This window comes from Excalfactoria chinensis, chromosome 4, assembly GCF_039878825.1.
Source record: "Excalfactoria chinensis isolate bCotChi1 chromosome 4, bCotChi1.hap2, whole genome shotgun sequence".
Taxonomy (NCBI): domain Eukaryota; kingdom Metazoa; phylum Chordata; class Aves; order Galliformes; family Phasianidae; genus Excalfactoria; species Excalfactoria chinensis.
The window spans coordinates 64,024,077-64,168,255 of NC_092828.1; the positions used below are offsets into that span (position 1 = coordinate 64,024,077).

Sequence of the window (144,179 nt, forward strand, 5' to 3'; positions counted from 1 at the left end):
ATAGAGCAGCAGTAGTGTCAAAACTTTCAAACAGATGAGATGTTTAGTTGATATAAAACAGCAGTTGCAGAAGAATTGTACCAAACTTGTAGCCAACTACAGCTCATGTGTAATTCTCTGTCCCCACAAGTTTCACTCAACTTCGACAAAATACCAAAGCAAGTTAATTCAAGTATAGTATACATTGAAAAAGAAAAAGGAGGAAGAAGGACTTTTTAAAATCAAAGTTACCTTTTTGGTCAAATTTCACTCCTGATAAAATGTTCAATTATCTGTCTTGCATATAGATCCCAATAAGACTAACCAATAGAAGAAATAAAGTTGGAACAAAAGCAATCCGTTCTTGTCTTGTGAAGGTAAACGCATATCACCCGTGATTTTCAGTTCTTTTTCTGAACTTGAACATGAAAATTCTGTCAGCTGTCAGTGACCATATGAACTTTCAGCAGATAATCTAAACAGCACTGATACATTTAAAGTTAGATGAAAAAGCAGGTAAGTAATTTCGACTGATATGATCTGAAATTCCTTTTTTCTTGCTGGAAAACAAATGCAAGCAGCATATTAACAAGACGCACAAGCTTTTCTCCCTTGTCCATTCAGAATTTTTTATCCGGTTAGCAAATAATGAGAAATAACTTAAACCTGATCTTGAGACACTTTATGAAAAAAAACTCTGAATTCTTGAATTCATTTCATGCCATCTTTAATAAAAGAGTTAATGCAGATTCTTTCTGCTTACTGAAATGAAGTGAGAAGTTTATGGTTCTTACATATTTGAATAGTCCCAACACCAGAGACGCACAAAGCGTTATAATGTATTTTAATCATTACAGCACCACACTATTATAAACCTTTTCAATAGCACTCAGTATAGAACTCAGCAAAGAGCACTGTCTACTACCATGCACTGTCAAATATTTCTGGTGGCACTGGGAACTGACTACAGTGTTTTATTTATTTTTTCTTAAATTAAAATTTAACTTACTCATTCTGAACTTGTACATAATACACAAGATTGTACATCCATATAGGCTGCAGAGACATTCACTCGTTTTTTTTCAGACTTGTATATAAGAGTAAATTTTCTATAACAATATGAAAGAAAATTAATAACTTATGTATCTAGCTAGGCGATTAGTATTTATTTTAATCATATTAATCAAAAGATGACTGAAAAAATCAAAGTTAAATATTGTGAAGTGCACAAAATCTAAAATATAGGGACTTTCCACAGTACATTATACTAAATCAACATTTAACAGATTCAAAGCTTAAAAGCCAAAATCTTCATTTAAAAATTTAGCGTTTCTGACATCATTTTCCACCATTCCATCAGCTCTTCTTTCTCCTCTTCTTTTCTTTCAGACAATGACTCCAGTTCAAAATCAACCTGAATAAGAGAAGCAATCAAAATATCGGTAAGAGATGTAAAGAGAGAAAAGCGTGTGCTTTTAAGAGTCATTTATTGAAAGCTGTTTAACACCACCATAGGCCCCGGGGAAGGACTTTCTGTTTTAGGCTAGGGTTTATTCCACAGCCTCTCATGTCTTATTTAAGTGTGTGCAACACTTCCATATCAATACAATAAACATCCATAAAGTGCACAAAGGTGTGTAATAAAATTTCAAAAAGAATCCAGGCATCTGACCAGATTTTGGCTTGTCCAAAGACTTCAAAAACCACAGGGCAAGGAAATTAAAAATGGTTTCTAGGTACATGTATCTTCTAGCATACAACATGCACCTCTTTAACATATTGCCAACACCTAGCTGGACAGACTCCCAACATATCAAAGTACATACTCTATTTTATGTCATCAGTAAAATCCAGGAAGCTTTCCTGGCATACGGTTCACTACTGTGAATACGACATATGAGCACAGTACATTCCCTGTGTATGTTACACACTGAGGAAACAAGCATCTACTTTAATTTTTACGAGTGGACTCCATACCCATGTGGAGGATGAATAAAAAATGCTTATGAACTCTTAAAACAGAGCTTCAGTCTTATTCACCATACACACTGGGTATCTGTATGGAGTACAGCTCCATCGCTATTTTTCTGCACAGAGCTGAAGACAGTTTTTAACCTGTGCAGGTAGTCACTTGACAATTTAGACTAAAAAGATAAATGAAAATCTCAAGATTGCTTACTCTTTGTGCCACACTACTCAGAGATATGCTGCGATCGTCTGATTTCCTAGCCATATAGCTACTAATAAAAAAGAACAAATATCTCAATATCACCCTTCTCTCTGCCATCTCATTTCAAATGAGACCATAAAGAAAAGAAATGAGTTTAAACCAGACTCTTTTCAGTGCCTTACACAGCAAGTACTAGAAAAGCAGATTTCCAGACCGTCTTCTAAAATAGAATAAAATTGGAAATGTTCTGAAAAATAACCTCTAGGCTACATATATATCAGAAGCGAGAAAAAAGTTTGGTTATTTGTTTGGTTTGCTTCATATAACAGATGCTAAACAGACATACATGTGATCACTTACCACAACAGCAGGACTAAAGGGAACTGCTACTTTTTTAGTTATTGCTAGATAACCTGGTGCTGAGGCTGTGAGTTTGTAGTTTCCAGGCACAAGCAGTCTCCAGTAATCACCATCCTTGGCTGCACAGAAGATGAAAGAAATAAAATCAAATAAATATGCATAAAACTAATCATGCAGCCAAGGAACAGGGACTGTCTAGCTTGTCAGTAACTGCTGTGTTCCTGCCAGTCTACTTTTAGCTGTCTGAAAGAAATCTTCTGTGAAGACTGCATGAATATATTACCACAGATTTTCTTCTTTTCAGGTTAACACAACAAGCATTTTTAACTCTGAGGTCGTGCTGTATCCTCCATGAAAGACTTTGCCTTCTGAAGCTGAAAGCTCTCAGTACACTGAAGAAAAGGGCAATTTGGGACATTATCCCAGTTTAGAAGTGCTCCTCCAGCCAATGCACTGCCTGTTTCAAGCATCTGAGTTTGCCTGCAGTGCAATGCAGATTATTAACATCCTTCCCTCAATATTCTGGAAATTCAAACTGAAATATATTTTATTCTCCCCGGATTCAAATAAACAGGACCACTTTTCTCGAACTATAGTGTAGAGAAAGCTATAAATGATAAATGCCCTGGAATATTCCATTTATAATGACTCTGAAAGTATCTAATCATTTCAGTATCCAGGTAATGTCTAGGGCTTTTTTCCTTCAATTTAACTTAACAAAGAATTGAAAGCTCAATCCACTGAGGTAGGTCAAAGAAAGGCTCCCACTGCACTATTATTGCAGGCAGTTTTTTTCAATATTTTTCCCCCCCCAGAGAAATAAAATACATGATTCTCTTCTCTGGAAATGACCCTCTGGCATTTCCACAGATAATCTGATCCACTCCGAGCAAGGAGTGGCTGATCATCTGATTTGTCACAAGATAATATTGTGAATTTCTGCCTTCACACAGAACCTCAGGAAGCATTACAAGGCTATTGTAGAATCCAGTTAAGCAGTACCATCCAAAGCATATATCCACACTCAGGGAAATACTATTTAAATACCTTCAATTTAATCTCTCCCTACAACTTCCTGAAAGGAGATTGTGGCATGGTGGAGGCTGGCCTCTTCTCCCACCGATGAGAGGGAATGCACCAGGGAGAGTTCAGATTGGACATGAGGAAAAATGTCTTTTCCAAAAGAGTGGTGAGGCAGTGGAATGGGCTGCCCAGGAAGCTGGTTGAGTCACCGACCCTGGCGGTGTTCAAGAAATGTTTAAATGATGTACTAAGGGACATGGTTAAGTGGGAAGTATTGCTGGTAGGTGGATGGTTGGACTGGTTGATGTTGGAGGTCTTTTCCAATCTTAATCATCCAATGATTCTAATTTCCACAATAAAAAATGTTAGCAGTCATTCACACTATTCTCAGACTTTTTTCTTTACAAAACAAAAAGAAAAATACAGAGCAAAAGTAAAGATCCATTCTACTTTCTGGCAGTGAAACAAAGGTGAATTCGAAGTTGTGAACAAAGGAGCAGGAGAAGAATTTAAAAACAAAACATAACCAACAACAACAACAAGAAGATCTATCCTTGTTTTTGAATGTGCTCAAATTAAATACTTATCCTCCCCACTGTTTTGACAATATACAACTTCTCAGCAAGTACAGATATAACAATGCGATTCATGACAATCCTTTTTGTACCACAGAAGTGTGAGTGTAGGCTCTCATACTCCAGAATATCTCTTTGCAAAGCTTATTCCCTCATTTTATCCATAAAATTATTCTAAGCCTTTACATTTTTTTGCTTTCCAACACACTGTGAAAGGAGTTGGCTACTGTGGGCTGCTTTCCTGTTCAGTAGAAATGCTGCCCTCTTTAAGGTGATGTAAGAACACAGCAGAGAGTTATCATGCTATTCTGTTCAGTACAGTAAGACACAGCAATGGGAAAATGATCATAATGTAAAATGCCAATGCTTTATTATGTATGAGCTTATTATTTTTTTTTTTCTTCCTAAGAAACATATTGTAAGAACAAAAGTTTCAAAAGCTTGTTATTTAGAATAACCAAGCATAGTCAACAGGGAAGACTGCAAGTCCGCACTGTGAAAACAAACTTTGAACTCACTCCTTGAATGAAGCACAACACCAGCCAAAAGCTGGCCCAATTTTCTGTGAATACCAACATGACATTTTTCTCTGTCTTTCAGCTGCCCTTCTTAAGAAAAAATAAAAAATAAAAAAATAAATCCGTAAAAAGCAGATAGAATAGAGAGAATGTATCTTCACAAGTCAAACCTATGGAAACTGAAGATCTGCCAAGAATTTACACATGATGAGGTACAGCCACATCATGATATACATTTTGGACCGCAATTTAGCCTTTCAGCTCGAAGCAGCGCAGCCAACAGCACTGCCAACAGAACTTTAAATTCTGGCAGATTTGTGAAGCGCCACCACAAATCAGAAGACAAAACAAGCATGAATAACCAACAGCCATCAGTAGCACTTTACACAAGAGATCCATTAAGCCTCAGCAACTGTTCTTTGTCTCTTCTGACAGCAAAATACTAGCAGAATATTCATAACATCTTGCAGGCAAGCAGTTTCTTGGGGCACAAAATGTTTTCCTCGGTTCAAAACTGTTGTACCTTCAGGCATCAGCTAATAAGATCTGAAATGGCTCTAGTCTGCAAAGGAAAAGATGTGGCAGTATATTCCAACACTTGTCTTCTTGAGACACAACACTCACCTGACGTAATGTCATGGCTTATTCCCTCCACAGAAATTGTAGCATTTGCAATTGGATTGCCCTGAAGATCTTTAACAAAACCCTTCACTCCTCGGTGAATCTTAAATGATGGAAGGCAAAAGCAAATACAGAATCATTTAACAGTTCCTAACAGAAGTATTTTTCATCAGTATATTGACATATATCATATAGACATATCTAAGGACTGCAGATCCACATGCTGACAACCATCAAGGATAATTCTTAATTTTTAATGATTATACACACACAAACATATATATATGACATTAATAGTTCTTTAATTTTTCTCTATGCAGTAATTAGTAAAGGTAAAAGAATTCAGCTGATAGTCATTCTAGTTCTTTCACATTATGCAAACATTTTTCAGAAACACACATCAAATCACAAAACACAAACACTGCCTTGGAAGTATCAGTGACTGGGAATTCATAAATGTGCTGAAAATTTTTCAAAGACCGGCTGAAAATAAAATTTTAAAAATAGAAGTTTTACCAACTGTAAGAATTTAGGTCAAACAATGGATCTAAGTGCTTAGAAGTCAAACGCCAACAAGGTGAAATGTGGACATTTGGGCTCTTTCCCAAAATATCCAGGGCTTTGAGCTGGGATCAGTTGGAGTCCCAACACTCCCCACTGAGCTTTCAAGAGCTACAATGGATCAGGTCCTTGTTCCTTCTTGCCTCATAGGCAACATGCTCCAGGCACAGCATCCACTGAGCTTTTGGGATCCCCAGCTGAAAACCTTCTCTGTTCAGTTTCAGTGACTGAACCAGATTCCCTCTTTTTTTCTTTTTTAAATCAAAGGAGGAAGAGGAGTGGCTCTGATGTTTAAGGTTAACACTTGGGAACAGGGGCTAAGCTTCACCATCACTCCTCACTTTCTCCCCAGAAAACACCAGGATCATCTGAACTGTCTGTTCCCAGTGAAATTAAAACACTGAAGTCACTACTGCATGTGAGGAGACCAGAATGACTGAGAAAAGCATAAAGTACACATTTGTACTGCTTTGGCAGTCATGAGAGATCTGGAACATTGGGCTGGTCTTGTTACCCTGAAAGATGCCAGGCAGATCACCTGAACTTCAGAGATAAAGCCATCAGCTCCACAGGAGCTAGGGAAGCTGACAAATCAATCTCTTACACATTAGTAATTAGGAAAATGCAGTAACAACATACTTTTAAATATCACAAAGAAAATTAATTCATGCACCCAAGGAGCTGAGCTATGTCTAGATAGGTAAGATGCGGATCCCATAATAAATTCTAGACCACATACTACTTACAAAACTGTTTAACTCAAGCATTTCAAATGATGAAGTATTTCACATTTCTAGCTATGTAAAGTGGTTCTGCAAAAATAAATTCTTGAAGAAGTGAACACATTACTTGATCAGCTCTACCAACAAATTATGTTTGTGATTTCATAATCCCCAGTGTGAAGCCATTAATGACAACAGGTGCATTTGGGATCTTTAAGCACAATATCCAGATTTAAGAAGTTTGAAACTGCTATAGTTTGGCAGATACGCTCCCTGATGTTATACTGAGCTGCCACCTACAGCCCAACCTGGTCATCTAGGCCCTGTGCATTCAGTCATTCATCCCAACTCCTGTACACACACACTTTTGTCTGTAGAGGGCAAATCATTTCTTTGTGCACACATCAGTGCTGGTGGGATGGATTTATACTCTGGAAATGTGTATCAGTAATCATTCAGGAGGCCAACTTAAGTTAAATATCTGTAAAAACTGTGATGGATGGATTCTGTATTATTTTTTTTTTCCATTCTTATTTTTACACTCTTCTTTGCATTCAGAAATATCACAGAGGATTATCACCTCAGAGACATATAAGAATTATGTACTGATCAGACTAATAAAACAAAGTATGTTCACTTAGCACAAAGTTCAGAAGTTTCACATACAATAACTAGAGTTTTGCCATTTGTTTTTTTTTCTTACCTGCTCAATGTAATTGATGAGGGAGTTCTTGTTGTCCTCCCAGTAGCCCTTCAGAGTTTCTTCAGGTGGGAATTTTTCACAGCTAAGCTCCACTGTGATTTCAAAGCAGTTGCTGCTGAGGTAATTGAAATCCTGCATTCCTGCAACACCAGAAAAGAGTTATGGATGGATTTTGCATAGTTCCAAAGTAACTGGAGTAAAGAGGGACATGTAAGATGCTGGACATATTAAGAAAATAACAGCTATAAATACAGTTGGTGCCGTTCTATTTAATCAGCTTAGTTCTGAATTGAATGTTACAACAGAGAAACTAATAGAATACTTAATCCTCAAAAACACATCCCTCTGGGGAAAGTTTAGAAAGGACTTGACTATGACATTGTACCTGACCTGCATGCCCCTATCTGACATGTTTTTCAGTCACTGGCATAAAAATAACCTTTTTTTTTTTTCCTCACTGGGAATTTAAAATTATTTCCAATTACGTACCAAATGTTTTGTGATGAAAGTAAAAGATGATCATTTTGTAAGACAAAACAATGACAATTAACTATAGAGCAGATGAAACATGATAAAATTACTTTGAAAGAAAGACTGATAAATACTGGTTAAAAAAACGATAAATTTCCTGAAAATGCAGTATTTCAATTCAGTAACATTCTACTTGAAATGGCAGCTGTTTTCTAAATAATATTCTGAGTTTAGTCAAGCTTTTGTGCATAGAGTCCAGAAATACATGATTTTCCACAAGAGAGAGAAAAAAAAAGCAGACATCCTATTAATTTTTTCCATATATAGTATTTTGTTCCACAGAGAAAATGCAATGCCTCTGAAAGAGAAACACTGGACAGATTTCAATTAATTAAGAGAAACCTCATTAATAATGTAGCTTTAACCAAATGAATTTAAAAGTATATACAATGGCATCATCAACAGGTATAAAAGTCTGGTCAGAATGACATACTCTTGCATTTCTCAGCCACTCCTCTCTCTGCAATGAGAATATTGGCTAATGCAGACCATTCAACAGATAACCGAGACAGTTCCAGCTTTGTAAGTGGATCAAGAGCTAGAGAGGGAATGTGTCTGTCCTTAGGATGGTTACAAGCACATTCTTTGCATATGCTGATAACAACTAAGCTCTTGCTTTCCCAGCCTAGATAGCTAGGTGAGTCAGTGGGCTCTCAAATGGAAGGCTGAAAAGAGGTTACCAAGCATTTTGAGCATCTCCACAGGACTGCTCAAAGAATTTACAAGTAGCCACTTCATTCAGCCCTGTGTTGATCCATGTGAGCTCTGTAGGAGACCTAATATGATCTCTTTACTAAAGCACTGGCACTATGCACAGCAATGTCCACAGAACTGATGTCATATCCAAAAGAGAACACTGAAGGCAGTGAACAGATTGAGTCAGGCGGGATTCTGCCAACACATATGGATGAAGAGTCTACCTCCTGCCAATCAAGCAAAAAAAAAAAACCAAAAAAAAAAAACCAAAACCAACAGTTTTCTATCTTTAAGCCTGTTTAGATGGCTGAAAAATGAGGACACAGAAGGCAAAACGTGCTCCTGAGAGGGACAGCTCTGATGTCCCACCACGCAGAATATGCAATGGATCATCCACCTGTACACAGCAAGAGAACAAGCAGAGTCATGAGTCACCCTGACAGCAGTGCTGACTGCCAGGCAACTGTTCTAGACAGCAGATAATGCTGTTTTTCTTTACTCCTGCATTTCTTCTACAAGAAATAAAGCAATCATGAAGAGAATAACATGGTGCCAAAGACCACAGCATAATTCTACTATGATGCCAACAACCCTTGAATACTGCTGCTCCAATACTCCGGAATTTTCTCCCACTCCACCTCCCAAAGCAAGGTGACACCAGGGATGCCCTAGCATCCTAAGAACAGAATTAAGAAGGAACATAGTTCTGGTTTTGTGCAAAACAGTCATACCTCATAGTTTGTTTCCCGACTCTTGGCCTGCTCTCCTGAAAAAAAAAGTTCTGCCTACATCCCTGATACACAGGTGATGATCTGAATATCTGGCATAGAAAATGGGCTAAAGATAATCTGAATTTAAACTATGGCCTACTACATCTGCAGTCTGGTAGCACTGTCCTGGCTACAATTTGCACTCTTTATCTACCTGATCAGTAGGGCAATTAAGTGCAACACCCAATAAATCAATACATTTCAGAAGATTTATTCAATCCTGCAGCAACTTTGATACCACTGCCCAAGCTTCTAACCACCCTATTCCTCACTTTTATGCATTCAGGATATACAAGAGGTATCCACATTATCACATTCCCAAAGTCTCTCATTTTAACAAAACAATGTGGAGTGTGGTCTGCCATTGGCATCCAGGCATCAGAATTAGCTATACTTTGAATTAAAAGCTGCACCAGAACACTGGTTGAACTTCCACATGTGTAAAGCCCGTAACTTCCAGCAAGACAGGATAAAGCCTTGTACATAATGAGCATAACATGTACCTCCTACATGTGTTGTGTAAAATCCTTAAGAAATATTCCTTAGTATTGTTTTCAAAGCTGATAGCACAAAAGGTAATTGAAGTTAGATGTGAATGAACAGAGTGCCAAGAGTGATTTAAGATTATCTGAAAATAGAAAGACACTTAATAGCATATAAGCACAGCAGTGGCAGCTGCATTTAAATGCTATTTTCATAATGACATTACGATCTGATTAGATTCTGGTGACACTGTAATGACAGAGCAAGCAGAACATGCATATGGCTAGTTAGTAATTCATTACTATCTGCTCTTCTCATTTATATTTCCAAATAGATATTCCACACAAAAGGTACTTTAAAAAAACATTACTGATGTTGAAAAGCTACACACTCAGTAGAGAAGGAACCATTAACTACAAGCTGACAGAAAGAAGACCAGTACTAACAAAAACATTTTATGTACAAGTTATTTTTTGCTTGTGGCCTGATGTGGCCTTTCCCTACAGCAGTACAAATTGCTTTCCAATAGCCCATGCCACTGCTAACTTTAAGCATACTACCATATGGGTAGCAAAATGTTACCATCACAACAGATGACTGCCGCTTTCTGTTTCCTGACAGAGCTTTCCAGACTAAAGGAATAAAATTCCAATAAAATTTTAACTTGAACTAAGTAAAGTTTAGTTATTTTCCTTAGCCCTGGATGTAGAAAGAACTGTTTTCACTGAACTCCTTTTGTGGTTTCTTTGTCATTTTTCTTCTAAGTCACTCTGTCACTCTAATTAGCATGAACATTTTGGTCAACAGTCACAGCTTGCCAGATGACTTTTACACTTGGAAAAAAAACAACGAGAAGAAGAAACAAATTCAGGCTGTATAGTCCACAGTTATCCCCTCTGTCATCTCTCCACTTTTTGTTAGTTGCATCATATTAAGATCATCAATTCTGGTTAGATCTAGAATTCCTTTATCTTGCTTTAGTACAAATACATTGAAAAAAAAGGGCTCTCTTGGGCAATTTTCAGTCTACTCTAAAATAGGATTGAAAAGAAGGAATTAATTCAAGTTTTCCAACAAGTTTTTCCAATGGAAAAGTGTTTCTTTTGCCATCTGCAATTTAGTCAGAATGAAAGCACTGCATCAAAACAATGAAAAGATAGCATTTTCCTAAGGGGGAAAAAAAAAGGCTAGAAGTTAAATATGTCCACATTTTCCCAGCTAATATTCAGTATTTCACTAAGTTATTTTTGGATTGAACTGAATCAATTATATAAAATTAAACAGTTAAATCTTCTGATATTTTATTCATTTTAATTTTTTTTTCCAAATCACGCAAATTCTGTTTTATCAAATCAAGGTCTGTGGAAACGTTCACACAAAACTGAAATATGCATCTGAGTCAGCCATGGGACTCACCTCCTGGGACACTGTACCATGCACCACCATTTGTCGTTCCATCCACAAAGCTGCTGTCATCGTCATTTTTACGACATGGCGGTCTGTTTGGATCAGACATAGCAGGGTTTAAAGAAGAGTAACTGCGAGCCAGGCTTTGAAAAATAGCATCATCAGGGCAGGAGCTGTATTCATGAGCGCTGCCTGGGGAGAAAAGAAGGTCCAGGAAGAAAAATGATCAAAAACATAGTCATATAGGCTGGGGTCAAGAGCGATGTTACCTGCACTGCACATCGGATGGAAATTCTTGGTAAGCCATGAAGTGTTCTATAGCACTATCAACTAACACTGCATTATTTGAACCACACTAACGTTTCTCCAGTCCTTAATCAATTGTCTGTACCAGGCTGCCCTGTTAATGAGTATTCATATCAGCCTTAATATTTAGTAAAATATTCATGTCAATGTGCACCAAAAAAATCTAAAGCATCCTAGGCTTTCAATTTTATTATTATTATTATTATTATTGTTATTTAAGAAAAAAGAACATAGAAAAATGTTTCTATTCAAGAAGTTTTACAGCCTGGTACCCCAAGAATTTGCAATTGAACACCGGAGCCTAGACTAAAGAAAACCAGTCATCAACAGCATCATCACATCACAGTCATTTCAGTGATGTGTACAACCTATTATGGGTAAAACAACTGCATGCTAAATGGTAACATCTCTACCTCAAAGTGATCCTTGTGTTTGTATGACCAATATTGACGAAGCAGAAACAATCATTGCTGTTTTTATTAGCATAATATTGCTTTCAGAAATCCTCTCTGTAAAGATGCAAGTAGAGAAAACTTAGATCATACAGTCTAGACACATCTCTCTAGCTTCACTTAGCAGGGTACAAATGGCCACAGCTAATTTAAGACCTAGGATGCCTTTATCGAATGAGGGATCGTGATTCCTTCAGGCATTACATCACCTTTGTGACGTAACTCTAGCAAAACAAGATATCTGTCTTCAAAACTAGACAATGTGGTCATACAGTGGCTAGTTTTAAACATGTTATTAATTAATGAGTAATAATTAATGAATAAGTCATTACTGTTGCAACACAATGTTTACAAAGTGGATCTCAGGTAGCACTGATGTAAGGATATAATAACATAATACAGAGCATTGAATATTTAAAATAATAAATATGGGGAGGAAAGGGGAAGTAAAGAATAAGTATTCCTATCTCCTCATGTCTACATACCACTCCGAGTCTCATCATAAGGGTAGTTTGCAACAAGGTCTCCTCCATGAAGATTGGCAGAGAGCACAAAGGGAATATCCATAATCCAGTGAATGACACCTTTTGTTTCAGGAGCAAGCTTCAACAAAATAGCATTACCAGCAGTTAAGAATTGATTATTCAGTGCAGGGACTCAGTTGCTTGCATATACTCGGCTTAGTTATTATCATGTAGGTTGTAAATCATTTAAGCAAAGAGAGCTGGATTAGTCTTTTACATCAGAACTTGGGTAGATTCATATCAGGCTTAAATCTGGTGTAAATTAGATCAGAATGAAACAGATAAGGTTATCTCAGGTTTTTTTTTCTTCATGTTATGATGATATCTAAGCTAAAACTAAAATGTAAGACCAAGGATAATAATTCAAAGTATAAGTTGGTTGGACATAGTCCAGTTCTCTGCATTGAAAGTAAAATTAATTCATTTAATAATTTGAATCTGAAGATAGAAAATGGCTACTAAGGCCATCAGATGAATAAATTTAAAGTGATAAACAATTATCCCAAAAAAAGAATCACAAATACTGCACACACAGCTCTAAGGGTTGGCTGTGTATCTGCTTACGCAAAATGGAAGAGAGAGGCATGCAAGCAACTTGATCTACAGCCTCTGCTTACCTTGGGATTCTGGTCCACAGCCTTCTTCATGTTTTTCAGGAGGTGATTATTTGGCCCACCTTCCTTCTCATTAACATAGACTATCCTATCCAGATCAGGGAAATTTCGGTTTAGATCTATCCCCTGGGCATTACTTCGACCAACAAACCAGTCTTTAAGTTCACCAGGCTAAATGAGAGAAAGAAACAGAAAGAGAAGGGAGGTTGGAAGATTCAGAAGCTTAGGTATCAGCTCTTATGTATGTATATTAACCAATGTAAATAAATTCACCTCATGTTCTTACCTTTCATGTTGTTAAAAGTAAGAATGAACCGCGTGGGAATAAAAGCTAAACAAACCCAAACTGTCTCAGAGGAGGGAATACCTCCCATCATAATAAGTCTGGACTAAAGATGGACAAAACTGTCATCAAATTTTTCAGTGCCTGTCCTATCTGTGCTTGTTGAGCCTTCTCTCAGGACCTGGCTTTTCCCCATTGCCTCATGTGTACGCTTTTGATTTACAGACCTCATTTCTAAGAGCCTCTGAGAAGCTGCAGGTGTAACCACCAGATGCAAGGCACATCTGCACCTTTTTTTCATAGTTCTAAACGGCTTCAAGACAAAGAAGGACATTAATTTTTATTTCTCTTGAGAATTTTAGTTTTGTGGTAACCATCAGCTTCATCTGCTGCAATGGTGGCACCAAACAAAGATGCAGAGAAAAGTTCTGCAGAATCTTTCAGCTGCTCCTTCACATGAGACGTGATTTTGCATTAAAGAAATGCCTTTAGCATGCATAGTTCTTCTCAGCTCATCTCTCTAAGCTTTCAGTGCTCTGTGAAACAGATTCAGGTAGATTTTTTGTTTTAGCCTAGGGATGTATTAAATGCAGTGCCACACATTGTGTGTAAAGATTCTGCTAAATCAGAACCAAAAGCACTAAAAGAAACTGCACTGCAAGTCATTGGTAATTTTAAAGCAAGTCTCATAAAAGCAAATGTACTTTGGCTAAAAAGTTTCAAGTTATCTTATTACTGAATCTCTACATCGAGAGATTTCAATCGAGTGAAATTCTGCACCAATTTGAGGACAACTCCTGCTTTATTACCACTAGAGGGAGACATCCTCTCGGACATGGGTTAAAAGATGTCAGGTTTTTAAAAGCCCTCCTAATAGGCTGTTGAATGAAGAGCTTAATAGTGTTTAACTTACTTAACCATAAATAAACAGTCAGACTGAAAGATTCTATATTTATACATTTAAGTATATGGAGAAATCGATATGACTTGTACAACAAGAAAACTGTAGTTTTTCTTTAGAATAATAATACACGCTGGAAACGTGACATAACATTATCCTATTTGTCCTCTATTGGTTAACCACGCACTAACACTCTTTACTGAGTCTTCACCTTAAACTAAATACTAAGTTTTCCTGACTAATAGCACTTAGCTTAACCTAAGTACCTTGTGCCTAAAATATAGATTGAGTTGTTTTTATTAAAAACATAGCTCATGAAGTCTCCTTGTTTAGAGATCAAGAACAGATGTACATGAATAATTCACAGAAATACTTTTAAATGAGATTATTCTTAGAGGAAACATCAACTTTTTTCCTTTCTAATGCTTTGGAAACATGATGTTTTCCTGCAAGTTACTTGTTCAGGAAGGAGTTTGGTCAGCAAACTCAGATGAAAGAATAGGCACGAAGCATAAACATCATTACATTTTAAAATGAAGAATATTAATTTAAAACAGAGATAGCTATCTGTAGAAAGCCCAAGCATGATATCATCTTTGTTAAATGGAAGAAGTCTAACGTACTATTAGAAAATAAATTATGCTGTATTCTCAGTGATCCCCACAGAGTTTATATACTTATAAAATAAAGTAAGGTGCCATTTTGACCTGCAGGTCGATATAGAATCACAGAATCACTTGAGTAGGAAGGGACCTTTAAAGGTCATCTAGTCCAACTCACCTGCAGCTACATCAGGTGCTCAGAGCCCTGTCCATCATGACTTTGAAAGTCTCTAGGGACAGGTACCCCTGGACAACCTGTGCCACTGCCTCACCACCCTTAGGGAAAGAAAATGTTTCCTTATAACCAGTCTAAAATACATAGATAGATATTGTAGCTTTACAAACCTGGGATGCTGCCTTCTCAAAGCCATCTGGATTCAAAGATGGCATGATGTGGATACGTGTGCTATGGATCAGGTTGATAATAGTTTCATTGCCTTTCTGGTATTCATTGCACAAGTACTGAGCCAAGAAGATGAGCAGCTCCCTTCCAACAGCTTCATTCCCATGCATATTCCCAACATACTTAAATTCTGGCTCTCCTGCAAGAGAAAGAAGAAGCATGTCTTAGAGTAGCACAAAAAACCCAGGCACGGACTACATCACAGTACCCCAAAGACAATTCTACTGCTGTGACCACATTTTGTCACAGCATCCCCAAGAAGCTACAAGCCTCTTTTAGAAAAGTGGATTTAGATGTGTGTGGTTTTTTTCCCCCAAACTCTGGCTAAACAAACAGTAATTTACATTTGGTTGTTCACCAAAGGCAGAGAAAGAATACCAGAGGATAATACACTGTTTCAAAATAAATGCTAATCGTAGCCATTAACACCATCATTGTTGAGATATAATGCAATTGATGCCTCAGTAACACTAAAAGGTGTCCTAATTTTTAAGTTTACAAACTGACACTTACAGAGCTTCTTATCTTTAATATTCTCACCAAGATCAGGTTACGCTTATCCCACTACATATGCATCAAACTGCAATTCTTCTACCAAAATACCAACAACAAACAGCTGCTGATCCTAGTCATCTGAAAAATTCAAAGCAGTTGCTTCAGATATTCAGCTTGGACTTTAAAAAGACAATGCAACGACCTAACTCACAGATCGTTCTTGCTGAACATTCCAAAAAACTTTCCACATATGTATCTATCGTGTGAACCATAAATTCTCATGAATCATATGAATTACTGTTTTACATATTGAACGTATACAAGGGAGTTTAATTATATATTTAATATCATCTTTAATATATATTTATTCATTTATCTGTGCACGTTCATATACAAGTTTATATATACATATATATATTTCTAAGTTCAGTACCTACATAAACACTCTATACATTCCCAAGCTGCACCCTCATGATCCTAGATAAAGAACACATTATAGAGGTCTGAGGTCTCAAAGAGCTATAAAGTATTTACCTTTTGAAGGTCCACATCTTGGGCCCTAACTCCAGAGATGTTTTAGTATAAATATAAATATCTGAAGGGCTAGCCAGCAGGGAGAGGAAGAGGATGCCCCTATACTCTGCCCCTATGAGGCCTCATCTGGAATTCTTCATTCAGATCTGGGGCTCCCATTACAAAAGGAATTTGGAGCTGTTGCATTGGGATCAGAGGAAGACCACAATAATGATTAAAGGTCTGGAGCACTTCTCCTATGAGATGAGGGAGTTGAGCTTGCCTAGTTTAGAAAAGGGAAGGCTCTGGAAAGACCTCATTGCGACTTTCCAGTACTTGAAGGGAACTTACAATCAGGAGGCAGATCAACACTTAACACGGCCTGAAAGCTACATGGCCTTAAACCAAGATGGGAGAATTAGGTTAGTGTTAGGAAGAAATTCTTCACTCAGAGGGCTGTGAGGCCTTGGCACAGGCTGCCAGAGGGGTTGTGGATGCCCCATTCCTGGTGGCACTCAAGGCCAGGTTTGAATGGGATCCTGGGCAGCTGGTGTGTTGGTGTGTGGCAACCCTGGCCATAGCGAGGGGTGATCTTTAAGGTCTCCTCCAATCTAAGCCATTCTATGATTGCCTCATAATTAGCCAGATGCACGTGCTGGCTTTTCTCATTATTTTCCATTTCAGAGTTCACCTGTTAGCACAGCTTGAATCAAACCTTTTGCTGATAATATGCTTCGAATAGTCTCAAAGAGCCCTGTGACAGCCTTTAGCACTATAACAGCGGCAAATTCAAGGCAAGAAGCATTATACAAACAAGGCCTAAATAATTGCTAATCAAGCACACAGCTGTATCTACTTATGACTCTTCAGTCTGTGCATGTTAACCTTAATCCACTCATAAGGTCCTAGCAGAGCACTACTAATTCCAGGACCTCTTTTCTTCCAGCTAAGGTCTTCTGTCAGTTAGGTTAAAAAATACTCCAGTTCTGATGAAACAGCATCATTTTATCTGATATGCACAACTCCATTACTGTGACTAAAACCCTCCATTTCCTCCTTTGGCATTGAGTTCTTATTTACTGTTTCTCCCTATCTGTTAATACCAGGGAATGTAAGAGGTCTAATTATCAAGAATAATCAGGCCATGCACTCAGCCCAACCCTATTAGATCAGATGGATACTATCTAATAAAATGTGCAGCTCTGCACATCACAAATTCTCATAATTAGAACACTCATGCATATGTATATTGCCATGTAACTTATGGGAAGAAAAAAATAATAAGGGGTTTTGCAAGCTAAGACACAAGCTTGTTACCATGGTAAACATGAACACAGCCACACTTGGCATTTGTGGTTTTCCCTAGGACACCGGTGTGGAAGCCTGAAGGAGAACTCACTTCTCCTGACTCCCAGGCTATGCACCATTCATTTATTTTTCACCTGAATTTTACAGAACTGGTTCAAGAGACGGAATAGAAACAAAATTTTTCCATACAGCATCACTTTCCTACCCCAATCAAAGAACTGTTAACAATGTTCATCAGGGTTTTTGAAAACAAGTACAGTCTAAAGTGAACCCAGTATAAATCCTCATCAACCAGTATCTTCAAGCAGCAATGAAGAATCTCACATGGGCACAAAAAGCTGAAAGGAGTTGCCAAAGAGGCAGAGAATCAATGGAACGATGGAAAGTCTTTCCTATGAAAAGTGATGGAAGATAGCTGGCTGGAAAAATAGCTGCTCTTCCCATTAATCCCTTGTAAGCCATTTAATAGAGACCTTAATCACCCTGTATAGGATTCTACAAATGTAATTGCCTCATAGAATTCTTATTTTTTAATAAAAGGACTTAGAAAATCTCAGTTGGATTATGTACTTCTTAAAAGTTTCTCCAAATGAGCAGAACTGCTCCCCTTCCATGGCAGATCATTGGAGGTAGCTTTTAGGGAAAAGAGGTATAAAAAAATAATAATAAAAAAAATCTCATTTATTTGACACCCACACATGCAAAAAAAAGTAAAATTATTTTGAAGAGTTTCCATGTTCCAAGGTATGATAAACACAAAGGAATACATCTGTTGCACGAATATTTAAAATCCTTATTTAGCAGTATTAGTTTTCTGACAGTATCTTTATAAAAGACAATCTCTCATTCACAATAACTATGGCAGGTTTTGTGTAACAATGGGCAGATGACATTTATAAACTTTTACATACAAATTCAGCCCAGATACAGAGGTTTGTCATAACAAATGAATGAGTGAATAACTACTAACATCTTTTGGGGCAAGACATAAAAAGTTAAATGCAGCAATCAAGTTTGTAAATATCTGTGTCTCTCACAACACCTATACCAGCGCATCATTAAGGCTTTAAGAAAGCTTTTACAACCCTCCTAGATTGATTGTGTGGTATATTGCAACCTGATAAACGTTTGAGGAAAGAGTATTATGAAACGTCAAACCTTTCTGGTACCTGACAGACATTGTGAAATGTCACTATTTCCTTCTGCAGTTACAGTCAGCTAAGGCCTTCTACAGCTTCCTAGGAACCGAAGGAATGTTGTTAACATTGAAAATATTGCCTAATTAAAGGTGACTATCCACTGCCATTTTTAGGTCAACCTGTATTTATAAATATAGTAATCTTCTTAAACATTGGAGCAAAAGTTTAGCACTGACTATGTAGGTCGCAATGTAGAAAAGTAATGCCTCCTATAATTTCCATGGAAACCACAACAGATACAAATAGCTCAATAACCCTATTTGATAGAGCACACTCTTCACTGCAAAACGCTCTTTTAAAACACAGTCACCACCTTTAGCTCTGCATTTGCATCAGCGATGAACAAGAGCCTGCACGACGAGCTCATGAAAATCTGTACCGGCAAAGGTGACCTGACCCATTGTTGCTATCTCCGCTGTTGAAACACAACATCCACTGCCTCACTGTGCTCACATCTATTCTCTGGTCTCCATCAACGTTCAGTAAACATAAGATAGTGTCAATATGTGCCATTTTTTTTCCATATGGAGGAATTCAACAACATACCTTTGTTTCATATGCACTTCTACGTCAAAAGTCATTTTGTCATCCTTAAAGACTTCTATTTCTAAAGGGAAAACAGGTAATGTTCCTGAAATAGAAGACAGTGCTCTTGATTACAGTTGCTTATCATTTTTAATATGGTGACCAATAAATTCTTCATGTAGATAAACTATGGAAAATCTCAGAACTCCTTCTGTCAAGAAATTCATTTCTCTAAAGGTGATCAAGGAATTTCTTATGCTCCACATTTTTGTTAGAAGTTCAAAGAGAAATAAAATCTCTGGAGGGCAACTAAGAGGAAAACCGTGGATTGTAACATGAGTTTCTTCTTTGAACATAAAAACAGCAAGAGGAGAAGAAGAAAATAAATGAGGATAAGATATAAGAAAGAGTGAAAGAATCAGAAAATTTACATTTCTACCATTCTGGTAACGAGGCACTTCCAGCGTGCCTGAACAGCATTTCAGTAGCAACACTGAACTCTATAGCGTGGGAAAATGAACAGCACTGAAAGACAGCAGGCAGTATTACTTTCTACATCCTTGTATAGGCCTTAGGATGTTAGGATGACATTTTCTAAGTAGTAGTGTTGGTTTAACACTGCTGAAAGATAAACTTCTGGGGGTTTAACAGCTGGCTTACAGGAAAGCAAAGAAGAGTTGACACCGATGGCTTTTAAAAACTGCAATATTTGATATTCCTGCCATTAGCTACTGCAAAATACACTGGAATCAAAACAATAAGAAAAGATATCCAAGGAACTTTTTGCAAGCTCTTGCTTTAAAACAATGCATGTATTTTTTCACAGCCATAACTCAAGACTAGCCTCAAGCTGCTCCTGAAAATCTCTGCAATTCTCTGAGCACTATGTATTCTGTATATTAGGTATGGAAGGGAAATTCTCCAGACATTACCTCATGCTAAAGCTGGCTATTTCCACCATAAGGGTTCTGTGTGACTAGCTGCTTTCCTCGTGCTTCCAACAGCCCACTCTCCCTGCTGTCACTACAGGATGTGGCAGAGCCACCCACAAGCAGCGAGCTCAGCATTTGCTCTGTATCTGCAGACCCCATCACAGCTCCCTCTGCCATGTTTATGCTGCAGTTGCACAGCACAGCATTAACTGAGGTACATCTGTGGTAAAACCCATGTGATTCAGCACAGAGTAGAATAAGGCCTTCTGCCTAATACTTGTTTGCACGGTACTGTGTAATAGAATTGATGATTATTCTTTACACTGTAACTAATTAAACTTACTTATTGAATCAAAATCCTCAACAAAAAATACTGAAATATAACATGCACAAAGCCCTGATTTCATATAAATGTGTTAAATGACACTCTCAGATTCAAAGCAGATTAGAAAAATATTGGAAGTTTAGAGGTAAAAAGTACACATCTATACACACAGCCAGATTCACTAGACTGGTTTTGCATTACATTGCATTTTACATGCTCTAGGATAAACAAACAGGTCTTTGTATTTATAGGATTCACTGCTTAATTGTGATAGCAGGTATGGTTAGGTCAGCAAGGAAGATGAGCTTCATAAGAATACTAAATATGAAATGGACAGTCCTAACCCATCCCTACAAGTTACTGGCTGAGTATGGGATACTTTTATTGGTCTCACTGCTAGGGGAAAAAATAAAAATTAAAATTAAAAAATGAAAAATAAAAAAAAAAAGCACAAAACAAAACGAGCCCTGGGCCTCTTTCTGAAGGCTGCTGGCAGTATAGGAATAAGATGATCCTCCACCTATGATGGTGGTTGCGGGATACAACGGTTTCAGTTCAGCTTTCTACTGTGCTCAGTAAAGAGTGAACTCCATTTAAACCTACATGTGACCGACCAAGCAAATTTTCATTTCAAAGACTTTCCCTGTAACCCTTCAGTTTTGGTTGGCATGTACTGCAAAGATACCTTTTTAATCCATCAACATATCACCAAAATAAATCTTTTAATAAAGAGAAGGTTGATACATAATTCAGGTATGTACTTATGACAGCTCCTCACTAAGCTCATTTGACAAGCTTTCTTCAGCAAACTACATCATCAGCTTTTTCACTTCAGCCATAAAAGTTGTTGCCAATCATCATGGTACTTCAAAAGGACAGAGCTCACCTATCCATTCCATTGTTTTTGTAGGCGATAAGTACATGGGAAATTTCAAAGCTAAACTAGTTCAAATGGCTGCTGCCACCGGGAGACACATTTGGAACTTCATGATCTACTTTTCCTCGTCCTGATTTTCTGAAGAGATAAAATAAAAGACAGAAATAATCCATTTATATCCAGATCTCAGGCTCTGAAGTCAAAGAGGAAGGAAGAAATGCTGGGCAAAAAAACAAACCAAACCAAACCAAACAAGAAGAAACAACAGCAGTTCTCCTTCTTTACTGGAAACAAAGACAAACTCACTGGAAAGACAAACAGATCTGCATGCAGCTAGTAGCAAACCCCCTTCTACCTGCCTTAGACTTTCTCCTTTAATCTCAAGGAAGCTTTCTGAGGCATAATGGCACTTGTTACTCCACTGAGGCTGCACACACTGGACAGTTCTTTCTTACAGGTGATTCAAACATAACTATTCCACCACCATAATATCACAAAGTGACAAAGCGTGAAAAAACTGTAGGTTGCAGATTTGTGATTCAGATATATGATGCTGAAGTTGGTCATCAGTAACAGATGGAGAGGGATAAAACACCCCTATAAATATGCATCTGTCACAAGCCCCTCATGTAGGCAGCATGTTACAAAGTAAGAGTAGCTTCTGCACTGACTTATTTAGTTTCCCATGTCTAGATGAGCTCTGATATTCACCAGTGTTTATTTCATGACTATGGAATCACAGAATGGCTTAGGTTGGCTGGGACCTTAAAGCCAACCCAGCTTCAACCCTCTGCCACAGCCAGGACTGCCACCCACCAGATCAGGCTGCCCAGGGCCCCATCCAACCTAGGCTTGAATGCCTCCATGAATGGAGCACCCACATTTCCCTGGGCAGACAGTGAAGGAGACATTACTAGCCAAGGAATTTAAAGAGTTATGAAGTGCCCTTTTAAAATAAATTGCACTAAGAAAGAAAGAGCCAAACAGCAAAAGCTAATCACATTGTTACCTCGTCTCTTTGTGGGAAAAAAATGAAAAATTGACTTGTGATGACTAAGAGGACACTATGTACGTCAGAGCACAAGTGACCTAAAATATGCCAGCATCCTTAGAAACCAAGGGAAAAGAAAAACAGGCAGCTTCTTTTAGCCCTAATATTACATCAGCATGATGCTTTTGTGATAAAGCTTTTAAGAAAAACAGAATTCAAGTATTTTAGTATGTTCAGGTTTTGCAATATAGGTTTACAAAGTGTATGAATCCGTGATTAAGAAGTGTCTTAGTGCACGCGTTCTACTGATGCAGAGGGGGATCAAGACTGATACTCCAGCAATACATCTACAAGCACTGCACTCTTCGAGTCAGAATTTTTCAATGGAATTTGAAATTATACTTCAAAATGGTATTGTATGTAAAGATTTGTTCATATCCACATTAGGTAGAAACACAGACTTGGAGGGTCTTCACACTCACATATGTTTCACACTCACATATATAGATAACCTTTAGAAAATACCACTGTGTCATCTTAAACACTTAAACACATCTTAAACACTAAAACAGTGAGAAGAAGGCTGGTAATTCCTTACGACAGTGCAAGGAGTGGAGGCTAAACTGGGCAAAGGACTGTCGTTTCTGGTGCCTGGCTTCATTTTTAGTGTATTCAGCATGATTCCTATGCAGCTGTTTATATTTTTAAAGGCATAATAAAAAACCAAAGATGAAATATTTTGCCATACTTCAGACTGATATTGAAGGGCTGGAAGTAAAAGGACAATTGCGCCCTATCTTCCATATTTGCAGCATTGTATTTCCATTTTACATAGGTGTAAAATGTTAGAGAGGCATATAATGAAAAAGAAAACAAACTCCAGCTGAGTTTTTCATGTGCTGGCTCTGTGCATTCTGTACTTTTATCAACAAATATTCAATATTCTGAGATGGTGGAAATGACTTCTCTTACGCATACCATAATTCCTCATGGCTTGAGAGCCCAGAAAGAATCCAACTAGCCATCTTACAGAGGAGAGCATATCATAGCCAAAAGGCATCTCCTAAGAAGCAACACAGCAATATTTTCATTTTGAAACTTCAGGCATTTGTTTTTTTCTTAGAAAAGGAAAAAAAATAAAAAAAAATCCCATGGAAAGAAGACACTGTAATTTGGATAGGAAGCCAAGCCTTTATTGAAAAGCTATTTTAAAGCAAAATTGTTTTATGCCCTATTGTTATGACTTACTAATAGCTCTAGAAGGCAGACAGAAAACGTGAAAACAACACTTAAATGTTTGAATGTGTGGAAGAGAAGCAGTATGAATCCTAAGAACTTGAGATATATCTTTTAAATATCAGTCTTTTTTCCACCCCTCTGGAAAGAACTGTGCAGAAACAATGAGCAGAGAGAATAAAAATAACACTTCTGTATGGAAAAAAGCAGACAGAAAATGCTAAATGACAAAAGAACTGCACACCCTCTCAAACGCTCCGATAAAATAATCCCTGTACACCAAACAAGAGCATAACAATTTGCTACCCAAAGCACCTCTGCACAATTAAGATAGGAGAATGCTGCAAAATTCCTACTTGGAAATGAGAATTTAAAGGCTGTATAAGCTTGGTAACAAGTCCACAGAGATATAGGAAATACAAACACATGGAAATTTCATGGGCAGAACTCACCTCCACTGGTGAGACACATCTGGAGTGCTGAGTCCTCATGCAAGAGCAGCGTGGGCATACTGGACAGAGGCCGACGAAGGGCCAAGAAAACAAAGGAGAAATACTGCTGGATAGTGTGCATGAAAAATTCTTTTCCCACTCAGTATATGAACACTTGACTATTAATCTGCATTTGTGAGAGGCGTACATACGCCCAGATACACACACAAATGTCCTTCACTGAGAAACTGGAACACCGAAGAGGTCATCCCCAGGTCATGAAAATATTTTTCATGTTTTTGTACACTTACATGCTAGATCTAAAGTACACTTCTAATTTAAACTAAAGAAATTGCATTTGCAGATATTCAAAATCATATGAAAAGACAGATCTGGCGCTGCTCTCAAACAAAAATCAAAACCACATGATTTCAAGAGAGAAAGAAATGGAACTGTTTAGTAAGCAATCCAGTATTCCCTACCTCTATTAATGCGTTCACACTTTATAAAAGAATGAACCACTGAATTGTAATCAAACAGCATGAAAGAAAAGCCTTTCTTATCATAAGACTGTAGTTCTTGCTTTAATATGCAAGCTCAAAGTTGCGTGAATTGTTTTCTAAACCATGAGCTATCCGGTCTTTGCCTTTTTATTTCTTTTTTTTATATGCACTTTTACTTAACTTTCTCTTTCATCCTGGCTTTACATTTTATGATCACAGCATGTGGACTGCCAAAAGCATGTTTCAGTATATTTTTTCCAGCTGTCTGCTAAGCAATAAAGAAAAAAAAAATATTACAAAACATAAAATATTCTTTAAAAAATGTGTTTGGATTATAGGAACACAGAAACATGAAGACAATGACACTGAAGATTATCACTCTGTCCATTAAAGATTGCACGTAATGAAAACCAACAAATTTGAGAAAGAGCAGCCAGCACATAAACTTTGCCCAAGTTAACCCAGCAGGTAAGAAGAATACTTTTTGATTTTCCTCTTCTCCCCAGAATATCCCAGAAATATTTGACCTGGCATGGCTCTTTTTCTAACAATAAAGGCTTCTGTATCTATAAAATAAAGACATTCTCCTCTTTAACTCCGCTAGTAGCAAAATCTATCCTTGAAACAACATTGAAAGCTCAGTTCTATCGTCTTTTAAATTCAAACTTGAAGCAGTAAAGTACATTAAACATAAGCACAGCATCTTAAGAGGGACAAGTCTGGAGCTTCAAGTGAAGCATGTGTCCAGGAGTTTGCCAGGTGAGGCCTTAGAGTCGCATGCAAGAGCAACACTGAGAAGGCATCTCTCCCATGGAGGCAAAATGCTGGAGCTGATCAGAAGATAAGTCTCCAGAGCTCTTCAACAGGACAGTGAGTGATAGGACAATGAATAACAGCTTTAAAGTAAAAGAGAGATATAGATATGTAATCTAAATTAGAAATTCTACACTATGAGGGTGATGAGGCACTGGTGAGGCTTACATTTATATTATTACTATATAAAGTCAACTCTCCAGTGTCAAGAGAAGGACTCTTCTGTCTCAGAAGACAATGCAGCCCTTATGGTAGTCACCATCATTTGCCCCTCTGAACACATTAATCTACTAGCAAAAGCCCAAGGAAGGAACCGCCTCAAAACCCAGCCTTGATAAGAAAATATTTTGCATTGGGAATAATACTGTCATCGCTTAAAAAAAAAAAAAAAGAGCATCGAGAGATAACTTCACGAACAGTATGAATTTCCTGACTAGGAACTGCCCCCAGACCTCCAATCAGGATGTTACTCTGTCAAGGCTACATAACTTATTACCAAGGTAAAATACAACACAGTATAATACAGGAAACTAGAACTTACTAGGCTTTCTGAGCTGTGCGCTACACATGAATGCTATGAGCAACTCATGCTTTGCTTTACAGTTATTTCCAACCAGGAAAGCAGTTTAGCCACAACATTCTTCCTCAAAAGAAAAAGACTGCTATTTTAGATTGCTTGGCCAACGCTGTATATATATATATTTGCAGTTTATTTTATTGCTCACTAAATCACAGGCTTGCTTGTTTTTTTTCAAATAGCTGCTGAACTAGCAGTCCTCTTTCCGTACATGTATGCAAACATGGTTACAAGGCATGGTCACAGAGGAGAAAGCCACACCGCGATCTAATTACACACTACTCAAAGCTGCCACTCCAGCTGTGCAATACTTTCCATACAAGCAGTAACACCGTTATCACTCATCCTTAACAGCCCCCGTAACAGGACAGACATCACTGTGCTCTCACTGAACAAACAAAACAAGGACTGTACCCGCTCTTGGATTATTTGCTATCTGCACAAAGGAAGGAAAGACAATAGAAGCATATGGCAAGCACTAGACATGCTATGATCTCATGATAGATCTCATTAACCCTTCATTAACCCTCCTTCCTCCCTTGCCTTTGGTAACTTCTATGAGAAAACTAATATTATGGAGAGGTTTGAAGGAGGGTTCCAAGTCGCTGAACTCAAAAAAACCTCCAAAAATAGGCAGAACTATATATTTGAAATATTTGTTGAAATAGACAAATGAATATGCACACTGTTTTTCTTAAGGAACAGTTCATTTCACCATCTAATGAAGAAAAGAAAGAATCACAGAATCATTTACATTGGAAAAGACCTCTAAGATCATCTTTTACAACTGTTTACCTACCACCAACATTGCCCACTAAATTATGTCCTTAAGTATCACATAAAGAAACAGAGGCTTGTGTAAGAAAAGTAAGATCATCCAAATGAATGTCAGTTGACTGTGTAATTAGTATAAAAGTAGGTGAATACTGATAGAGGAAGTTCTACAGAGCTCTTTCCCCTCAGATTTTCACAACAGAAATTCCCTAGCAGATGCCATTTTGATTTTGCATCAATGCGCATGGGAGAAAGCAGGACATGTGACATTCAGCTGCTGTGTGCTACCACTGTGCTTTACAGCTATATGCTCTTTAAAGAAAGGAAGGAAATGTGCTATCTTGTGGTTTTATTTTAGGACTGCCATACTATGATTACACCCACACAAATCCATCGACAAAAGAAAAGGCAAGCTTTGTGAAAGTAACGTCACACCTAGTGAATATAATATTTTTCCAAGTAAATCAGACAAAACTAGAGGAGATGCTGTGTTTTCCTTATGCCATTCAGATGTATTTTTATTTACATCTCATAAAGCATCTCAGCATACGAGAGTGAAAGACAAGTAGGTTTCGTGAACTGCGTAAGTGAAGAAGGCAGATGAGCTGGCAAAGTCTACGTAGATATCATACATGCGTTTCTTCTGCCAGACAAGTCTGGTCTGAAATATTCTCCAAGACTTATTCATCATTTTTAATTTATGAATTTAGAGCCCACCCAACACCCTTTGTAGACTATTCTCAGGTCTGATGGGCCTTCCAGGTCATTTCTCCTTATCTTTTTGACCACTATAAGCATACTCCCTGCAGTGAGCTACTTGACACTCATGGCAGTTGATATAGCTTTCTCACTGCCACTTATTTTCACTTCTCTTTTCTTCTTTCATTTCTCTGTTGTACAGCGAATATACTCCGTATAACACCTTGAGGTTCAACACAAGAACCCCATCTTGGGGGGAAAAACGGGAGATGTAACAGACAGGAGGGAACGTCTGCACTGCCTTTCACAGCTGAGCTCCAGATCAAGGTTGATAATGTAAGGAAACATGCAAAAACTCTCCATGCATCAGATTCAGATTTGGGGGTGTATTTTGCTCTCCATCACATGTGGCACTTCTATTTCCATCAAGAAGAACTGCACTATGCCTTCCATTTTTACAGTCATGAAACTGAAATAAGAGACTTTATTCCATATGGTTATCTACCACTAATGCAAAGATTTAGACAGCAGCAAGAGAATCAAAGACTTGTCATCACCACACCTGACTGTATTTTGCCTAATTTGCCCACAAATCTCTCTGTGACAAAAGCCACCCACAAAACAATGAAGCAGGTACTGGACAGTTCTGCATGCCAAAAGAATCCTACTTTGGTTCAAGTGGAAGCAATAAATCCTACTTTACGTTGCACTGCATATAAACTTTAGATCATAAAGGGATTAAAGTGAAAAACATGCTTTTCCTCCTTTAAAAATGTATAAGGCTATATAGGATTATTATAAACATCTTTAACTATTTCATAAATGTATGTTCACTATGACAGAGCATTTCCAAGCCCTCAGCTTCTTTCAGAAACACCTCTGGGTTTTGAATTTGTCCTGTCTTTTACAGAAAGTCAGAAATGGAAGAGGGGCTTGTTCTTACTGCTAGCAGCAAAGAACACCCTTTAAAACAAACTCTTAGAAGGATGATATATTCTACACGCTAAGATTTTTCCTCTGGAAATACAAATACTGGTGTGCTCCTGTAACGCTTATGTGTCTCTCAGTTTAGGGAATGGGAGGCCAGAATTTCCTGAGGTTAAAACACAGCGCAGAAGATAATCACACTGAACTTGTTTTCCACCAAGTGAAAATATTTCAGAAGTTATTGCAGGTTTCAGGGGAGATAAGCTAAGCTGCCATAAAAGGTCGATTAATAAACACAATTACAGGGAAGAAAACATGAACAGGATAAGCCTCCACAGGCAGACAATAGGATAAAATAAGAAATACTATACCACATCGGCCTCTGGAAGGCATGAGTTCAGTTTTGCTGCAAGGCTTGTCAGGGAGCTAAGGGAGAACCACAGCAGCTGGGAAGAAGCACTATGTAATGCAGTCATCTACCCAGAAGGTTATTCCATGGCTCAAGATGACCTTTTCCAGAACAGCAAAGGACTACTTTGAAGAAATTTGAGACTTGGAAGTAAATGAGGAGAGAGAAGGAAGTCACAATGCTTGGGACACTGAAGTGTGAAGACAACCTATAGAGGTGCAAATGCCTCCCTTCTGCTCCATCCCCCCCCACTAGGAGTCCAGGCCCAGAGAAAGAGATAGAGGTGCCAGATGACAGCAACCTGGGCACAGGGCCCAATGGCAATGCTGAGTTGCATGTGCTGAGGGTGGGACACTAACCCAGCCCGAGTGCCATGCTTTAATTCAGCAACAAGCACCACTGGCTACAAGGTCAGTGTTCCCATAACCCCATTATAGGCCAGTAACTGTCACCAGCGTCCGTCACCATTGCCCACTTGTGACACTCCAGCATCCAAAGCAGTACACTCTCTACACATGATCAACAACTGCAAAATATCTGCGAAGAGTTGTTACACTAGTAATCTGGAAAAACAAAAACAAAATTAATCCCCAAAATACATAAATTAGCACAGTAATTAGCATATATTCACTGCAGACCTGCCAAACGCCCTAGAAAGCAGCATCCAGGTCTCCTAAGTTACTGCCAAATTAATCTATTTTCATCTGTTCTCTTAACGGCCTTGGCAAGTGGTAAAATGTAAGTAGTTCTTAGCGTCCCAAAGGATCACAAATGATTCTCTTCCAAGTGCTAGGAACCAATGGACCAACACAAGCATTTGTATGTTGCTTTGTCCCAGTTTTGTATGTCAGAGGAAGAAATTATTCTAGCTCTACAGGCTTCATGCTTCAAAACAAGCAGTGCTCGCCCTGAACTACGTTTAACCTTACTCTCTTACATTTTTAATATTCTTTTCCCTGAAAAAACATCTTGCAACTGATTTTCAATTAAAGTAGCTGTACAGAGTGTGAGTTTTTGCACAAAACCCAGCTCATTCACTGCTGTGTTGACTTGATCACTCAGGAACAACACATCAATCCTTGTTTTAACTAGAGCAAACTTGATTAAGGAGAAGATAACCTTAATGGTGAATGCTTTGATCCACAATATGGACTAAGATAATGTTCTAATTACAGGTCATTTTCAAAAGCAAGATCAATCAAAACATCACATATATTGTGATTTCACTCTAACAAAAAGTTTTGCCCTGTTCTTTCCCTTCTTCTGGTCACATCCAAAATGAAAACGTTCAATAATTAATTATAAACAACTCTTAATTCATTGTTTACATTCCACTTATCAGCGAAATGCAATTTCATAGAATATATCTCTAAATACTGCCTATGATCTCTGGATCCTGAGGAAATCCTGCAGAGGCATAGGCTTGAAACTAAAGTCATGACATTTTGACAACATTATGAGTCAACACATCAAATGCAGTTCAGCACTGACATGGGAAAATCAAAAGCTCAGGAATTTCCTTTCAGACTTCTGACCAAAAAAATTAAACAACAGAATAACAATGTAGGGAAGGAAGGAATAGAGAAATGCCTGTAAAATGATAACTAGGAATTATTTTAACAATTTTCCTTGAAGAAATAAAACATGAACTAAATCGTAACAATTTTATAATCCTACTGATTTTGACAACTTTAATAAATTACAACTATTTTAATTATTAGGGAAATGTGAAAAAAAAAATCCATTTTAAGGAGTTTGTGAACGAAATGGCATCAACAAGAAAAGAAGACCATCAACACCAACTCAGTGGCATAGCTTGGGATATTATTTCACACCTGAGTATGCAGGAAAATCTAGTAACAGCACTCCCACAATATTTCTGGGATCGGCACAGCATGCCACTTAGACAAAGGATACCCTTGCTTTCCTATTTTTAGAGAATAAAAGGATATTACAGAACCTCCAACCCCTTGGGAATTAATGCTTCACACCATTGGAGCTTTTCTCTTCCTGAGTGCGTCTGATCACAAAACACAAGGAAGTCATCTCTGTCATTTAAAATATCTATCACACACTCTTAGTGAATATTCAGGTTGTTTATCATGGTTCCCTCTCCAAAGCTCACCTTCTGCAAGCACAGTCCTACATCATGTGACAGCAGCATGGACAAGTTCAATTTGCCTAAGGAGTAAATCTCCAGTGATGGAGATGCAAGTTTAAACACAAGTTAATGAAGTAAATAAACACCAGCGATCCCATAAGAACCTCAGGAGAAACTCTTTAAAAAGTACAGAAAAACCTCTATTAATGTATTTCCATCAACACTACTGGATGCAGACATCTGACTAAACAAGGCACAAGTACGCCCTTAGTTCACTTGCACTTTTAGATATTTGGCACACACATACAAAGAAATGAGTTTCTTCTCCACCTTTCTGAACTAATTTGTGTTTCTCACATTCATATTTTGCACAGATCAATACCCAGTAATAATGAAATTATACTTCAGTATCTTCTTAACTTTCAGCAAGCTCAGAGTCTGGCTTGGTCGTGGTAAGTAGGCTTGCCACTGTTCTTCAGAGTAGACATTACTGAAGAAATTTCACAACACAGCCAGATCTTTTTAACTGGCATCAAAACACTTCTTTCCCTTTTGATATCGCCCACAGAAAAACTTTCTTCAAATAGTGGGCGCTCAGTAAACAATTTCTGCTTCTGCATTATAATTGTTCACATAGCAACACACTAACTCTTGGGAGAATTTTTTTGTTTCTTTTTATCTAAAGAGCTTTCTCAGACTCCAGCATTAGGTAGATTCTTTTATTTCTTTCTCTAGTTGTTGAGAAAGAAATAAAACAGTTATTCAAGATGCACCATATGACTCTAAACTATCTGCTTTTACCCCTTCAATACATGAGAAAGTTCTAGAAAGTTACCTTTGATATTTTTGTTCCCATTCTCTAAAACTACTTCCTTTTAAAGTTATTTATGCTTTTTTTCCCCCTTTGAAACTACTGAATTGCAAAGGAAGCAAGCTCTTGACTTGAGCACAGCTTAGGCTTAGTATATCTTTAAAGGCTTTTGAGCCCAATGCAAACATTTGAAATTGTGTTTCCTGGGGGCATCTTTTAATCTGCCACCTACCCATGGTACTCCAGTTTGCCTTGATCTGCTGTTTCTTAAGTAGCTCACATAAGATCTGGGCAATCTGCTCAGACTCCTCAATGTGCCTCCTGGCCCTACACTCTCTCATTATATTCCAGCAATGGCATCCTTATTCTAATTTGCAATTCCCAAATAACATTTATACTGGTACTTTATGTCTAATTGTGCTTTTATCGTGAAGATCTAAAAGTTTTTAAATTTCTTCCAGAAGAGATAATTGGAATATGAATGTTGATTTTAATGCTAAAGAAACGTGTTTGTCTGTCAGGATGTTAATCACATCCATGCCACCTCTAGGCGTTTTATCTTTCCTACTTTGCTACAAGCCTAAAGAAATCAAATCAAACAGTCCCCAAACAAAATTCAGCTTGTTACTTCACTGGAAGATGAGTCGTGAGCCCAGAGTGAGACCCATCTACAGCTCTTCTCTGCTTGGAGGAATCCTGCTGAGACTGAAGTCACTGTGGCTGTGGAGAAGAAACCATGCCATGTGAGCTAAAGAGTCACAGGCAGAAACAGCACAACCAACAGCAAGAGCCATAAAGTAAGAAAAAGTTATCATCACCACCATGGGAAATGGGAAATTCTAAACTGTTCTACTCTATTTAGCACTGTCAAATTTGTTCCCCAAATCTTTAGAATCTTTAAAATGAACCCCCAACTATTCCAGGATTAGAGGCAAGGCTGATGTTCATTGAATCATATAATCATTAAGGTTGGAAAGACCAAGTAAGATCATCCATGCCAACCATCAACCTATCCCCATCATACCACTAATCCAAGTCCCTCAGTGCCACATTGACCCTTTTCTTGAATACCCCCAGGGATGGCAACTCTAACACCTCCCTGGGCAGCCCATTCCAATGCCCTGCTGCTCTTTCCAGGAAGAAACTTCTAAAGAATCGTCACTAAGTTCACAAGATCTTTTTCTGTAATACATAGTAATAAGTATTGAATGATTGTTTGTTTCCTTGAGCCCAGCTCCCATCTCCCTACCCCTTCCCCTTCACCCTTCCCAATTTTGGGGTCAGGGGGCCCACAGGCTGACTGCCCCCCATGTCACAGACATAGATTGGTCTAGATAACTCCATGACAGACCTGTCAACATATGCCAGAAAATCACCTGCTAAAAGACTACTGGAAAATTTTAAAGGCAAAATGCACCAAGAATGGCAAACTTGCATTTTAAACACACCTTCATGCTTAAAATTCTAATTTATAACAAGGAAAGTTGACACATTTATTTATTTTCATTAAAATTTACTTAGCCAAAGTATTTTGAGAAAAATCTCTTCATGGTGAATTTTTTTCCAATGGAGAATTACAATCACTCCCAATACAGTCCTGATCAATCCAGAAACAACGGGATATAAATAAAACCCACCAGGTATGTTATTTCTGACATTTCAGAGTTATTTTTGACATTTCAAATCATTAAAATACACACATATCAAGGTCATTAACATTTATATTGACAGGAAATAGAGGAAAATCTGAATGAATAAAGACCACATTTTAAAGATTGAAAAACAAAAAGCAGCATGGGGAGAGTTCCTTTTTTTTTGTTGTTACTCTCCCAAGAGCTGAGTAGGAACTGTTTTTTGAAGCAGGCTGAACTTTAAACGCTGCTAAGGATAGCCAAATAAACAGGAAACAAAATTGATCGGAATATCAATTTTGCAGAGACGGAAAGCTGCTAAAGCTTTGCCAATAACATCAAGAAAGGCAGAACATCACAAATTAGCTATGTTACTGATGGAAAAACAAGGGAAGCACATGAACTTCATTTATTTTATCTGCTGTTAAACCTTTCACTGTACACGCTGTTAACAATACAGAACGACTTACAGACACAGGGTGAAACATTACTGTCTGTTAACTTGTATCTGTATATTTTATACTAAAAAAGTATACATATATACCAGGTAGTCTGGGGTTCATTCTCTTATAGGCAGATTTAACAACCTCAAAAGCACTGACTGCTTCTTGGCTGCCCTGCTCACGGTATCACAGAAGTCTCCGTGACACCACACTGACATGGCAACAATCCCTTGATCTGCCTGGACCCCTTGATGTCACCACCAAAGCTTTAGTGGACTTCACAAAGAGAACTTACACTGCATTAATATCAATGCTGCTATTTTTTGATGATGCGGAGTAACACAAGGACAACTAAACAAAGGGAATGAGCAGTATGGCTGCAGTGAAATCAACATACCCGTCCTCTAAAGCAAGCAAAGGGAAAAGCTGGATCCACATTCCCATGCTGTAAATCCTCCTACAGGCAAGGCGAGTTCTCCTCTAAACACAACATCAGAACCAGGTTGCTTACTAACATGACATTTTTTGCTGTAAACTACAGCTACAGCTTCCCTCTATATTTTACTACCTCAATACATTCTATAATGCAGGCATAAGGCTGGTGAAAACCAAAAGTCTAAAGAATCTTCAGTCCTGTCCTTTCAGTTTCCTCTCCTCTCTTCCCTGCTGAATACTGAGAGTTTGCTCTTCAATAACGACTGTTGTGATTTAAGAGAAAAAAAATACAGAAGAAAAGAACAACAAGAAAGGAAGAAGAAGAAAGGAAAGAAAATAAAGCATTTAAAATGAATCCTTGTGTCAAACAAAGAAACAAACACCATTCCATTCACAGGTTTCCAGGATGCAGCGAGTTTCAGTGAGAACAGGGACCTTGCAAGTGTTTCAACCCACATTTTTTATAACGCCAGCAGGGTACGGTATATGTAGCTCAGTGTCCATGCAATTAATTTTAATGGAAAATGTCTCAAAGTGCTCCAGGTCAGGTATCAGCAATAAAAAAAACTGAATATTTTTGGTCTCTGGATGCTTTCCTTTTGCAAAATATCTCTGTTTGTAACCCTGGTCACTAGGGAGGTCTCTGAAGAGCCCTTGAGCTGGTGGTTTAAAAGGAGACTCCACCTCCTCTAGCCATGTCACATACTTCTTTTTTTGGCTTAGATTATCCCAATCCTCCCTTCATTTCATAGGAAGCAGAAGATGAAGAACAGACGCGCTTACTAGTAGCTCCAGCTTATGTGGTATTTGGGCGACTCACAGACACCAAACAACACTGCTCCAGAGCCTCAGAAGGTAAACTGAGTTGCAGACGCACCAAAAGCCTTCCTCAATATTACAGAGGGAGTCAGGGGTAGAGGTGGGCACTAAACCCTTGTCAAGTCTTACACTAATACCTAAGCACTACAGAGCAATCTTATAGCACGATTTCACTGGGATTACTGGAATAGCCCTGGTATACTCTCTAGTTTTTACCTAGAACAAAGTTTAGGAAGCATAATTCTAATAGCAGTTCTGCTTACATTTAAACAGAGCATTGCTGGAAGCTTTGATCAATTCTTTGTACAGAAGACATTCACCTTCTGATAATTCGGCAGTTTCTATATATAGCTTTGTGAGATTGACTCCACAATACAGAAAGATATTCAGGTAGTCCAACAGAATAGAGAAAGCATATTATTAAAATCGATCTATAGATGTATTGCAATGATGCTGTGATAAGAACTTGCCATTGGCCATTTGTGGCTGGTGACTTCAAATGCACATTTTCATACGGCTACTTTTCAGGGCTACTAGTAAAAATATATTGAAAGAGATGTATGACAAATTCATCTGTGCTGATTCCACATTAATAATACATCTAAAGAATTGTGCTGGTCGCTCCAGAGGTGAAAGCCCAGTTACAACTATTTCCATTTCAGTCAGTGTGAGCCACTGGAATTTGCAATTCAGTATAATACGAAGCAACAGAACCACTATTTCAGATCTTATTGTTTCTCAATTCTATCATCTCTTCTCAAAGTGAAGCAATCCATGATTATTTAATAACTGCAGGAGGGCCATTTGAGCACTATGGCAATGCAATGGAACTGGCATTCCATTTGCAGAAACAAATATGGGGGGGGGGGCGGACGACACAAAAATGGCTGTAGAAATTAAGTTTTAAAGTACAAATGATTTTCAAGAAGCTCTAGCTTCTGATTCTAAAACTGGAGATGAGCAACCATGGCCATGCCCACGCTGCTAAGGGGGTTTGAGCACCTTACACCCTTGCTATCAGGGCCTTCAATCTTCTCCATGCTTGGATCAGGCTACACTGCTCAATGGGTGCCCATATGATGCAACTGTGAGTTTACTTCCATGAGACCACAGACATGTGAGAAGATGGGGAGGATAAGAGGGGGGGAGGAGGAGAGGGGATTGAGCTGACTTACAAACAAGGAACTGGGGCCTGGGAGCAATGTGGGGAGATAAGCTATTTGGCGTTCTTCATGTGGCCTATACTCATTCTGACAGACTGGAAACAGGACTAAGCTGTAAAAACACTAAGCATATAACGTAATCATGGCAAAGCTATTTAAAGGAGCTAGAACATCCATGGCTGTGTGTTTATTGGATCTTGCATTTGAAGTGAAATCATAAGAAAAATTTATTTTGGCGTCGAAGTCAGAGCTCCAAAATGAAAGCTTAAAACCTAAGGGTTTCTGAAATAGTTCCCAAGCCCTTTGTTTCATTTTTTTGTGGTGCCATAAAGAGCATCACCACTATCCAATGAACCTCACATCAGTCTCTACAGACAGCTGTTATGCTCCTTCATTAGTAACTACAGAACGCCAGAAACTGGCAAATGCAAAAATGTAGTATTTGCTATTGAGATTTAACTTCAAATTCAGCTTCACTTTAAGTCTCCACAGGAGAACAAAGCCTCTGGCTAATTTTCCCTGCAGCCACTTCTCTTATGACGCTCAGCCCACGCACAGTGCTCTGCGCTGGCACTCGTCAGCTGCAACGGGAACATATTCTACTTAGTACTTGGTCACCCTTTAGTCACTCATTGCTGCCTGGGGAGAAACTCCTGGGAGTAATCAAGAATCATGATAAAAATTAGCTCCCCATCCCACCTCCCCAACCCCCCACAAAAATAAAATAAAATAAAATAAATAAATAAATATATATATATATATATATATATATATATAAAATAAAGAAAGAAAATAAAACCTAAATTCACAAGCATCTGGGCAATGTCAGCGCTGTAGCATAAGCTCCTTTGGAAGCTAACACCCATACAGTAGTATTAAGGAAAGCAGATGAAGACTCTCAGCTATAAATAGATCGAAGATATGGTTCACTTTAACCGAGTCTCTAATAAACCTCTCCTTCTTATCAAACACTGCAAAACATATTTTCGACAGGATGTGGCAGAACTAAAAGAAAACTGAAATAGTTTACTTCTTGAAAGCACAGGCTCCAACACATCCTAAAGGGGATCTGTTGGTCGAGCTTTATTTGGTTCATTTAACTCTGCGCTGTGCCTTTCCTCAATACACAAATGATGAGCAACACGACCCCATGCCTGTTCCTGGCATGTCCCAGGCAGCCCCACATGCACACACCTGAAGAAACACGCACAAGTGTATGTTTGTGCAGAGAATGCTTTAAACATGTGTTGGCCAACAATAAAACAAACTCCAGAAATTCTCTGTGTGGCTTCCCAAGGCCCCACTTCAGCTCTGTACATGCTGTGACTTTTCAGAATAATTTTAGGGCACGAGGCTGATTCTGAAAGACCTCCCAACTCTCATAACTTGTCTTACAAGCAGAAATCAAACGATGGCAGCCAACCCTTTCCGCAACACAACTGCACCTTTAAATACCGCTGATGCCAGATGGTCTCAGCATATAAAGCAGTGTGAGACAACATATTAATGCTGCTCAAACAAGCGACTCATGCTAGCGGCAGACCAATGAGATCAGTCTCGGGCTGCTAATCCTCTCTGTCACCATGGCTACATCTATTTCAGACGATTCTTCAGTTTTCAAGTCAGATGAGCTTGCTGGCTCATAAGCTTTGCTGTTTGAGAGTCTTATGTTATGAGGGAGTTTTCTTTTTTTATCGGCTAGCAATATAAGTAACCTCTGTTTCTGTCTGTTGGTAGGTTTTCCCACTACTATTCAAACAACCTTGCAGTATTTGAAGAGAGCTTACAAGCAGGAGGGGGATCACCTTTTTACACAGTCGAGCAGTGATAGGACAAGGGGAAATGGCTTTAAACTAAAAGAGAGGAGATTTAGGTTAGATGTTTGAAGGAAATTCTTTACTCAGAGGGTGGTGAGGCCCTGGCATTGCTGCCCAGAGAGCTGTGGGTGCCCCATTCCTGGAGGCACTCAAGGCCAGGCTGGATGCGGCCCTGGGTAGCCTGAGCTGGTGAGGGTAGCCCTGCCCATGGCAGTGGTCAGGGCTGGGTGGGCTTTGAGGTGCACTCCAACCCAAGCCATTCTATGATTCTACCATCTCCACTAAAGATTTCCACTATTTCCACTACAGATTTGCTCCCCTAACAAATAGCAACCCCACAAACAAGTGTTATGTTATGTACTGTTATGACTTAGCCTACCAGCACAGGAAGAAAAGGGAAGACTAATACCTTCCAATCAAGGTAGATTACCAAACAAAAAAAAAAAAAAACACCACATATCCACAGCAGGGAAACAGGGAGAAAAGCTCCCAACTCATCCTCTTCACCATATGCATGCTTACATAGCTGTGCTAGCACAAGTACTAGTGCTGCTTGCTATGGAGAAAAAATCAAGAGGAGGCAGGGAAGAACCATGTCCTGGAGGAGACCGAAAGCTGAGCCATATGGTATCTATCAGGAACGCACACTGAGCACATGGCATCACCACAAGCTAACCTACAGCGAGGCTCTGGAACATGCCTTGTCATGTGGGTGGAAACCTGAGCAGGAACACAGAGACAACGTTCTTATCCAAAAGATGAGGAACGCATGGCAGAACAAGACAGGAAGGCAGGCACTCTTTATCACTGGGTGTCTTTTCTTCTCTGTTAAGCAACATGGGACAGTCCCACTCCCAACCCCATAGGATCCTTCTTCCTTCCACCCTGATACATACTGACATCACCACAAAGAAAGAAGCAGTTCCATTCTGAAAGGCATCAGCTCAGATCGCTCCTTCCTTAACTGCAGGCTCTTCCAGAGCAGATGTCACATTTAGCCTTCTTTTTTTTAAGGGCACACAGCAAGCAGGCTTCCATGTTAGGATTTATGACCGTCCTGCTTACAATGAAGATTTGGATGTACAGCTCCCATTGACTCCAGCTAGATCTGTGGATGCTCACCTGCTGAGTCAGAGGAGAAATTAAGCCATTCCCTAGCGTGTTCTAGGTGAGGATTTGACACAGCCAGATTAACCATAGCCTTTGAAGTAATAATTTTTTGACGTGTACTGGAAGTGTGTATTTAAATCTTGGAGTCACCCACCCCAAGTCTGCTAAAACTGTTCCTTTGAGCAAAACACAGAGCTAGCCAAAGCCGCAGATCCTTCATTTACCATGGTAAGTTACTTCATTTTGAGTGCTAAATGTACAAGAAATATACAGCTTGCAATGGTGAAGGACAGCAGTGTGCCACTGAAAGAACTGCGCTGTGAGCTACTTTTGCTTTGGAGGGACACAGAAGTGGGAGGGTATGTTTTGCAGGTAGTAATCTCAGGGGAAAATGTACAGCCATACACATTTGTTACTATGTTGGGAGAGCTGACAAGGGTCAGGGCCACACTTCCTAAATACAGTAAAACTGCTGGATCATTACATCGGTGTGCTGACAAGGATGTCTTTGCCAAGAAAACAGTTCTATATACCTTGGCCAAACAGCCAGATGCACCATTTTAACAAAGAAAGCACTGTGCTTTAAGGCAGACCCACAGCTAAGGTAGGCATTTAAAATGGCACACGATGGCAGTCCAGGCTGTTGGGCAGCATCTTGTCGGCTGTAAATCAGGCCACTTACCTTCATAGTAATGAACAAATCCATGGATAGAACAGTCATCTCAGCCTGCTCCCTGGGACTCACTTTGCAGGTGAACAGAGAAGTCAGGTTCAACATGAAGGGCTACCAGGAAGCAGCTACTAGCTTATATCATTGTTAACATCTTGCTTTGGAGGGGATCTCAGAACCACAGGCTTATGACCTCAGACTCTTACCTGGCCATTATAGCTACATACAGACATTTCTAACATACACCCCCATACTGAACTGAAGCTCACAGTCGTAGAATCACAGAACACTCCAGATTGGACTCTGTGATCCCTCTGGGTTACTCCAGCTTGGGATGTTGTGTGATTCTACAACTGTGAACTCCACACAGACCACTCAAAAATCAGAGGGCATTGTCCAAACACTCCTTGAGCTCCACAGTGCTCTAACAACACCCTGCTGTTTGCTGCTGTCAGAAGAGCTGTGGCTCCCAACTGGCAGGATGGCACACAGCCACAAACCTCTCCTCCAAAGGAAAAGTGGTACAAACTGAGAGCATGCTTTGGACTTGGTAACATCACTGCCAACAGCACACGTGGAGGGGGAAAGCAAGGCAACACCTCCATGCCATAGAGTACCTATTGTGTCACGTCCCTGTTTCCATTGGGAACTGTTATGGCACTCTGCAGATGCAAGAGGAGATGATAACTGTTCTCTTTGAAAGAAATTAAGTCAATGCAGTCAGCACGGCCAGGAACACTAGGGCTGTTACCACCAGTCTGAGTCAAATCAACTAATTCAGAATGCTCTGCACATCCAGACTGATTTTAAGCCTGAAAAACTGAACAACTAATTGCCCTCTGTGGTCTCACACTGTACTCCTTATGGCTATGGCCCTTCTTACTGAGGATCATCTGACCTTCTTACTATTCCATAAAATAAAAGAGAAACTTCTCACATGCAATAGCTGGGATCCAGCATCCTTTTGCTGGTAACACACAGCCTCTCTCCATCTTTTTTAACTAGTCTAATGAAAAATTGAAGACATTAAATACCTCAGGTAGCGAAACAATTTGGAGAAGGAGCATTACGTACAGCTCCAGGAAACACTGCAGATTGCTGAGGACAGCTGCCTGACCACACTTACTGTAAATTTCCATCCACTTCAATGGCAACATGGATAGAATCACCAACTAGCTGCACAGCGTAAACTAAAGCTGAACCAGTGACAGCAAAAGGATGGCTTAAACACAGCATGGTTTGAGTTAGAAGGGACCTCAAAGCCCACCCAGTCCCAGCCCCCTGCCACAGGTAGGGCTGCCCCCCACCAGCTCAGGCTGCTCAGGGCCCACCCAGCCTGGACTTGGGCTCCTCCAGGGATGGAGCTTCATAGCTGACACAAAACATTCTGCTCACATCCACACATTCATAGCATTTACAAACCCCACCTTGAAGCGACACAGCCGGATGGACACAAACTCCCTGTACTCTCATTTACCAGAGACCGTATCTTTCGACATGTCTCTTCTGAAAGAGACTGCTAAGAAAGCATTGATAAAAACTGACATTTAATTAAAATTCAAGCATGCAAAAATTAGGCTTGCTCCCTTGCATACACAGCTTTAGTAACAAGCTCTTGCTGTATTCAAACTGCATTAACATCTTGCCAAACTGGGAAACATTAAAGGGTCCCACCAAAGAACTCAAGACGTTTACATGCAAATTCTGAGAGTAAGGAAGAGGAGCTTCACAAAGTCAAATGCAATTAATGCAACTCTGAGGGTGCGCTTCAGTGACAGAAATAAGACCTAGATACTGTTTCCATATGAGCAGAAGGATTTTGCATTTCCCCATTCATTTCTCACAGCAGAGGCAGTTATCACTTCACTTTCAGTCACCCTTTCAATATGCTTGTGCAGGAGGAAATGGCTTCAGTGCTTGCACCTCATCGCACTTCCACTGATATCTGTGGGGCAAGGGATGAACAACAGAGTCATTAAAACTGGAGAATGCCTCTAAGCTGAACGTTGCTCAGAAAAACTATGAAACGTTAAGGCTCAACGTGCCAACATCCCGATATTTTCAGGATTTGATGAAGATGCCGTGAATTGCTTTCAGCGTGAATCAATTCTAAATGCATCACTGCTATTAAAGAATACAGACTCATGCCCCAAATTAGCTTATTAACAGTAATCAAAATAAAAAACAAACCTCAGGAGATCAGCATCTACAGGGTGTTTTGTTCAAAAGAGCATCAGCCGCCCAAAGCAAGAACCTCTCACACAAGCAGTCACTGCACAGCTGTTAAGCCAAAGTACTATTTCCTTTCTAGAAATAACGTGTGCTTCGCTGTCAACTGTCCTTTGTTGCCCTTCAATACATCTTCAGTTTCCCACCATCTTTTTCTCCTCACTTTATCTCACCTGTCTTCTGCCAGCTTGATCAGATTTGGGTGGTGAGGCAGCTGCACAGAGAGCTGTGGGTGTCCCATCTCTGCAGGTGCTCAAGGCAAGGCTGGATGGGGCCCTGGGCAGCTGAGCTGGTGGGGGGCAACCAGCCTAAAGCAAGGGCTTGAGGCCAGGTGGGCTTCCAGGTCCCTTGCAACCCAACATACATTCATGATGATGAGGCCTCAGTGATTTGAGCCAGTTGCTTTGTTCGTTAAAGATTTGATCCAGAGGCAATGGAAATCTAAGGCGTGTTTCTAAAATTTTCCTTTTAACTTCTGTCATGAATTTGTTTTCAAATGTTGCACAAATATTACAAATGTATTTGGAAAACAACTGATATTTCAAACCAAGAGGCAGTCCAGGTGTTCATGCATGACCCAGCCACTGCAGCATGGGCACACCATCCATATGTTTACGTAATGGATGTGCGTATGCACTGGATTTGATGTGCTCAGTGCAAAGCCTCTTTACTTGATACAACGTGTCTTCATTGCTGTTCTGCAGACACCCCGTGGATTTGTTTGGTCACTAAGTGAGTGGTAACATTTCTACATGTTTTCATGGTGGCTCGCTGGTTAATTCCAGTGTCATCTCCACAAATCTGCCAGGTGAAGCTCTACACATCACAAACCAATAAGCTACAGTGTACTTTACTTACTCATATAAATATTTAAGAATAAGCCCTGTGATACATACCCTATCTTGCAGAAACACAGAATGGCTTAGGTTGGAGGGGAACTCAAAACCCAGCCAGTTCCAACCCAGTGCCATGGGCAGTGCTGCCCACACCAGCTCAGCTGCCCAGGGCCCCATCCAACCTGGCCTTGAGTACCTCCAGGGATGGGGCACCCACCACTGTGTGGATGTTTTCCAGCAACTCACCACCCTCTCAGAGTAAAATTTCACACTGACATCTACTCTAAATCTCCCTTCTTTCAGTTTAAAACCATCCTCCTACCCATCTATCTGTATAAAAAGTTGATTTCACTCCTACTTATAAGCTTCCTTTAAATACTCTAAGGCTGCAATGAGATCTCCCCAGACCTTTCTCTTCTCCAGGCTGAACAAGCCCAGCTCCCTCAGACTCTCTTCAAAAGAGAGGTGCTTCAGCCCTCTGAGCACCCTCATGTCCCTCCTCTGGACCCACATATGACTGTGTCTGTGAGTCTCCCCTCCATTGTTTTACTAACAGATGAAGACAGACGAGGTGGGTTGTGGCCCCAGAAGCATTCACTGCATGTTGCTCTCCTGCTTGGCATCAGAGCCACCATGCATTCTTTGACAACAAGCAGGATCCCTGCTCTGGGGTGGCTGCAAGGTGGCCCCAGAGCTCCGCTTCTTATGCACAGAAATGGCACACACGAGGAAACGCACAGCACTGCCTTCCACTACACAGCAGAAGAAAGGGCGTGTTATTAAGGAGAAAACACCTCCAGTGTGACCGCTGGCATCACACGGGAGTGCTCAGGTTCCAGAATGGAGCAGCACAGATGCTGTCCACCTTTGCAATCATGGCAGAGGATCACAGCACTGACAGGTGTGAGCCCAGCTTGCTGCCCTTCCCCAGGTGACCCCGAGCCTCCCCTGTGCTGCTGCGGGCAGAGAACTGCAGCTGCTCTGCACCGTGCCCTGCAGAGGGAGGGGAGGGCTTCAGTCAAACAGCGAGCGTGCTCCACTTCTAATCCCGCTTAATCCCGGGGGGACGGGAATAAAAAAAAAACAACTATTTTCAGCATCCACCAGGACGGATCGTCAGTGCTCATCACATTCCCCAGCACGTGACTTGGGCACTGAAACATGTGGCATTTTGGTCTATACGGCTGCCTTTATGAAGGACCCAGCACGACGCACGGAACGCAGAACACTGGTTATTCACGTGCTTACAGGCGGATGCCACCCAAAGGGAACGCTCCTCCTGCCGTTCTCTCCCCCGGCAGCCGCCGGCGCACGCTCAGCGCACCTGCCGCACCGCGCGGCCCCTGGGATGTGGCAGCTCCGTACCCGGGGGCAGCCCCGCGCAGCCCCGCGCCCGCAGCCCCTCCGCCTGGAGCGGGGGCACCGCCCGCTCCTCGCCCCCCGCTGCCGCAGCGCCCACCGCAACGCCCGCCCCGTCCCTTACCGGGCTCGTGCTCGCCGGGCCGGTCGGACACCTCGATGACCAGCAGCTCGCGGCCCTCGGAGCTGCGCCCCACCGTGTAGATCCTGCTGATGGCCGGGCACTGCAGCCACACGGCCACCAGCGCCTCCCGCAGCTCGGCGTAGCGGTGGTACTCGAAGGAGATGCCCTCCTCGGCGCTCAGCCGTCGCCGCCGGCTGCTGCCTCCCGCCGCGGGTTCGACCGCCCGGCAGGCGACGAGCAGCGCGCCCAGCGCCAGCAGCAACAGCCGCAGCTCCCGCGCCGCCATCCCGCCCGGCTCCTCCGCCTGCGGCCGCGCAGCTGCCGCCCGCCCGGCGGGAGGGGGAGAGGGGGCGGGCGGGCTGGCGGGCGGGGAGGGGCCGCGCCGGGCCGGGAGAGGCGCCGGTACCCGCGGCGGGAGGGGCTCGGGGCGTGCCCGGCCCGGGGCTGAGAGAGCTCCGCTCCTTCGGGTCGTGCCCGTCGTCTGCTGTGAGAGCGCGGTTATGCGCGGCGGCCGCGCAGTGAGCACCTGAATGAATGGATGCGCAAAGCAACCCCGTGACAGGTACACGCAGTACGATTGCAGAATAACGCCGGGGGACCAGATGCTGCTTGCTCAGAGGGCAAATCCCGGTATTCTCTACGGGAATGCCCCGAGGGGAGCTGCACGCTGACTTCCATAAATCACAGTTCCCTGCTCCGGTACTGTGGGATGCCCTGCTCCAATAGGGACCGTGCCAAAATGCCCCCATTCCGACAGCTGGGAAAGGCCAATCGTTAATGATTCATCCCTATCAGATTCATTCATTTTTGGATAATGCAAAATTTCCCTTGAAAATTGTCAGAGGTTCAAAATACAAAAAAACTTTGAATATCACAAACGCAATCTTTTCTGCCGCAAATCGACCCCCATCCCTGGTTATTTAATACCTTGTTTGCACCCATTCTCTTATCTAAAAGAGCGAGTCTGTGGCACATCCTCTCCCAGCACCGATCTATACCAAATCAGCTCTCATGAACAGCCCTTTGCTAACCTATGGATGCCCCCATGCATGATGGGCTGTCTGATTCCAAAGCACAAGATCATGGAAATGACATCCCTAGGCAAATATCTTCATTGCCACCCTCTGAAGTATAGAGGGGATATAAGGAAGTTTTTCTCACACAGGGTGGTGAGGCAGTGGAACAGGTTGCCCAGAGAGGTGGTGGATGAGACCCCATTCCTACAGCCAACATCAGGCTGGATGGGGCTCTGAGCGCCTGATGGAGCTGTAGGTGCCCCTGTTCAATGTGGTGAAGTTGGAACAGAGGACCTACAAGGAACCCTTCCAACTCAAATGATTTTCTATGGTTTTATGACGGCAACGTTGAAACCCATCCAGCACCAGAAACTCAGACCTGGAAAAGTAGTTCCCATACGCTACGTTTGTATACATGACATGTATATAAGACACATGTACCTAAGTGCCTCTGCTCATTTGCAGTTTTTCCCTTTCGGTCTCCTGACACTGTTCCGTTATTCCACAGTCATAATTAAGATCCAGGATGCCCGCACTGTGGAGCAGCTTTCATTGACATCATAAGAAGCTGACAGAGAAATCAGCTCTTTCTTTTCACCCGCTCAATCCACCATTCCTCTACATAAAGCTGTTCTCATACATAGATTCGCAAACTCTTTGGGCTTGCCCTAATCTGTCCTTTTCAGCAGATCATGACTCACTAAAAGTCAATAAATAAACATGGCTAAAGACTCAGCCCTACCAGGTACTGCAGAGCTTGCTGTGCTTGCCAGGGCATGGAGGCAAATGTGCCCATGCAATAATTTTTTGCTTCTTACAGGCTTGAATTTCATCTGAAATGGATCTGATGTTCACACTTGCTTTATACCGACGCAAACAGCCCTGGCTCTTTATTGCTTCTTGTTTCGTATCACAGCAACCATGGGATGAATCCAGGTTTGGAACACTGAACTCCAGTGCTACTTCTGAGGGGCCACAGAAGGGATGTGAGAAATAGGAGCAATGTCTTGCGGCAAAGGACACGATGTAATTTAGCTGGTTGATGAAGAATATCATTAAAATTAGATTTGATGGCGTTTACTACCCTCACAGATAGAAAATTACAGCAAGAAGTGGGCCTGCCAGCTACAGGCTGAAGTAAGGTTCATCAGAAAGCTAACAGTGGCAACAGCAATGGGATGGAGATTTGGAACTATGAACCAGACCCCAGTTAGTAATAATCATTCAGAGCCAAAACGGAGGTATCACTGGGACCGTGTCTCTATAAAAATGAATGTTTTAAACCCCCTTTACAATTACCTTCAAACACTCAATTACACTTCAGACATGGGGTACCTAAAAAAGTGACACGTTATTATCACATTCATTACATTTAACTTCTTGAAGAACGCGGTATATGTTGCAACTTTGCACCAAATTGCCAGGGCTGAGCTCCTATAGCTGAAGAGACAGTAGGTACTAATAACTTGAACAAGACTTTAAGCAGTTGGTTGGCTCACAGTGGTGACTTTGTAACTGCGTTTGCACAGACACAAAGGTGAGCTGAGAATCAATGAACAGAATGACAAGAACAGGGACATTCCATAGCACTGAAAGCTCCTTGTATTTTTAGGCTGGGAGTTCAGCAGGAATAAGGCTAAGTACAGCTGCAAGATGAGTGGGAGTTGACAAAGCAAAGAGGATAAGGGCAATCTTTGAAACCTGATTAAAGAGGTTGCTTCCACCACAGAGAGCTCAAGCTGGCAATTTAGCAAGTAAGTCCAATAATATCAGAATGCTGTTTCAATTACTACTAAACTCAAGTGGCAGATGCTAATTAGGATTTTGGTTTCCGAAAGCTACGGCTTAACTTGGAAATGCATGTGTGTCCAAAGTAGCTACACGGAATGGGCCCATGTCTGCAACCCCTACAGAACAGATTTACAAGATGCTGTTTCCATTTCTTACTGCTGTTTCTGTGTAACAGCTCAACCTGTAAAACATTTCGGCTTTAAACAGAAGGTATGTTTCTGCCTTAGAGAAATAAACAAAGCAAGACGCTGCGTCCCAAATGGTTTTGGTCTGTTTTGTATTAAAAACATATGAAAGGTGTAATAAACATCTTAAAACCAAACCACGTTTATTTCATCAGTCACAAGTGCAAATACAGCAAACAAGTCAGTTCAGCAAATTACAACACTGAAAGGAATGTAATGTAAATGCTAAGTACACTGACGGAGCAACTTCAAAGAGCAGCAAAAAAAAAACAACAGGTTTGTTCAAGTGAAAACTTCTATTCTTTTTATCTGTACCCTAAAATAACATGATAAATCTAGATCAGGAATGTCTCTGCTAACTCACGTTTAGCCAGGTATTCTGAGATTAACAGCTCGCGTTATCCAGTGTGCAAAAGGCCTGCCTGTCCAAGCTTTCTACTAACAGATTGGTTTTGGTTTTAAGCAATTTCTACCCGATATTTTAATTACTGTGCTGATACCAATTAGTACGCTCTGCTACTTGATATTACAAATTGAAGAATGGATGCTTTTAAGAAGTCGGTCCAATCTCGGTGACCCTTCACAATCCCACCCGGCTCAAAAGCTGGCAACGTTAAAGATAAAACTGAATCATTTTTTGCAAAAAAAAGTGGACAGACACAAGTAATCTCTGTCTTTTTTTGCGTCATCTTTAAATTTGTAGTTAAAATATATGTGGTGCTTACATATAAAATAGAAAGCATCCCCATTAGGAAGATACTGCAGTTTACTTGTGTTGTTTTTTTTCCCTACCACTTAGTAGCCAAGGAAAATGTTTTATGCTTAATACCCAATCAGGACTTTGCTTTAAAGAAAAGCAGAAGTTGACTACCAGTATTAGCATCACAATTTTTACACTGGATTTTTAGTTAGTCTTCTTCATCCTGAGTTGCTGCTTCTTCTCTTTTTCTTTATAGGCAATGAATTGAGAGTCCGTGCCAAAGATTCTGTCCCACCACGTGAAGGTCGATGCATAATTGCCAATAAAGTTCATGTGATGGAAATCATGAAAACGGGCTCCAGCATAGAAAGGCACCAAATGAAGAGGGTTCAGTGGAATATCATAACCACTACAGGGGAAGGAGAAAAAAACAATTGTAGTAAGGTTTCTTCTCAAATATAGGCACCAATTTGTTCTTTTTGTAATATAAAATCCTTTTATTCTATAAGGTCCTGAAGTAACCGTACTACAACAAAATCCCCTCCTGTCTTAGGCAAATACTTCCGTTAACAATGGCTTTTTGGTACTCAGTGACCTTTTCAATGCAGATGAGCAACACTAACAAATTGTTAGTGTAAACATCTAGGAGATGACAGAGGCTGATCTGCTTGTTAAGTAGACCGAGCTGTCTCAAAAGCAATGTTAGTAAAATGGAATAACAAAAACATAGTGACAGCAAGCTGTAAATATCAGCCAGATCAGCTCCTCCTCACACAGCAGCTCAAATCAACTACAGTTGTGGTCTTTCTGCTCTTAATCATTTTCTGCTTACTGAAAATTCTTCAAAGGTTTAAAACTGAAAATACAAAATTAAAGTAATATTAAAACCAGACCGCTTTGCTTTTAAAGCCATTTCAACTCATTTGCTTAGCAACTCTGGAAAACGTCTTACCACCACCTAGTGGGGAGAACGCAGTATAATCTGTTACAAACACCTCTTGCAGGCATTCTCAATGAGAGATGAGATTTGTATTTTGCATGAATTACTTTAGCGTGTCAGAACATGTACTTCTCAGCCTAGGACCAAGAACTCCTGAAATGGCAATGGTTAGTCCAATAAGTCATTTAATAGCTCATGTTCCACTAAAATCCTTCACACAGCCTACAGTAAAACACTACATGCTTCATAATGTACTTCCAGACACAAGGTCAATGTGATGCTAGCAAGTCAAAACTTAGTTCTCCCCTTCCTTTTGAACACAGGAAAGAAAAGCTCATTTACTCGCAGATGAATGTAAGGCTATTTAGATTTGCATTACCATTTTGGAATCAAATCTGAATGAAATCAGTTTTGCTACAGAGACGAGAAGTCTTGCCCTTCAGAGCTACCAGAAATAAAAGAGTTCAATTATTTACTTTGAAGATGGTCACCAGTTATATTGCTTGATATTCCTTCTGTCCAGAAAACCATCAACTAATAAATGGAAAAAACTCCTGGAGATGGAATATGAAGTTTTCCATTATTTTTGGCATTCTAAGCTGCATAAGGTCATCTGTACACCAATAACCCTGATGAAACCCAGGCTGCTGACACCACGCTCAGGGTGCTTTAGCTCATCTATAGCACTCTTTTGATCAACATGATTTACTGACTACACTACCTCAAAACAGAACAGAGCGTAGCTGTTTGGACTGTGCCATATCTAAGATGCGTAAAAGCACACACTTCAGTAAAAAAAATAAAGCAGTAAAGTTCAGCTCAGTGAAAGAGACAGGTAATTTTAAGACAAACCTAGGGAAAAGTGAAACTATTAAAAAGGACCAAAGATTTACCTGTGCACATCAATGGTTTCCATCAGGCGACATATTACCCATGCCCACAGAAGAACCACGTGATTACAGAAGATAACAATTCCAATAAAGAAGCCAGCTCCAAGGATGAGCGTTTCCAGAGGATGAGCATATTCTGCTTGCATTCCAAATGGAGACTACAAAACAGGACAGGAAAATGGTTACCATTCTTGATTTCCAATGTTCCCAAATCAGAACCACTATTTGGTGGCACTCCCCATATCCCACTGCACCATAAGACTACAGCAAGAGAAACAGAACAGTGCTGTGGGTGCAGGAAACAGTCTGGTTGAGCAAAGGTCTTAACACAGGTGTTCAGCTCCTCCTTGCTAAAACAGAAAACTGTACTTCAAGTTTATCATGATTACAATTCCATTAGCAATTCCAAATGCTTCCCTATTAAAGCCAAAACCTTCTGCTTAGGTTTACCATTGTCCCTGGCCAAAGAATAGGAATGTTAAAGCATTTGGCAAGTTCCTATCAGCTTTGTAATATATCCAGTCTTGGAAGTAGAACAAAACAGAAGGAAGCCAAAAGAATTTGTCATGATTCACATACAGATTTGTTTTAAGAAAAAGAAAAACAAACAAACAAACAAAAACCCCATAATCAAAACCAATCAAAATGAATAAATGCACAAATTGATCGATCAGCTTTATAAATTAATTCTTACCATTCAAAACATTATTATGAGATTGAACCAGAGCATTATATATATATATACATATTATATAAAGTTATATAATATAATATTATATTATATATAATATTATATATATTATATAAAGTATATAAAGTATATATTTTATATTTTATATATATACATTTATATATATATAAATATACTTTATATATATATATGAATATATATATATATATTCAAAACATTATTATGAGATTGAACCAGAGCATTATATATATATATATATATATATATATATATATATATATATATATATATATATATATATATATATATAATATAAAGTATATAAAGTATATTATATATATATATAATATACTTTATATACTTTATATTATATATATATATATATAATGCTCTGGTTATATATTATATATATAATGCTTATATATATATATATATAAGTAATTATATATATCAGCATACATCCATCAGTTTGCAGCAACGTGAAGCGACAAACAGCCACAACCAGAAAACCCACCCCCATCCCTCCCCACTAACAAGCAGGCGCATACTATGCTTTGAAAAGCGCACCATTTCAGTTCTCTTTAAATCAAATCATATAACAGGTGGTGCTATCAGAAACAAAATGGATGGCTGTGTTTGATGCTGAGCACAAGGAAAGGCCACAGTCAGAAGGATGCAAAACCCTTAAGTCTGCTGAATAAAGTCTTTAAACAAGCTGTATGAATCTGCATACACTAAAAGCAATAAAATAAAATCAAGTAATACATACTACAAACTCGTGGTGAACCTTATGGATGTACTTGTATATTCTTTTGTGATGCAGCAGTCGATGCAGGAAATAGTGCCAGGCATCTTCAACCACTGCACATCCAAAACACTGGGCTAGCAAAACATACCTTCAAAAATGAAAATAGAAGAAATTGAAGAGTTATAGCAGATAATTGCAAATATAGAGCCTTGAAAGATAAAGAATTTGACAAGCTAGTAAAGGCAGGAACTGCATGTATTACTGGTTGAAAAGATAATGTCACTACACTGCTATGTAAAAATACGCATTAGCCCTTATAGCTCATCTGTTGATATGTCAGAGTTCACGTGTAGTGTAGCAAGCTATCATTTCAGTATCATATGTACAGCCTATAAGGAATACCTGCAATTTAAGTCCTAGATACAGAAACCACACTGGATATCTAAACCAGACAGAAAACAACGAAAAAAGATGACCCCCTTGTTATAAAAAACAGCTACTGGTGGGGAAAAAAAAAAGAAGGCATTTCTAAGTATTGCAGCATTTCTCACCAGTTTAGGGCAAAAGAGGGAAACATGAGGCAGCTCCCCTGCCTTGAGTAATGCACTGCTGCTGTGTGACTCTAGGAAGCTCTAATTAGCTCCTACAGCAATTTAGTCTCAAGATTGGTTAGCAAACATAGTTTATTAGCCAACAAAGTTACGTTAATGTCACAAACTCCAGTGCAGTTTTTGTTATATACGTAAGCGCCATTCAGAATGAATGTACAAGACATATCCACGTACCACCTAGGCATCTCTTCCCACTCATACGGAATGTTGAAATACTCTGTGAAGTAGTACGTGCCGCAGATTAGAGGAAGCTGAATGCAAAAGTGATTGAAGAGAAGCGTTTTGAAACACTTCCACTGTTTTTCCCATGTTTCTGGTTTATCCTAAGAAAAAAAAGAAAAATGAGTTGAGTTACACATTTCTATTGCAACGTAACCAAAGTGCCACAAATTTGACTTCAAAGGCAACTTCATTTCACCTTACAAGACAGACAGTCTTCCCATCAAGGCAAATTAACCCAGGAGACACCAGTTTCATGGCCCTGGATTTGGTTTCAAAGGCTCTCACTTTTCTAAACTACTTCTCTGAAGTCTCTCACCAGAAGTTGTCCTTGACAGCCCTCCCCTCTCCCCCCCTCGACTATTCTTGTTACTTCAGTAATTATAATTAGCGGGAACATTTCAGATTAAGTGTGTTGAATGACACAAATCTAACTTATTTTTGCTTCTTTGCACCAAAGTGTTGCCACAGCTAAAAGAATAAAACAGAAGCTGAAGATAAAAAGTCGTGAAGAAATAAATTATCTTGAAAAAAAGAGGCTCTGCAGGAAGACACCTTATTAAACCACCGTGGCAATTCCAGAAAGTTGTATTACTTCCAATTCCTATTACAAAGGCCGACACAGCTGTTCTCTACCTCACGAGAATGGACAGGATACTCTCTCAGAAAAAACTCCTTTGCCTCCCCAAACCCACTCCTCTGCGTTCCCTCACAAACAGTGTAAGTTTCCTCTGTTCCTTCTGGATTGTTCACAGTGACCGAGGCAAACACGGCCACATGAAATGGAAACCAACTGCAGCCACAAGCTCTATTTCACGCGTTCTGAGGTAGATCAGTGTGCAGTCCACTGCTTTGTCTTACCGGCTGAATTTTATACTTTTGCATGTAGGGTATAAACTGAAAGATGAATCCGGGTACACAGAGTAAGAAGTATGAAGCTTCATGAACTAAAAGTGACCCCCACGTCGCTATCTGGAACTTGGTGTAGTTGTCCAGCATGTAATTCCAAGCATTTTTAAATGGCTGCTGCAAAGGATTGTCAGGCAGGAAAGAGTCTATATATTCCACTGCCAGGTAAGCAGAGTTCAAGATATTAACGCTGTCGTTCATTGCCATCGTTCAAGCACAAAACATCACAGTCACAGATCTTCCACAGCCGTCTGCGCGTAACCTGGTTGTTTTAAGAGAAGATGAATAAACAGCAGTTACTCGTCAGAAAGGCTGCGATCTTAACTAATCTGAAGCTAAAAACCGAGGAGCAGGTTAATACGGATCCTTTTTCTGAAGTACAGCATAAAAGAATAACCCTCCAGACGGCAACAAAATGCAGCCAGCGAGACACCGCCGCGGGGTTGAACTCAGGGAGACGCCCGGCCCGGTCCTCAGCCCCGCGCACAGCCGAGGCCGGGCGGCACTCCAAGGCCCTCGGATCCCCGGCCCCCGCCTCATACGGCCCGCGGCACCCGGCGCAACCCCCCGCTCACCTCAGCGCTGTCACGGCCCTCTCGCACCGCGGCCGACGGCGGCAATAACAAGCGCCGCGCGGCCGGCTGTTCACCTGCGCCCTCCCATTGGCCGCCCGGTAACCCCGGCGCGGCTCCCATTGGATAGCCGGCGGCAGCGGCGGAGAGTCAGGCGTGGGAGAGGGCGGGCCGGAGCTGCCGTGCGCGCTCGGCGATTGGCTGGAGGGGTGGAGTGAGGATAGTGAGACCTCGGCGCGTGGCCAATGAGGCGGGCGGGCGGCCGGGTGACGTCCACGAGGTGATGAGGAGAAGGCGGCCGGCAGGTGGGCAGGGCGCGGTAGCGGGTGCCGCCCTGCCCCCGCTCAGGGGTTTTTCCGCTCCTGGTCGGGGCGAGGTCGTACAAAGTTTCCTCGTTCTAGGAAAGGGAGTGAGAAATGAAGGCGTTCCACGAATAGAGCTGAACGGCAGTTCCAGTGCAGCGGCTTGAGTGAAACGCTTTCAGAAACCTCCCTGGCACAAGGCGGTGGTAGTTACGTCAGTACTTTCCCCAGCCTCAGCAATAACCAACACACTCGGGTGTTTTGAAAACCAGCTTTTCTCTCCCAAAATCTCTTCCCTGATGCCGGCTGAGGTGTAGCATGGAGAAACACAAGCTTTAAGCAGTCGGTTGGCGTTAGGAAACCATATACAAATTGTTTATTTGAAGAAAATATCTCAAATATGACAGTAACTTTGGTCGTGTTAAAAGGAGGCCATCCAAGAAGGAATAGAAACAAGCTGCGCTATGAACATGGCCACATACACAGTATATCCAGGTATTAGCTAACAGAAGCTAAGGTTACACGCATTAAGAGACCTTAGTGCCATGCAAGTTCAACCTAATTTCACACATTCATTATAAATTTTCGGTTATTTTCATGCCAAATCACTTTTCGCATAAAAAGGTAAGAAAGAAGTAACATCTAAATGTGACCAAAATTGAACAGGGAAAAAGGAAAAACAACATTAAGTACAGACAACATTTTTTATTAAAAAGACCTCGAAATTACACCTGTCCAAGAATCATTATACCAGCTCTCCTTCGGTGGGAATTAGTAGTGTTAAGTATTGTTAAATATCAAAAAATACAACTCTCTTTTACAACATAGTACGGGCATATTCAAAGTACTGTGCCAAATTATAAATAATAAAGTTGGTTTTTGAAGAATTTCAATAGAAAGCAACTTATGCTCACACATACATATGCACATATCATAGTTACGTAACAAAAGTTTTATAAAAGGAAACAAATTTTCCCCCATGCCAGCTTAAATTACTGAGGTGGAATTCGATACCTACTATGAAGACTGACAGTTCATTTCTTTAAATATGGTTATTAGTCTCTGGAAAAAATAAGACAAATTTACTTTCACCAGAATACACACCATTCTCCACTGACAACCTGTTTCTCAGCCACAACTGACATAAGTCTGTCCTTATGGAAGTGGCTTTTGTGTTTGAAGATCTTGCAATAAAAAAAAGAAACGGCCTACTACACTTCAATATTCAGTCAGCCCCTGTTCAACCGTAGAGTAGTCCTACGCATTGCTTCTACCTAGAGTAATCTTCATCATCCATCATCTGCAATTGTAGACAGTCACATCTTCCACTGTGACTCAAGGTGCAGCTACAAGTAGAGAAGTGCTTAGGTACTCAGTCACTTCAAATACACTTGTTGAAGACTGCTTCTAGTGCACAATCAAATTGAAGATCCCCTTATCGATCATAACGGTTTGTCAATAACTGTAACACCTACAGTAAGGAAGAAAGGTGTAAGTCTGAGGAAAACAGGGAAACTTGATGGTGATGCACAGCTTTTCAGTATTACGCTAGTTGCAGGCTATTATTATTATTATTGTTCATGTAATTGATTAATTTTTAATAGTACATTTGATTGATTATATATTTCAAATAACAATTGAAGTTATATTAATCAGTGTAGATTTTTCAGTGTTTCTGTTACTTGGGGGGGGGGGGGGGGAGGGAAATCAACTTTACCCTTATAGTTAATATATCCTTTACATACACTGTAATAACTTAAGAAACTGCAGTTACTAAAAGATTCCTAAAACAGCTCTTGTTTTCTACATAGCAATTTCCCACAGAGAACTTCAGAATTGGACCGCTGCAAATGGAGACAATTACAAAGCGCGTTTGAAAAAAAAAGGGACTGGTCACACTGGAGTCTTCTAACTCCTCATTACACGCTCCATTTCTCTTCAATACAGTTCAATACCTTTTTCATTTTTAGTGAATTAATTGTTTGAAGTCTATATTCAAAATTAACCATCAAATTCTTCATACCCATTCTAGTATCTTGGCTTTTATTTTACACAGTGCTTTGCTTGAATGCTTCATCAAGTTTCTTATCCCAGCTACAGTTCAATACACTGTAAAAAAGTCTTAAGAAAAAGAAACCCTAGACAACGTTACCTGCATAGCTCCTCCCTGTACTCATACAAGATGACACAACTGTCCATTTATCAGTTGTTGGATTATAATATTCCACTGTTGATAAATTACAGGAACCATCATCTCCTCCAACTACATACAAGAGACCATTTACAGCACAAACACCTAAAAAAAAAAAAAATGACAGGAAACCAACCATGAAAATTAATGATCAGCTCATTCATACCCACAAAAGCATCATTTCTATGCTGTGACATCATCAAAGAAGCAGAAAGCCATTCAAAAGAAAAAGGAGCATCCCATTTGCACCTAATTATACTACTAGCATTTTAGAGTAACTGTTGTACATACCTGCGTTTCTTCTGCACATGTTCATATCTGCAACCTGCTTCCACGTACAGGTGACAGGATTGAACACTTCCACACTTTTTCTTACCAAAGGACCGTCATGACCACCTACCGCATACAGTAAATTGTTTAACACACCAACACCTGTGAACACATGAAAATACTCAAAATTAACTAGAGCGTAATTTGACTGATAACAAGAAAGAAAACATCTGCTAAAATAAATAATTCACCCAATGTTAGGAATTATTTCAGAAGACATTTAGGTCAGGATACATAAAGCAAGAGACAATAAACTAATGCAAGACACTGATAAAATGTCTTGCATGCCCATCTGTATTGCAGCATACAAAGACCAGAGGTGTTCTGCAACATAACGTTTAGAAAATTTTGGATGAAAAGATGATGAGCAGAAACAGGAGGACTGCTGGAGTCTAGGACTAATTAGAAATGATAGAAATAATGCAGTATGCTCAGTCAACGTAAAGGAAATCTGATAAGATGATAAAGCAGAACTGAATTTTTAGAATGTAAAAGCTATGCAGTACAGAACATAAAAGCTGAATGCACAGACATTAAACAATGGGAATACTTCCACTGAAGTGCTGGAATACCTTATAAACATGTATGAAACAAAAGTAAACAATTACAGTGAGTACCTTCCTCCTGCAGATCTGGAGGAGAACACAAAACTTCCTCCAGCCAAGCTTTAGCTAACAAATCATCCATAAGTATATTTTGGACCTCCTTTACTCCTAGTGCACCCTTTACATTTTACCAATCTTTAAGCTTGGGATGAAGTAATAAGTGTAGCTAGTCTAGACCTACTTGCTTGTTAGACTGCACATACAGAAAAGATGGCAACAGAGGAAACAAAAAGGGAGGCCTGTTTGTTTATGCCTCGCTTTATAATGCAGTGTTATAACCCAAATGTAATGGGTTTCAGAAGTGCAATTTTTTGGCATTAAAACTTGCAAATGATGGACCATAAAGATAATTAAAAATCATTACTATGGAAGTACACTGGGAAACTTATTACGTATTATATTTAAGATTATAAAGTTTAAATAATGTGATACAAATTTGCCAAGGCAGTTATTAAAGTGTTCCACAAAAAGGGAAACATGTATTAAAAAGGAAGGGAAATGGCAAATACGAAGTCTTTCAGACCATAAAAAAACATGGCTTAAGAAAAAAAATGTTCTGAGACCTTGAAAACCAACTGAAACATCTTTGAAAAATATATCACTGACAATCTTAGTATGGCCATTCCTATCCTATGTGGGGAAGAGAAAATAATTCTGCGGAAACAATTTTCATATAGAAAAAAACAACAGCTTTCAATTACTAAAGGAAAAAGGGAAGGAAACACAGAAGAGTTAATTAGTACTGCAAATCTGAAAAGTAGCTCTTAATATGACACTGATTTATAAATCATGCTATCTAGCGCTCTGTCAGTGACATTCACTACTGACATTTGCCTGTATCCATCCCAGTTAATTTAATTCCTCTGTGATTGCTATTATTTCTAGCTATCACGTCACAGTACAAAGTGACAGCTTTTCTTTCTCCCACTCTGATCTCACTTCATTAGACAGGATAATACAACATTCATCTTTGGAAACGTTAAACATTATGGAGCTAGGTTGGCTTAGATTTTTAGTTTAAATGTGCAACGTGATATAGATCAAGCAAATAACTAAAAAGAATGAGCTTCATTGATATTTTTCTTCCCCACCTGAGTTTTCTCTCCAGTTTCTGACCTGCCTATATTGCATATATAGTTTTCCTCTTCCATATTGCCATTTTTTATTTGGCAATAAATTTGCTTTTTGAAAATGTCTTTTATTTCTCTTTGGCCCTTCATTTTCCCTTAACCCCACACCCCATTTCCAAGTCCTACCTTATTTCTTGCTCCTTCCGTCTGCATCTTCTTGTTGCCGTCTTCAGAGTTCTCCTGTTATTTTTCTTTCCTGCCCATTTTTCAGGCCCCTGTCTTACCTCTCTCATCCCTCCCAAACGGCCTATATCTGAATCTGAAGTTCCTCATCCCAATATGTTGCCGGAAACAGATTTGTCCCCACACTGATCAACTGAGATGCAGTTGGTACTAGAGAAGATTAACTGAGGGTTAACCTCTGAAGTTGCTTTTGAATGAAGATGAAGCAGTAGGAACAGAAGAGATGGGCTAAAGTTCCTTGAGATGAACAGAGATCCATAGATTTAATACAGGAACAAAATTCCCTTTAGCGAGTACCTAAAACACCAGGACTGACCACCAGTTGAAAGAGATCTAGTGGTTTGAGATATCAGGCTGACAGACGAGCTCAATCAACAGTCACGATTTTTCCACATTACCACCCACTCCTCCCCAAGCATAAATACAATTTTCCATGCATTTACAAGTGGCACTGAAGAATGTTGGATTATTTTCCTCAATTACGTTAATCTGAAATTATTAACTAGATTCACCTTTTTCCTCTCAATTTCTTCTTTAAACAGAGGATAAGGTAAAAAGCAGCACATGTATGTAAACATGATCCTGAACTCTAAGGCAAAGAACAGGAGGAGAGGTGCAGGGCAGAAAGATCCTTATAGCTGTTGCATTTAAGGCACTAAATTTTACACTTGTAGAAGAAAATAAAATAAAATAAAACAACTGAAAATATCCAGTATATAAATAGGCTGCAGGCACAATGACAGTTTGCAAAAAAAGGTTGTGGGGTTTTTTTTGTTTGTTTTTTTTTTCCATTTAATTATTATTTTTTAAATTAGATAAAAGGGTGTTGCTCAGAGACTGCAAAATGAACCTTTTTAGCAGCCCACCAACACAATTTGTCTTTGTGATCATTCAAGTGATTTGGCCATTTTAGGTAAACATCTTCCTCAAAACTTGCCAGTATTAGACAGTTGCCTTACTGCAGCTCCAGCCAAGATTTAATCTGGAATTTACTTTCATGATACACAAATTAAGTAACTAGAAGTCTCACAAGAAAACTACCATTTTTATTAAGATGTACTGTATCAGATTTATTTCATTAACGTGATAGCTTCCAATTAAAAACAATAAAAATGTTATTTTTAGCAATAGTGGACCTATCTACTTGCTAGTTTTGTAAGGGCGTTAAAGGAAATATCACAAAATAAGTAGCTTAATTTCAGTATTGATTTTAATACTTTTATATAATGCCTATTGAAATAATTTGGATTGACTTTAAACATCATTACACAGATTAAAAACTACTCAGCATTAATAAGGAATAATGGAAGGCAAGATGAAAAGCTGTGACAACTATCAGTCATCTACAGAGCAGACTGTAAGGCCATCTATTTTATTTGTAGCAACATCTCTTCCAATTATGAAGCAGGTTAGCACAATCACAGGTAGACATTTGATATATGAAAGGTGTTGCTAAAAAGCACCATTGAGTACTTGACAAAAAAGTGACCTAAGAGAAAACATAAATGTAGAAAAATGATATTGTGCGATTTGACCTGAAAAAGTTCATGTTGGATGCATCTAGAGAAATAAAACAACTTCAGCGAGTTGAAAAAACCTGAAATACCAAAAGACAAATAGAGGACAGTGAACAGTAAATGAGAGTCGAGTCCATTATAGATAATGAAAGTGCTAAAGTCAGTGTGGAGCTCTGGAAACATCATTTCATTAAGCAAGAGCAGAATACCACAGGCACTTTTGATGTCTCTGGAGGGAAATATATATTCAGAATCCCAAAGGGGAAAAAAAAAAAAAAATCCATGAAAAAAAAATAAGGAAGTGCTTTTAGGATTCTAAAGAAATAAATGGATATATCATGGATAAATGATAAGGAAGGATAATGTAGTAATTGTACATATCTAAAGGGTGTAAACATCAGGTGGTGAGAAGAATTACTGAAGATGAAACGAAAGGTACATAAATGGAAGTAGAAAGATGAAATCAGTAATACAAACTTAAGAACAAACAAGGACAAAATTTCCTGCGGTAAACCATAATGCAGAACAAATCCTCCAAAAAGAGGTGGAAATCTAGTTTACGGTTCACGTAAAAAGTGCATCTGAAAACGCTATTAGATAAATCAGCCCAACACCGGCAAAGAGATATTTTTTGTGGAAATGACATTTCTCATCCTGGACATCTAGATTTTGATAATTCATTATTTAGCTAATACTACAGTGACTGTAATAACCATGCATAGTCCATTGTAAACTTCAGAAACTGCGGGTAGAGCATGAAAAGTATGAAAAAGCAAGGGAAAATATTTAAGCAGACCGAATTTTACTCTTCAAGACACTTCTGTATTTATAACCTGAGATAAGTCTGCCACCTAAGCCTAATATTTTTCATTACACTCAGACTTCAGCTTACCTTTTATATTTTCAGTGAAATTTAAAACCACAAATCTGCTTCAGTTTTACTACAATTGTTGATTTTTGTTCACTCACCTGCTCCACTCCGTCTAGTGCTCATTTCTGCAACATAGCTCCACTCATTTGTATTGGCATCATAGCATTCGACTGAACTAAGGCACTGACGCGATGCCCCATCATAGCCACCAACTGCATACAGTTTACCTATAAAGGTAATCAAGAAAAATCTGTACATTTCTAATGCACGTAGACTATACTGTTAAATACGCAGAGGGGATGTCACTGTTCTGAGTTAGCTGCTACCCAGTACTTGTATCAATTGGTTACTATGAGTTTCTATTTTTGTCCGTAGTTCATGATAATGCACTGTGGTTCTTGTCATTTCTAGGAGGCAAAAGACAGCTTTTGTATCTAACAAGAACAGTGCAAGTCAAAAGATTTTGAATTGCCTAGCTGAAATATAAAGGCACTATTCTCTGTTTTTAATTAAGAACTGTTCAAAGGCAAACTAATTCAGGTGTATCTAACATTGCTAGCTCACTTGAAGGCTTTCTAGGAACATCAAAAAAATTCAGATGAAAATTACTTGCATAGTCTCAATTTTCTAGATACTAAACAGCAGTGGCTCCTATGCAGTTAAAATAAAGAAGTGCCTGAAACTGTTTCAGGACCTACAAACCAGCTGTGGTCTGCATTGCACAAGCAACAACCAAGCTATTCACTACCAAGGTGCCCTTGAACACCAGTCAGCCACAGATAACAAAGTTAACAGTACAGAGTTACATCACTGAAGACTCTATCTTTGCTGACATGCATAATATAGAGCATGCTTGGCTAGCACACTTCCTGCTGGTTGGCTTTAGGCACATCTGATACACAGTTGTAACTGAACAAAACATTACAACACCTATGCTAAAAGCTTGCCAAAACAAAATAGAAAGACTGTATCACACCATTTGAATGACAGGGTTGAGCAGAAACCAAAATCTGAAGTAGATGAAAAACAATAGTAAGGTAAATGATTGCATTTCTCCTCTTCATTTCTAATGTTAGTTGTAGACTTACCTCCAACAACACCCACTCCAACACTACTTCTTCTTGTATTCATTGGAGCTACATGAAACCACTCATTCGTCTTTAAGTTGTAAACTTCAACTGATGATAAACCTATGAAAACAATATAACATTACATTCTCTACAAATCTAGAAGTTACATACCTTACATCTTCCAGAAGATTCTTCCTGTCTGTAAATTCAAATTAATTTTAAACTTAACTACTATGCAAAAGGTATAATTGGTATCCTTTAAATGGCCAAATACAGTCACCACATTCATGGTGCCTGTAAATGGACAAATTAGTAAAAGCTCGTGGAACTTTGAGAAATTCTTCCTTGAATTTGCTTCTCTTTAAATAAAGAGAAGATATTTTCTCCCGTGTACACATGCTCATCAGTAGTAGCTATTAAAGAATCTATTAAAGAGAACAGCCTTCAGCTCAGTACTGGGCAGAAGGATGTAACAACTAAAAAGCATGCTCCAGCCACAAGGTACTAGGCTATCCTCACCATTCCTTTCATCACAGGTAAGAGATATAAATATTTGTTACAGTTGCATCAAGAGTAGAGAAAACTTATCAACAGAATGTAAAGGCAACGATACCTGTACTCCCATCAAATCCTCCCACAGCATAGAGAAGTCCATTTAATACAGCTGCACCCAGTGTGCTTCTTCTGTCTTGCATATTAGCAACACTTGTCCACTGGTCCTTCACTGGATCATAGGAATCTACTGTGCGAACTCTTAATGAACCATTGAAACCACCAACAGCATAAACCATGCCTCCCATGTACACCATTCCTAGAGCAGGAAAATGGGAATGTTGGGCATTTGAATCAATTTCTTAAATTATTTTATTCTGTACTTTCCTAAATATACAGATACTGGACACAATTTACAGTACTCATTACAAAGGCAGTGTCACAGAGCCACGCTTCCTTCAGTCTAAGTACTAGAAGTTGTGATACTTTCTGTTATTAATGTCTCACATTCCTGAAAGTGATGCTTAAAGAATTTCTTCTTGCTTAGATATCTCAAATACTTTAAGATCACATTTTCATCTTCTTGCTATCAGGTGGTCATTTCTTCACAATCTTCATCTAACATAGTAATACTAAGGTATGTTAGTAATAGAATTACTAATTACTATAATGTATTAGTATTATAATATATTTATCCTCTGTATTGCTGGCAGTTGAACTAGTTTATTCTCAGATTATGAACTGAAATACAAATTAAATTCAAATTATCAAACTTGTATCTGTCTAGATTAAAACGTGAATGACATACTTGCTAAAGATGATTGCTGAAGTCAATACTTGGCCTTTCTCAAATAACTATTTTAATTACTGATAGAAAAAGCGTAGGAAGCTTTATGTAGACAGCTGAAGTTTGAAGCATTAACCAATGCAATAAGATACTGGACATTATTTACCTGCTCTACATCTTCTGGAAGGCAACTCAGCCACCTGATGCCAGCGTTCTTCTTTAAAATCATAGCATTCAACACTGCGAATTGCCTTTGGTGCCTGCCCTCCAACGACCATCATTAACTGAAAAGGAGATAACATTTGTTAATTATTTGTAAATATGAGAGCACTTGTTTTTAAAACCCAAAGGGTGATCCTCCTAAAAAAGCAATTTGGGCCTTGCAGAAGGCATTACTCATTTTTCAAAAAACACAATTATTAACTATGTCTAGAAAAAAAATATCTGAGGTACAAAAGCAGGAACCAATAAGAATTAAAAGCTCCCACAAACAAGGCAAATTCTGCTGTATCTTCACATCATGCTTGGACTGCAGGTAGGATAATTCAGTAGCTGTGGCATTCAGTGGTACTTGTGAACATCCATCACAGAACAGCCTTATTTGGTTCCTTTGAGGTAGAAGTGCTAAACCTGCTGAAAGGAATCTTCTACTCCACTACTGCAGTTGCCGTAAGAGCACAACAAAACTTGTTTCACAGGTTATATGGATTGTAAAGCTAACCACTTCTGATATTTTTTGAGACAATCTATTCTGATATGAATTATTTCACTGGATTAAGTGATACTAATGCTGTCATCATATCTGTTAAAATGGAATTTGAAGAAATAAGTGCATTGGAAAAATAAGGGTCTTACCTTTGGAAGGCTAGCAGGCGTTCTCAGTTTCGTTCGAGTGCTTTTCATCAGCGCTCGTTGTTCAGTTGGCAGCAAGTGATACTTCATAGCTTCAATGAGGTAATCCTTACAAGCACTGCTGTTCTTAACCAGTATTTCCTCTTCAACTCTCTGTTTATTAATAGAGGTTTAACAAAATCTGAGCACGTTAAGGAAGTAAAGCACAAATCATACGCTGAAGTGTAATAAAGCCTCTATCACAAAAAAAAAAAAAAAAAAATGCAGATTACCTTAATTTTTTAGCTAATAGTTTAACCATTTAGGCACTAACATATGCATGTGTTGGCAATATGCAGCGATTGAGAAGAAACTGGAAGATGTAGATTCTCTTAATTAGTAAGTGGAAGAAAAAGCATTTGGCAATAGCAAGTGACTGCTCACAATCAGACATTTCTTGGCTTTTCAAATACAAAAGCTTAAAGGTAGACTGGAGGAGAGAAAAGAATTTAAAGCAGACTGCAATAACAAAGTGGAAGAAATTCATATCATAAGGACAGAATTTCTAAAACTAAATACTACCTCCCTACTACTGTATCTACTAATTAATGTTAATGGTGAAACTGTATTTTCAATCTTAAATATTTGACCCGACATAGTCAACATGACCAACATGCTCTCACAAAATTAACATAAATACGTATTTTATATATGAACCAGGTAAAGAAACATTGTCACTGATCCCTAATCATTTTAACGGATATAATTCTGAAACTTAAACTCCTCTTAGGAAGTGTTGTATCAAAGTTTGTATTACAAATGAAAGCTACCTCAGAAATGACCTCAGAAAATTAACTCAGCTTATTAGTATGCCATGACAAGCAGTCATCCAAATAAATAAATTAATAACACGTGGCATCCTTTATGTGGCAATCTCTTATTTGACTGTGTGTATGCATACACATGTGCACATATGGTAGTGGTTTCTTCTTTTATTTTTTTTTTACCATTAGAAATGCATTACGTGACACTGTTGTTTAAATTTAAAATTATCCACCTGGCATTAAAAAAAAATAAACAACTGTTCACGTGCTCAAGAATTAGTATTCTTTTTTGCTTACCTGAACTAAATACTCCCGGGAAAGCAAAGGCAGCCGGACATGCTCCATCAGGCGTGCCATTAGCTCCTGCCTTACATCTTTGTCATGGTTTACCCATGCTATCACCGCTTCAAATACCTTCCAGGAAACAAACAAAAGCAAGTCCCTTGACTTACAAATCCGTGAGTACAAAAGTATCAGTCTGTCTCCAATAATAGCTTATACTTTTCTAATGTAAGAAAAGACCATAGCAGTTACAGCTCCAATTATTTCTATATTTATCCAATACAGGGACAGTTGTGCTACACTAACAAAACGCACACAGTGATTTCATTAATACAAAATCCAGTACTACCATATAAACAAACAATATAGCAGAGATATCACAATGCTCATACTTTTCTTCTTGTCTTAGAGAACTGACATGACACACCATCACTCAAATGACTTATCATCACTGTCTTACCAGCAACACCAAATCTAGTTTCTCCTGTATTTCACAACAGTTGATTAGATGCTTGAGCATTAAAACCTTATTAGCATTGTATGTACCAACAACATCTGGACCTTCAGAGTATTATGGGAACTGCAACTTGACTTTGTTAATTGCAGTTTAAGCAGATTATTCTTAGATTGAGAGTTTTTCCATTATGAAAAAATGTTTTAACATGAAACACAACTGAGCCATCAAGTCAGTACTGAAACATGCTCTAAAATGCAGTTTAAGTTCATTTTAACAGAGATGTCAGTACAGCTACATACTCATTGGAAAAAGGAAAACAGATTTTTAACTGATCACAACTAGATTCAAAGACTCGAAGCAGATGCCTCTGCACATACAAAAAATTATTTGAAGTTCAAGGATATCTGCTAGACTCACCAAAAATCAGTTTCACAAGCTTTGGCAGGGTAAGATCTAGCAAAAGTGGAACCTCAACGTCTTCAAATTCAAGGTTGGTTGTATCAAGCTACTGAGCCATTTCCTTTACAACGCATACTTGTTCACTTAGTCTAAACGGCCTCATTAGAAACAGGCACTTGATCTTTGTTGGGATTGCTTACGTCAGAGTTAGTAGATGGCATTTACTTGTTCCTCAGACTACTATTTCTTAGTTGGTTTAACCTGTACGCTGACTTACAACACGCACTCTCTTTGTTCTGCTGAAGGTGAGAAGGAGTTTCCATTTAACTGACTGTTTTTTCAAGGAATAAAGGATTATGAGTTTTAATACAATTCTAGGATTTTCACCAAACTGACAACACTTTTGGGAAAAATCCTTTAAACTAGCACAGTTTGTGCTTAATTTCATTAAGGAAACAATGAACTTATCCAGGTGGTTTTCAGGAGCAGTAAGAACAAGCTTACTTTCTTATATGAAAGAAAAGTGTAGTATAGGTGGACTTACCTTCTCTTCTGAGGCAATTGTAAGTTTGTCACTGGATATCAGACTGCACACCTGTTCTACACCAAGATTGAGGTATTCTTCACTAAGCACAACGTCAGAAAAGTGCTGTTCTGTTTGGAGAAAAAAAAAAAAGTACATTAACATGCAGCTAAGTCACACCAAACCAAGCATTAGAGCAGTAGAAGAGTGAATATGGTTTCATGTGTATGCTATTTTGTCATACTTGGAAGCTGCAGCTTAACATTTTATATAGGTAAAAGTACTTATGTATAGTATTTGTCTCTAAAGATTCTGTGTTTTGTTTTTTTTTTTAAAGAAATATTTAATATGTTCTACTAACAGTAGCAACCATATCAATTTAATGTTCAGTGGTTTTACTCTATACTTGTCCTTGACAATTACTTAACTCTCATTTTGCTAACTTTATATTTGAAAGTACACACAAATATAGCAAAAAAGATTCCAGAACACATCCTGTATGTTGCTGACAAACGTTTTAAACCTGCAGCTCAAAATGAACAATAGCTGACTCATTACAACTAACTAGTGGTTATACAGAGGAACATAGATCAAATCAAACAGCTGTCCAACAGGTTGGCATCCTGTTGCATTTCCCAGAGCTTCTTTCAGTTCATAAAACTACTACATGCCACAGTCCTTACAAGATGTAGGAGCCGCTTAATTTTTCCTTTTTTTTTTTTTTTTTTTAAAATGCTTCAAAGTTTTGAACATGGCCTTTTTGAACAAAGTTTGCACATGGGCCTGTGCAGCCTGCTTTGGGTGGCCCTGCTGGAACTGATGTCGGAACGGGACCTCCAAAAGTCCCTTCCCACCTCAACCATCCTTTGGGCTCTGAAGAAATTTTAGAGAATGCTGAATGCTTCCAGATTAAGAAGATCAGTGTTTCAGGTTGATTTATCAAGGTACAACAGCTTTTTTGAACTGTGGTAAAGATCAGAGAACATTACATAATTTATAATGTGCAATATATAAAGTATAAACCTAATGTAGCATGATAATTCTAGTTCTCTATCTAGTTCAGCATCCTGCTTACCTTCAAACAGGCAATATTCAGACAAAAGTTCAAGAATACAGTGTACGTAAATGATAACAAAACCTGTCATCAAGATCTCACCATAATTATGAAAAATTACAGATTGGCAGCCAGAATGATGGTATTTTTCCTTAATTACATTTCATTAAACAAGAGTTTCAGTAGAACACAATCCAGTCCTGTGATCTCTGTTAAATTATTTACTAATACTTTCCTACAGTAATAATCCTAGTTTCATTGAAGTAAAAGTCCTGCATCTAAACTTTAAAAACATTTCACCATTTATCAGACTAAAGTAATATCAACATGCTCTAATTCTCACAATGACAGAAAAAGGTTGCAATCTATCTACTCAAAATTATCCTTCACTTCTATTCTAAGTAGATACTCCTTGCCTTATCCTAACAGCCTTTTCATTCATGTAATGATAATCCCTTCAACTCCCTCCAGTTCTGTAGTGTTCTCCTGTAATACAGACAAGCAGTATTTTCTGCAGTATTTCAGGCTATGAAAGAGACTGGATGAAGAGAAGCAAATGGATTTCTCTAACACTGCCATTACTCTTCTATTCCTTACCAATCTTTTTCCCTCTGTTTCCTTTTCAGACTACAATTACGCAGTTTCTTGTGCCTAAGTAGAATTTTGAGAGGTACACTCACTGAAATAAATATCTGCCTAATTTTACTATTAGCACATTACACATAGAAACTGAAAACCGTAACTTGCATATATTAGTTTCACGATAAACTCCAGATTTTAAGTGACAGTGCCACAAAGCATTACATTTGGCAGAACACAGAAGCTGAGTTAAAAAGCAGGCAGAAAAGGAAAACAAAACATAAATCTCAGAAGCCTTGTTCATCTGTCTTTGAGAAAGCCAATCCAACAGCATCGCATTCAACAAGATATCTATTCATCTAGACATACTCAATTTTATATACAAAAAAGGTGATTTAGATTTATTATATGCTGTGAGGAAAAGGAAGAATCCAGTCCATAACCAAAAGAGGAAAAGCTGTGAATGTCTGAAGTAATTTGCAAAGGTGAAGACATCATCTGTCCTCATGCTAGGAAGATAACTGTAGGAGAAAATTAAAATTAAAAATAAAATTAAAATTAAAATTAAAATTAAAATTAAAATTAAAATTAAAATTAAAATTAAAATTAAAATTAAAATTAAAATTAAAATTAAAATTAAAATTAAAATTAAAATTAAAATTAAAATTAAAATTAAAATTAAAATTAAAATTAAAATTAAAAATAAAATTAAAATTAAAAATAAAATTAAAAATAAAATTAAAAATAAAATTAAAAATAAAATTAAAAATAAAATTAAAAATAAAATTAAAAATAAAATTAAAAATAAAATTAAAAATAAAATTAAAAATAAAATTATTAAAAATAAAATTAAAAATAAAATTAAAAATAAAAATACAGTATTTGAGCAAAAAATGAGGCTATTTTACAGGATGCCACCACTGTGCTTAAAGCATAAAATAATGCATATGGCCAAGAAGTAGGAGGGTACATTGCTATTTAAACTTTATCCGTGAGAAAAAAATAAGTGTGAAGGTACAGTGAAATCACTTGCCTCTTCAGAATTGCATTTCTTGTTGCCAAGGAGACCATCTTAAGTGACTGACAGACAACTGCTTGGCAGAAGCCAATTGAAATTACAATAAAATGGATTATTCAAAATAAGAAATGAAAAAAATTAGGAAACACAAAATCACCAATTAAATCTGTTTGTCTTAAACTGTTCAAGCATCAAAGACAGGAGACTTTTTTTCTATTACATAAAAATGTGTATGAAATTCAAACCTTTCTGCTTCCTTAAACAAGAAGGATATCAGCATCTTACTCTGAAATAATATGATCTCAAATTAAGAATTCAAAAAATTCCACTTAGAACCACTTTCATAACAGTTATGAGAGAAAAATACTATTGGGTGTTTTTACCATCTGGGTTAGGATTTGTATTATTCCATATTATTACTCAAACCCTGAAAGGCTTGACAGTCTGAGATACTAACATCAAACATCATGAAACTTATGACATGACCAAACATTCTGTGCATCACTCCCCTCCAGTATCTCAAACAAGTTGTGTTTTCATTTGTTGCAATAGATAATGTTACTTTAGTCATGAACACCTCCTAGATAAGCAGACAGATAGAATGATCTGGCTAGAAAGTTTGCATTTGAGGATAAAACACTTATTTTTTTTCCAAACCAGAGTTTTGCGTGTAGCATTCAACTTTCACAAATTCATACTGGAACCTTGCCTGACTTCTTGCTGCTTTACCTAGATATTGAAGCCAGCTGGCTTGAGAAGGCAGCAGCCTGGAAACAAGCTGGCTTAAGAGCTACAGGGTCTTGGCTCCCAAATTCCCACTTTCTGAGCAAGTAAAGTTATAATTCTTTATCATCAGAACTTAAACCTGCCTTAAAAATAAGACGATCCCTCAATTTTAGGAAGCTTCTAAATTATCTGTTCCAATTGCATATGAAAACCAGATTTTCACATTTTGACAACTGGCAGGCACCCAGTTTCTATCTGGGTAGCTGAAGATCTGTCCTTGTCTGCCCTGTACCAGTAGGTTGGAACATACTAAAGAGACAAAGAGGAAGTACTTAATGTGAAATCAGCTAGTAACAAAATGCTTGGAAGTACACTAAACATAGCTATCACGCAGAGCAAAGGAAGATAAGAGGAGCTGTAGAAGTACCACTTGGTACTTTTCATCAGGAGTTTGGAAATACATATTCCACATACACAAGTGCTTGACCAGAAGGGCTGGTCCTCCTGGCTACTGGATTTAAATAACCTAGGTGGGCCACTGACATAGAATCTGATGCCTAGTGAGAGATCTGAAAATAGGAGACATATGACATAAATTACTTATTCTGCACCTTTTGTACCTTTTCCTGTGCAAAAAGTACATGTCTTGGTAACGAGAGAGATATTGTCCCTACTTTTGTATTTCCCAGTTATACAGGAAGAAATGTTGCATCTGAAGTCTGCAAAGGACACAGACATTTGTTGATTAATTCACAAAGACTACTTCACTCATCTATATACCCACAGTTAAACATTCCCCTGGCTGATCTCTTTTCAATAAATGGAATAAATACAAAAGCAAAGGACTGCTGAAATTTCCTCAGATTCAAAACCTTTCATAAAGACAAAAAAAAAGTCTGTAACTCATCTACTTTGTTTTATAGCAATGTCTGTTCCCAGCGCTTGTCTCAACATATTGAAAACTGCCTACATTCCTTTCAATTAGCATCAGGCTTCAATCATTTAGCAACATCTTTGTATTCCAGCAGTCAATGATACTTAATATGCATTTCCAAAAGAACTTTTCAATACATTGTACACTTCCAGAAATCTTTTCCCAATGGATCTTCCCACAGCTGCATTAACATGTGAAAAATATGGCTGGAACGTATCAGTGGCATAGGTTGCCACTGAAAAAAAAAGGAAAAAATCCTATTTTTCAGATCTTTGCATGACAGCAATCCAGCATCTATTCATGAAACCAAAGATTACCATCAAATATCTGAACTCTCTTTTGAAATCATTCTTTTGTGTCATAGGCCAACTATTTCTACTCTATTAAAAAATAAATCTGTTTTCTAAACTAAATGGAGTACTTGTGTCTTTCTGATGTGCTAATGCTACAAAACCAGCTGGAGCCTCCCAGAAACACACCTTCTTCCTGAGCTGATAACATTTACTTTATTTAATAGAGATGCGGAGCGTGGAGCTTGGAAATATCTAAGCCTTGCATTCACTTACAAGAACAATGATGATTTCTCAAGCATGTCTAAGAAGAATTAGTTTTTAACTTTTTTAGTTTTAATTATTACTTCCCAATGTCACATTTCTGACTTGTGATGGAAAGTTTTTTATTAAAAGGTATCACAAGGCACTGGCCAAGAGGAATCCAGACAGGCTTGTCCAGTTCAACTGGCAGGAGCTAAACACAGCAGAAACCAACTTTTAAAAATCTGCCGGTCTTGTTAATTTTATGCTTAAATAACTGCTTTTTAGAACACCATGAAACTCATAGCAGCCAAGGTAACAGAAGCATAGCAACAGACGTTGCTACTCAGAATAGAATTGTAAGGAAGATTCTGCTAAATACGTCCTTTAAATCTCACGAGTACAAACGTACACCAGAATAGTTTGCAGGAGACATGCATGCTTCCAGATCTAGTCAGGACTCTAAATCTTAGGCATACTACCAGAATACAGCATGCAGTGTACCACAGTTCACTACAATCTAGCAATCCATGCTTCACAACTCATGCTAAGATTCCCCATCCAAAGTTTCTCAGAATGATACTATGGCCAAACAGCTTCGATGTGTAAACCTGGTTATCAAAACCACTTTTGGCTAAAAGCATAAAAATGAAACAGTACAAAAAAGGAAGAACAGATACTTTCAGCATCAAGGACATGAGGTATTTTCTTCTGCTCCAGCATACCAGCTGCCTTGTAAGGTTGTCCAATTAGCTTTCCAGTTTATCTTAGGATCTCAGTTAGAAAATTTCATTGTAAGGGAAGCTCACTCCAAATAATTCGTATCAAGTGACCACTATTTTCAGATCTCTTGATAGGCATCTGATAATGATGCCTATATCTCCTAGATTATAGAAATCTAGTAGCAAGGTGGACCAGCCCCATCATGTAATTATGAAGCTCCAATTTTAATAAAATTTGGGATTTACTCACAAATTTCACTCTCAGGAAGAGTTTCAGTTTTCTAATAACTTTTGATCTACACTTACATCAATTTGTTTTTTATGTCACCATTGTCTATTAGCAGAAGTTATCCTTCTGGCTCTTTTTCTTCAATATTAAATGGCAAATATAACAAAATTAAACATCCAAATGCATTTTAGTTACTCTAAGCAGGACAATATTTTTGTCATTCTTTCAATTAAATAGTTCTTTTCTGTAATCTTGGAATGTCTGCTCCTGGGAGTTCAGCTGTCTCTGATTCTGAAATGACACAGCCACACGTATTTGGCTCAGACTTTATAAGAAAAAAAATTAAGTTGTGAGAAAGAGCCTTGAAGAAGAACACAGAGCCATTCAAGAACAGGAAAAGGTGCCATGATTCCAAGAAGTCAGTTAGATGCTTGAAAATTCAAGAGGAAGAACACTGACCTGAAAAGATATAAAATTGTACAAAAGAAATCTGGGGAATCAGAAGACAAATCCAGCAACAATGATGATCAGCCCATTCCAAGGAGAAATGGAGGCCAGCCCTTCTTGCCTAAGTGCTTTCATCAGTAGTGGCAAGTCCCAAATGGGATCAATAAATAGAACAAATAGTTTCCTGATCCTCTTCTGTTGTCTATACTCTGCTTGCAGTGTCTCTCTACCACAGCAAGGGACATCTAAACAACATCTTCCTTCAGAGGGAAGACTATAATCTGTGCACAGTACAGATGCTATCAAATGCATTTAACAGATACTGTACTTAGTCTTGCCAATGTCTTAGATTTCTAGAAATTGATTTCCATAAATATCAACCGCAACTACTAAGCTGAACAAAGATAGTTTAAAAGTGAAGTTGTTTAGATGTTAAGGCACAATCGGAATAGAAGTTGGAAAAAAAGAAATTCAGATGAAAAATTAAGCAATCATTATATGGAAATGTGTTTGCTAAAAGAATTAGCTACCTAAGCTACATCTAATACATGCAAGCTTTGCTCTCTGTTGCATAAAAGATCAGAAATATGACAGCCTTTAGGAGCTGACAAGGCATCACTAAAAGGCAGAAAATATTTAATTAAAACCTTTTGCATAATACTCTAAATACAGTTATCACGGAGAGCACTGGCATTCATTTACATTTGAACTTTTCCCCTAAAGCATGCATTACAAAAGCTAGTTCTTTTAAAACCAATCTGAACAGCTCTTTAATTGTTTTTTGTTGTTATTATTGCTGCTGGTTTGTTTTTTAATTGATATGTAAATGGTTTCTGTACAATTTCATAATGTTGCAATAATGAAATACTACTGAGCAAAGTCGCTTTGTATAGTTGTTTCACACAAGACAACAAGCAACGATTCTTTTAATGGACACCTAGACATAGGAGTTTGCTGCATTTGTTTCTTCCTCAAATATCTATTCTTGATAGAGGAACTACAATCTACTAACTCTGAGGGGGAAGAAAGAAGAATACTTTGAAAACAGATACACTTGGAAGGAAAGCAACTGAAAACATCCATGAAAATCTTTCTGAGGTCTGAAATTACTCATGGCAATAAAAAGTCTACTATTTGGACCTAGACATGAAATAAGCAGTAAGGGCTCTATTTCAGGAAGATCTTCAGTTTTAACATTATTGACAATTAGTACAGGGTTAACTTGCCATTATGCACTTTATACAAGCTATGAAAATAAAAAATGTTTTTTTCCTGCAGAATTCGCAGGATGTTTCATTTTTTATTCTCTTTTTTGTACTGCTCTCAAGCTGAGCCCAGCAGAACACAAGGAATTAACAAAGACAAGGCAGAGAGTGCCAGGCAATGAAGAAGCTCACATCCCAACCACACACATCATATTTATTCTTAGGAACAGAGCATGCATTGCTTTAAAATCATGACAGGTCCAGTGAAGCTACAGTAGGAATGTAGCTGACAGCTCATGGCATGGTCCAGAAGGACTCCAAGAATACGATGACAAAAATGGAAGCACATATGAGGAGAAATTTCTGGAGGAATCAGACAGAAACAAAGGAGTAAAGTACAGGAGAGTGTGTTGTATTGGATAATCCAAGGATGAAAGACCAAGATTTAATCTGAGGAAAAAAAAAAGGAGGGGCTGAGAACGGAGGAGACTTGAGAATACTGCAAAATTAGCAAAGTAAGCTGGGTAGACAGAGAAGAGGAAGTTGAAGCGGATGTTGATTTACACTGCAACAGAACGGAGATTCAACAAAGAACAAATTTGGTGGGGAGTGTAGAAACAAAACAGAGAAATAATCAGCACAGCAGTTGAAAGAAACTGCAGAGGAGAGTTCAAGTTTGCAAAATTCAACAACTAGGAAAACGCTGAAATCACTAGTAACAGAAGGAGACAGAGGGAAGGGAAAGATATTTAGGTGAAAAGCAGTTGAATTTTGCTGACCCTTAAGTAACTTAAATGAAACATCCAGAAAGACAATGAAAGGACAAAAAAAGATCCATGACTGGACACATAGTGGAAGTTGCATGTAAAGAAGAGTACCTGAGAATCTCTCTCAACTTCTGACAACCCATGATTTCTGAATTTGTACTATATTCTAAAATAAGTTTGTCCTGTTCTTCAAATATTTGCTACCGTAGCTACAATCTAATTATACTAATTTGCTGGTTACTAAGTTTAAACTCTATAGAAAGCAGGCTTTTTGCTTCACCATGAAAAACTTGCATTAAAAAGTAAGTAAGTGTAATTCTTCAGTCTTTACCTAAACATCAAGACCCCAAAGCATTCAACACACAAAAGATAGTAAAATAATTGCTATTTGGACAAATTAAAGCATTAGATCTAGTCAGTGGTATGCTACAAACTTGTTGCTTTGTGCAAAGCTTATACAAGTAGATAAGTTTATGCTTTAGTCATCTACATTTAGCAACCTATCTTGGCATCAAAAGCAGTCAAAGTAATCCAGGTGTACAAGATTATGTTACTAGTTACCGATTTGGTAATACTTTCTATTTCTAACAACAGATAAAGTTTTATGAAAACCGGAGGGCCTCTAGCCTTTATGGAATCATAGAAATGCAAGCTAGCAAATCATTTTGTGCATGCAGGTGTGATTTAGATCAATCTAAATCATTAGTTCATCTGATCAGTTGAAGTTGCCCAACACTGGAAAGCCCCAAATTCCATAGACAGCTTGAACAACTTGCATTACTTTTACAGTTAACTTTTTCTTAACATGTGAAACTACCTTAAAAACGCTTCAAAAATAAAGCCTTTTTTTTTTCCATGCATAAGATGATGTGTTCCTTTTCATCATCCTGGAATTTTATAGTTTCTTGACCTAATCAACTCCTCTCCCTCAGTCTGTCTCCTTAATGCATCCTTGTTAGACTGCATTTGATTCGCTTCAGCCTGCTTGGGTCTGCCTTAAAGTACAGCTCATCATTTTCCACCTGAGGCCTCATTAGCAAAAGGGAATAATTACTCTCCCTTACCTCTGCAATAGTGCTACTGCTAGTTCACCAAAAAATCAGAATTGCCTTCTTTTTAAATTCACAGCAGCAAGTAAAATAAGAACCTAATTTTGAAAATGTCAAGACCTGATGAGCCAGTCTACTTGCAGATATGAACAGTCTATGATGACAATATACTTTTACCAATAAAATTAAGAATTGTATAAAGATTTTTCAGTAAAGAATGAGAAATAATGACAAGTGCTCTCTAAAGGAAAGTAAAAAATGGAATACTAAAATATTTTGTTGTTTGAGCAACATGCTTAATTAGAAGACATACCTCTGTCTACTTGGTGTCATAACAAAAAGAATGATACTACATATACCCTTTACAGAAGAAAATTGGAAATCTTGAGCTTGATGAGTAAGATTTTCAGAAAACAAATTACCAGACACAATAATCACATGGTACGTTTCTTGCCTTACTCCTTAGCCAGTTCTGTATAGATACAGATAACTTCTGTATCTATATACAGATCTATATACTGTATAGACTACAGATAACTTCCCCACGTGCTCTCATGTTTCTTCATCTTCATGACCAACAGCCTTGACAACTGTAGACAAGACCTCATCTCTTAGCAGTTGCTCTTCTAAACCAGAGTTTTAATTCTTTTTTCTACACTCTTCCTTTGAGTCATGGTGCAAAATACTTCAAGCAGTGAGCTAGATTATTTCTGGATTAGAAGTTTCATGGACCTGGTAGGCCATGAAAATACTGCCCCTTGGTACTTATAATAACTGTGTTATAGACTAAAGTTTATTTCTGACAGATGTTCATACAAAAAGCAGTCTTCTTCAGAAAACTTATCTCTGAAATATTCTGGATAAAATTCAGTTTCCCTTAGGCAAGTGTGAGTGGTTAAATATGAAATCCATGAGCATGTACGCATCTCCATGCAAATATCAAGCTGCACTCTATGCTAATGTTAACTTGCCTGCATATGTGTTGGCCTTGTTCAATAGATCCGCGCATGCGTGCATGTCAGCAAAAGCACGAATTCCCAAGCAGTTGACAGGATGAAGCTGGGATTCCAAAAATTCACAGCAAGTCCTTTTCACATCCTGCAGTTGCAAGAGACCGGCTGCTGGAAGCAGCACCTGTAAGAAGTAATAGGTGGTTAATATTCAGTTCAGTTCTGACTTTACACAGGAGGATTTATCAACAGCAATAAAAAAAAAAAACACAAGCCAAACTACTAATAAAAAAATAAAGGAAAACTTCAGAACTACTGGACTGAAGAACTCAAAACCCAGTATTTATCTCACTTTTCTGCAAATGCCACTTAACATTTAAAGTCACAAGAAATATCTCTACCACTGAGAAATCATTCCATAGATTATAATTCTCACACATCAACTCTTCCCAATAGTTATTCACAAGTTTCCAACACTCCACAATTGTATCTCATCTCCAACTCTTCAAACACCAGATACTGCTTTAAATCAGAACATGTAAAACTTATTTGCCAACGAGCTTCCATGGACATTGTTCATTTTTTTAAAGAATCAACAATAAGCATATGTACACAACACTTTCCAGTATGGATTCAGTACAGTTTCCAAAGAAGACTGTGACTTGCCTTGAAAGAATAAGAGTTCCAGGAGTTTATAATTCAATACAAATCCATACCACACTGATATAAATGAGATCTGTCTCTCAAATTTCTCAAAGAAAGCAAAAAAGAAGGGAAGAATTTCAAAAAACAGTTATGCTAAATAATGTTAGCTTCCATCTTTAGTGGAAAACAAGAAAGAACTTAGCACAAAAGTCTTGAAACTTTCTACTTTACATATGAAGAAAACATATTATAGAGCTGCATCGATAACAAGCAAAATACTGGCTGCAGCACCCCTGTTAATTTTTACTTTTTAAAACAACTGCTTGGGTAGAATTAAAAAAGTCAGGCAAGAAGACAACAGGAAGAACAAGAAAGCTGCAAGAGCAGAGTAAAGGGACCTATGTGGCTCTTTGTTTGTGAAAACTGCTAAATATGCTTAAATTATTGCTCTTGAGAAGAAGTTTCAATCTTCTAACTCTTTGCAGAATCAAATCAGATATTTGCCCGTAATATCTGTAAACATCTACCTACTTAACTTCTAAGATTTACTTTTTGTATTGTTCTTTTGAAACTAAAGATTACGACTCAAACAAAAAAGAACAAAAAGGACTTTGTGTAGTAGTCTCCTAACTGAGTTTTATGTTTTCTGGCTGTTCCATATAGGAAGCCTGTTTGAAAATCATGATTCTGCTCCACAAGATAATCCTCGCCTCTACAGCCAAATGTGTAAAACAAAGAATAGCAAGATACATAACAAAAATGAAGGATCACATCTCTTAAAAATAAGAGTGCTTCAGATATTAACTGTTAACGAAAGAAATGAAGGAGACAAATGTGTGACTACAGTAAGATACATAAACCACTACCAAGCAAAATAACTTATAGTTAATTTAAGCCTTCAACATTTCTTGAAAATATTACATAAACTAACAAAATAAATGGAGCTGTGTGTAATAGTTAGGAACAAGTATTGGGTAAAGTCATACAACTCAAAAATAAATTCAGTTAAGCTTAAAGTCTATTAATGACAAAGTTAAAAATGAGGCTACTGGACTATTTTATTAGCATATATATTAATGAAAATGTGAATATAATAACTCTAGTAATAGATAGTGCTTTTCCAGAACTACAGTATGATTGGTTACAACAGTGAGTGGATAATTCATTTGATAATGAATTCTAGAATAAATTATGATCATAACATTGCATACCAAAAGTCAGGGCAAGAAATCTAATGCAAGTATTTATTTACATAAGTTATTTCAATGAAACAAACATTTCCCATGTGCTTACAAATTCAGTAATTCATACCATCCTAGATAATTTCAACTGGGTTATTGTAAGGTAGAATGATACAAAGATGATAACAGATACTCAAAAGGTTACTTATAAGGAAAAACTCACTGGTATGGATGCCTTTGCTGGGAAGTGCTGAGGCAATCTCCAAAGGGGAGCAATCTCCAAGAAAGATGCTGCTTTAGTGGTGGTCAGCCCTTAAATGAGGTCTAGAGGTGGAGTCAAGCTCACCCCTTCCGGGAGCACAGCTAAATTACTCTCACCTGTGCTCCCACAGCTGACCCAACACTTGCCTCAGCTGATTAATCAGAGGTTCAGGCTGTGATTACCAGTTTCCCATACAGTTATTGATACAATTGAGCAAATAACTCATAGAATCATTGACTTGGGTCATAAGGGACCTCCATAATCGACCTCCCATAAGGTCCCATAAGGGACCATAATCGACCTCCACATTTAATACTAGACCAGGCTACCCAGGGCCCCATCCAACATGGCTTTGAACACCTCCAAACTGGAGACTCTGGATAACTCCAAGAACCATTTCTGACATAAGATGGTTTAGCAGAAAAACGTGTAGAATTACCATCAAATCAGTAAAAGAAATAAAAAGATGAAATTTGAGAATGTTCTGCAGAGAAGAATTTAAGATCTACATGCACAGACTGAAAAGCTTGCTCTTATACATAAACAGCAAATAAACGTTACAAGAACCAAAAATTTGTCCTAATTATCTGAAATTTAAGTGAATTCTTAAATCATGGTAAACTGGGTTTGTAAAAATAAATATTTTAATACATTATTGTTATTAAGCAATCACTCATTGAAATGTAAATACACAGAGGTGTATTCCACTAAGTAAAAAGGAAAACACAGGCAAAATGCATCAAATTTATTCCACTGAAAGTAGAAGCTATGTTTTAGTTACTAGGCATCAAGAGCTATGAAAACATCTAGGTATCTCCATTGGCACCTACAGAGCTCAGCCTGAGAGCTAGAACTACCCACATTAAGGATAGTTTTATCGCAGGCAGGCTCATTCTGTTGAAACCAGGAACAAAATTACTTGGGGGGGGGGGGGGCAAAGAAATCAAAACAGCAAACAATGACACTCTTCTTCAGCCCTTTAAAAACCTATTAAAATTTCAATTTGGATTAAACTCAACTACTGCTGCCTCTGAAGAGGTAGGTACGCTTCAGATTTACTTCCTTAAATAGTCAGTAGGAGGTACCCCTAACTCTGCTCTAACAGAGAAAAATTGCTTAGTATGCATAATGTTTTGGAGTGCAAGAAATATAAAACATTTCCAAATTCAAAGGAAAAAAAAATCCTCATTGTGGTAGCTGTTGTTTTTACAGTGAGAGAAACTGAACAGATTGTTTCAGAAGGCAACTAGGAAATTATGTATTTTCTTCTTTGTGCCAAAGTAACGGTGATGAATTTTGGAATTGCTGCTAGATTTGATAAGAGCACGTTATTTAGCCCTTACAAGCCTCTGAAGGCTATTTCCTGGTTATCTTCTTATTCTCCTTTCTATAGTTTGGCTATGGAAATAGAAGCCTCACACCTTCCCAACACCTTTGAGGCAACAAGGGCAGTGACCGAGTACTGTAAGGTCACCCATGTAGTCAGAAGGGATCCATTTACAGCCTTAAACTTTGGTACCTGTTTTCTCTGGAATAGATTTGAGCCCTTCAGATAACTCAGCTAGGTCATCAACCTGCTACTGAGGTGGTTGCCCTCTCTTGCAACCCCTATAGACACAAGCCAGAAGTATGATGCGGGCTGACTGTACTACCATTGCCTGCAGCTCCTCTCCCTCTTCTTTTTCCAGCTCACCATCACACAGCTGGGCATTCTTAGTTTATGTTACCAAAATACACATCTGCTCAGCTCTGAGATAAGGAGCAGCTAGTACAGTCAGATTTCCATCTAGTTATTTGTGACCTATCAGTTCACAAGGAACGTGTTTACAAGTCTCAAAGAGATACAGTATGGCATGAATGAGTAACCAACAAACTTCTTGCAATGGAAGAAGGCTCAGAGGAGATGGGCAAGGGTGATAACCTCATGGAAGAATGCAAGGCACGACCACCCTGTTAATAATAAGTGTTAAGCTAACTGAACCTATCTCAATACCAGCAAGGGTAACCTTTGTTTGAGATACAGCTGCATCAGTAGGTCACCAAGTTGTTTGAACAGGCTTCCCTGAGATAATTAGCTGAGCGGTGCCTTCCCAGCCAGCCAGAGCAGCAGGGCAGTGGAGAAACATATGCAGTTCAGTCCAAAAAAAAAAAGCATAAAATCTAAACAGCCAACAAAAAGGACCTCAGGAGAGAGTAACAGACTTGAGCTGGCTTTAACTCTCATATTCCTTCCTGGTGACAAGGTATATCCATCGTGCTGTGGATGAGCACATGGAGACTCAGTGATGGGAATCAAATCTGTACAGTGAACCAAGCGTGCACTGCAATTGCAACATCAGGCTTCTGTTGTTATTTCAGTATACTGCTGTCTCTCTTCTAAATCCAAATGCAGAACTATGCAGCAGCAAGTATCCTCACATAAAGAAATTTGATATTAAATTCTAAATCCTCCTCATATGGACTATCTTAAAGCAACACAGTCAGAAAGTACCGAACTGACAGCATTCTACAACACTGTGAAGACACAGCAAACAAGGGAGTTCATATCTAAAAACCTGCTAGATGAACCTACAGGCATCCCTTCACATTATTTCCACTCCAAAATATTCAGTGCTGTATTTCATTCCACACAGCCCCTCACTCTAACCAAGGTCACAAACACAGGTTGGTGCCACTTGATGCAACACAAGCATCAAGCATTGTAACTGCCCTGCTAGTTGACAACAGAGGAAAACTTGTTACTGGAACAAGTCCAGAAAGGGTCATCGAGACAATTGTGGGACTGGAATATGTGGTATTACAACGTGAGGCTCTGAATTTGCTCAGCCATGAGGTGAGGGGGAGACCTCACTGCTGTCTGCCACTATCTAATGGGAGGACAGGGTCAGACTGCTCTTGAAGCTGCACAGCAACAGGACAAAAAATAACACACAGGTGAGAATGGAGGAAAAATCTGTCTGGAAGAAAATAAATGTTAGGTTTTGTTTGCTGTTTAGACTTCATTTTTTTTAAACCATGAGGGTGGTTACATGCTGGAACAAGTCACCCCAGCAAGCTGCATAATCTCCATCCTCATACTCACAATTCAGTAGGCAAATTCTTCTGCAACTTGCTTCAACTGCATCTGCTTTTTAAAAAAGTCCAGTGCAAAGTAAAATTTAAATTGATTAAAGTCTTCCACCTGGGGATTTAAAACCATTTGATACAGTAAAGGAGCTTTGTTTCAACTCATGCTATTATCCCTTGTTTTCATCATCTTCATCTTTGTACTACTAGATTTCCTGACAAGTTGTATCACCTGCAGTATGAAAATATTTAAGTCAATATAGTTATCACTATTCTTAGTTTTCTTGGAGTTTCTTTAAAATGTAATCAATTCTTGCCTAAGTACAGATTGATACACGCCACCAATAACATATTTGTAAACAAGGAAAGGTTTTGAGAACCTTCTGCAGATTTTGAGAACAAGATCACATAGCATGAACAAAGAATTACTCAGATACAGCTTTATGCATGAATAAGCCAATGAAAATCAATGCAGACTATGCCAAGAGAAATGAATAGTGTGCTGTCTAAAATAGAAAAATGACACTATTTTTAAATCACATGCAAGGGAAAAAATGTATCAGTAACACGAAGAAAGAACCTAGCCTAGTATAGCAGAGATGTGAGGAAACTAAACACAGTGTGACAAAAAAGCACCCAAGACGCTGAGCTACATCCTTGCTCATTGTAGATATTCCAAACTTTCAGTTTTGACATTAAAATTGAATCAATTTCACAGAACAGCAGCTATATTAATATAAGTCATTAAAAAAAAGATCTTGAGGAAATACAATAATATGTAACCTCTATCTAAATAATTATTTCAAAGTAATTCTTAACATGCCGTCATATTGCTATGCCATATGCCATATTGCTATGGCACAAGGAAGAAAGAAATGAACAGAGTGGCCTAAGATCATTTGAATACAATATATATATTTTTTTTAATTCCCATCTAAGTGTATCTTTGCTATAAATAAAACTGCTTTGTAACTAAAGTTCAGCCTTAATTCTAACAAAATACTCTGCGTTGCTCTGAAATCATGCTGTTTGAGAGTACGCATATAAAACCACTAAAATGGATACAAACATTTTAACACTTGCATCTATGGGAAAAAAAAAAACAACAGAATTTTGACAAATTTGACTTTACGAGGCTAAGATGTACAAGTTGAACATACTGTTCCTATGTGAAATACACTCTAATAAGATGCTGTACTGGATTTTACAGTGTGCATGAGTTACAACATGATACCACACATCTTATTAAATGTAGCTTTTGGCTGTCTTCAGTCCTTGATTTTATAGGCTATTGCGTGCTGTTATAAAAGCCCAGCAAAATAACAAATACAGTGGATGGCAGTTTTATAGCATCAAATAAATGAATCAAAGTGCAAAAAGAGATGCAGTCCTGTTGCTTTTCATTTCCTTAGCACTACCTACACGTTGGCAGAGCACTTTCAGTTGAGAACAGGCAAACAACCACAATAACAACATTTTGAATGACTAAGAAATGATCTATAAAAACACTAAGGAGTTCCCAACTAATAAGTGGTGTCAGAGATTAAGTTATATAAGGTAAAAGTAACTGGTTTACATGTTTGCTTTTTAACTAATGTTGCAATCTCTAAGAATCCATAAGAGTTACAATCACATGCAGTTTATTGGAAGGAACTGATCTGCTCAAAAACTGGCATTAGAAGAGATATCACATTAGAATAGTCTGAATGAAATTATAATTACTAGTTAAAGGATTCCAGGAGAAGGTTCTTGTTTCATTGTTTTCTTGTGCTTTGAGTGTTTGGGTTTTTTGTTTGTTTGTTTTTGGGGTTCTTTTAAGGTAGACAGATGTGGAAGTTTTGGGATGGATTTGAGAGGATGGTATGTATGGGTTGCAAAGTGTGGAAATCATTCACAAAGCAGACACAGGAACAGAAGGCTCACTTGAGTCAAAGTACTATAATTAACAGTACCTGTCTGGCCTACAATGGAGAATCGTGCTTCCTTGTTGAACATGAGGATTTTCATACACCTTCTCTGTCAGAACTGTGTCCTAACCACCATGAAGCAGAATCGTTTTGGCTTAACAAAACCTGATGGTTATTTCTGTTAGCAACAACGAGCTTTCATATCCTCAGCTTCTGTTAAAGTTTCTCAAAATAGAATAGCAACATTATTTCACTTGAAGTGAAACATTCTTGAACCTAAAATATTTTTAGTTAGAACTTTAGGTTTTTCTTTCAGTGAGAAAAATACCACACGATTTGATTCAATAGAAATATGATTTAAGTTTGGTCACTGAATTTAAGTATATGCACAGCAAGTAATCTAAAACAACAGCTCAATAATTCATCATACTGTAATTCAGTGCTTAAAAGATGATACAGATGCATTAAGACAACTACATACTTTCTTAGCAACAGGTAAACTTAACTGAGACTGACTACAGTCAACAAAGCCAGCTGCTGCTGACACTGTCATTCAGGAACTACTCATTTATTCTCTAACTGTGGGAGCTGAAGTGTTAAGCCAGTCAAATAAAACACAGAGATTCCCTGTAGAATGACTTAAAAAGCTGAAAAAAAATAAGTAGGCAGGATAGCATAACTTACTCTGTGTGATGCATGCAGTCTATGTAGTCATCTTTCTGCAAAGGCTGACCCACAAAGGATCACTGCATCAGCTGATGCTTTTAGGTAATGTGCTTAATCTATAGGATTCAACCATAACATCTCACCTTCAGAATCAGACCCCACTGACAAATACACCGAGTTTGGTTATAAAGATCACTGTAACATTTTAAAAATATTCCCCAATTATAGGCATACATTCATTTTTCATTACAGACTGACTGACTTGTAACAAGGATTTTTCTCCTAATATAACAGTATTTGCTGGCAGCCTTGAAAGGGAGGAATTGAAACACCATTTCCAAACCATAAAGCCTGTGCTGAAAATAAAAAGCAATGTAACAGAGACAGTAGATTATGAGCTTCTGCCATCTCTGTCATCCCATTCTCTGCTTCAGAAGATGTATCTATACCAATTTTTCTATTAATAGAAAACTAGGGAACTAAGAACAACAGAAATAGCGTGAAGTAGAAATATTTTGTACACATAGTTCTTATCCCCAGAATAAAAACTGAGACAAGATCAACAAGTAACGTGCAATAAATGGCTCTTCAGTAGACTCAAAGTGTTTGATTACAATGAGCTTTTAGCATAACAGTATGTTATACACATATATATGTGTGTGTGTGTGTGCATGTATATATATAATGTTTCTATATTTTATTGAGAAAAATCTTTTACTCATCACTTTACTCATAAGCACCTTGAATTTCACAGAGAGGTAAATGAGCACACATACTCTCATTTGCATAGAACACTAAAAATAGGCAAATACTATCTATAATTCAAGTTGGCAAGGACCATCTTTCAAGTAAAGTATCAGGTGACTTAATTATCATACATAGGAATAGAAACATGGGTGCCTATGGCAAAAGTCATGGCTGAGATGAAAGAACTTGACAGAGGAGAATCTAATACAGTCTAGGAACCTGACAATTTCAAAGATCATAGACGCAGAACAGTTGGACAAGCTGAGAAGGCAGCTTACATACAGAAGTTCTTATTCACTAATGTCTAGTTGAAGGGCAAGCTCATGTTAGAGAGGCAAAATGAAGGCACCAAGGTTTAAGAAACAGAAAACTTCGGATCTCAGTCCTGACTGCTACAGACTTACCTGGTTATTATGTTTCCCACTCTCTCCCTGCCCCTCCTTTTGGGCCACACCAAACTTGCAGCTTGTCATAACTCCTATCACAACAGAATCCCAATCCTATCTGTCCATAAAACAGAGTTAAAAATATTTTCCAGGCTAACCTAAAACTTTACAGTTCTGCAGCTCAACATATGTTCAAAATGGATAAAATCTCTGTCTCAAGAAGAAAAAGCAAGGCATCTCTCCCAAGTCAACTGCGTGGAAAAAAAAATATATCTATATATATGTTTCCTTTCTGCATGCTCTTCTATTTGCATGTTCTTCCCACCCTACTTTTTATGACATTTTTAGAATGCTAACATCCTTCTGTTATAGAAGCTGGGCACTTTCAATCTGTTCTGAGACAAATCTTGCTTCGTGTCAATACTGAAAATATGGGATAACTCTATATTAGACCAAAACAATAGCCTAATCATCTCAGGTCATCTAGGAACATCCATCAGAGAAAGGTGCATGAGATCCCACAGTCTGTAGTAAATGAGCCACAAGGAGTATTTCCTTGAAACACCAGGAATTGTTTGTTCTTGAAGCACAAGGATTCATCTCACTTTTTAGAATATTTTAGAACTGGTACTTCTAGTTACAGTCAAACTTGAGAAAAAATGGTAGCAGTCAATGCTACACAGTTAAAGAAAATAAATGTACAGGAGTATAAAGGACAAGAGTCTGGTGTTTTCTGAGTTTGTAAGGATACAGAAGAAGACTCTGGTGGTGATGACAGCTCGTTGCTGGGTCTAGCACACAGGCTTCTGTTAAGATGAAATGGAAGATAAAAGGAGCAATCGTAAAATTTTGCCCTTAGAACTACTTTTGTCTACCTCTAGTGGAACCAGTCAGGGAATTCACCCACAGTTTCAGCCATAAAGGAAGCGAGTTTAGCAGTCCTCTCAAGACAGAATCTTTCAAAGTGCTCCTCCCTTCACTGATGTGTGGTTAAACTTGGTACTGACTGGGCTGAACCTTCAGAGCACTGCCAACATTCCGCATTCGCTCCTCTTCTCCCTTTCCAAGGAAAATAAAATGAGGAAGCCTAGGAGGAAGGAAAGTAAAATAGGCGAACTTAACCCAGAAATGGAGCAGCCATGCACTCAATTCAGGATATAAACCTTACTGGGTAAGAAGACCTGTTGTGGAACACTGTCCATTCAATGGTAACCCAAGATCCACAGCTAAGGTACATCTTTCTGAACTATCCAATAGACTAGAAAAGCACACTGCTCACATTCTGCATCCTAAACTGTTTCTCACATGCATTTTGCAGCAACAGACTCCATCCATTCACAGTCAAACATTTAGGCATGCACAGGGGTGTTTCTGAGCACTCTTCGTGTATCTTAAGGAACTCATCATCTCTCAGCCTAAGAACATAGACCGATCTGAATGTAATACGTTCTCCGTATTTCCACGGAAACTCAGCTATAAAACTAAAATAACACTACTTGATGGAGCACATTCTCAGCTACAAAACATTATTTTTCAACACAGTCACCACCATCAGCTATGCATTTTTACCATAGCAAACAAGAGCCTGCATACTTCTGACATGGTAGACCAATATAATAAGACAGGAGGCATTGTATATGGTGCAGTTCTTGTAAATAACTCATAATTTTACCATTAAAAAGGGTAAATGGAGTATTTAAAACAAATACAGTATTAGAGAAAAAACATCAAGTTGTCCTCTAGTTATCTCAGAGTCAATCTTAAAACAGGCCTGAATTACACGCCTTTCTTGAATGATAGATTTTCTATGCTTTTAACAGCTTTAAGTCATTCGCAGAATGGGCTCTTCCTGTCATATTTCAGTCTATCCAGCACAGTCTTACAGGTGGGAACAATGACTTATATACAGTCACATACACAAGCTACTACATCACTTTATGTACTCCTTTTTTAAAATCACAATGTCACAATTTTTCTGAAGTCACTTCAGTATATTGTTATATTCCATGAAAAGTTGTTAAAGTAGAACACAGCAATACATAGGGATATTTCAATTTTTTCTTTCTGTGAATATAGATACATAATACATATATGCACTAGATGTTCCAACATTTAACCCAGCCTGCCCTCATGCTACTGTTTATCTAGAAAGCAGGGAAATTCCCTGTTTTTGTCTGTTCTTGAAAAACACTTAAACTGGTTTATTATCTACATCTTTTTCTAAATAATAAAAACAAACCTATCCTTCTTTATATTATTACAACCATTTTGTTATAGTGAAAACCAACGTTGTCCCACGTAACATCTTGGTTGCCAAACTGGAGAAAAATGGATTTGACAGATAGACCTTCTAGCAGCCTTCCAGGACCTGAAGGGGCCTGTATATATACAGATAGAAAAACTGGGGAGGGACTTTTTAAGATGGGGAGGTAGTGACAGGATGAGGGGAGATGGTTTTAAACTGGAAAAGGGTTGATTTAGACTAGATATTAGGGAAAAGTTCTTTCCTGTGAGGGTTGTGGTGAGACACTGGAACAGGTTGCCCAGTGATATTCTAAATACCCCCTCCTTGGAAGCATTCAAGGCCAGGCTGGATGGGGCTGTGGGCAACCTGGTCTAGAGAGAGGTGTCCCTGCCTATAGCAAGATGTTGGAACTAGGTGATCTTAAACAGCCCTTACAACACAAACCATTTGATCATTCTATTTATTCCTATTTCTTCCTGTGCTCCCTAGGGATTTTTGATCTATTTATTGCTCATCACATGAGCAGTTTAAGAGGGACTACAACTAACTTGACTTTCAAAAGCCTTTGATACAGTTATTTCTGGACCACTCAAATAACTATAGGAGAGTTTTTAGGAGCAGTGCATGACTCAGATTGTAATACACACACAGTTTCAAACTCACATTACCTGTCACTAACAAAAAAACAAAAACAACCAACACCTTATTTCTTTAATACTTTTTAATACTCAGGCTCACTCAGGATCTTATTTACCAGAATCAGAACTGAAGCTGCAGTAAATAGACAGCTAAGAATATAAAAACTGTATACAATCTCGGCCACCTCATTTAAAAAAATTCTTCTCCTTATGAGTATGCAAGAATTACTTTTAGGTATATCTATAAAATCCCTAATGCCCTACTGATCTAATGTTCTTACTTATTCGCTCCAATAATTCCTCTTTTAACCTCCCTCTCTGTCCTTGATCTGTAAGAGCACGCACCTTGTAAAGTACTTGAGTATAAATGGGACTTTCTGCCTTAATTAGTTCTTGGCACCTTGCTCACTCATGGCTCTGGAAACCCACACGTTTTCTAAATCACTCATTAAAGAAACAATATGCAGGAAATGAACAGCTGTTATATTTAGAGCTGCAATGCTGAGCTAAAGTGTTTTATTCTTTTTATCATTTAAATTAAACATGCCCATTTAAATCCCACAGTGACTTCCCATTCACCTCCTACAGCAATCAGAATCACATGTTTATCAAAAACAGGAGTACAGATTAGTATCTCTTCCATGATATATTCCTGTCTCAACCCCACTTCTATCTCACCCCACCACCACCTCCTCCTCCACGAGTTTCTGATTCATTCCTTGATTCTTACTTAAAACCTCTCTGGTGAAGTCAAGCTACAAGCCTCGTCATATTCTCTACCCAGAAATTTCCGTTCCAAATAAGTAGAACCAAGTGTTTTGCATCCAGCCCTAAAAACACCTTCTGAAGTAAGAAGGAATTTGAGACATGGAGAATCTGTGATGCAGTGTGTAAGAGTTTAGCCTTTCTCCTGAAGAAATTCTAGGCTCTCTGCCTCCCCCCTAACAGACGCAGGCATTTGATAGTTCAAGATTCTTCTACACACCTAGAAAATTTTAATTCAAGACCTGTGTTATATGATCCAAATTGAAGATTCATCTTCATATCTCATACTGTGTTTCAGTTCTTTTTTTCCCCGACTTACTTCTCTTCAGCAGCTACAAACTGTGATAAGACAGCTCAAAAATCCATTCAGCTTTCTCTTCACTCTTCCAAGGTTCATGCCCTTCTGTCCACCTGTTTTGGCTGGAAAACACCAGTCAAATATGAATCAAGTAGAAGCGTGCCCAGCAGGTTGAGGGAAGTGATTCTGCCCCTCTACTCCGCTCTCATGAGAACCCACCTGCAGTATTGTGCCCAGTTATGGGGCCCTTGACACAAGAGGACTTATGGGAGCTGTTGGAGCAGGTCCATAGGAGGGCCATGAAGATGATCAGAGGGCTGGAGCTCCTCCCCAACAAGAAGAGGCTGAGAACACTAGGGTTCTTCAGTCTGAAGAAGAAAAGGCTCCAGAGGGACCTCACAGAGGCTTTCCAGTACCTGAAGGGGGCCTACAAGAAAGCTGGGGAGTGATTTTATAGATGGGTAGCTAGCAACAGGACAAAGGGAAAACTGGAAGAGGGTAGATCTAAACTAGATATTAGGAAGAAAATATTTACTGTGAGTGTGGAGAGACACTGGAACAGGTTGCCCAGAGAAGTTGTGGGTGCCCCTCCCTGAAGGCATTCAAAGCCAGGCTGGAAGGGGCTGTGAGCAACCTGGTGTAGTGGTAGGTGTTCCTGCCTATAGCAGGGGGCTGGAACTACAAGATCTTAAAGGGTCCTTCCAACCCAAACCATTCTATGACTCCATAAAGTGTCTCATAGACAACACAGAAACAGTAGGAAGGTATCTAGAGTAGAAAAGAATTCAGGAAAGCAAAAACAGGAGTATCTCAGGAAACAACATTTGCCATATTTGTGTAACGATTGCTTTTCCTGGTTTCTCATATACCTGCTATCATTTATTTCTGTCTCAACCAAAGCTAAAGCTGTCCAGAAAGAGCAGTTGCCCAACCACAAATTTCTTTTGCTCCTTATATCCCGGAACTTCACCCTGTCACTCTCAACTAATGAAACAAATGGAGGAGACAGTAAAATACATAGATAGATCTGAAAGTAATACCTCTTATTTATTTCCATGGAAACAACTAGAGATACAAGGAGTATAATGCTATTTGATAGAGCCAATTCTCAGCTACAAAACATTATTTTTCATCACAGTTGCTATCATTAGCCGTGTATGTTCACCAGTGATGAACAACAGCCTGCATGCTACACTCGTCAAAATCCGCATCGGCAGAGGTGACCCACTGCCACAGTCATCGCTGATTGAATACACCACCCATTGCCTCACTGCGCTCACATCCACTACTTTATCTCCACCAACGTTCACTAAGTGTTGATGAAAGTCAGTGGGTGCCACTCCTCCCACATGGAGGAATTCTATTCCACCGTGCTGTTTATGTTTACACGAGCACCGATTGTCTGCACTGACACGTGTATACATGTTGGTATGTGTCGGTGTATGTACCTACTAGAATTACACAATCTCACTACTGGCTGGGCCTCAGGGACAAGGAGCTGCAGCTGCCTTGAGTTTCAGGATACTGCATTTGCAGGCCCCCAGCACCTTCCTCATGCTAAGTACATGGTGCATCTCTACTAAGAATACTTACTTCACAAGTCAGAAAATGTCTTAGATGGGCATATTTAGTAGGCACATGAGCATGGAATACACATTCAGCCAAACCAAACACTCCAGTTTTGCAGTGTTAAGAAAGAGAAGCACAGAAAAGAGTTACAACATATAAACCACATCTATTTTGCATTACACAAAACTAATGAACATTGTGCATGAGAAATGAGACAGTTTCTATTTTGCACATACATAACAGCTAGTGTCATAAAAGATATGCCACGGGGGAAAATATGTACTCAAAAATACACAGTATTCAACACACATTTAAAAACTAATAGAACAAAATATTAAGGCTCCCTAAAAATCTCTTTGCTCAGTATTTTAGTCAGCAAAGACCACAGTCTTTTTATGCAAAGCTTACTCATTCAAAGCACAGTTTAATGAAGCTTGTATTGCTAATAAAATACACATGTAGAAAGATCACCTTTCTCTTTTTCCTTCACTCCTACATGCACTTTCTTGACATGCCGTCACATAAAAGCAAATGAAGAATGCGTTGTAAGATTTTTTCCACTGGAAAAAATCAGATCATTTACTGTTGCCTGACACATCTTATATTGCATACAAATTAAAGTAGCATGCCACTGTCTGTCCTCCAGCTAAGGCATACGCTAGTTTCACCCTCACATTATTAAAATCCTCAAAGCCACTGGCACAGATTAAAAAAGGGCGCAAGGGAAGGTCAAAAAAGGCAACCCAGACGGTTGCATGAGGCATAGCATATAAAATACATATAACAGCAAAATCCCGTGGTACTCTACTGTCACACTTTCAACACATGACCAAGACATTTAAAGAAACATACTATAAGACTGGTTAGTCTAACATTAAATTACTGGTCATTATAACTTAATGTTTCTGTTAAAAGGTTTTGTAATGAAACTCATATGTGCTTATATTTAAATACCTCTCTGCAGCATCAGCAATCCTTTAATGTTATCAGAACTTTCCAGGCATTAAAGAATAAAAGTGAAAGTCTGAATTATCATAAAGACAGTGGTTTCAACCTTCATTAGGGTTAACTGATTTCATAACTCAGCTTTAATCATGAAACCAGTAATTTAATAAAATATTTTAATGTGACAGATTTGGGTTACCATTCCATAAGTAACAAAAATTTCCAGAATTTAACAGAAATGCCATCACAGCCATGATAAAGATCAGCAGGAAGACCAAAAGCTTGTTTAGTTTTACCGCTCTATAAGATGATCCTATAAAGGAATTTTATCTTCTCCTAGAGCTTTAATAATACTTGTGTTAAGGAAATAAAATCACCAGCCACTGATAGCTTCTGAAACTCAATAGCTTTATTATATAAACTGCTTTAAAATAAAAACACTTTCAAGAATTAGTGCAATTGCCTGAAAACTGGAAGAAAAAAAATCATTTATGGATTCAAAGCTCTAGCTCTCCATGACACCAGTGTAAGAAATGAGGAACAGCATAAAAATATGGTTTCTAGGTTTCTAGATCAAACGACGCCCAGCACACACCCACTGGTGGAGGCTATGAAACATGAGGGAGCAGAACATCATGACAAGCTTTCTAACTTCTCCAGAACTAAACAGAATACCCATCTCTCATACCCAGGTTCAAGAGATAGCATCTCACTATCCTTATAAAGCATTGTAGGGGGTAGGGTTTCAAAATTTTGCAGAAATTATAATACAAGAGATTGTCAAAGAAATAATAGAGATGTAACATCAATTAAAAAGAATCAGTCCAGATATCCTGTTTCTTATTAATATCTTAACGTGTCAAAGTCAACAAATATCCTGAGTTGGAAGAGACCCATATGGAACACCAAGTCCAACTCCTGGACCTTCAACTTTCCTTTTCCTTTGTTCCAAAAAGGGTCTACCAAGGCCAAGGCCTGAGAACTTCATTAAAGGAGCAAGCAGGAAAGCTGGGTGAGTCTGCAATCTAGGACATGCCACAGTCTTAAAATGCCTTGGTGCTATTATTACAGAGGAAAAATGTTTTCTCTTGACATTCCTGAATTCAAGTAATTACACAGTGTTAATTACACATTTCTGACAACAGCTTTTCATCTAAAAAAGTAATACAATTGACACTTCTATTTAGTCTGTCAGAGCATAAACTGCTTCTGATAAACTGATGAGATACGACGTACCTGTACTTCATTCCTAAAAGTCATGTCGTGACAAATTATCTGCTATCTACAGGAATGCAGAGAAGTAATAAAAAGAGTGCAGGCATAAGGTTTAACACCTAGCCCTTCATATGGCAGCTAAAAAAAAATAAATAAAAATAAAAAAATCCCAGATATATTCTTGCAACAGGAACAGGTATTGCAAGTAGTTGCAGCATGCAGGATGATTATCAGATCCTTAACAGGTCAAAACATTGAAACAAGATTCCATTTGTGCCCATCTGAGGCACCACAATGCAGCACAGGGACCATTTCTGTCTGAGTGGTGCTGAGAAGTCACACAGTATGACAGTTTAACATTTCATGTTATTTAGCTCTATATGGAAAGAAAAAACCATTTTGAGAAAGAGCGTCAATTGTCATCAGAAAAATCTGTTCAAAATGTACATTCAATATCAGTTCAGAAAAACAAAACTATATGAACAGCTTGAAAGATAGTTGTACAGTTTTAATGAACATTTGGCCTAACAGTTTGTCTATAAAAATATGGGTTGTGCCAGGCTACTTAGCTGAGAGTTACTGGCAAATTAGATTTAACACAAAAAATACAGATTCGCAGATTTCAGCTCAAAAGGTGCTGTCAAAATCCTTATTGACTTCACACTAAAGTTAAAGCTATTATTATTAAAACCAAAAAATCTACAGCAAACTATTGACAAGAGTACAATATTTCTCCATCCTTCTTTTCACTGTTTTGGGCCAGCACAAGAAAAAACCCACAGTAAACACATTCACCACATAAAACTTTCTTTGGAAGGAAAAGAAGTATAACATACTCAATAGTGATAGCATTTCCTGACCTAACCTATAACTTCATTTTTCTTGACAACCATGCCAAGTTGAACAAGAAGTCTTAGAAAAAAAGCTCTCTGGCCCAGAATGAAGATGCTTACATAGCCCAAGATTTCGTTTCCCAGCACCTGCAGCTAAACAGTGAGAGTAAAAAGCCACAAGGTTGGCCACGCTCTGCTCTTGTTATCAAGCAAGTGGCTGTGTACATCTGGAAAGACTCCAAAATCAAGACAAAAAGGTTTTAAGGTGTCTCTGTCCTGGTGCTGTGGGGACACATAAGGAAAGCTGTATGAAGAACTGTGGGGAAAATCAGCCCTAGTTTAGAAGATATATCTAATAACTCAAACCTCACATTCAATTGATAAACATCATAGTAAGGAATTCTGTGGGAAGAGCAAGCACAGTCTGAAGTGTAGACTGGCTTGGGTTGGAAGGAATATTAAAGATCATCTAGTTTCATCCTCCCTGCTACAAGGCAGGATAGCCAAAGATAATTGGAAAGCACTGTCAACAAGCAATTGTGGTCAGTGAATGGAAGCAGAATGGAGTAAACAAAAAGTCTTTATCATACCAATAACCAGCCTGCAAATTTAAGGGATGTCAAATTTAACCAGCAGTACAGCAGTAACAGTCTTAACAAGTTACATGGATCTGCTTGTAGCCAGGAAAATTGCTATTGCTATCCATATTGTCTCAACACTTGCGCTGTCTAGTGTATGATATCCTATTTGGAAACTATTCTGACATTACAGTTAATTCAAGATAATTTTATCTCCAGAGGCACTGCATTTCAACAGAGTGTACAACAGGGTAGGTATTGGACCTGTGTTAATTATCTTTTAGTCTTTGTGTATTGGTTATGTCAAATAGGGATGCATTGGCCTAGATTAAGCCTGCCTAGCTCTACTTCTTTCCAACATAGTGCTTTTGCTTCATCTGTTTCCCTTGCTCTGATAATCAAAAGCTCCTTGAAGAAGAGGTGGCTAGAGAAACATACCTGCAAAGACACCAAGATCAAACTCATTCCCTTCCTGTACATCTCAGGTTCCTGAATCAAGTGTAGCGCCTCTTTTCCAGGCATATCTATAATTTGCTCTCTATTGGAAAAAAGCCCAGAACCTGTGGAAGAACTTTCAGCCTTCCTTTGACTCAAAGCAATTATATATATACAATGATAGATTTAAATTAGAACCTAGCTTACGGTAAGATTCAGTGAAACCTTCACAGCATTCAGTTTGGTTGAACAAATATTCCTTTCGTCTCTCCTATCCCCTTACGCAGCAAAAGGCATAGTTCCAGAACACAGAATTCACGTCTCTGTTCAAGTACTTAAATGAACTCTCTCCTCTTGTGATACCCAATCATGAGTTTGTACAGGACAATCAGTCTTCAGTTCAAAAAAGGAGAAGTCTACGCTATCTAAACTGGAAAATGTATGAGTTCATAAAGAAAACCAAATACAACCTTCTGAAAGGAAATGGATATCTTTTCATCCAGTAAGAGAAAAAGAGATGCTCTGGAGCATTCAAAGAGTATAACTTAATGGCAGGCTTTTAAAATTCTCAAAAAGCAGTCAGAGTTTGGTATTTAAAACAAATTTAGTTTCCAGAAACGTGCAGTATTTGTTTTATGCTCTTCATACATCATACTGCTGCTAAGATACATAAAGACAGGCAGTTTAATCACCAATTTGTATAAACAAAATACACCATTTGAGGATAAAGCTTGGTTAAGTATCAAAATATTCCCCAAAGTATTCTGGCTCCAAGCTCAAACACAAGCAATACAAATAATTTGATCATTAAGTGCTCACACACATTAATGTGAGTCTTATAGACTCACTTATACCAAGTTATTTTATATTTTCTTCAAGCTAAAAGCAAAAACAGTTGTTACTGTTCAACTGATATGCAGTAATTTGTTGAGGTGGCAATCCCATTACAATTAAGTGGCCCAGAGAAGCCGTGGATGTGCCATCCCTGTAGGCATTCAAGGCCAGGTTGCATGAGGCCCTGAGCAGCCTAACCCAGTGTCACACAGCCCCGGGATGGAAACCTACGGGCTTTAACACCCCTTCCAACTCAAGCCATTCTGTGATTCTATGATCCTGAACCACACTCTTAATTAAAATCCAATAAACCATCATACCTGTCCCTTAGTGGAAATGGTATTGAAGGAAGGAATCCGAAATCATCACAAGAAACAGGTATAAGTTAAAACGCTATTTTGTTACCAACTTGATCATTCTGGTAATTCACCAGTTTCAAAAGGAACTTTCAGCCCTTAAACAGTGATCATTTTATACATCCAACCCACACAAAACTGTAGGTGATATATCACAGACCACTTCTAAATATAACTATTTATTCCAAGCATTTTGATCCCGAGCTTACCGGAATGTTCAGCAGAACGAATAAGAAACGTTACATGCTGCACAGAATTTTATTTTTGCCTTTAAATTAGTACCCAGAAAAGATCATGCATGACAGAAGTAGTCTTGTCCTTACAGCACCTTAAGCATGCTGGCAACTCTCATCACCATGCCCTGGAACACAATACGAATGGAAGCACACACTATACTTCAGATGGTAATCTATGCCTGAATAGTTAATAGTTATAACAGAAGCACAGATCTGTACTGTATGTTTGTTTATTATTGTATAAATGTTGCTATTGCATAATTTCACAAAATGAGTACAAGAAAATAGTATATTATTTTTTAAAACGTATTCATGATTTTTGATTTTTTACTGGTTATACCTAACAAAATTCTTCAAAGGGAAGAATGTGCCAAGAAGGAACTTTGGAAAAATACTAGGATTTGTAATTATCCCTTCTGCTACCTTTCGTGCACGCTTCTTGTTAGAAAGTAAGGCACTATGTTTATTGGTAGGTCCAAAGTGAAGCTGACTGTAAGGTTTTCCCCAGGCAGCAAGAAAACAAGTTAAAAATAACACCTCAGAAAAACACATACAGGGAAGCGCTGAATTTTTTTTTTAGCTCAGTTCCGTGATCTGGTTTATAGCATAGTTCAGAAAACTGTTTTATCATCACAACTATAGGAGCAGACAGTCATAGCAAAGAACCGGAAAGGGACCCAATTAACATACAGAACTTTATACCACATTTACCACAACCACATTCTACACACCGCATAGCGGACTAACCTCTAAAGCCAATGCCAAAGCCACAGACTATGAACAAATGCAGGTATTTCTTCTCATGTTCCTGCTCTGATGTATTTGAGATGTAAGGCTGACTAAATAAAGCATACACACAGTGTGGAAGAATTATTCAAGCATGAGTTTCTTATAGTGACTGACTCTTCCACATTGTGTACTGCATGTGGTTAATATCTACATGGAAACTGAAAAAAAAAAAAAAAAATCTTGTACAAAAAAATTGGTTTGCCTTCTAAAAAATATTAATTTCTATTATCTCTTCTTACAATATGAAAATGTGATAGAGGATTGCCTGACAGCTAATTTCTGGAGGAAAAAAAGTATAAAAGGAAAAATAAGAGTTGAGTACAGAGAATCATCACAATGTGTAAAAATGACAGGAATTACATGATTTCATTATGTAAAGTGAGTGCTATTAGGAATGAAAGATAAAATAACTTACTTGAAATGAAGAACAAATACTGGAAGAAAAACAATAATGAACATACATGCATGTTTTTTCATACACCAGCTGTCTAACAATTGGGAGGGGTGCAGGAAAACCTATTGACAAAACTGAAAGCTGCAGAAAAGAACAAATGCTCTCTTTTATGCTTAACTAATACAGTGACAACAAGTAGTGCTGAGGGCCTCTTCTAGTTTTGATAGTTCAGTGCACTGAGGGAATGTGTTATTCTCCTCAGTCATCGATTACAATGGACTTTTCTAGGTCTCCCTTGCTCAGAAACATACAAATGATAACACAACAGTGGAAACAAGGATGTTTTTTACTTAGAACTTCTGAAGGGACTTTAACAGAGAAGTCTCCTGTTCATGCCTATATCAAGTAAGATATTAATGAAAGAAGCTCAGTTGCTTTCCTGTTGAGGACTAGTGAACTTGCGTACACCACTGAGTATTCATTTGTAATTAGTTTTCATAAATACACAACACAGCTATTTTAATGCCAAGGACTGCTTAGCAATTCTGCATTACTTAAATGTGAAGCATTCTTGCCTTTCATGAGCATCACATATCAGATATGAATTCAATACCAATCCGTACTATGTATGATAAGAAAAGAAAGAATAACATGCTTGAAATTCCATGAAGGATATCAGAATTAGAATTGCAAGCAGGAAGCTGAAGCTCCTGTTAAGTTGCATTAGCTTGAATATAAAAAAAAGTTCGAGACATGGCATCTTCGGTTTTCATGGATCTGTATTCAGAAACCATGAATTCAGAACCATTACAGTATTTCACAATACTTTTTAGCCATATTTATTTCTGTTACAGACAGGAAATCGAGAGCTAGACCATGTAAGATGTTGATCATGAGAACAGAGCTTTAAGCGAGGCCTGAGAGTCTATGCTAGGATTTTAAGTTTTCAGATTTTTACACTTTTTCCACTTCAGTTTTCAAATTTAAAGAAAGTTTTGTATCAGTGTGTCAGGCTTTATCTGTAGTGTTTGTCTCTACCGCAATGCAAATAAATAGTACAATCTAGTACTAATAAAGACGAAGATGGCAAATGAAGAATAACCTTTACATTCAATACTAGTCGTAAGTATATTCACCATCAACGTTAAGGCACAATTATAATAAATCCTTAAAAGCTTGACTGTCTTCCCAATGCTTAACTACCCACAAACTTGTAATACCCCTCACCACACAATATTATTTGTTTTACCAAGCACAACTTTATTACATGCATCTTCAGACGGTCAGGTCATCAGGAGCTATGAAAATGAAAGCTATCAGATTGGTTTAAATCTTTAATGAGTCTTGTACAAGGAGAAATAGAACTGCACCCTTTCCTTCCCATGAACAAATAAGAACTAGTATTGGCAACATCAGGTTAAAATGCACCCTTCTAGGTAATACATGTGCAGCCAAAATATAGTAGGCTGCCTCTCAAATCCAGTCTGACATGCTGCAGCAGTACCAGATTATGGTCATTAAGGTATGTAAGCAAGACAGAATATTATGCTTGAAGGATGAAAAGTGAAGATGACCAAGCCAGAAGAGATCAACTAGGGTGTACTTGACACCATCAGATTTTGCCCAAGGCCTGCTGCAGCAAAACAGAGATTTGTACAACCACCAGATTGGCAAAATACAGCATAAATTCAGACAGGTTGCACTATATACATCCGTCAACAAACAAAGTAAACACAACTCTTTTAGAAGATAACAATAAATCAATATTGCAGAATCAAAAGACAGTATGATTTAAAACATGAGCTTAGTTGTAGAATATTTCAAGTTGGTAGTATGAAATCACATTGCCAGGCCTTCAGTCAAGCATAAGTAAAAATACCAGTGATTCCATCTGATTCAGCAGCTAGTAAGAAAGCTTTTGATTTCAACTTGATGCCCAGTAAAATCTATCCATTTCAGAACACACAATTGCAACAAAAGTTCTCAATGCCAGATACAGCAACATTACTTGAATCCTGCAAGGGCAACAAAACAACTTCAAGCAATCCAGCATAGAGCAAAAGCAGAAACAAGGGAATAGAAGACAGAAGTTAAAAAACAAACAAACAAAAAAAAAAGACAATTAAACATAACTGTTATGCAACCACTTTTTAACTTCCCAAAAATCTAAGCTGAATCTCAGAAGACAGTGGAAGTAAAATCTACCCTGTCCTCATAAGTTCTATTTTTCTAAGCTTATGTTTGCTCTCATCTAACTGAAGTTTTAGCTTTTGGCACAGCTGATTAGAAAAAATGATCAGCTCTGCTTGTGTAGGATGGGCAAAAACCTTCATGCTAGAAATTAGTTGATTTAAGAAGCAGAACAAGCTAAAAATTCTTGCATGACTGGCCACCAAGTAGATACAGGACAAAATAATTTATAAATTCATAAAAAAAATCTGACAAACAGAATACTAACTGGAAGACGCGGTACACATTTATGAGGAAATCTACTTTTGTTTATGTAAATTACATTGAAGAACCAGAGAGGGGGTGGTACAGAGGTGGCTGACAGCACTAAATTTTAGGCTGAGTAAATCATCTATTTTACTGTATTACATAAGGTTTGGTTCCAAAGCACATTAAAGTCAACGGACTTAATTTACTTCAGTCTTCCAACGTGACCCAGAATATAAATGCTATGATTGCTTGCTTTGTGAGCACAGGGTCTAAAAAACTTCCAGTTTACAGATGAGATTTCCTTTGCCAGAGTTGAACCAGACTGACAAATTAAATGACTCTGTGGATTACGTCCCTTTTGTTGAAGAAGTTATTTTTGGTCTTACCTGCACATTTTCTTCTGTAACTTGAATTTCAGCAGTGTAAATATAATCGATAAGTATCCTTAGGGTCCAGCCATCAACTTCCTTTATTCGAATTCTCTTTGCTCGGCTTTCACTCATCTCACCTACAAATACATGTTGGTCATCAAGTACATTAGGTAGAGATACAGGAAAAATTCAGCAGTTTAACAGTAATTACTCCTAACAACAGCAGAAATTTTTGTGCATAATCAGTTGTAATAATAAAACTATTTAAATAAGAATTCAGTTTCTTTCCTTCCTCCTTCCCTCCAAAAGGAAAGGAAGACTTTGTTGTTACCATCACATGAATGCTACATGGGTTAATACTTCTATTGCAGATGATCTATTTTCACCAGTTTACAACATCAGTATAATATTATTATACATAAATAAGACTATTCAAAAGCATACAAAAATGTTTTGCTGGCAAACCAACCTATCACTTGATTTATTAACTTCTTAATCTAAGGAACAAGCCAAATGCAGTCTAGAGTATCCCCACAGAAGGATTAGCATCCATATTTCTTCACTTGCTTGATTATTATTCTCTTACAATTCCACTTCTGCTTCAGCTCTAACAGTTAAAACTCAAATTAAGATAAAATGGTAAGCATGAAAAAACTTGTTGGACCTCATTTAGTGGAGGCTGACACATTGGCCATATGCCACAAATGGTCTTCATAGAAAGTCCTGCAAAAATAGCTACCACTTTCTAAAATCTGATACAATCATAGAATCTCTGGAGTCTAAAGGGACTCTTACAGGTCATCTAGGCTGACTTCCCTGCAATGAACAGGGACACCCACAGCAAGATAATGCTCTCAAAATGCAACATGATTGTATCTGAAATAATTGCCTAAAGATAAATTTCTAAGAAAAGACTACAACCTTTTCCATGGTGACCAACCATGCATCTGAACATCTGAGACCTATAATCTTTTCACATAGAAACATGAAAAGTGAAATTCACTAGCTATAGACATAAAACTTCCACCTTGGAAAAGTATATCACGATCTCTGGATACATACATGTTATTCTTCTACATTGGATATATTATTTCTTCCCCTAAGCATCCAGAGAAAAGGGTATTGAGAGGCAGGAAATTTAATCTTCACAGTAATAAAAGTAGACAGGACACAGAAATGAACCAGTAGATGTTTAACATTATCGATATCTTCTTACTGAAGTGCATACATTTTTGTTGTTTGTTATCTAGTGGTCTTCTAGGAACAACAACAAACAGTGACCCTTACCCAGCTCATCACTGAGAATTTTATTACTGTTATTCATGCTTTTTATTTTCTTTTTCTTTTTTTTTTTTTTTCCCAGCTGGATACTAAGGGATGCATTTTGAAATCAACTCTTTAGTTGATAAGAAGCATATAAGACCACTTCCAGAAATGTATTTCTGCTTAATGGCAGCACTTAACATTAGAGTTCTGGAAAGCACTGGTGAACCACATGAAAAAGCAAAATTCAGCTTCCATAGAACTTCCTTTTCCGCTGCTCTTCTGAAATATTTCACTCTACCTGTGAAAGATCTCTGCACTATGTTCTTTGCAGAATCCTGTATTTCAAGTTTAAGCTACTTCTTTGACACAGATTAAACCTATTGATCTTCAGAGCATGCAAGCAGCAAGTCATTTATTATGCAAGCTGCTGTGGAGGTGGTCCTTTGGGAAAATTGTATGTAGGCGAGCAGAGTTTGATATTCTGCAAGCATATTAGTTTTGTTTTCAGATGTTATGTCAAGGCTTCTAAAGCCATGGATAGGCATCTTCTCTATTCAACTACAGAGTTCAGCATCCACGGAGGGGGAGAAAAACAAAAAACAAGAAACTTCTTTCATGTTATAAGGACATGCAGCGTTCCTATGATGCTGGATCATCCTCTTGTGATCCAAACTTTGTTAAACAGATCATATGAAGACAACCATTGACCCACTTGCTACGCATTCTTAGTTTAGAATGCAACCTTCTGACGAACTCACGTCATGGGCAGTTGTACCACAACATCTTCACAGAGTTGTCAATGACACAGAAAGGAAAATGTTTAGAAGGACAGACCAGCCCAATAGGAGCAGCAGAGCAAAAACAGCCAAAAAAAACATCTAAAAAGTTAATATGATACAGAAACATAAGGAAGGTGTGTTCTTGTTTTGCTGTTGTTTTTTTTTTTTTAAATAAAATTTTACAAATGGAGAATAGAAGAAAGCTAGTAATTGCCAAAGGATAACTGCTGTGGCAGAACAGAAAGAAATGCAGGTCGCCCTTGTCACATGTCAGGCTATAAGACCACTGATGCACTCCTTCACTGTTGTTCTATGATCTTTTCCTCTAATCATTTAAGCATATTTAATTTAGGATTGCAACCAATATTTCTAAAGAATTCACAGAAAATATATATATATATATATATTCCTTGTAACACAGTCCAGGGCATTTAATCTTTATTCCCATCTGCTATTACTTACAAGAGCATTGTTGCTAACTTACTAAATTGCGTACCTTTAAAAGACAGTAATTCTTTCTTTTTTGGGTATTTAATAAGGCTACTTCTGCATTACAAGCACAAACTAGAAGACAAAAAAATGTCAGAAGTTTTGGTTGCAGTTAATGCTGTACCTTATCCTACATTGCTGTGATTACCTAATGACTCAGACAAAGATGGAAGCAACCTGCAAACGTGCCTACAGAGAAGCTTCTAGTTTCTAGTCAAGAGCAGGTAATCCTGTAGCTGTTTAAAATATCAAACTTATTCGAATTTGCAGATTACTGGATTAGAGTACAACTCCCCTTGGGAAGTATCAACTCCAGGATTCACAGAGATAATTAACATGAGCTATGGGATTATTTCTGTGGAGAATAGCTAAAAACACACTGACAACACGCTTGGCCTTTGATGAAAACAGTATATAATAGTAATTTAAAGTCCACTGATAAATTCTGAAGCCAAACCTGAATTCTATTTAATTTCTCATCAGTTTGGTTCACCAAGTACACAAACACTGCCACTGATGCATGGGTTAAAAAGTTCTTACTGTTTCCTCAGATGAGTGTTCCCAACTCCCACAGCACAATGGGTCAATGCAGACCTACCTTTGAAAACATAAAACAAGCAAAACTTCTCAAGAGAGAGCAAAGGAAGGGAAGACTCGTGGTTTCAGTGATTTTGTTCAGAGAGCCATTACATTTGCACTCCTAAAGGGAAATAAGCTTCTCCATAGAAAGGGCAGTCAGTGGCAAGCAGAAGTGCCTCTACCAGGTTTTTGTATGCCACAAAAAGGATAATGTAGAACCACAACCTGAGTAAAGAGTATTTTTGATGTGAGAGTCAGTAAAAAATAATCTTTAATACAGAACTGATTAATTCATTATTTAGGTGATGAACTACAGAAACAGTTCTTTAAATTTTCACTTCAGAGAAAGTACAGAAGTTAAGAAGGAATGTGCATCAGTCACCTGGAATGCCTGTAACAATGACAGATGCAAATCTGAATTACTTGAAGAACTGTTATTTAAATGGAAACTCTTTAAAGCATTTGTTTCTGCTAGCAGTCACTCCTCTTCTAGCATTGATGGTATCACAGTATGCATGCGTAATGTCAAGACTACACTGAACTATGGATTTCTTTGGTTTCACTGAATTGCTTGTTGATAATCACCTGCTTCCCAGTACACAACAGTATGCCAAATTATATCACTCCTCTAGTTGTGCGCAATGAGAATTATTAAAACTTCATTTTTCTTGCATCCTGGCATGCCAAGAGTCCTTTTTTTCCCCCTACATTTGAGCCTGAAGTAAAATATTACAGAAAATTCTCTTACTTTCAAGCAGCCAATATTAAAAACCAAAACCAGCACAAGAGTTTAAAAGGAATAGATAGAATTTCAGAAATTAATTTTAACATGCATTTAATAGCATTCTCACCTTGACACCAAATTCCACATTTCAGTATCATTTATAATCGTCATGAAATTAAACCTACAGAACAGCAATTCAGCTGTAGGGTACTATGAATCTGACTAAGTCTTGCAAGCCTTCTGGCAGTCCTGGAACAACTTGGCCAGGATGGAGGAAGCAGAGGCAGAATCAAGCATGCTCCGAAAAGTTGTGGCAATGATGCAGAGCACATCTGTCACAAAGAATTATCCTAAGAGTACTGAAACATGCACTGCAGCTACAGGCTGCCAAAGCCTCAGAAAGCTTTCGTATCTGTTAACAGCCTAGAACATACATGGGTTGAAGAATGCAGCAGTAGTTGTTAAAGGACATAATTTACTTCAGAATTCACATTAGAAGTCATTTTAACCTTACTTCGTGCAAGTTAGATTATTGCAGCTTTCAGAGGTGTAACCACTCCACTATTCCCAGCTTATTTAGCATGTACATCTGTTTAAATAATGAACACTTTAAAAAAGTATTTGCAGTGCTAACAGAATTATGCAGCTGGATTGCATTAGAACATAGTAAATACTGAAACATTTGGTACCTGTAAACATGGCATGGAAGTAGGGGCTGCAGGCGGCTAGCACAACTCTGTGCGCTGCAATTTCCATGTCTTCAGCTACTATCGTCACATCACACAGCAAGTTTTGACTATTTAGAAATATCAGAGAAAGTCATTTCACATATGTGAACCACAGTAGAACAGTATAAAATAACATACAATTTCTCCTTCCATGCCCCCAAAACAGGCAGGCATACAAGGTGGATAAAGCACTGTTTTAAAATGTGCTACAAAATGGCACAGCTGTTACTCAGAAGGAATACAGGGAGTGCCTGGGTATATACAGCTTTCCAAAAGTCAAACAACTGAATGTCACATTTCACTGGAAACTCATGCCTACTTATGTGTTCAAAATCACTAATGATATTTTCTGCTTTCCATTTATCATTTATCATATGAACAGTAGCAACTGTTGCTGTTGTTTTTTTTTTCCCCACTCAAGCTAGTTTACAATTTACTGCATTACTGCTCAACTTTTTATCTTCATTACATCCATGTGCATTCTCAACCTTTGCAATTTCCTCCCTCTTCTACTGCAATAATATCTCTTTAGAGCCATGAGTGGCAACAAATGTTTCCAACACAGTTTACAGCTATTAGATACTTTGCTTCCAGTTAAATCCGCCATAAAGCATACTCTTTATAACTTAATTTTCCATGATAGAAAGAAATACAAAACACCAAAAAGCCTACATTCTCCCTGAATTTAGAGTAGCCAAAGTCCTTCCTATTTCAGCAGACTCTCTCTGTAGAAGTAGCATATAAATGACATAATGCAGAGCCAAGGTAACACATAACTAAGGATGAGGGAGACAGCATCTCTTAAGAGCACAATATTCCTTAAGCAAAGAGCTAGTTTCAATCCAGTTGCCCTTATTCTCAGTATATTTGAAATACATGGTTTTGTTTGGTTGGTTTTTGGTTGTTTTTTTTTTTACCTTTCCAGAATATATAAGGTAATTAGAAGGCAAGCCTTTTGACAGTGCCCAGAATAGGGTCACAAAGATGATCAGAGGGCTAGAACACCTCACCTGAAAAGAAAGGTCTGTTCAGCCTGGGGCAGAGAAGGCTCTGGGGAAACCTCATTGTGGCCTTTGCTGAAGGAGGACTAAAGGAAAGCTGGAGAGTGACTCATTACCAGGGAGCATAGCGATAGGACAAGGGGAACAAGGAGGATAACAGATTTAAACTAAAAGAGGTTTAGGTTAGATATTAGGAGGAAATTCTTTACTCACAGGGTGGTGAGTGTTGGCACTGCTGCCCAGAAAAGGCATGAATGCCTCATTCATGGAGGTATTAAAGCCCAGGTTGGATGGGGCCCTGGGCAGCCTGATCTGGCAGGTGGCAGCCCTGCCCATGCAGAGAGGTTGAAACTAAATGATCTTTAAGGGTCCCTTCCAACCAAACCATTCCATGTTTCTTTGACAGCCTGCAACTACAACACAGAGCAGCAACAAAGGTCTGGGTGAGCAGTTCCATTTCTGCTCTCACAGAGAGTGGAAGCTGTCAGCCAAACTGCTCAGATATTCACCTTGGTCTCAAGAAAATACTGTAACTGCCCATCCTTTACAACCATGCAATTTCTTTGACCACAGCCTCAAGAAAGCAAGCCTTGTGGAGTCCACACAACAAAAATCTGGGCAGCCACAACTAACCTTTGTGGTCACACTGAAACCCCAGCACTAGATTTTTTATTTTCTTTTTCCCCCTTTCAGGTCAAAATCTATAGCAACTATCTAAATCTCTTTAGTGCATGTAACACCATAAGGTGACGGAAAGTACAGTGATAATAGCAGGGTAGCAAGGTCTTTGGCTGCAGCAAATGACAAGACCAGATGCAGCAGCCATGGGCACAGAAATGAAGGAAAAGAGCTGCTTATCTTTGGAAGGCTTCAGGTCAGCAGGAATCCCCAGAAAGATACCCTTGCCTCCACTGCCAACCTTTAAATGAGGTCTGGGAAGGGGTGGATCCTGGCTCCACTCTTCTGGTGGATCCCTTCTGGTCATTCAGCTGCACTGCATGGACCTGAGTTCACCTGGGTTGGCCCTGCCTTCCCACCAGGTGCTCAATCACTGCTTCAGGCCATGACTTAGGATTTACACTACAGTGTGTAATATGGCTATTTTAAAAAGCCATATAATATAATGACCACATCCAAATTAAGCAGAAGCTTCAGAACAACTGTTACATGTATCATACAAAAAACTGACACAAACACAATGCTAAGAAAATAAAAAACACCTCACCAGTCACCCCCACCAATTGCCCAGCTTTCTCAGACACTTCCACTTATTCTGACAACAGCAACAAAAGGTTTTACTCTCAGCTGAACAGAAATATCACAGCTATCCAAGCCAGAAGCAACAGAATTACATCAACACAATATTCCAGATGATTAACTACACAGCACTACATTGGCACAGCAACTTAGGGTAGTCCAATACACCTCTTGCCTGGAACTTCATTAGGCAACTGTGCCTTTTGCTTCTATAAACTGACAAGCTACATCAACTATCAGACAAAGAAACAAGCTTACCAACTAACAGCATACTCCCTACAAGCATTCTGTGGCTCCCACGGCAACTCAGCACATTCCACACAGGAAGGCACTAACTTATTTAGGAAAGCTTGCTTTCTGAAGTAATAGTATAATAATCTTCTACTATAGAGTGACTGAACAAACAGAGCCAAACTGGTACGGCATCTTCATAGATGAAAGGTGAAAATAAGAGATGGGAAAAAAGGTATAGATTTGTGAACAACTATTGTTTACCAACTTGCATGGGTTTATATAGAGGAAGGTCATTACCCATATCTTCAAAATATCTTGGAAGAGTCTTGTCTGTAAGAATGGGATTTTTTAAAAATATAGGTAAGGTCAAATTCCACTGTGATAAAAGTGAATTATAATTAAGAGCAAAGATAGGCACTACAGTTACATTATTTTTGCGTCAAGAACTAATTAGCTATCCTAATGATCTGACTCATTGCTGAGGTGATGGTGAGTAATGAAATGACAGGAATTACTAAAGACAGTATTACCCAAGTTTGTCAAAATGCGAAGGTAAAAAAAAAAACCCTCGTAGGAATTAATAGGATCAGATAACTTGGTAGTAGCCAAAAGTGCAATACTACTTCATGGGCATGAGCATTCCAAACATAACACATTTTAGACACTCCAGCAGACAATTTCTCCACCTGTTATCCACTTTCTGGAAAGTATTCCTCTGGCAAACACCATCTTGTGCTATACTCATTAAAAGAGATAGAAACCACTTTAAGTAGTCAACAAAATAAAAAAAATGTACTTTATTAATGCCAGATCTTCATTTAGAGTAATGAAGTCTGAAACATACCTAAAATGTATCTGCTTATTATTTCAAATGGAAATAAATGCAAAAATTAATGGTTATAATCTTTTTAAAAGGTGTACTTGGCTTTCACAGTAAACTTTGCTGCAACAGTCTTATTAAATAAGAAATAAAGTTGATGTTTGCATGGCAATGCTCCTGTTTAAACTTCAACTATTTATATATGTAAGAAAATTGTTGAAATTGCTTCTACAGCAATCCCAATTTAGTAACCATGGAAACGAAAGTATATTCTGAAAATAATCCATGGTCTTCAACAGTGCTGGAAGACCACGTACATGTTACTTGCAACATAACAAAACTCAGCAAAGGTTCCTTACTGCTGAAACTGCTGTATTCTAAGATTCATTTTGGGAAACTAGTCTTCATCTAAACTCTTATACCTTTATACAGTATCAGTTGCTGTTGTTTTTATAAGGTAAAGCTTCTCCAGCTTTTAATCTCATACAGGAAATAACAATGGGTTTACACACTCCAGTATCACCTATGGTGCAGAAACATTTAATTTCTCTATTGTTGCTGTTAGCTATAAAGCTGAATTACTGTCAGTGATAGTTGCAAGTCCTAATTACCAGAGCTCAGTTGTGAGATCTAATTACCAGCTGTCACACATTTCAACACCATCTCACCTCCTCATATGCAGAAAATAAATCAATACGGGTGCTAAGAGCAGCATTAGCTGCTCCAGTCCTCCAGTTTTGCTGAAACTGATGGTAGTATCACTCAAAGTCTTACTAAACTTTACCTAAACATCTTTCAACATTTGATTTGGGAGTTCATAAATTGCTACCAATGGGAGTGCAAAAGATACCTAAGAAAAGAAAGGATACTATCAGTTGGTTTTACGTTTGTTAGACTGCAACCTATGTCTCCAGCTTATGAAAGTATCATTTTTCCAGCTTGCAGAACTCTACAAAAATGAACAGCAGATATATAAAGAGCTTCAGCCTCAATTAGAAAGTCACTTTTAATCTAGGCAGGATCAACATAAAACACAGAATCCACAGCATCTCATTAAATATATCCTCTATGCATTTTTCAAGCCTCAGAAACCTAGTTGCAATTAACTTATGAAGAGTAGAAACATACTCCATCCATCACAACTATGATCACTTGATTATATATACAATGAAGTGACAGCTGAATAATAGTCTTTCTTCTCAGCTACACTTCAGGAATTCTATGTTCCATTTTTAGAACTTCATAAATGTAATTGAAACTAAACCTGTTTTACAGACTCCAGGCAGGTGTATACAGTGAATTAATACCTTCTTAACTCATTCATAACTTTAAAAGCTTTCTTCATGTGCCACGGATTCACTGTAACAGGACAGTGAATTTCAGTGTTATCATCTTTCAAATCCAAAGGCTTCTGATGGCAAAGTTTGGTGCATCTGGGAAAAAAAAAAAAAAAGAAAAAAGATTTTAAAAGAAGTTTTAAAAAAGTTAAAAGGTTAATATTCCTACTTCCTCAGACTACAAACTATCACTGTGTTCTTGCCATCTTTATCATTGGTGTGAATGGGACTCGCACTTCAGTTTATTCTTTACTCCAGACAATTTTGGTTTCCCTTTTACTGACAGCATATGATGAAAAGAGAAACAGGTAGGATTCTCTACCTAGTAATAAGAAAGTAAGGTTTATAGTAACTAGTAAGGCTTACAGAAGCATTCAGGGCTAATGATAAGCTCCACTGTGGAAAACACAAACAAATGCCCTAGAATACTTCTAATACATACTGAAATGAGGATAGAAGCAGCGCTCCAGTAACTTCTAGTCTACCACCAGTACTGACTGGCAGAACATATTCCAGCAGTTTGGTCTCTCAAAGCCTTGACCACTTGCAAAAACAGAGCTAAGCTCTGTATGGCCACTGGAATCTTGCTTACTGTTTCACACAGCATCCAGGTCATCTCCTCTTACAGGAAGGATGCATGATGACTGCCTTAATTCTTCAGGCTTTCTCTAGCAGAATGGTTTTGCTTACCCATTCATTGTACCAAAAAGCAAAAGTGACCAGCCTCTTAGTTCTTCTTACATCCAAAAACAGTACCAAGATTGCAAGAAGAAAAACCTAGCAGCTAAATCACTAGCTCTACCTACAACTAACTTTTATATTAAGAGATAGCTAAGTTCTAGATACTAAGTTCCATAGGAAAACAATTATGTCAAATTGTCCAAATGGCAAGCACATTTTTCAATCCCAGTCAATGAGTTTGGTGTTTACAATCAAAATGTAAATTACCTCATTAGCCTACTTAGAAAATATGTAGCATCAATAAATAGCCCTCTTACACTATCATAGCTTTATTCTAAACTGGAAATAAGCAAAATATATTTGGCCACTGCAGTCAGTAGTGGTGGGGCAACCAACCCTGGTGCATCAGGGGTCTGCTTTCAGATAAAAACCTGACTTAGCTGCTTTAAGCAATAACCAAACTCAGCATATTCACTGACACCCAGAACTCCAACCCCTCTTATCACAGAATCATTTGATTTGGAAGAGACCTTTAAAGGTCATCTAGTCCAACTCCCCTGCAATGATCAGGGACACCTACAGTTAGATCAGGCTGCTCAGAGCTCCATCCAGGCTGATCCTCAATGTCTCCATCCACCACACCTTTGGGCAACCTGTTCCAGTACTTCACTACACTTACCATAAAATAAATAAATAAATAGATACATAAATTAAAAACCACCTTATATCTAACTTAAAATCTAGTCTCTCTTAGTTTGAAACCATTTCCCCTAGTCCTACCAAATCAGATTCTGCTGAAGAGTCTGTCCCCTTCCTTCTCATTGCCCTCCCCTTTAGTTACTGGCAGGCTGCTCTCAGTTCAACTCATAGCCTTCTCTTCTCCAGCTCTCTCAGCCTGTCCTTGTAAGGGATGTGTTCCATCCCTCAGATCACCTGGTGCACTTCAACAGGTCCACACGTGTGTCTCCTGCACTGTGATTCCACATCTGGACACTCTTCCATCCTACCTAAAAGTTTTTACTCAAGTCTGTCTAAGGAACCTTAGAAGTAAACACCACAGATAATAAATTTAAGAATTTAACTTGGACCTCTGTACTCTGTGCATTACAACAACCCCTAAAGCCAACAGGCAGGCTTTACTCCTCATTATTCAAAAACTAGCTACAAAATTTTGGAGTAAAACAGCAGAAAACCACACCAGGCAGCAAAGGAACGTGAATTCTCCACAAAGAATGGCCAGCAAAGTAAGATCCCTCCAAGGAACTGAAACTAGTCGCCACTTACTGCGCTGTACCATGGCACTGCAATGCCAAGTTTCTTGCTCAGTCGTGAGAACGATACAGTTCGTGGCCAAAAGGAGCCAGGTCACAAACCAAAGAGCATGTACATGAGCTGTTGTGCAAAGGGAAAAAAAAGATGCTACCTGGTATACTCATTTACATTGCTATTCTATTGAATTCTGCAACACACAGAGTGATGAGCATTCGAAAAACGACACACATCAGTGACACACCAGTTCAAAGCACTGCCGACTAACGGGGTGGCAGAGCCCTGCACTAATTAAACCGCCGAATTATTAAGTCTGAGGACGCCGTACCTCCTTCCATCCCCAGGAGTACAGCGGGTGCCGGACGGACCCATCCGTACACACACGCTGTACGTGTGTGACACACAGGTGTGCGCGGAGCGGCGCTGAAGAAACGAGCTGCCCAGGAGCGCGGAGCCGCTCTCCCGCACGGCCGCTGGGCCGCCACGCTCTGTCGGAGGGCGGCTGGGAAGCAGCGCAGCCCCGCCAGGCCGGGAGCGGCCCGCAACACCGCGCTCCCTTCCTTGTCTCCCGCACAGCCCCGGGCTGCGCGGCCGCTGACTCAAACAGGGAGCGAACGGGAGGACATGAGGAAAAATCAGAAGGAAAAAAAATAGAATAAGAAAAAAAAAACACGAACCCCCCCGCAGTTAACTAGCGGGAGGCCCGCCCGCAGCCCGCAGCCCCCAGCCCTCGCTGCGTGGCCCAATGGGCCCACCGAGCTTCGCCGCCGGTCCCCCGGCCCGACCCCGCGCCCCTAACCCGCGGCACGGTGCCTCGCAGCCCGCTCGCCCATCACACTCACACGGGCGGCAGCAACATCTCCATGGCGGCTCCGTTCGGCCTTCCTCCGGGTAACGCGGGCGCCGCGCGCTGCCGCCAACACCATGCCAGCCGCTGCCGGGTGCCGGCTGCGCCCGCCCGGCAGAGCCCCGCTGCCCTCCGGCCCGCCGGGAGCCGCCGGCACTGCCCACTTCCGGGGCCCCGCCCGCCGGAGGGCCGGGCAGCAGCGCGCAGACGTAGTGGAGGCGGCGGGAGCGGTGAGGTGCACCTGGTGGCGGCAGCGGTACCTCTCGGCAGCACCGGGGTGACGCTGGGAAAGGGGTGCGTGTAGGATGGATGTCGCAGCTGCGGCCTTCCGTCCGTCGGGGGATGCTGGGGCTGAGCCTGCTTGGGCCTGGCCCTCGGGAAGCTCTGTGCGGAGAGCGGCGGTCCTCCGAGGGCGGTAGCCGGGCCCAGTAAGCACCTCACCCCGGGAGCGGTGCTTGGGTGAGGGCGGGTGGCGTGTCTGTCTGGAGACAGGGATGCTGCCGGCTTGTTTTCTTTTAAGCAAGCTGTATGATCTCTGGAGGCCCCTTCCAACCCCTACAATTCTGTGGCTTTAGTTCTAGTAACTACTTGGGTTAGTTTCTTATTAAGGCTAATAAAATGTTAAACTAAGTGCATTTTAATTTATAATTTAATGTTTACCAACCTCTAGGAATGTTCCTCTCTTGGAAAATGCAATCTTAGTTTCCTTCTCAAGTCCTCTATGTTGATGTTTGATTTGGGAACACTTAAAGAAAAAATTAAATGTATTTCCATAGGGGTGTTTTCTAAATGAAATCATCACTACCGTTGGTGCTGTTTTTATGAAGTCTGGGCTTTGCATCTCTTGAATTTGTCTCAATAGATGAGCAGATCTGGCACTGGATTGTGTTGGAGAAGATGAGCTGCTTGTTAAAGATTTGAAACAAACAACAAAACCCTCATATGGCAGTCAGCTCCAAAGGGACCAGCTGTAGGAGTGTGTGCTCAGCTCAAGCATTAGAAGTATCCCTGTGCTCCTGTTCCACAGCGCTGGTGAGGTTTGAGCCCATCAGTTCTGCCCATGGGAGGTTGGGCAGTGCTGGTCACCGTCACATCACACATTCACGTTTCTGTATCCCACAGTAAACTTGTGCACATGTGTATTGGTTTTAAATGTACAGATGGAAACAAAATGTACAGAAGGTATATAAGTGAATGAGTAAAGGGAAAACTCACCAACGGTGGTGCCTTGACTGAAGCAGCTGAGGCAGTCCTCCCTGGTGAGCGATCTCCAAGAGATACTGCTCCAGTGGGGGTCAGCCCTTAAATGAGGTCTCAGAGGGGATGGAGTCAAGCTCCACCCCTTCCGGGAGCACAGCTACATCACTCTCACCTGTGCTCCCACAGCTGACCCCATACTTGCCTCAGCTGATTAATCAGAGGTTCAGGCTGTGATTACCAATCTCCCATACACTCCACCCCTTCACAGCGTGAACCAATGATTAGGTGAGTTTTCCCTTATCACAGAGACCCAACGCGACGCTGATACAATTTCCCGTCGCACCGAATGCTGATGTTATTCAAATGATGATTGGATGGGTATTCACGATCTTCCGTGGGCCAGTGCTTGATAGATGTTACTGGAGACAAGCCATCTCGAGGTGCAGGTCCATCTGCGTTTCATCAGTCCACACAAATTGTTCTCTGATGGTCCTAGAGGCTTAGAATCTTAGGGAGAGTAATACAGATGTTTCAAGGGTACCAGGAGAGGAAGGTCTGCCCTCCAGGGCAAGATACAGGCCGTATTCTTGTCTTGGGTCAATACTTCTGCTCGCACCGGATTATGTCCCGGCCTCCGATACCATACTCTCTGGCCAGATATCTGTGGCTGTATAACTATATCTGGCACCAGAGGAGGAGTCCTGATCTGCCATAGGGACATGATGGGTGTCCCTTTAGCAATAAAGACCGGAGTATTGACCACGATGTCAGTAGGCCATGTACCTATCACCGAGGGGGTAACTGAACCTCCCACCTCCAATAGTCTCCCCCAAGGTGCAAGTAGGCCACACCACTTGGGTCCTACTTGCACCTTCCAGGGCCAATTTATCTTATGGATTCCTGGTTTTAGATTCTCAGGGGCAGGGAGCAGAAGATTATTGTCATTACCAACCTGCGGTTTTACCTCATTATCAGCACCTGTAATTTGAATCCTAAGAGGGGAGGCCCATATAGTGTGTAACATTTTCAGAGCACTGGGTCTGCCATCCCGAGGTCTTTCATTCAAGTCCCGCAGGGTTTCGTATAATCTTTTTGTCCACCCCTGCAGGGACTGAGAGTCTGTCTTCAGGGCAGCCTTAAGAATACCATTGTAGCGTTCAATAAGGCCTGCCCCTGTTGGATTATATGGCAGATGGAATCGCCATTCAATGTTGTTCTCTTCTGCCCAGCGCTGTATCATCGCTCCAGTAAAGTGAGTCCCTTGGTCGCTCTCGATGACTTGAGGTGTCCCATATGCAGACATCAGTTTAGTGAGTGCCTTAATTGTATATGCTTGATTTGCCTTTGGTACGGGATAGGCTTGCAGCAGTCCACTTACAGTATCAACGCAGGTCAGGGCATATCTCGCCCCCTCAGACCAAGGGAGGGGCCCAATGTAATCAACCTGCCATCTCTGAAGAGGACTATATCCTCTAGCAATGTGGGATGTTGTTTCAGGCAACGGCCTTGGTCTCATCTTCGAGCAAGCGTCACAGTCCTGACATGCTTGGACGATATCAGATAGCTGTACAGGCAGTCCCCATGCTTTAGCAGCTGCCCACATTATCTTTTGTCCAGCATGCCGTAGCTTCTGATGTAACCATCGGGCAATATTTTCGGATTGTGAATTCCCAATCCATCGAACTCGGGCCAGTGTGTCCGCTTCATCGTTTCCTGGTGACTGCAGGGGTTGATGACCAGAGACATGGTAGACACATACCGTCCTGTGTTTGACTGTATTCCAAATGTCTACCCACATGTCTTTCCCCCAGATCGGTCGGGCGTGGATAGTCCATTCCTGGGTAGCCCACTGCGTAATCCACAGAGTAAGCCCCCGGTACACGGCCCAACTATCCGTACAGATGTTCAGGATGCCATCACCAGGTTCTTTAGTTATAACCATCCACACGGCTCGTAATTCTGCCCATTGGCTGCTCTGACCATCCCCCTCATCAAACCAGATTGTCTCAGTAGAGGGATGGTATGCTATAGCTCGCCACTTGCTCGGGTTGCCTCTGCTGGACCCATCCGTATACCAGGCATCTTCAGGAATAGGATATCTTCCTTCCTGAACAGGGCTCTTCTCTGGTGGAGCGACCATTGGTTCTTTCGGCGTATCACTGCGATATGTCACTGGGCCTAGGATCTTCTGTAATTCCTCCTTGAGTGGAGACGAAGACAGGCTGCTTCTTTGACTTAGATAGGCGACCCATCGTGCTACCGTCTGTGCTTGGGCCACCCCTGTCTTAGGAAGGTGAGTTAGATCTCTTACCCACCCCTGGATCGGTAATGTAGTTTTAACTATAACCTCTGCTGTTTGCGTTATTGGCTCTACCGCTTGTAACGCTGAATAGGCAGCCAATAACTGTTTTTCAATCATGCTGTATCTTTCTTCTGCTCCGTGCCAAACCTGAGACCAGAATCCAATGGGGGTTCGAACAGAACTCTGGCGTTGCCACAGGCCCCAGCCAAAACCATCCTGGGTAACATGAACGTCTAGTTCAGCTGGGAGGGTCGGATCAAATATACCCAATGCCTGGGCTTGTTTAACTGCCAGCTTTGCCTGTTGGAAAGCATCTTGTTCTACCTTCCCCCAGTTCCACGATTGACCCTTCTTGGTAAGCTTATACAATGGCCTCAACAACTGAGCTAAGTGAGGTATAAAGGAGCGCCAATACCCTAATATACCTAAGAACTCTTGTAGCTGTTTTGATGTTGTAGGGACTGGGAACGCTTGGACTTTATCCACTACTGCACTGGGTAGTACTTTGGTTTTTCCGGACCAAATTACTCCCAGGAATTTTACAGATAGCCCCGGACCTTGCACCTTCTGTGGGTTTATAGCCCACCCTCTCTTTTGCAGATAAGCTATCAATAAATCTGCTGCTTGTCTCACCGCCTCTAATGAATCGGACGTTAACAGGAGGTCATCAATATAATGATATAAATTTACATTATGTGGCTTCTGCCACTTAGCCAGATCACGCGCCACCAAATTATGACAAAAAGTAGGTGAATGCACGTACCCTTGCGGCAGAACCTGAAAAGTCCACTGCCTGCCTTCCCATGTGAATGCAAACTGGTCTTGTGATTCTTCACTAATCGGAATACTGAAGAATGCATTCGCTAGGTCTAGGACACAGTGATACGTTTTAATTTCTCTACTTAGTGTGTCCATTAGGGAGGCAATATTGGGTACGGCTGCATGAACGGGCGGCGTGACCTTGTTTAATTCCCTGTAATCCACTGTCATCCTCCATGTTCCATCCGATTTTCGCACTGGCCATATTGGGGAGTTGTACGGGCTATGTGCAGGCCTTATAATACCCACTCTTTCTAATTCCTGCACTGTTTTTGTTATTTCATCCTGCCCACCTGGGAGTCTGTACTGTTTTACATTAGTAACCCGACGTGGCTTGGGCAGACAAATAGGCTCATGTTTTGCATGGCCTCTCAATATTGTCTGAATTGCCCGGATACTAATGCATCTCTGCCGCAACCGGAACTCTCCCACTGTTGTGTGGAGAGCCAGACCCCACAAGATATCAATTCCCAATATGTACTCCGGAATTGGAGCAATAGATACCTTGTACTCCCGTGGTGGGAGGCGCCCGACCCCCAATTTTACCCAAGTTTGGGTGACTGGAACGGTCTGTCCCCCAAAGCCTCCAATCATTACTTTGTTCCCTCTGAATTTTGTTGGGTCTCCATAAATTATAGATGTTTCCGCCCCCGTATCAACGAGGGCCATAACCTTCTGCACATTTTCTCGGGACCAATATATTGTCAATTCCACATAGGGCCTCCGGTCCCGTCTAGAGGCCCTAGGGTGACTGACGTCCCTCATCACGCCATAAACTGGGCCAGATTCAAGTCTTTTACCTCTGATGCCTCTGGTACTGTGACCCGAGGCACCTGAGGTGGCCTCTTTTTCCTATTTGGCACGATAAAGTCTTCTAGATTCCAAACTGTTGTTGGTCGTCGTTCTATAAGCCTTATCCCCGGTCTTTTGGGGCGGTTTTGAAATTTTTGTTCATCCTTCAGCTGTTTCCACAACTGAAGCAGAACGTGATTGGGCTGCCCATCAATTTTGGCAAATTGAACACCTGCTCGGAGTAGATCATTAAACATTTGTTTTCGGGACACCCTAATGGGTCCCGCCCGAGGGGTTCGTGGAGCCGATCTCCTGGCTCGGGCTATTGGAAAAACTTCAGGATCTTCAATTACTCTAATATTGCGCTTGGTTCTTAGGCGCTCCGTTTCCCCCAGGTCCGCTACCAATTGGGCAGCATGCTGGACTGCTGCCTCTGCGGCCACTAGAGGATTCAATATAGAAACCAATGTTCCATACATATGTGAGGGAGCCTGTTGTAAGATTAGGTCCCTCATTCCCGCGGAAAACTTCACCATGTCCGGACTAACAGATACATCTTCATAGACAGCCTCTCGCATGCCTAGTTCCCGGATATAATTTTGTAGGTCTTCCATAGAAGACCACATTCCTGTATGTATTGGCATGTCTGTTTTATTTGACCATACCATACGGCAGGCAGCCATTATCCAATCTACGATCGAATGATTCTCTTCAGGGAACTGGGACCCTGAGTACAATCTCTGCCTCAGGGCAGGATGGACTGTTATAGTTGCTAGTTTAGATACCTCGGAGCCGCTAACTATTACACTTTCTGCTCCCGAGTCCCATAATCGTAACAGCCAGGCTGGGACACTTTCCCTTGGTCTTTGCCTGAAGCGCTGTACTAGATCCATAAGTTCGGTGGGCGTATATGGACGTGCTGTTACGTGTAAATAGGAGTCAGCAGGGGTCCATTGATCAGGAGGCACCCCTGCTGGTCGCTCCTGGACTTTTTTTGTTTTTTGGGTTACCATAGGACGGACTTCTAATAAGTCCGTCTTAAGTGGCTCTTCTAGGTCAGATTTAGTGACCTTAGTTTGATCCGATGTTTCAGGATCCTTACTATCATCCATTGTAATATATCTAATTTGGGGGGTGTTTGAAAAAAATGATGAATTTTTCCCCGTTAATAGATTAATTTCGCCCTCCAATTTTTCAATGCGGGCTTTTAATAATTGATTTTCATGTTCAATCTTATCTGATTTAACCTCTGCCTGATTTAAAGCATTCAATAAAGGCCAAGCAGCCATGGATGCAGCCATTTGCCTTTCTTTGGTTGTCAAAATATCTTTTTGCAACCCCTGAAAGTATTCAGTTAGATGGTAAGGGGACATATTGCCCGTTACCCGTAAGGGTCCCCATTGTTCGATAATCGTCGCTAATTGAAAATATGGGGACGCCTCAAACCCTGGTATTTGTCCAGGGAGGATTTTCCCTAAGGGGGTGATCTTCTCCCCCTTGAACCAGCTAAACACATTCCACAGGAAAGACATTTTTTTTTTTTTCCGATATTTGCAGGCTCCTGCCTGGCTCGCCAAATGTATTGGTTTTAAATGTACAGATGGAAACAAAATGTACAGAAGGTATATAAGTGAATGAGTAAAGGGAAAACTCACCAACGGTGGTGCCTTGACTGAAGCAGCTGAGGCAGTCCTCCCTGGTGAGCGATCTCCAAGAGATACTGCTCCAGTGGGGGTCAGCCCTTAAATGAGGTCTCAGAGGGGATGGAGTCAAGCTCCACCCCTTCCGGGAGCACAGCTACATCACTCTCACCTGTGCTCCCACAGCTGACCCCATACTTGCCTCAGCTGATTAATCAGAGGTTCAGGCTGTGATTACCAATCTCCCATACAACGTGTTACTTCATAAGGCAACTCATAGCTATCCATGAAACCCAAATGAATCTTACTAGTAGTAGACTACACTACGTTGAGGGATCCAAGATGCTGATCATGAAGTCATTGTAAACTTGTCTGGAAGCCGATGAGGGAACGCTTTTGCACACTACTTCCATATAGGTCCTGTAGGCACATAGCTGCAGGTCCTGCTGCCTGTTATCATGGCAGAGCTAGTAAATAATGTTCATTCCTGAGTGAACATTAAGCCTTTCAGAACTCTGACTTCTGTCATTTTGTTCCAGTGTTATTTTGGCTTTTAAGCCAAATGTCTGACGTTAGCACAAGTTACTTTTGATGCAGAACATCAAAAGCAAACGCTAACAGAACATGAATCTTATTTATTTATTTATTTTTCCTACAGTTATGTCTTTCACTAGTTCAGTGAACCTGAAAGGAATCATATACAGCTGTAACAAAAATGATTGCAGCCAAATTGCCTGGTTTTGGCAAAACAGCTTACAAGTCTAGCCACGGGAAAAGGCATTTGAATAGCATTTCGATTTTTATGGGGATTCTGTTTGATCCAATGCCTCTTCTGCTTAGAACTCAGAGGAAAAAAAAACCAAAACATTTAAATATAGGGGCTATACATGCAGTTTTGAAAAGAAATAGGCTGTGTTGTTGATGAAACATCTGTTTTATACAGCAGCAATTCAACTCACTGCATTTACTGAGAGAATTCAGTATTGTGGTTAAGTCTGCCCTTGTAATGTTTGGACCCTCCACACTTGTTTTAGAGGTCCAAAGGAATGCTGAATGCTGACAATGCTTATCAACAACTGCATTGTTCTTCAGATACACTGACACTAAAAGTACTTTGGTAACACAGAAGCTACACCTCAGCAAAGTACACCCACTGAAAATGAAGCTATGCCAGCAAAGCTCTGCATTCTAGAAAGCTTGTTCCACAAGTTGGAGACCTACACACGAAAAACAATCCTAGTAAAAATGAATGTAGCTCCATGCATGCACGCTGTCATATGAGCGATTTTAAGGGATCGCTCATCATGCTGCTATGGTCATGCAAGAACAAGTCTTAACAGGTTGGAAATGTGAAAGAAGGAATGGCAAAAACAGCTGCTATCAAAAATAAATTGTACTGTGACCAAAGTTAGTTAAATATGACTAGACGTGAGTAAGAATATTTAAATATTTTCTAGCATTATTCCTTCACTCATGTAATGGCACCAAGAATCACAGAATTGTAGGGGCTGGAAGAGACCTCTAGAGATCAGCAAGTCCAGCTTCTCTGCAAAGTAGGCCCCCTACAGCAGGCTGCACAGGTAGGCGTCCAGGTGGGCCTTGAATATCTCCAGAGAAGAACCCACAACCCTCTTGGGCAGCCTATTCCAGTGCTCTGTCACCTTCATTCTGAAGAAGTTCCTTAATGAAAATAAGTGATTGCTAATATTTATCCTGTAGAGTTCATGTTGCTTATAATAATCATGATAAAAATGAGTAGTTAGGCCTTTCAGGGTTTGGACATCATATCATTCCCTATAAGACTTGATATAGCATGTAGTCTTGTAAACAGGCTTTATATACTCCAATCCTAGTTTTGGAAGAGAGCCAATGGTGAGAAGCTTTTGACTTCTGAGCAATGGATCAGTGAGGTACTGGTCATCAGTACTGAACAGTAGAGTTTCCTTGGTAAATTATACATTTGTTTTAGTGTCATGGATGTGTGGAAGTCCTAGTGCAAGAAAGCAACAAGGAAGCAAGAATAGGTCCTGGCTTTGAGTCATATTAGCACTGCAAAGTACCCAGGCCCAAAGTAAAGATCCAGTCTGAGGCCCAGTGCTTCAAAGGTTTGGATTTTACATATGTATCTGAGATATATGTGAAAGAGGTGACCCAGGCTCTGTCTCATACCTGAAGGCCTGAGTTGCATCCTCTGCACTGGATAAGGCAATTGTGGCTCTGTGCTCAGTGGGTTCAGTTCACTGAAACAGCGGAAAACCCATCAAAAATTATTAATTCCAACTTGTAGCTGCTTGGTTCAGTGCAGAGGTAGCAATGGGAAACCACAGCAGGGATTTCAAAAGGGAAGCTGAACCATCCCACTCAGCAGAAGCCCATACTTAAGTCAGGCAAATCTCCACCCATCAACACAGAGTTACGCCTTACTGAAGTAAGTTCTGTACGGTTTTTGTGTACAGCCTACACTCACACACAAAAGGCTTTTCAACATCCCGTTCTTAGCAAATGATCTATCATTGTGGACAAACATTACTCATATGGTAGTCTTCTTGTTCTAGAAATTATCTCGGTGGTTTTATTTTTCCTGACCATTTTACTTTAAAAAAGCCAAACATATATTGTTGTTCTGTTTGTTCATACTTGTCTGACATGTCAAAATGTTATTTTCCTGTAGAATGAAGCAAAATTGTTTTCTACATAGATAATTGCTGTAAGGTATTTTATTTAGCTGATGTAAGTCCATCAAAGCTGATTACTTTTGCAGCAATGTTGTAAAGTAATTCTAACCAATTCAATCAACTATTACACAGCTTTTTGAGAAGAAAACATGTACAGCTAATGAAAGAAATTAAATTACATTCAACCAATTATTTTACTGCCATCTAGTGCTTACTGAATGTACAGCTGTACAGAGAAATTCTATTAATTTCATCAAAGCCTAAAGGCATAGACTATCCTGAATTGGAAGGGCCCACAAAGTCCAATCCCTAGCTGGTTCTGTGCCTTCTCTGTTTCAATAGCTGGTGGTTCCTGCAATTGGCTTACAGCAAAAGAAGAGTTCAGCTCACACATTTGAATATAGACATGCATATAGGGAGCTTACCTAGGGAGCTTACCTAAGAGTAGCAATTGGGACCAGCTTAGACTGTGAAAAGTGACAGGATATGTTGAAAGAATCAAGTTGAATTTTGATTGTTTCACACACAAATAAGCCTGGAGGACCAGCACTTGAAGAGCCTACTTGAGGGACATTCAGATGTAGACTGAGAAAGAGCAAGTTGGATATAGTTCACACACTGTACACGTTCTTTCCTTGTACAAAGAGGCAATGAAATCAAAGACATTAAAATCGTCAAAGATGATATTAATGGGTTTTCCACAGATAGGTTGATAATAGAAAGTGAAAAGCATATCTAGCTTGTTGTAGGAGAAACTGAGTAAGCCATCTTTTGGAATCATCTTGGTTTTGGTGTAAAAAGATGACAAGTGTTTGAAAACTAGTTATAAAAATTAAGAGCTCAGGATCAGTATATTTAGTTAGGCAACATGTCTAGTAGAATTGAATTTCTAATTATATTAAATGAAAGTGAAGAGGAAATCTAAGTCAAATTATAAAGGGGTTTAGTCCAGTACAAGCAGATGCTCATACAATGAGTAGTTTATGATAGTGTTCCTGGAATACGCTTTTTAATGGCATCTGGAAAAGTTTCTTGCTATTTTAATAATGCCCAAAAAGAACATTGGGATCCAGGCTAATATACTACAGAAAAAAAATAGGTATCCTCAGAATCTAAGATATTAAGAAGACTACAGTATCAGAATACTAATACTTAGCCATGCAGACAAAAAATTAATAGAATCATAGAATGCCTTGAGTTGGAAGGGTCCTCCAGATCATTAATATGCAACCCCCCTGCCTTAGGCAGGGCTGCCAAACTCCATATCTAATACTGGACCAGGGTGCCCTGGGCCCCATTCAACCTGGCTTTTATGCAGTTTATACATAGTTCATGCAAGCTAGTTTCTGTCTTGTTGATTTTAAGATCTTTGAAGAAAATATTTGGAAAACAGAAAAACGTCTGTGGAAAACAAACCCTATTCTTTCCCTGGAATGTCGTTCTCTATTTTAATTTTGCCCACTGTTTTCTTGAGGCAAATTATCTCCAATACTCCTTTTTTTCCAGGAAAATCACCCTGCCGTACTATCTAAACCCAAATATTTTCAGAAATAGCTCTACATTTCATTACATTGTGTGCCCCCAGTGGCGCAGTGGTTTAAGCTGCTGCCTGCGGCACTGGAGGGCCCGGGTTCGAATCCCCCCTGTGGTGCAGGGGTAGAAGTGCCACTTCGCTACACAGAGGGCTCGAAACCCGGGAGTTGGACTCGATGATCTCTAAGGTCCCTTCCAACTCGCACGATACTATGATACTATGATGATACTATGATACATTTCCCTTTTAATATATGGTTCAGGTATATGCATGTCCTACTGTCATACCTCTATAATACAGTACGAAAAAATATGTGATTTTGAAATATCAGAAGAAAGCGATAACATTTGTAGTTAAAAATTACTCTACGTAGGGTAAACTTTTTACCCTGCTAAGTAGGTGGTTGCTTAAGCCCCAAAACATTTAAAACTAATTCATGTTTAACTCGAGGTAAATGATACACTGAGATATTCAGTCCTAAAATTTAATTTATGCTTCCTTTGTAAATTTATAAAAATAACATGAAATTAAGAGTTGCATCCATTATTGAACCTCTATTTATTTGCTCTTGAATACAGCTGGAAATTTGATAGAATAAAGAAAGCAAGAGTGCTCATTCTTTTCTTCATAACTCTTTCATTCACTGTTATGTCCTTTGTCTCACCTGCATTAAGCAGTCCGAATTGTCTTTCCATAGAGGTAATAACTTTTATCTATCTATTTTCATCAGTCCTATATCTGGACTCCTTTATAAACATACAGGACATTTTGCTAAGTAGTTTGTACTAATAAAATAGAATTATCCTATGGTCACAGCAAGACCTCAGCTTTCAAATTCGTTTATTAATTTGAGAAGGACTGGATGAGTTTTAATTAAAACCAGTGCTATGCTCTTCTCTTCAATAGCTTGCATTTAAAGGCCACAGAAATTTTAACAGGTATTTTATTTAGGAAGCTACAACTTCATAGCAAATGACGGGGTTTGATTGGGTGATTTACACCACATATAAACACAGAAAGCCTACAGGAAATGTACAGTTTGCATTGCATGAAAATCAGAAGCTAAATAAGCAGAGAAGGAATCCTTTTTCACATGTATTCAACAGTGAACTGTTTTTTTTCTAAACTCCACAGGATTTTAAGAACTGACAGGAGCTTGAAATAAATAAGTAGTCATGAAGTGTCTGTAATCTAGAAAGTACACTTCACTTACTGCAGTATGACTGTCAGTCAGGACTGTTAAAACCAATTCATGCAAATACAAGTGTCTTTACTGTTATATTTACCTTTTCACTTCTCATTTGTATTTTTATTCCTTGCAGGATGTGTCACCAGCCCATGTTCTCAGAGCAGACTGTTTTTACACAGAGATGAATATAGTATAAGTACTAATTGTACCTGCAGTATGAATAAGGAACAGCAATAATAATTACACCTTATAGCTTGATGTGAAAAGGCTGTGAGTGTAATCCTGTTTCCATTCATGCCAAATTTAAAATAAAACTGAGAGGAACAAAAGTAGGTGTTAGGCCTCTTTGTGAAAATTAGTGCCCAAATATTGTCATTATTACTGACATGGAAAAGGTTATGCGTAAGCGTAGGATTTAATCCTGGGTTTCTAATCTATGCAGACAGAGTTTTGTAAGTATACAGCAATTACACTGATGGATTATACCTTGGACTTAAACTTCTGAACAGACAAGCAGAGTCAGTTACTTAGCAGCAATTGTGTTCACATGATGCTGAATACATAGAAGTATGTGTTTCTCACCTGATTGTAGCAGAAGAAATAGACTAAAAGCAAGCTGGCCCCCAGTTTTTTACTAAGCATGGCAACAGGAGTGCTTCACGCTGTTAAAAAGTGTAGATATTTGAACTAGTGTTTCCAAGTGATGAATCAAATCCCTGATTTAAGGCTCCTTGGTTCATAAGTTTTTGAACAACTGTTCCAAATCACTTAGTGTTTTTGATTGATATCTCTTTCCCCCATGTTGTTTCACATCAGATATCATCCTTGCCAAAAGTAAAAAGACAAAGGCATATGTGAAAGCGAAATGCAGGGAGATAGATATGCAGTCGACCATTTTATTTGGTTGTAAATGAAAGCAACAGTAGCTAAGCAACACGAGATGATGTGTGACTTTCATATAAAAAAAAAAATACTCAAAAAAAAAGCTTAATGCTATTTTGATTTTTAGAAACTGCCATAAATTGTCCTAAAAATCGATATAAATGTATTTATGGGGAAAAAAAATATTCAAGTGATTATTACTAGCTGGCACTCTTCAGCTTCTTGGCTATGTGACTAGGTACAGTGCACTGCACACAAGCGGTTCTGGTTACTGCAAAACAGATACGTGAAGGAGAACACAGAGTTTGTTTTATTGAAATATCCTTAGAGTAGATGGTCATTAGCCATCTCCTGTGCAGACCACGCCTGCCAAGCTAACTCCTTTGATGGCAGAGCACCGTATAGAAGTAACAGAGTGCCTCACCACAACCAGTAAACTGCGGGTTTGCTTCAGTGTTACAGATAAGCTTTGCACTGCCACTGCTATCAGTAGGGTTTGTGTTCCTGAGAGGAAGTAAGACAGGACATAGAGGGATGGCTTTCAACTAAAAGAGAGGAAATTTTGGTTAGCTGTTAGGAAAAAAAATATTTCCTCAGAGCGTGGTGAAGCGCTGACCCTGCTGCCCAGAGCGCTGTGATGCCCCATCTCTGGAGGCGGTCACAGCCAGCCTGGGAGAGGCCCCAAGAAGCTGAGCGGGTGGATGCGGCTCTGCTCACAGCAGCTCGCAGATCTTTAAAGGTGGCGCCCGCAGCCGAGGCCTCTACGCGGCGCTTCCCGCCCGTGCGACCACGGCCCCGCCCCGGCCCGGCGCTGCGGCGCGGCTCGGGCCCAATAGCGGGCAGGGCGGGGCCCGGGCCTACGCCTGGCGGAACCGCCGCTTAAAGGCGTGCGGGGTGAAGCGGGTAGGGCTGCGGAGATGGCGGTGACGGCGCGGCAGCAGGACCTGGATAACGTGAGTGCGGGCGGAGCGGGACTGGGGCGGCTCTGCTGGGCGCGGGGGCGGAGTGTCGGCGCTCGAAAGCGGGGCCGGGCCTCCGCGCGAGGCGGCGTGGACACGTCTAGCAGCAGGGAGCGCCCAGCTGGGTGCCTGTTGGTGGGCTCATCCGCTTCTGTTTCTTCCGCTTTTTACTTGTTTTTGCTCTTCACTGAGCGCCTGAGGCCTGCTCTTCCTCTCAGCTGCGTGAGGCGGAAGGAGCAGCTGACCGAAAAAGTCTGCTGCCAGCCCAGCGAGAGGTTTCCCCGCGCAGTGCAGAGCTGGGCGTGAAGTGCCCTCGCCTGTCGGCGTCCGGTTGTGATGGGCTTCTTTGCAGACCCAGACTGCTGTCCTGTGCGGGCTGATTCTCCTATAGCAGCTTCTGTAAATGTGGTGTTTATGCAACAGTGCGTGCTGCAGCTTCGTCTACAACAGGAGGCCTGTTTTTCCTGTGTTTTGATTGCTTTGGCTTCTAACAGATGTGGTTTTAGCACGTCTTAATTGAATGAAGCCTGTAATTGACCTAGTTAGGATGCTTCTTAGCTTTGCATCTCTTCAATTCTTGTTCCTTTCCTGAGTGTAGCAATACCCATCCAGGGGGCTGTATCACCTGCTGCATGTAGTGCTGGCTGTGTTTCAGTATGTGGAGGTGAATTGTAACTGACCTCACAGCAGTCAGATAATGCTGTGTTATTATATTTTGGGAGCAGTGAGCTCACCTTTTCCCATCAGGCAGGAGAAGTTGTCCTGATTAAGGCTTGTTGCCTTCCTCTGAGCAGTGAGCTGCTGCCCTATCTCTTCCTATTCCTTCTTAGTAAATAGCTTTTATTTCAGCCCTCAAGTTCTACTTTGTTTTTCTATTCCATGTTCCCAAGGAAAGACTTTTTTTTTCTTCTTCCACACATGCTTAGGTTATTTTTTTTTCCAAAATAAATAAATAAATAGTCACACATATGAAGTATTTTGGAGAAATACATTGCTGAGATATCTGAGCTGAAAGTGGAGTTAAAGAAACCCCAGTACTCAGCAGCACTGTGACTAGGAAGGGCTGTATGTTTTCTGGTGACTGCAGAGAATGTCTTGCCCAGCCCATAGTGGCATCTTCTTTCTGAACTGATTCTTAATCCTTGCCTGGATTTGGTTTGATCCTTTGCTGCACGCATTTTGGTATGCTGGTGGCTGAATCACTTGGAAACAGATTGCATTTGTTAATGGTAAACTACAACTGTTTCTTTACCTGTAACTTTATTTGTAAGTCTGTTATTCATGCATTTGTACAGCACCTGTATACAATCAGAGGAAGACTCTAAGACTAAGCTTCCTTAAAACTGAGAGTGATCCTAGGAGAGGTAGACTCATGTCAGATTCCTCTGCGTTTGAATTTGCTTAGAACCTAAGAGCACGTATCTTGAGATACTAATCTTGTCTTTTTTTTTCCCATAGCTGAAGCCAACAGGAAATTGCTCTAACTTCTAGAGTTTGTTTACTTCTCCTTTCTTCCTCTGCTCCAGGGCTCCTTGGAAATAACACAGAGTTTAGAAGATGAAGCTTTGTTGGATGCACCGCTTATTTCATCTCGTGCGCTGTATTCTCAACTAAGGCCAAGATTTCATGCTATCCCAGTAGTTCTCCTTGCCAATTTTCTGTTGCTACTGCATGTAAGTTCGAAAAGTACATTTTCATAAGGAAGTTGTGCTATCTTTATTCTGAAATGTTACCTTTCGTGTAAACAGAAATCTCACAGTAACGTTATGGCACATGTATAATTGACAAGTATACAGAATAGTGCGTTTAGAAAGAGATAAGTTGTTGCTTGCAACACCAGAGGCCCGGGGTTCGATTCCCCCCTGTGGCGTAAGTGGCAGAATGCTGCTCTGCTACACAGTGGGCTCGAATCCTGGGAGTTGGACTCGATGATCTCTAAGGTCTCTTCCAACTCGCACGATACCGTGATACTGTGAAATGAAAAATACTCACCTATGTAGGCTCACAGGAAAAAACTCCAAGAGGAGTGATCTCCAGAAAGAGATTCTTCCCCAGTGGCAGTCAGCCCTGAAATGGGATCCTAGGAGAGGTGCAGCCAGGCTCCACCCGTTCTGGACACAGAGCTGAATTGTATTCACCTTTGCTTTCATGGCTGACTCAGTGCTTGCTTCAGGTGGTCAATCAGAGGTTCAGGCCATGAATCAACAGTTCCTATACAGGCATGTCTCTTCAGGGAGTGGAAAAGCCATTTTAAATGATAGCTGTTCTGGGCTGTTGGAAGTATATTTTAAAGTAATCTTACTGCAATAAGACCTGAAGTTAATGTCACAGGGAAGACTTAAAGTATTTCTTATCACAGTTACTAAGCATGTCAAGTTGGACTAATTCCTAGATTTTTTGCACGGTAGTGAATGGAGGTGAAAAAGAAGCCAGGTGTTATTTCTTGTCTTGAAGTGGAAAAGCACAGGCAAAACAAGATTTTATTCTTAACAGTCTGAAGGTCTTGCTGGGATTGGTAGACAAAAGCTGAGGGGAGTCCTGTCTAGTAGCAAGTTTATCCTTTGAAAGCTGAGGATGTTTATTGCTTATGATCCTGTGGAAACTTCACAGGAAGAACAGGTGAAGAGTTGTGATCCTGAGAGGAAACTTGAATAGTACTTTCATGGCATAATGCTGCTAATACAGACCTGGAAATGGTGTGCTTTTAAAGCCAGAGAATACTCAAGACCAGCAAACTTAGAAATTCTGTAATTGTAAATGACAAAAATTTTCTCATCAGTCCCATGCAAAGCATTCTGTACTAGAATTTGAGGAATCAGTTTCAGCCTCAAGTCTGTTTGTACAGTATGCTCTGGCCTTCTTTTTTTAGAAGCAGATGTTTTGTGTTCTTCCTAGTAATATCAACAAATCTCCCTCTGTCAAGCAAATTTGGGGAAGTCTGTTCCTGCTGTTCTGTTGAGTAGACGGCTAAAATTTCCCTTAGAAACTGAATATCTAGCTGTATTTGTTTCACCTACCTGAATATCACTGCTACTATTAGATGGCATTTCAGATCTGCATTATGAAGGTAGACACTGCTGTTGGTGGTAAAGAACTACACTTCATACTTTTTACTCTACACTCTTTCCAATAAATATTGGGACCATTTCTTTCTACTGCTGTAAACAGTTGTAGTGAAATGTCTGTCACCCTAATGCTAGAGAACTGCTAGAAACTTTTCAGTTCCCGTTTCTTTCTTCTCTCCTGCAAGTGGAGAGAAATAGAGGGTAACGGAAGAACTGCTCAGGTCTATATAAACATGCTGTTTTCCGGGTTAAGTCTTGCTGCTTTTGCTGAACCTGTTCCAGGGCAAGTCAGTAACTGGAACAAAATGGAGAGGTATCATTTTCTGTCAGTGGAGTACAGCAATATATTTGCCCATGGAATGCTGCTATCTCTTGCTGAAAAGAAGCATGCTGATGGATAGGGAAAGCTAGCTTATGTGTTTTGTTTGTTGTTGTTGTTTTTCCCTTTCCCTCTCAATTCTACAAATGTGTATGGACTCTGGAATGTGGAGACATCAGGTTAGCTTATGATGGGTAGCCAACAAATGCAGCAAGTATCCTGGAGAAGTTAACTCATTATAGTATTGCAAGGTAAAGCTGTAATGCATCTCTAAAATTATTTGTGTGATACTTGATGTATTTCTTCTCTCTCCTGTACCCAGAAGTGGAGGTAGGCAGCAGGTAGCTCCTTCAGTTGTGCTTGCCTAGTCACATTAAATTCTGGAGTGTCCTTATGCTGGTGTGTGTTGGGGCTGGGGTTCTGAATGGCTTTCCATTTCCCAAGCCTTGCTTTTCTCAAGGCTTTTGGCTTCCGTCAGGAGACTCCAGAGCAGTATTAGAGACAGACCAGAAAGAATACCTTTATTAATCCTTTCTCTTGTCTGCCTGTGTACATAAAGAAAACTGAGCTTCTTGAATTCTACTCTATCGGAGTGTATATGTATGTTTTTAATTATAAAAACCTTGACCTGGGATGGAAAACTTGGTGTTGGACTTCCTTAGAATGTAAGCTAAACATTCTCATTAAATGTCACTCTTTATGCAAGCTGTCTCCTCATTCTGTGTGTTGACATAAATAAATAGAGCTGCAATGCTGGAACATGACAGCTGGAATCACACAACTTAATGTAACCATTTTGTGTACTAGAATATACTTCTTATACTTAGAGTGAGTTGAGCTAGTTGCGTTGCTGTATTTAATGGCAAACCTAACAATAAGTGGACTAAATAGAGGTTAGCTGGATTATTCTTAGCTCTGTAAGAAAAGGGGGTGGTTATATTATAGCTTAGATGTTCTGTTGATAACTATCTTCTTGACTTCCCATTTAAGATACTTATCACATCTCTAAGGTAACCTTGAATTTTAATTGCATTTCAATAATGTTCTTAAGACTAATGCAGATGCTTTTCCCCTACTGCTTTTTCTTTCTGCCTTTTACCTTGGCTTTCCTCTGTGATGTCATGTTGCTTTCTGATGATTGCATGCAAGTTGTTCTCTTCCCACTTATTCCTTCCCTAGCCCCTCAGTCATGATCTCCATTCAGAATTCGAGTGAGCTGTGAGGGTGGTTCACATCAGTAGTTAATTAGTGGCTCTAAAAGGCTGACTTCTGTGAAATAGTTGCTTGGGAAATAACAAAAATTAGTTGAAGGGTGTGAAAGGGCTGGATGTGCGCAAAGTGAAATAGGAGTAAGCTATTGAAGCAAAGTGGCTTTGAAAAATCAGACTTTCATATCTCATGTTGATGTGTTGTTTCTATCAGTTTTGAGATATGGAAAATGGGAAGCTTATAAAATCCAAGTGGTGTGAAGGCTTCTTAGAGTTGAAGCAAAATGATTTTTGCTGTATGTGGGAGCTTTCAGTTGACTTTGTATTGTTGGGATTTGTCTTAGTTCGGTTTTAATATACTCATTCCACAGAATGAACAAGGATGTGAGAGTACCAGATTTTCTTGTTCAGTAAATGAAAATGTAGACAGTGTTTCCTGTTCTTAAAAACAAACAAACAAAAAAAAACCCAACATTTTGTAGGGATTTCTTATATACCTCAGATAATCTGCACCAGAGACTCCACCTTCTAGTTGCTTAGAAGATTGTACGTGCTGCAGTGTTGATGCTGGAAGCTTGGAGAGAAACCTACAAGACACAAAAGCTTCCGTTGTAAATTCACTAGGCCAGTCATTCTGATAAATTTTGAACTAAATGAAGAAACTGATAAAAATTACTCTTTAGGTTATTTTATGCCATATTAATAAATTACTGTGTAAGGTAGTGAGTTGCTGTTTTGCTTTCTTTAATGTCAGCCTGGAGATTGGATTTCAGAAGATTAATTATCACTAATGAAACGTCAAGTTCTTATTTATGGAAAGAAGTGTAGACTGTCCTAGAGAACAATTAATTGAATGAGTTTAAAAAATAATTTAAAAAAACCACCTTTTTTTGTGTGAAACATTTTCCCCTCAAAGTGAAGCTGGGGGGGAAGTGTCCAGAAGTCTGGTTAATTCTCTTAGAAAGAGAGATTTGAGCAACAGTGAAATTGATTTGGGGGGGAATACTGAAAATAGTGGTGATTCTCAACTCTGTTCGGCTCTATTCAAATTACATGTGACTGTGGTAAGATTATCTAATGTATATAGCGTATCTCAACTTAAATCAATTCAGTAAGTAATGCATAAAAAATCATGGCAATATTTCTTTTTTTCCATAGCTGATTGCTGACTTTGGGTTTTCTCCTTTTTGTTTCTCTTTCAGGTTGCTTTTGTTGTTCTAGCATTTTTAGCAGCTATGTTTTGTTCTTATCCCAATCCAAATCAGGATAAATGCCCAGGGAACTATACTCACCCATTTAAAGTACAGACTGTCATAATAATTGCAAAGGTAATTCTATGGATTCTGCATGTGTTTTTTGAACGTTATGTCCATCACCACCACAGCAGAATCAGAAGCAGAGGATACTTCTCAATATATCGATCAACAAGGCATCTCAAGAGACTTCCATTGGTGATGCATTCTACAGGTGAGGTGAACTTGGTTTTTTTGTTTGTCCTGTAAAGCTTTACATTCTGATGTTGCGAAAGTCTGAACAATTTTTTATATATATATATATATCATTGTTATATATATGTATGTATATGTATATGTGTGTGTGTATATATATATATCGTGAACTTAAAAAAACAAAAAATCCCCCTTCACATGAGCATGTGTAAAGGCTCCTTTATCCAGATGGGTTGTTCTGACTTGCTGGATGCATGTTTTAAGGAACTCTTTATAGTACAAAAGTGCTCAGAAGTTGAAGTAACAAATCTAGTGATTCAGTGATTTGTGTTTAGCTGCTAGTGATGTTAATTTGCATACTGATTAATCTAGTTAGATAAGTGACGAGACTGCAAATCCATCCAGGAAGCTAATACTAAGCTTAGTATTTCAGTAAAAACAGTTGTATCAACTATTGTTCAACAAATGTCTTGAGTGAGTTAAACAAGTGAATTAACAGTCTTCAGTAGGGCTCCATGTTTTGCTTTCCTTGCAACTGCATGTTTTTCTTTCAGTGGACAGTATGTGATGTATGACAGTGGGCTTTTTTCTTCATGTGTTCTATGCTACGCCACTAGCCAGTGAAGCTGCAAAATGTTTCAACAGTCAGTTGCTTCTCTTTTTCTTTTTCTTAAAGAAATAAAAGAAGCCCTCTTTCATTAAATCTAAAGATCCGTGTAATTTGAGGGGCTTCTCCATGTGTAAATGTCAGAGTAGCAGGGAAGAGCAGTAGCTTTCACAGTGTTTTTCTTAGCTGTAAATCTTCTAAAGAGCTGGAATATAAACTTTTCACCAGCCTTGTAGGGTGTGGCCCTGCTGCATATAAAACCCTAGCTTTCATTCCATCTAGTCGTTAAAAGATATATGGGAAAACCTTGTTTGAATGTGCAAAACTTCAGGCTATGGCCACTAGATAGAGCTCTGGAGATGCTTTTGGCATGCAGTGACAAGATGAGACTACAGCAGGCTTAAGAATGTTTTATAATAGTTAAAGGACTGTTTCTGCCTACTGAACTGAGACTTGTCTCTTATAGATGGAGTCAGTTTCTTCCCTGATTTACCAACTGTGGGCAACTGTAAATATTCAGGTGCAACCAGTTCTGTGCTGTGAACTTCTGATGTAAATAATTTGTAGTTAAGAACGTGGTTAGCCCCAGTACTCTGAACACCCATTTATGCTAATTGCTGTTGATATACTGACAGTTCAGTTCTCTAATGCAGGAGAACTGTACAGTCCTCTAGTTGTTTTAATGGCCTTAATATGTTCAGTGCTTTATCCAGAATGGCTATAGCATTTGTACAGGAAATAGGAATGTTTTGTGTTCTATATGAGACATGCAGCAGTGTATGAGAAGAGGGACTTTAGAGAATTAAAAGTAAATTCTTAGGTTTGTAACTCAATGCTCATTCTCCTTAGCTATTTGTGCTCATCTCACTTTAAATTTCAGTGACCTGTGAGTATTAAAGTAATAGCTAGGTGACTGGAAGCCTGTGCAAGTATCTCCTTTTGAAAAACTTAGTAGTCTAACTTATTTAGAAGTACATCCTAATAAAATAAAAATACACTGAAGTCTCCTGCTTGAAGGGAAATTCATTTTAAACTGAGTGATGTGGCCTCTTAGGGATTGAAAGAAAGAAAAATGAAAGCAGTTCTTAAGATGGTAGCAGCAAGACTAGGAGCTGTTCAAGTCAATACATGCTGTATGTTAGATTTTTTCTAATCCAGTTCTTCACTCTCTAAGTCAGAAAAAATCGTTAATAATAAATAAATAAATAACAGAACTACCATTACAGTCAAATGCTGAAATGAAACTTAGTTTTGCAGCCAGGAGTTGTGAGCTTGTACCACTTGTGTTAGTTAAGCTAACCTGACAGGCAAGTACGGTTGGAAGCATTGCAGCCTAATGTGCATCACCAGGATGAGAGACTAATAAGTTAATTTCAACAGCTAGTGAATTTCTTAACCCTGAAAAAATAGTGCTTGTTTTCCAGGTAATGCAGCACTGCTTTTGATTTTGTCAACCCAGCATTCCTTTCCTGATCACAGTAAAGTGTACCTGTATCTCATCTTGGGAGTCTTGGGCCTGGAGCTGATCAGTTCACTGACATGCTTAGTGATTTACACAGGTGAGAGATGAATTTTGTCTTATGGAGTGTGGATTGCTATAATTGTTCCTGGACAGTTTTGTTTGCCCTCAGAGTAGTACACTTTGGGTATCCCAAGATGATTAATTGCAAATATAAATAGAAAATGAATCTGTACTTGTGGAAAAACTGAGGCAAATCTGGTACAAATGAGAAGGCTGTCAGGCTTGATGTGGTTTCTAAGGTTTTGGTAAACAAAAGTGCTAAGCTTAATGCTGTAGATCCACTGAAGTGACAGTAAAAAAAAAAAAATGTTGCAGAAGTGTCCTGTGAACAGAATTGTCTGGTAGTGCGTTCGCAGTTGCATGTATTGTGAGTTGTGAAGCAGTGGATGCTTGTTTTATCAGCTCTTCTGGGACTTGTATAGTTGATAGTGTGATGTGCCTTGATCTTCTAAATCTCTATTCCTTTCTCTTCTTTACCTGGTCCTATCTCAAAAAGCTTCAGTTTCTGTCACTAAAGTGCAAGAATTACCCCTAATGAATGGCTTTTAGGTTGCTTGTATTTCCGCTTAACAGTAGCACTGCTTTTTCTGATGAGGAGGTGAAACCAGACAGACAGAATCTTAAGTTTGCCCCAAGCTTCGAATCAGATGGTAAGAAAGTTGAAGCAAGCCCTGCATGTGGTTAAACATGAAGTAGAAGTCATTTTCATGGCAGTCAGTGTTTGTCTTGTGACTTCTTTGTGTTTTTTGTTATTACCAATTAATTTCAGGAGCCTTCTCTTATAGAAAGGAAAGCTTTGGTGTAACGACACTAAGAAGTGCTGCTGAACATCTGGGTCATCTAGGAAATAAAACTTAGTTTTGATTCTTTTTGCAACAATATAGAAATCAAAATACAGCGAGAAGTCCCAGCTCTGAGCTACATCTTAGTTCTTAGTTCTTAGTGATGTCTCCGTGCATGTAGTTTTGTCAGGCTTTCCCTTGAATTAACTAGCTTTGCTCATGTAGATTTCCTGTCCTGGAAGGAAACATGAGCATGGCAGTTCTAGAGAGCTATTCCAAGAATGCTGGAAGATATCCCTTCTTAGCATAAGTATACTTGCTTTCCTGGGAAGCTCAAGAGTGCAGATAAGTTACTAAACACTGTTAGAACTTTGAGGTGTTCCAGTGAAACAGTATTTATTATCCCAAGACCTCTTGTAGCTCAGTGGGCTTCATTATGTGTCTCTTAGTAAAATAGGGTAAGCTGTTATCAAAGTTGATTTCCTCCTAGTTAGGTCTGAGACTGGAGCTATATAAGAGCTCTTAAATGACCTGATGTTCTAACAACAAGAAGGTTGTATTCCTTGGCTTGTACTGCCAGTACTCAGAAAATCATTAACCAGTTTATACTTGGGTGGTGTGGGTTGTGATGTTTTTTGAGATTGAGCTGTGGGAGGCTGGAGGGAGGGAGTTCCTTGAGTGCTGGAATCAAGGCAAATGAGGGACAGAATTGCAGTGCATATAGAAATGAAAACAGTCCCTTTTGACAATAGTTACCTTGCTTCCACAGAAGCCTAAGCTTCCTTCTCTAAAACTTGGTCTGATGTACAAAGCAAGTGTTAATTATTACATAACATTTGACTGGAGGTGGGGAAGACCTTTCTAATTACCTTAGATTGCCTTTTCCAGGGAGTAGGTAGTTAAACATGTTTTGGGATGGTAAACGTTTTGAGGTAAGCTAACAGACCACACATGTCTGTGTGTGTAATGATTGGTATTGAGATAGTTTGACACTCAAAAGGTTAAAGACAAACTGTATATTCCTGAAAGGAATAGTAAAGTACTTGGTTAGATTTTACTCTGTTGTAGTGACTTTCGTGTGTGTGTGTGTATATATATATATAGTGTATATATATATATTTCCTCCCCCCTCTCAAAATAGCACAGGTTATGTGATATTAAAAAAAAAATGAAGCCTCCTTTGTAGGATATTTCAAAGGCAGTCCTCTAGTCTGCTGGAGTGCACCTTTATAGGGCAAACACTTAGCATAGAACACTGTTCTATGACTTTATCACTAATGCAGCTCTGCAGCTGCACAGCAATCCTGGGGAGCCTAAGGTCACAAATTCACAATTATCAACCCCTTGCTTGTGTTAGTAGATGACCCCTAAACTTAGTGGGAAGGTAGTACCAGTGTAGCGTTAAGTTGCTTCTCTCCTGTGGATTTTTTTTGCATCTCTACTGGAGTTGCATGTATCTTTAGAATTCATATAGCTGTCTCTTTGTTTAAATATTACTGAAGTTAATGCCTCCCAAATGAAAGTGTCATGGAACCAATTGAGACTTTATAATTCATAAAATAGCCAAAGTAGTTTACAGAAATATGTCCCATGAAGTACAGCTGCCCTGAATAAAAACTTTCAGTCAGCTATATATATATATATATAATCTGTTAGCTCTAGAGATGAGGGATCAAATCTACATCGAGTTGCAAGGATTACTGTATAACAGACTCAATTTATATAAGTCTTTCAAGTGAAGTAGGTGTACCTGAAAGACGGATGATGCAGAGAGCTCTAAATGTAAGTTTAATGAATCTGAAGTTCATTATTAATAAGGCAGGGGTCAAACATTACATTTTACTAAGTATATGTGCTTATTGACTTTCCTACTAAGTAATACTACCATTCTCATAAAACATGTTGGAAATTCCTGTTCTATTCCTTTGTGGTTTTATTTGTAGAGGAATACCATCATGGAAATAACTAACCTTTGAGCCTAACTTGTAGCTAACCTCTGGAGGGCCTTAGCATTGTTTTAGCAGGGTGCCCCGTAGTAAACCTTATTATATTATTAACTTGCAAGAATAGTCTTTCTCTGCTGCTTTAGTGGAGATTTCTCATGTGGGCCAAACTGAAATGGCTTTTCTGGTATTAAATGCAGTTCTGCTGCTTGTGAAGCGATATGTAGCTGGAAATGTATAATTTGGATCTCTGCAGTACATTCCCTTTCTTAATCAGGGGCTGATATTTGAGTAGTTTCAAGTATTTTCAGCATTCTTCTAGAAATAACATAGTGTCTGCAGTTTCTCCCACCCCCACCTGTCTCCATTTCACATCTGTTACATTTTTCTTAAGTATAATTCACAAATGCCCAGAAGTGACTTGTTTTTTGTTTTTTTTAACCAACATTGTGAAGTATTGAATCATTGAGATTGGAAGAGATTTCCATGAACATCCAGTCCAGTTGTCCACCTACCAGAAGGATTTCCCCAATAAACCTTGACACTTAGTACAGCACTTAAACTTTTCTTGAACGCCTCCAGGGGTGGTGACTCAACCAGCCTGGTCCAGTACCTGATTATTCTTCCTGAGAAGAAAATTCTCTTAATATCCAACCTGAACCTTGCGTGTCACAACTTGAGACCATTCCCTCTAGTGCTATTGTTAGTTCCCAGGAGGTGAGGTTACCCACCACCTCACCACAACTTCCTTTCAAGTTGTTGTAGAGAACAATGAGGTCTCCCTTGAGCCTCCTCTTCTATGGACTGAACAATCCCAGCTCCTTCAGCCATTCCTCATCAGGTTTGTGTGTCAGACCTCTTGCCAGCTTCACTGCCCTTCTTCCTCAATGTCTTTCTTGCAGTATGTAGCTATCCAAGAGCCACTCTTGTATATACTTCATAGCTTTCTGCACCAAGTCTTCTAGTTCTGGAACAGGCAGGCAAGCTGTAGCTTCTTTGTAGTAGTCTAGTTAAAGTAGTGTTTATGAAAGAGTTTATAAAAGAACCTGTGACCTCATTGCAATACTAGTATCAAAACTTCCAACAAGTGTTTTTAATCACATGTTGCTTAATGTATGGCCTGCATTTAGACACTGAATCTCAGTTCCAGCCCAAAGGCACAGTTGAGGTTTTTTTTTTTCCTCTAGGAGACAAACTAAACCTCACACATGCTAAGCAGTGTATTTAAGCTTCCCTCTTCTGGTCTTCAGTTAGTCTTTGAGAATATTTGTAATCAAGGCTGTATTGGCAATGGGTAAACTCAGCTTTTGTTTTTTTTTTCCCTGTTGGGGTACTAAGTTGTCTTTGTAAGGATTTATGAGTGCATACAGTAGTTCAGAGTAGATAGAGTGTTCTAGAATGGCTGAGTTATGGCCTGTAGGTTAAGGAGTTAGTGGGTGGGGGGTTTAGGTAGGTATGGGTAAATTCCCACATTTCCTTTGTTCCCTACTGTAAGGCAAATCTGTTACAGTCTATTTTTAACTTGGACTCTGGTGATAAAGCTGTTGTTGTTGCTTTCTAAATATTGTATGAATTTGTTTGTTTCTTTTAGTGAAAATAAGCAACTTCAATCGTGCAAAGCCAAGACCTGACATAATTGAAGAAGAAAAGATGTATGCTTACCCTAGTCACATAACCTCAGAAGTTGGATTTGGGTAATATTTTTCTGTACTAATCCTCTTATGTGTTCAACTGTGGTAATGCTGACTGAAGTAATTGTGTTACTTTATGTAGAAATATTTATAAAGTCTTAAATCTGTCAGCCACATAGATGTGGGAAAAAGAGTTCTGAAAGGAGTCATAGATTTAAGGCTGCTATTGTACGCACAGGTGACAAGTGAAGGTTTGTGCTTTTATATAGAAATTTTAATTTCTTTATAGATGCAGGAACTCAAATATAAGGCAAGAATTATTTGACCACTTAAAGCTGTTTGCATTGGTCTTTAATGTACTATGAATAACTGCGCTTAATCTCTTTATAATTGACTTGAAATGCGGATGGAAGATAAATGTTAGTGTCTTACACTGTTGTTTACAGTGTGCCTCCAGAAGTGCAGCTTCTTCAAACAGTTCTTTCAGACAAGAAAACAAATTGTAGATAGCTGATACATGAAGGTAAATCTGCAGTTTTGCTCAGTTGCTGGCACAGAGCAGCACATTCTAGCAGGGGAGTTGGAATTATTTCCAGTTCATGAAAGAATTATAAATGTGGATGAGCCACTTGAGACGTAGGTTCTTACTGACGCAGAAACCATTAACCTCACAGGCACTGAGACTGATCTTTTTGTACCTGTGTCAACACCTGGTTGCTAAAGTGAGCCTGGTGATAACTCAACAATAAGCCAAAGCTAACTTGGATTTCCATGTGAGAATTTTTTCCGAACTTTTAAATACAGCATGACTTAATTTTATATGGGTTATAGTAGAAGCTGCAGTACAGAAGTACAGAGGTGACCACTGCTTCAGCCCTCCTCTGTGTATCACAAATGCAGCCTGCAGATGCTTTCATGGAACTTCGAAGTAGAGATTCAGGATACAGGAAGGATTTAGAGTTGTCTTGCTATTTTGATGCAGCGTCAGGCTTCCATCTTTATATCAACATTGTGGCAAACGCATGGGGGAATTCACTCCTTTCTTGTTTAACTCTTCCCCTGAGAAATCCTCAAGTGCTCAGAGAAGTTTGCAACAATGACCAGCAAAGGAAAAGACTCTGATCCCTTGATTAAAGAGTGTAAACTTCCTCTGAGAACTGATTACAAAACAGTTATTTTAATCCAGGTCTGTACAATTCTGACTCTTTCCTTTCAGTTTAAGGTCTATTGAAAAGTGAATCCTGTTAGGCATTCATAGAATGGAGGTCAACTGTGAATGGTTTATCAATACTGTGATCTCCATGGCATAACCTACTGATCAGGAGTTGTTCTGGTGCTTTATGATGGTAGTACAGGTTAGGGTTGTAAACTTTGTCTAAAAGACTTCACTTTTTTTTCTACCAGCTTAACCACAGTGGGTTTAAATTGTACTACTTTCGCTCAAGTTGTCAGTGCACTTGAAGTATGGAAACAGCAATGCTACTCAACAAAGTGCTGCGAGGATGACTTTCTAAGCTCCAGGGTGGTCATCTGTGTATTAAGAAAGCAGACTTGCAAGTCAGTCAGCAGCAAATGAGTATGGGAAGACTGAAGTATTCTCACAGACTTCAGTTCTTTTTGTATCTTAATTTCTGATTGCAGATTTGACAGTTCTGTAGTCTTATAGGTTTTCTGAAATAGCTCTGTTTTGGTTAAATACAGTGATGTTACAAAGGCTATGTGGAAGCTTGAGATTCTCTAAGCTGAGGGTAGCTATATGTGAGGCACTGGATCTGGAGTAGCACAGATAGGTGATAATGCTGTTAGAGTACTAACAAATAGCGTCACTGCTCTTCTAATGCAGGTTAATCAAGAAGTGGTTATTTTACTCAGCTACAGGCAACAAAAGTAAAATGTAAATATTATGCTTAAAATATGTTTCTTAATGTGGTTGGAAAAGGTGGCATGGGTTTTTTAGTACAATTTTAGTGTGTTCTCTGTTTCGTTAGCTTAGGTTTGTAAAAGCTGAATAAGCAGCCTTGTATTGCTATGGTTCTTCTGTACTGTCCAGCAGGAAGTACATAACTTGCTTGTGCAAACACAGCTCAAAGTTTAGCCAACCTTTTGTACTTCCTGCCCTCTCATCTATAAATGAGATTAGGTATAAAGATAGATTGTTTTCCCTATTGAAAAGCAGTCAAGATGTTCAGAAGTAAAACTGAAGGAAGCAATTTGTTACAGTATTGGTTAACATGCACTGACCTTTCATGTGTCAGAAAGCTGTTATCTCTTATGGAAATGTGTATCCACTTTTGTTCTTTCAAGGGAAAATTCAAGTTTAGAAGAGATAGTTGAGAAGCAAGGAGATGTAATAGAATATCTTCAGCGACACAATGCACTGCTCAGCAAGAGACTGTTGGCACTAACATCTCAGCAAATCAAAACTTAAACACTTGGAAAACTGCTGCTGGAGCTCAGGAGACAATACGAGGCAATACAATATCCAAACTGACCTGTGTGGATGACCCTTCGATCTTCTTTCACATTTTGAAACAGAACTTAAATTGCAAGTATGAGCTCTGTGTTCACTGTAAATCTGTGACAACTGGACTTAATGGCTTTTTTTCCCCATCAGTTCTGAGAAAATGTTCAGGAATTTAAAAGGATTTTTAATTCTTAAGAGGTTACAATTGGACTTAAGGTAATGGTTTAACTTCATTCAGTTGTTGCTATTATTTTTGCACTGTTGTAGTTTTTTTTTGAGCTTTAAGTTACTGAAGTACTTTCTGGAATACATGTTTGTTCTCAAAACATAATATTGCAGAGGATGCCTCTCAGCTTTCAGTACTGAAGCTGGGATCTTGGATGTATGTGTTCAGTCACCAAACTTCATTATTTCCAGTGTTAAAGGTACTATACTTCAATAATCCTGTACCAAGCAGATACTTGAATTCTAGATCTGTTTTTTCCTTTGCCCAGTAAAGGAATGAAGTTGTTTCCTATGCCAACAGGAATATTTAACATCCAATTTTAAAAAAATAAAAATAAGGCAGAAGGGAAGGGTGGTATCCTAAAACGTGATGTTACTACATGTGAGATTTGATAATGTTACCATTAGCAATTTGAGCAGCGGGCTTTAGATAACATAAAGGTGTCTTCAGGTCTGCTGATTCTCCTGTTACTGGGGTTGTATATCAGCAAAGACTGAACAGGATTCCTTCTGCCTGCCAAACTAATATGCAAATGGTTGAAGTGCCCTCATTGACCCTGTAACCGATTCGTGTTCAGTTGGGTTTAAAGTTGGATTCTGCTAAAGATGCTAGCGAAGCTGCATGTATTCTTGCTCTATGTATGCTTCAGCTCTTCTAAAAGAAGTCTTAATTCAAAATCCAAAATGTGAATGTGTGTGGTGAAAATCAGCAGGAGACAGAATGGCCTTCTGACGGTGGAAAAGCAGGAGTTTTCAGTTCTAATTGTATAGATTTTTGGGGGGAAGGGTGGTAAAAAACCATTCTCATTGGATACTTTGTCTACCACTGTAATCTAAATGTTATTTTAGAAGCAAATGTCTGTGGGAAGACAGAATAATTACTGGTTAAAACTGGGATGAAGATTCTCATGAGGAGTGATCTTGTGGTTGAATATGAGGGAGAGAAACACAGATTCTATTTTTTGTACTGGAAGCTGTTGATATTTTGCTGCTATCTAACACTAAGCTGTACCCCTTAACTGTTGTTGTTTTTTGAGAAATAAAGCCATGATTTTATAGTAAACATAGAAAGGGTATAAATGGTTTTTAGAACCCAGGTCTCAATGTGATTGTGTATACTGACTTACATAACTGCTATGAAAAGCAGTAAACTGTGACTGAAGTTTGTGTAAATAAATACAACTAAGGGAAACTGTGAGATGGCATTATTACTATTCTGTAAGACCGAAGCGTATTGTGAACAGTTGTAAGCTGCTGAGTTGTTCTAAATGAATTCAAGGATGCGATGACTGAACTTGATCTCTACACACACCTTCCTTTTTCTAAAAGAAGGGGAAAAACAAGACCAAACAACTAAGCCCAATGCCTGCACCACTCAGGTAAGAATGTTTCTAAGTGGAATTAATGGGCAGATAGGTACAGCGAAGGGAAAAATGTGTTCTGGGAAAATAAGCCTTCGGCAGAGTTGTAGCGGGGAAGATTTGTATTCGATACCAGGAGTTTTTTCATGGAGAGGGTGGCCAAACACTGGACCCAGGCTGCTTTGTATCCCCATCCATCAAGGTAATGAAGAGGTGTGGATGAAGCACTAAGGGGATGTAGTTCAGTGATGGAATACTGTTAGACTTGATGATCTGGAGCCGTTTTAATAAAGCAAATGCTGTGCTAAGGTGAACATCAGAACTAGTCCTGTTCCTGTGAGCACCCACAAGCTGAGGGGCACTTTTCTGTGTATGCATCTCATGTTTTGGTCATGTGACTGTGTGAAGCGTGCTGTGGGTGCTGCTGAATTGGAGAAGCAGAGAGCTGCCCTCATTCCAGCTCTGAGCCTGATGTTCTACTGACAGTGCTGCACTTTGCTTTTCTGGAACCTGCTCCTTGCTGTGAGCTTTGCATGGGATGTTGGGTTTCTGACCACTGGCAGTGACTCAGAGTTGTTCCCCAAACGTTCACGTTAGTAGTGTTCTGGTAACTTCTGGCTGGGATGTTGAAATGAGCTAAATGCTTTTTGTTCTGCTTCTTAATAGTGCCTAGTGGAAGTTATCCTGTGCAACTACCTCCACGTTTCACCTCACGCAGGAAATCAGGCTGACAGACTTCAGAATTTCCATCCTTTAGGGTGCTATACAAATCTATTCTGCAGTCAAGCAGCTTCACCCTGCAGAAGGTCATCCTCACTCTAAGAAAGTGGTGTTGAAGAACAAAGGCAGACAGACAGCGGTCTGACCTTGAGGTAACTGGAGAGATGTTTAGAGGGGGGGAAAAAAAAAAGCATCATCAGCATTGGAATTTGTTAGGCTTCCAGGCATCATTGTTAACTAAAGACAGCTTACAAGGTCTGTGCTGTCCAAGCCAGAGTCATTTCCCACTGCACAAACATTCAGCAAGCTGATCGCTAGCAGGGAAGATAAAGGCCATCTGCAGTAGTAAGAGATCAGCATGCTAATTGTACTTGTCTGATGATAGTCAGGCACTTGAAACTTATTTACTATGCTAATACCGCTCCCGATTGACATTAACGCAACTCTTATGTGACCCTTAACAAAATTTGGCTTTGTGTCTACAGCTACTGAGATATTTATAGCCTGTGTATGTGG

General features: G+C 39.2%; 4 protein-coding genes across 4 annotated transcripts; 1 reads left to right on the forward strand and 3 right to left on the reverse strand.

Moving 5' to 3' along the window:
- Positions 1-689: 689 nt before the first annotated feature.
- On the reverse strand, positions 690-44,629 carry CPE (carboxypeptidase E). Its single transcript, XM_072334127.1, has 9 exons — positions 44,287-44,629; positions 15,147-15,343; positions 13,019-13,186; positions 12,363-12,480; positions 11,129-11,311; positions 7,233-7,372; positions 5,250-5,349; positions 2,510-2,628; positions 690-1,393 (listed from the first exon to the last, which is right to left on the reverse strand). Exons 1-9 carry the CDS (start codon positions 44,570-44,572, stop codon positions 1,295-1,297), a joined length of 1,410 nt encoding a protein of 469 aa, XP_072190228.1. The 5' UTR covers positions 44,573-44,629; the 3' UTR covers positions 690-1,294.
- A 2,775-nt stretch (positions 44,630-47,404) lies between these two features.
- On the reverse strand, positions 47,405-53,691 carry MSMO1 (methylsterol monooxygenase 1). The gene is made up of 6 exons (XM_072336291.1): positions 53,562-53,691; positions 52,939-53,248; positions 52,033-52,181; positions 51,269-51,395; positions 49,812-49,966; positions 47,405-48,387 (listed from the first exon to the last, which is right to left on the reverse strand). The coding sequence occupies exons 2-6, from the start codon at positions 53,191-53,193 to the stop codon at positions 48,183-48,185; spliced, it is 891 nt and encodes a 296-aa protein (XP_072192392.1). The 5' UTR covers positions 53,194-53,248; positions 53,562-53,691; the 3' UTR covers positions 47,405-48,182.
- A 516-nt stretch (positions 53,692-54,207) lies between these two features.
- Positions 54,208-112,557, reverse strand: KLHL2 (kelch like family member 2). The gene is made up of 15 exons (XM_072334095.1): positions 112,372-112,557; positions 109,550-109,675; positions 104,892-104,998; positions 100,381-100,502; positions 76,587-76,749; positions 66,374-66,483; positions 64,989-65,105; positions 63,892-64,041; positions 63,203-63,320; positions 62,371-62,568; positions 61,776-61,877; positions 60,786-60,914; positions 56,343-56,483; positions 56,013-56,156; positions 54,208-55,331 (listed from the first exon to the last, which is right to left on the reverse strand). The coding sequence occupies exons 1-15, from the start codon at positions 112,392-112,394 to the stop codon at positions 55,303-55,305; spliced, it is 1,779 nt and encodes a 592-aa protein (XP_072190196.1). The 5' UTR covers positions 112,395-112,557; the 3' UTR covers positions 54,208-55,302.
- A 13,666-nt stretch (positions 112,558-126,223) lies between these two features.
- Positions 126,224-142,780, forward strand: TMEM192 (transmembrane protein 192). The gene is made up of 6 exons (XM_072334096.1): positions 126,224-126,362; positions 127,895-128,041; positions 132,163-132,427; positions 134,440-134,574; positions 138,854-138,956; positions 141,198-142,780. Exons 1-6 carry the CDS (start codon positions 126,327-126,329, stop codon positions 141,319-141,321), a joined length of 810 nt encoding a protein of 269 aa, XP_072190197.1. The 5' UTR covers positions 126,224-126,326; the 3' UTR covers positions 141,322-142,780.
- The last annotated feature ends 1,399 nt before the right edge of the window (positions 142,781-144,179 follow it).

Excerpts from the sequence above, each read along its gene's own strand:
- CPE (XM_072334127.1), bottom strand. The coding sequence starts at position 44,572 with ATGGCGGCGCGGGAGCTGCGGCTGTTGCTGCTGGCGCTGGGCGCGCTG. Across the intron at positions 13,187-15,146 it reads TTGAGAAGGCAGCATCCCAG|CCTGGTGAACTTAAAGACTG; the intron begins GTTTGTAAAGCT and ends TCTCTCATTTAG. Across the intron at positions 5,350-7,232 it reads TCATCAATTACATTGAGCAG|ATTCACCGAGGAGTGAAGGG; the intron begins GTAAGAAAAAAA and ends CCATCATTTAAG.
- MSMO1 (XM_072336291.1), bottom strand. The coding sequence starts at position 53,193 with ATGGCAATGAACGACAGCGTTAATATCTTGAACTCTGCTTACCTGGCA. Across the intron at positions 51,396-52,032 it reads TGGGAAGAGATGCCTAGGTG|GTATGTTTTGCTAGCCCAGT; the intron begins GTACGTGGATAT and ends TCATTTTTGAAG. Across the intron at positions 48,388-49,811 it reads GAAACCATTGATGTGCACAG|TGGTTATGATATTCCACTGA; the intron begins GTAAATCTTTGG and ends CTTCCCCTGTAG.
- KLHL2 (XM_072334095.1), bottom strand. The coding sequence starts at position 112,394 with ATGGAGATGTTGCTGCCGCCCGT. Across the intron at positions 60,915-61,775 it reads TGGAGTGGGTGTTGTTGGAG|GTAAACTGTATGCAGTTGGT; the intron begins GTAAGTCTACAA and ends TTACCTTTATAG. Across the intron at positions 56,484-60,785 it reads CACTAGACGGAGTGGAGCAG|GTGTTGGTGTGTTAAACAAT; the intron begins GTGAGTGAACAA and ends ATGTGTTCACAG.
- TMEM192 (XM_072334096.1), top strand. The coding sequence starts at position 126,327 with ATGGCGGTGACGGCGCGGCAGCAGGACCTGGATAAC. Across the intron at positions 126,363-127,894 it reads GGCAGCAGGACCTGGATAAC|GGCTCCTTGGAAATAACACA; the intron begins GTGAGTGCGGGC and ends CCTCTGCTCCAG. Across the intron at positions 134,575-138,853 it reads ATGCTTAGTGATTTACACAG|TGAAAATAAGCAACTTCAAT; the intron begins GTGAGAGATGAA and ends TGTTTCTTTTAG.